We start from the raw sequence: 144,179 nt of genomic DNA, 5'->3' as shown, positions 1-144,179 counted from the left end.
AAATATTTCACACAATATTCTTTTGACACGCCCCTGGAAACTTCCCTCTTTTTTCAGCCCCTTCCCCACTTCCAACTATCAGCTGTCTGAGCTGTGCTAATCACAAGGGAGAGGTTCAACTGGTGAAAACATGTTGCAGCAAGAGGAATGTACCCTTTGACCTTTTCCTTTTCTTTGCCAGCGCTCTAATATAAAATTTCCATTGTTCCAAAGCCAGGAACCATTTTTCGTTTTCCCCATCAGTGAAACCCACCCCGTGTTTATGGCAAAAGAAAAAAAAAAAAAAGCCAAATTACCTTGGTGGAAAATGGCTCTTCAGCAATCTTTTGTGAAAGTAATGAAGGCACGGCTTTCCATTTCCTATAATCTAGCTTCACTCTTGGGATCACCCATGCTATGTTGGACTTAAATGGTTTTCTCTTTTTGCCCTCTCTTGGCAAATAACTTTTAAAAGCATTGCTGCATTCTGTGGATGGGCTCCAACAATCCTAAGCCATTCTTTTGATGTATTGGAATAGTTTCTTTTGACTCCCACAGAGCAACCATTGAAAAAGATCTGTTTCTTGTACTTACTCTTGGACAAGAGGATAACTGCTGGCATCATATTCAATTGATTTTATAGGATGTACATTCAGGTAGCATTACTTAAGAAGGACTGAGGGGCATGGGGTGTTGGAAAGGGTGGAAAACCTACCTTCAGGGGACTGTGCTTTGTATTTGAAGAATCGCCTTGCTGATTCTTAGGTTCTACTCTGGTGCTATAACAAAGTGAATTAAACCTATCTCTCCAGAGAGAACTCAGTCCAACCGCAAAATGGTAATTTCTATCCTTTACATATGAGAGCCAAATTCTTTTCCCTGGTGTGGTTCCAAATACTTTTCTCTACAAAATATGTTTTTTCTTTTTAATCATTGATCATTAAAGCTAAAGCATAAATGCATCTCTCATAAAAATTAACCTGAGATGAAATCCTACTGAGATGAAAACACAAAACAAATGGTCTGGTCATATTTTAAATAATTGTGAAATTTTGATTTTATGAATAAATAAGAAAAATAGGTATTTACCTGCAATAAAGAAAAGTAGCGAGAAATAATTTACCAAAGAATGGATTCAGGGCTCCTGGGCGGCTCAGTGGGTTAAGCCTCTGCCTTCGGTTCAGGTCATGATCTCAGCGTCCCTGGAATCGAGCCCTGCATTGGGCTCTCTGCTCACAAAGGAACCTGCTTCCCCACTCTCTCTCTACCTGCTGCTCTGCCTACTTGTGATCTCTCTCTCTGTGTCAAATAAATAAATATAATCTTAAAAAAAAAAAAGATGGATTGTCCACTGAAATAGTATCTTCTACACAGCAACCTATAATTTATTGTGAGAATGAATGGAATAGATTTTGATGTTTATAACTATGCTTTCATCTAAAAAAGCGAATTCTATTACTCAACTCAGGATTCAATATCTAATTGTTACTAATGAATTTTAGTGTGTAGTAAAAAATATATATATATATGTAAAAATCTACCCTTTATGTGGGCAGAGACCAATGATTATTTCTGAAGAATGCTCTGAAGCATTAATACCTATTAATCATATACCTAATCATGGCTACTTCTTGCTTTTCTAAAATTTCCTATTATTTTATTTTATTTCATTTATTTATTTTTTTAAAAGATTTTATTTTTGGATTTGAGAGAGAGATCACAAGCAGGCAGAGAGACAGGCAGAGAGGGGGAAGCAAGCTCCCCGCTGAGCAGAGAGCCCGATGCGGGGCTCAATCCCAGGACCCTGGGATCACGACCTGAGCCGAAAGCAGAGGCTTTAACCCACTGAGCCACCCAGGCACCCCAAAAATTTCTTATTTTTTTAGACAGTTAAATAAAACTGAAACTATCAGATGGATAAACATGTTTATCAGAAGGCTAGAGAGATGAAATGTAGGCTGTATAAAGCAGAAGGAAGAAATAAAAATAAAAAGAAGCTGAGAGACATCTCTGCTTGAACATCTCTGACCTAAGATCAAAATAATTTGCCAGATAGAGCTCTCTTTGGATGAACCTGGTCTAAGTGGCATCCCTAATGCCTTTACTGTTTTTTTTTTTTTTTTTAACAAGCAACTGAATTTTATAATCTCCCTTAAGAAGTACAATATTTGCAGAGAGCAGAGGTGAGGCTTTGGCCACAGACATGTAGTATTTGTGGCTAGGTCTGCAGTGTATTTATTGAATCAGAAACTGGCAGAAATGTAGTTTTCAGTCATTCATTATTTTGAGAATCCAGTGGATTATCCCTACTTCCAGTGCAATGGGAAGGAATATCCTCAGCTTATTTAATGGAGTTGGGCTATAATTTTCTAAAATTATTTTTTGCCTCAGTAGAGGTTGTCATTGTATTCTCAGTTTTGCGAATAATCATATGTTGTCCCACAGAGAGTTTATGTCTCAGTATATTTATCTTTCAGAGCTTTGTTCTGGTAGAAACTTGCTATCTGAATTTATCTGTAAATCTTTCTCAATGCTTCAGTTTCTCACCTATGGAGTAGGTGTGAAAATAGTACTTCCTAACGTTTCTGTGAGGATCAGGTAGAGTATGACATGCAAAGTACTTAGAACGGTCTGGTGCTTAATAAATATTAGTGTTGCTTTCTCTTTTTATTCTTCTCCCTCTTGATACTAGTGTTACTTGTTTCAGTTTGGTTTTGGTTTCCTGGGAACTTCTTGACATGAATGAATGAATGGTCTCTCATTGCATTGTCTTGCTCCCTTAACTGTTAGCAGGACTTTGACATAGGCTCTTAGCAAAAACTGCTAGATATTACCACATTCTTCAAATAATAACAGAAGCTTCTTGCTACTGGAAAAAGGTATTCAAATATGAAAAAGCATATGTCTCCAGCTTTTATACACATACATATGCTTTTAAAATGTAAAGGGAGAGGGGAGTGGCACAAGTGTATTTATTAATAAATGTTGCCAATATGGAAAACTAATCGTAGCTTAAAATACTAAAATTGAATTTCTTATCTTTCCTATGTATTTTTGCCTATCTCCCTAAAGTCAGAATTATTCTTCCTTTTGTATCTAAATTTATTTTTTAATAATTAGTTAATACTTCTTATGTGTTCCCATGACTTTGTTTCTGCTGCTGAGAGCTATAATGTGGATCACAAGGCCTAAAATTTAGTTCCTCCTCTACCATTTGCTGTTTCACCTTAAATGACTTAAGCTTTCCTTATCTGTAACTGTTCTCAAACATTTGTGTAAGAGCAATGTCTTTGAAAGCGTTTCATGTGTGAGCTGTGAAACTCTAATGAGATATAAGGTAGTAGTGTTATTATTGATGATAATACTAAGCAATAAGAAAGTGACAGAACTATCTTCTAAGGCCTTGGCTTCTAACGCTGGTGGATGGTGGGAAGACTTCGTGCAAAGTCAGGAGGACTAGACACGAGAGAGGCATGCTCAAGAGAATAGAATCAGGGCTTTATTCATTCTACAAAACACATGCAGGAGATGATTGCATGTCTTGGTTTCTTGAAATATAAAGTATTGGGAGTGTTATGATGATTACATAAGATAGAAAGTGCAGAGCACATAGCATAATGCCTAACATCCAGGAGACAGTGGGAGTTAGTATTGGGTCTGCCATTTAGTAGCTGCAGACTCTACCACTTGCTTTTAGACTGTTTCCTCATTTTAAAAACAGAGTAATAATTGTCATCTGACAGTACTTTTGTGAAGACCATGTAAATTATAGCACTTAGCACGACACTTGGTGTATACCATGTTTATTAAATGGTATCTGCTATTATCATCATATTTTTAGTAGTGGTTAACTAACGGAAATGACAGCAGCATTGGCATTGTGTGTGGCACTGGGCTAGCCCTGGAGAATACAGCACATTAGTGTGGAGCGATGAGTCTGAAGAGGTAAGCGTAGCCTTCCTATCAGGATATAGTAAGCATATTTAGAATTTGAATTTTATCTTGTAGACAATAGCAAGCCATTGAAGGATTTTTCTGTTTTAATCATGAGAGCATATAATTGGATTTCTCCTTTGGAGAGTGAACTGAGATAAGAGCAAGAAACAGGAGACCTCTTAGAAAGCCAGTGCGGGGGCACCTAGGTGCAGTCGTTAGGTGTGTCTGCCTTGGGCTCAGGTCATGATCCCAGGGTCCTGGTATCAAGCCCCACATCCATCTCCCTGCTTGGTGGAGAGCCTGCTTCTCCCTCTCCCACTCCCCAGGCTTGTAGTGCCTCTTTTGGTGTCTCTCTCTCTCTCTGTCAAATAAATAAAATCTAAAAGAAGGAAGGAAGGAAGGAAGGAAGGAAGGAAGGAAGGAAGGAAGGATAGAAGGAAGGAAGGAAGAAAAGGAAAGAAAAGAAAGCCAGTGCAATATTACATGAAGAAAATGATGTTCGTCTGAAGTAAGTTAGTGACAGTGGAGACCAAGAGAAATCAATAGATGTGAGAGAGCTGTAGGGGCTCCACACTCACCAGGGAGTCAACTTGAGGATTCTCTCTCATTCTCTCTCTCTCTCTCTCTCACCCCATCCCTCCTTCCAAAATCAATCAATCCATTAGCTTCTGGAAGGTAGGGATAATCTTATTCATTTTTATATCCCCTTCTACTCAGTCTAGTGTAACTCTTAGAGTAGATCTGGAAATTTCCCCTTTCTTTCTTTCTTTTAATGAAAGGTATAGAAACATGTTTTCAAAGTGTTATGGGTAAGTTCATCACTTGACTGAGAGGAAGAACAGATTTTAAGGAAGGTTTCAGATGTGCAGGGGAGAAAGTTGGAGACTTTAGTCCAACTATGTTTCATAGGTGACTCTAGAAAGAGAACATTCCACTTAACCTGGAGAGAAGATAAATAATAGACTTTGTGACATAGGAAGAAGCATCTTTTCCTCAGTATGAATGTCAGACTGATTCAACTAAAGAACAGTCAAAATTCATTATGTTTGGGAAATTCATTATGGACAGAGGAAATCCAGAGATTTTCTGTGCAATAAACTTCACCAATGGCCATGTATTCTTAGTTACCACACTCTAAGAAAACACACCTCAGTCAACCCCTAGCCTGCCTCACAAAGATGAGTTCTCACGGTCTACGGATAATGGAAGGATTCTTTTTGGAAGACTACATCCAGCAAGTAGGAAACCAAAGATTCCACATTCCAAAAATTAGCAGCATCTTATCACAGCTGAATGTGGCCAAGGATAGGGAGGAATCAAGGAATAAACCTACTAATAAACAATAAAAGAAGAAAATAAGTTAGCCAAGAAAAGCAAACTTTGGCGTTAGCCCTTAAAGTCCTTAGGGAAAAAGATAAAAATACTTCTGCCTAAAAACTTAAGGAATTTTCATATCTGAAAGACTTTGCCCAGAATGTAGTGTATATGCATATTGTATACCCAAACACCTTTACTTCAAGAAAGATTTTCCTCCAATTTTCCTGTATCTTTAGAATGTTGTTATTTATTTGTTTCATTTCCAGTGTACTCCCAAATGTGGTCCAGGATTCAAGCATCGGATTGTTCTGTGCAAGAGCAGTGACCTCTCTAAAACATTCCCAGCTGCGCAGTGTCCAGAAGAGAGCAAACCCCCTGTCCGTATCCGCTGCAGTTTGGGCCGCTGCCCTCCTCCTCGCTGGGTGACTGGAGACTGGGGCCAGGTAAGGCAGTTGCACTGAGGAGGCTCCTACGGAAGCAGTACCTTGAGACCCTTGAGTTTCCTGCCTGGGTCATTATGAGAGCTTAAGAGTTGAGTAACACCACTGAGAAATCTAGGTATGAGATACAAGAATGAAAAAAATGCACACGCAGCAGCTGCCACACATAGACCCATTTAGCTGTGTCTCTTCCATGCCCAAACACTTCCTAATTTTACCTAGTTCTTGGATCTTAACATTTTAACTCAAAATGGATAGAGAAGGAGTCTATATGGGCAGATATTTGAGCAAGCCAAAAAAACTTTGGATTCTAGTCCTGTCTCTCAACTACTTCAAGAACAAATCAGTTAATATCAGTGTCTTAACTTTACTACTTGCACAGTAGCTCCTTAACTTCACAGAAAAGTTATGGGCGTCACGTTGATCAGTCTTTGCAATATTATTAATATTTATTCTTCAATGGGCTTCTCTGATGGATATGAGGAGTTGGGAAGCCAGTATATAAGGCTATTCATATGTATTTTTATTAGACACATTTTATGTTCTAATTTACATTTTTTCTTTTTTTATTCTTACTTTAAAATTTTGCTATCTAATAGATGATCACCTTAAATCCTTTTAAAACAAACTGGTATGTTTGATTAAAAGGAAAATTGAGTTTTATTCTTTTGTATGTCTAAAAGAGAATCTATTAGGTTACATTTTAAAAAAATGCTCCAGAAAGTAAGTTTCTAGATTGTTATTGCCCTTTTCCTGTGGTCTTATAATTAACCTTGTAGCTAGTGGTTTCCTAAAATCTGAGGCCCAAATAAATCATGATACATAACTATGCGAGTATGGTTTCGGACCTGCCATTACTTCTTTAAAATGGTATTGCATAGAAGTAGTTGGCAAAATTCTGGCCAAACTTAGGTATTTCTAGAGTATAGCAGTATCTGGACCTCTTTCGTTACATTTGGGAGAGGGCAAAAGATTTTCAGTCTTCATTAAGGCAAATAAATATACTTTCTCTGTGCTTAGTCAGCCCCGTGGGTAAACAAGAAAAAATATGATCATAACATAGTTAACATTTGCATTTGTATAACAAATCATTAATAATTTGCGTTTGTATAGCAGTATTTAATTTATAAAATATTTAAATGGCTACACATGACACACATAATTACAAGCAATTATGTGTGTTACTGTGGAAGTGTAAGTTTCATAATATGGAATTGATATGCTATTAAAGAATCAGAACAGACATGCTTTCATAATTTTTATTTAAACCAGGTAGACATTTCCTTCCTTACATATTCTTTGTTGCAATGCACTATTATATAAAAGTCAGTTGAAAGTTTTTGCATATTAGTGATTTTGCCAAATTTATAGTAATCAGTTACAGATTGTTTTTTAAAATATTGTCAAGTCCTTTTCTTCTCATCTGTATTTTAAATTCAGTTTCCTAACATTAAAATTAACTGGTAAAAATATATTCTCAAGGATGCTTTAGTACATGTTTATGGTCCCGTTTGTTCATCATTTTGTATTTAAACTTTTTTAAAATAAATGTGTCTATGAATATCCTTGCAAGTCCTGTAAGTGCTTTGAGAGCTTTTAACAAATAAATTCAATAGGGCCTCAGTTTGTTTACCTTGTAAACATCACCATCACCTGTCTTGGCACTGGCGAGCTCATCTCCTTGATCCCAAATCTCACAGGCTTTGCTGGCATTCTGGGTGGCAGGCCTAAAGGGTAGACCTAGCTTCATTCTTCAGCCTGGACAGCTGATTAGTCCTAGCTGAAACTAGGTCACTCTGAGAGTAACTTCAATTCAGAAGTAACTAAATTCCTAATAGATGAAAAAGAAGAGGGAGACATGCTGCTTGGTTCACATTTGTGTGACTGACATCTTAGAAAACTCAGAATACTTATTTAAGCTCTTTTTTTTTTTTTTTTTTTTAAACTGGTCCCCATCACCAGCCTGCACAGCAGTCACTGTTCTTATACTGAACTCACATTTTGATCAGATACACAGTGCTCCGGTAGACCATCAGATTGTTTGCCTGAAAGCCTATAATAAATAGGGAGCACAAGTGATATCCAACCCCAGAATCTCTAATCTACTTCATCCTGAGGATTTTCTTATTGTGCTCCTGTGACAGTTCACCTACTTGGAACTGTTAGAAAAGTAGCCCAAGAAAACTCTTGTTCCTTGGGAGCTATATTGCTTCCATTTTCTAGGGTAATCACATGATCTGTGAATTTCCAAACCAGTTCTAGAGGAGGATGACTTAATCATACCCCTCTCCAAGATGAACTTCATATGGACTTTAAAAGATAATATATATATATGGTATTTGAGAAGATATAATATCTTTTTACCTGTTGAAAATTATTGATCTCAGTATTTTGTTTCTCCTTGTGTCTTTGGGTTTAGTGTTCTGCTCAGTGTGGCCTTGGCCAGCAGATGAGGACTGTGCAGTGTCTCTCCTACACTGGACAGGCATCTGTTGACTGTCCAGAAACTGTTCGACCTCCATCAATGCAGCAGTGTGAAAGCAAATGTGACAGTACCCCCATTTCCAATACTGAAGGTGAGTTTCCCATGGAGAAAGGGCCTGTGTGTCTAGTGACTCACCTGTACTGGTTCCCAGGGTTTGAAGAGCTCCATAAAGACACCGTTGTTAGTGTAGTTTGTACAGAGCTTTTGTGAAAGCTGCACATTTACTAGATATGTGATAAGGAAACCTACATTTTTTTCCCTGACTCTGACACTAACTATATGGCCTTGTTAATCACTTAGCCTTTCTGGAGCTAAGTTGGCTTATCTATACCATGAGAGATTGGAGTGGGTAACCTCTAATGTCACATCCAACCTAGCATTCTATGTTTGACTTGTGCCAGAATTGAGAGATGATTTCTAATGAACCACAGTTTGAAGTGAAAACTTCTGTTTCTTTTTGGAGAAACATACCATCATGAAGATTAAAATTCATGCTTGTTATACATATAATTAAAGCATATGTTTGAAACTGTGTTTCAAATGTTAATTTTCTCATTGTAGAAAAGAAGAAAAAGATAATTACGATAATTACCTTCCAACAGCTGGTATTACTGAGGAGGAAACTGAGGTGCAGAGAATGATAGTGACTTGCCCAAATTAGTAGACTCAGGATTTGAACCCAAATACGGCAGAGCCCAAGGACATGTCAGTTTCAACAGTTTTATGCTATTCTTAATTCACTCTTTAAGGATGGTATTTTAGCATGAAAAAGAGTTGCTGGTTATAAAGTTGCAACACTTATAGCTTGACCATCATGCTGAGTCATTAGATTTAGGCTCAGTCATTGCTGAAAGAACTGGCTTTTTAACATTCCCACAGCAATATATATATATTGCAATATATACGAAGCAGTTTATAGCTTCATTTTAGGAATTTTAGTAATTTCCCCCAAAGTTTTTTTTTTTTCATAGTGGCTATCATCCATAATCTTCACAGCTGGAGATGCAAAGTTTTCAGGGTGGGCAAAATATATCATTTGCACCTGGACTTACTTCTACCTTAAAGAAATTCTCCTAAAATGGATAGGTGTTAATCTGAGGTTTCTTGAATTATCTGGAGAAACACCTCATGGCCATTTAATCTTCCTGGCCAAATCACTTTTTGTTAATATTAATTTGACGTAAGCAGTTAAGACAGTATTTTTAGCCTTCTTAGTAAAGGAGGAAACTTTTAGGAAATTATTAATCCTACAAAATATGACTAATCTTAGAACTATTATTCCCTAAAGCTGCCTACTCATTGAAAAGAAAGAGGATGGCTCTTACGAAATTAGATTTAAAGTGGGTATATCTGTCATAACTTGTTTTGTGTTCTCTTTGGCTTCCTAATAACATATATTGAATACATTTAAATACCTGAAACTATCAGTTCATTTCATCAGCAGCTAATTATCAAATGCTTGTTGTGGCCAGCCTTGGTCATTCATTATAGAAAATTCAAGTGCATTTATAAGTTCATCGTCTTACAGGGAAGATACTCAAAGAGAAAAAAAAGAAAGGAAGGTAGAAGGTGTTATGTGGAGCAGTTAACATAGTGCTGAGAGAGTTAGAGAGTTGAAATGGAAGACTAGTGACTTTAACCTTATAGATCAAGGCAAGCTTCATAGACTAAAGTGGTCTGTGAACCAGCTATTATGTGTGGTTGGAAAAACAACCCAGTGTGTGCCCTGGGAAAGAGGATGAAACGGTTGAATTAAATCATAAGTTGTCATTCATAAAGATATGGAATGTACAGATAACATTGATTTCAAAAGAGAAGAGATTCTTGCATGAAGTTATTATGAGTAATCTAATCTGACTTCTGGGGGGCACCGGGGTGGTTCAGTCAGTTAAACATCTGCTTTCCACTCAGGTCCTGATCCAACCCCTGAGTTGGGCTCCCTGCTCAACAGGGAGCCTGTTCTTCCCTCTACCCCTCCTTTCTGCTTGTGCTTTCTTTCTCTCTCTCTCTCAAATTAATAAAATCTTTTAAATAAATAAATAAATAAATAAATAAATAAATAAATAATATGACTTCTGGAAGTCAGACCAGGGAGAGAAGAAACGCCTGTTACTAAGGGAAAGTTGGGAGAGACGTTTGGTCGTAGGGGAAGGAGTATGCTTTGGTTACCGCAGGAAAGTAGGAAAGGACCCCCCTCCCCCCGCAGAATCAGGTTCTCTCGACTGTTAGTGGAAAGCTGTGAAAAAACTAGTTCAGCTCTACCCCAAGACAGAGTAGGACTAACGGAGATCTCTTGGGATCTAAAATATGGTTTTTCAGTGGGGTGTCTATGGGTGAAATGGATAGAATCTTGAGAATTGCTTTAACAGCCACAGTTTAGGAATTGGTTCCATTCTAACATTTTATTATGAAAATAATAAAAAGTGTCAAACATAACAGCAAAGTTGAAAGAATTATACAATGAACACCCATCATCTGGATTCCAGCTTCATCATATTCCTGAGCTTGATTTATCACATATATATCTATCTGTCCATCCCTCAAGGTAATGGTTTTAAATACTCTTCTCCATTCACCCAACCATTATTATTTACCTAATAAACATTACTGACTATGTGCCAGGCACTAGGGCTATGAAAGGAATGTGACAAGGTCCTTGTCCTCAAAGGGAGCACAGTTTATTGGGAGTGGCAGCAAATAATTTTCACAATATGGGCACTACTCTAACAAGACAGAAAGAAGTTACCGTGAGTACACTGAGGAGGACATAAGCAGCAGAGGCATCATGGAGAAGGCAAGCTTGAGTGGGGCACTAGAAGGTATGAAACAGTTTGCTAAGAAGACATGGAGGTCTGGGTGTTCCTAGCTGAGGAAGAGTATGTGTAGTCATGGGGCATGGGGGTAGCTCAGTATGGGTGCAGTGGGTTGGTAGATGGCAGGCAGTGGAGATGTGGCTAAAAAGAGAGAGACAGGGTCTTGGTTTTGAGGGTCCTGCATACTGTGGAAGCTAGTTAGGACTCTATCTGTAAGTCCTAGAGAACAAGTGAGGGAAATTGAGGAGTGATAAGCTTGGGATGATGGCAGAAGTGTGAAGGGGCAGTGGGAAGTCAACCTTGTGTGGAAGAAGAGTCCAGTCTTGAGATGAAGAAGGCTTGAACTAAGGCAGGTATAGTAGAAATCAGAAGGAGAATAATGAATGAGGGAAAAAAAGTATAAAATGGAAAGGAGAATAAAAAGAACCTGATGAACAGTCAGACATGGAGATGAGAAATTTGGAAGTGTCCAGGAAGACTCCCATTTAGATTTTGGTTACTAAGTACGGAATTTAGGAATAAATCATGATAAGGAATTTAGGAATCTATAAGGAAGTTAAGCACATTCATCCCCAAAAGCCATAATAAAATAATGGAATTTGAGTAAGATTTTTTTTTAAATAAATAAATAAACAATGGAAAGAGAAGAAATGGAGGGAGGTTAAGACAATAAAGAATAGGGGTGCCTGGGTGGCTCAGTGGGTTAAAGCCTCTGCCTTTGGCTCAGGTCATGATCCCAGGGTCCTGGGATTGAGCCCAGCATCAGGCTCTCTGCTCAGCAGGGAGCCTGCTTCCTCCTCTCTCTCTGCCTGCCTCTCTGCCTACTTGTGATTTTTGTCTGTCAAATAAGTAAATAAAATCTTTTTTAAAAAAGACAATAAAGAATAATAGGAGATTGAAACTAAAAAGTGGAGCATCAAGATATTACAAATAATAACTAGTAAGAGGGAAATAGAAGTATGGAGGGAAATACAATTTGCCTTGTTCAACATCTGCTTTAGTTTTTAATTCTTGAAAGCCTTCAGTGAAGGGTTACAACATTATAGGCTTGATTTTGACAGACCACCAGCATGAAGGTAACTCTACGCTGCCACCAAGAGTGACTTATGAGACATACTGGGTATTACTGCATCTAAAGTACTACTCAAAGTAATTTTTTGAAGTACATCTGGCAGCTGGGACTATCCTACTCAAGCTTACCTGAAATTCTATCCCAAATGCCATTTTATTTACCTTTATGCAGTTTCAGGTTCCCTTGTAGTTTAAATGGTGAGTCTTTTCAGCCTCTCAATAGCACAGGCCTCTCTGTCATCTAGCATTTATTGCTGCCAGGTAATAATTCCTGGTGTGCCATGAGCTGGTAATCAACCCAGGAAAAGTGTGGTTAATGTGCATTGCTTTACCAGCTCAGGCTGTCTAACAGTGGCTTTGCTGTTCAAAGTTGTTCAAATGAACAACGCAGAGAAAGCCTGAACAGCTCCAGAAATCTCATCAGACCCCTAGAACAAAACAGCTCCTGGATTTGAGATTTAAAGTGGCATCTGATGTGTTAAAACCAGTGAAAGAGCCTGGGTGGCTCAGTGGGTTAAGCCTCTGCCTTCAGTTCAGGTCATGATCTCACAGTCCTGGGATTAAGCCCCACATTGGGTTGTCTGCTCAGTGGGGAACATGCTTCTCCCTCTCTCTCTGCCTGCCACTCTGCCTACTTGTTATCTCTTTTTCTGTCAAATACATAAAATCTTTAAAAAAAAAAAAAAACAGTGAAAGAGACAATGAAGTTCATTTGAAGACTTTGATTTCAAGGAGGTGAGAAGAGTTGTTTTTTCCTTTGCCATTTTCAAAAGCTCATAATGAACCTTTCCACTCAGGTTCACATTCCTGGCTGTCTGGTTTACAGGGAACCCTGGGATTTGTGTTGGGATCATACCACTGAGAGGATGAATGTGGGTGGCATCCAGGGAATCAGAATGGGTAAAGGGAAACTGAGAAAACAAAGAAAGAGGAATGGCTTAGTCCATGGTGAAATGAAAACTGGAATCAAGTTTTAAAGTTGACATCATCTTGCTTTGACAATGAAAAGTTGGCGGACTAGTCTGCAATGAATAATGTCAACTTCCCAAGTGAAACTTGTTAGTTTATCTTTTTCCAGTCTGCCTATCTAATGTATCAAGGGCTCAAGTACAGTTTTTTAAGGAAAAATCCTGAGTTCACACCCCTCACCCCCAACTCCTGCTCCACAAATTCACATGCACAGCCTCTGCCATCTCACCTCTCACTAGGCTCCGCATCTCCCTGGATGGTTTGACAGAGGCATAGCTGGTTGCACTTTTGTAATCCAAAAGATAGACCCTACAGTACTTAAGTGGTAACTCTCTGCTTACTGTGTTCTTCCTCCGAATCTCAGGAAGAGTTTACAGCCTCACAGGGTGTGCATTCTCCATAGAAAGATGCTGAGTGGTCCAACCTGGTCATGAGAGGCTATGTCCCTATGTGCCCCAGGTCACTCCAATGATAGCTAGGCTTTGTAGCGTTTTATGAAATAGAGGCAAGAGCACTACATCTCAGGAGTTGCTCTTGTACTCCTTGGACCAAGCGAAGCCTTCACAGTCACAATGAATCTAAATCCAATGGCATCCTAAATTTATAAGCCTCTGTTCAGTGCGAATATTTTAAAATCATGTGTTTTAGGTCAGAGATTTGAAAGATTAATGTAAAGCACCTGGGGAAAAAACACATTGGCACATCAATGATAAGTAGATTCATGTGTTGCCTGTGAAACAGGTTGTCTCATTTTATCATTCAACTCTACCAAAATCCAGATTACCAGTGAGACCCACTCTAGCATACCTGGCAGGTTACTTCAGATTCTAATAATGGGTCTATTTCACCTTGTGGGGCCTAGGGGTTGGCTTTCAGCCCTTGGTATACTCCCAAGTGTCCTTGAGAAGAATTAAGGAATACTCCATAAATTGTTCTCCCTACTAGAAATATCTGGCCTTGGATAAAATGATATTTTATTTTCAGGGAGAGGTGAGATGTAAAAAAGAAGAGACTAGTTAGGTCCACAGAATATTTCCCAGAGACCTCATGCTAGGACCTCTTAATCTTCCCATAGCCTCACAAGAGAAAAGGTAGAATGAGTGTCTTATCTTTCTCTTCCAGGACAATACTTAGCTGGTACATGATGATGGCAGAAGAGAAAAATCAAGCTCCTTCATCTTAAAATCCTTGACCCTGCTGACTTAGATTCCACTACTTAAAAAGCAGTATATAAGTGTATCTGTATGAAGAAAATGATAGTGAAGACCAAACCTTCCAAATAGATTAATTAAAAAGTAATTATATTGCAAAAATATTCTACCTAAAGGATTCCTTTTTTTTCTTTTTTTTTAAAGATTTTATTTCTTTATTTGACAGAGATCACAAGTAGTCAGAGAGGCGGGCCAGGGGTGGGGGGCAGAGGGAAGCAGGCTCCCTGCTGAGCAGAGAGCCCAATGCTATGCGGGGCTCAATCCCAGGACCCTGGGATCATGATCAGAGCCAAAGGCAGAGGCTTTAACCCACTGAGCCACCCAGGCATCCCTAAAGGATTCCTTTTAATAGGTCTCCTAGTATAATAGTTTATTTACAGATTATGTTTTCCTTAGGTATACAGAAGCTTTTGGTTATTAAATATTTTAGAGATTATCTAGAAATCGATGCCTACTGAAGATCATTCAGAAACCAAAACAGAACATTTATTATTATTTTGATTTCAACACATTATTTTTAATGTGATCGTTACTGTGGTTTAATTATGCAGAGCTTTTCCAGAATGGTTTTTATCATAAATAGTAAGCTGTACTATGTATTAATTCAAGGGTGAGAAGATTATTTTTTAAGTTATTTAAATTCCAGTTAGTTAACATAAAGTGTAATATTAATTTCAGGTATAGAATTGAGTGATTTGTCACTTACATTGTTTCTTTTTTTTTTTTAAGATTTTATTTATTTGACAGAGAGAGAGCCAGCGAGAGCAGGAACACAAGCAGAGGGAGTGGGAGAGGGAGAAGCAGGCTTTCCACTGAGCAGGGAGCCTGATGTCAGACTTGATCCCAGGACCCTGGGATTGTGACCTGAGCCAAAGGCAGACGCTTAACAACTGAGCCACCCAGTCTCCCCACATTATTTCATATTTTTAATGGCTTTGAGAATGAAGCAGGCTAGTAAGTTTTACAATTAAGCCTTCTTGACTATATCAGCAGAATGTCAATGAGCCAATTCAAGAGCTCAACAAGTCGATCCTCTCTAGGTAAGCTACAAAGTGGCAGATGGGCTGAATGGCCCAGTATAATTTAAAACTTTTCCGAATATAGTTAAGATTACATTCAGCTTTCTGTAATAGTGGGCATTTAAAACTTCTTGGTGTGTCTCAAATCACCTTTCACTTATGTCATTTTACACAATTGAAGGAGGAGGATAAAGCTGAAGAAAAGTGTTTAGGCTATTTCAAATACCTGTTAAAAAACCCTACTCATTCTCTAGTCACCTGACTGACTTAGTCAGTGGAACATGCAGCTCTTAATCTTGGGGTTATGAGTTTGAGCCCCCTACCGGGTGTAGGTTGTTTTGTTTGTTTGTTTGTTTGTTTGTTTTTTAAATTCCCCTTTTTTAAGGTGGCAAAGCAAATTTTCTGGTGATGATCCCACCCAGGGTTGACTCACGACGTTTGGTATCTGCCAAGAATACAGAAGTCTTAACAGGCAGAATGCTGCCAAAACTGAGGGGTTCAAGCCCCAGCTCTTAGACTGACTAGCTCTGTGACCAGCCTAGTTTTCCTAATGTTTGTGAGTTTCAGTTTTACCATCTATGTAAATCTGATGTCTTATATACATCAAAGGATTAGATATATAAGTATGTAAAATCGCCAGGCAATTCCTGGCACATAGGAGGCACTTAATAAGTTATTTTTAATGTGATCGTTACTGTATCAAACTCTTATGACATTAAAAGGCAGAGAATAAAAGACCAGTCATGGTTGACCTTTTCTGGTAAATAGATTTCCATAGAAATAGATTGATTCTCCCTGTCTGGGCGTCTCTAGAAGGCAAAACCAAGAAGTAGGAATGGGGTCTTCCTCAGGGATCTTCCTTTGTGCATCAAAGCTGCATGTCCTCAGGCAGCCCCAGGGTCTCCATTTTAATGTCTCATCAAAGCCTATTGTCCCCATCTTGGCATTCCCAACCCTGGCTCCTCCTCCATCTCTCTCCACCCTATACCATTATGATTTACCTGCTCTCTGTTTGATATATTTTGTTAATTTGCTCATGCATGCTAATGTGTAACCCTCCGTGAGAGCCTAGGTACATTGTGTTAGGGATCCCAGAGACATTATATACAATGATTGATCTCAGAGGCAGATGTGTTAGTGGTAATAACGAGAGCTAAGGGACTGAGTGATTCCTCTGTGCCAGGTGCCAGGGGAGAGGGTTGAGGGGCAGGGGGCAATGCTCTTTGTAAGCACTATGTCATGTGTGCCTCACTTTACCACATCCTATGAGGAGGTCTTGTCACAGGTCTCTACTTCACAGATGAAGAAACTGAGGCTCAAAGAGGTAAAGGAACTTGGCCCAGGACAATCAAATAAGGGGAGGAAGTAGCTCCAGAATTCACCCCCAGGACTCACTCCAGATCTGCCACCCCTTACCACTGTGTTATGGTGCTGGGGCAGGTTGCATGAGTTCTTCAGGAGTGCCTGCCTCTCTAAACTTGATCCCGCTCCCAAGACCCAAATGACTTCCTGCTTTCAGTCAAGCTGGCTGGAATCAACTTAGTCGACAACAAACTTGAGAGGGGTATTGAAAAGTTCAGAGAGGGACAACCTGGCAGCTGGCTTCCAGCCTACCCCGAGGCTAGACACTGCTTGTGGCCAAAGGACTGTGCTCTGGGCCTCTGCATGATGAGTAGAGTCCTCTCATTTCCAGCATGAAGCCGAATCTCAAGCTATGGATATTTGTAATGGCCTGGATGGGTGGATGGTGGGGTCATTGGAGGGAGGAACAACTTATGAATTTTTTATTCATTAGTTATTATCTGTCATGGAATTGGATTCCCAGGTCTAAATCTAGAAGAAAAATCTATGCATTTGTTTGTATTTTGCTCAACTCAGTATTTTCCTAGACTAGCAGCAACTCTTCCAAAAATGGAGTAGTGAATCTCCCAATAAAACTAAACCCCAGAAAATACTGACTTATGTCAATAGGACAGCCGTTTCTCAGTAGTAATCTAAATAATGCGCCAGCAGTAGTCTATTACTGTCATCAGGTGGTACGACATAATAACTAATAGTGGTAGCAACGATTGTAATTCAGTGTCGTGTATTTATCAAGTGCTGACAAACTGTATATGCACTGCTCCAGGTGGCATCATAGGATAGACGTGTTATGTGTGGAAGTAAGAGCTGTCATCATCCCTGTTTACAGAGAGGGAAACTCCGGCACAGAGAGGCTGTTTGTTCAGAGGCATAAAGTCAGTAAATGAGAAAACTAGGATTAAACCAGGGCAGCCTGGCTTCTCATTTTATTTCCGTGTACTATTAAAGCAACCAGTCCTCCTCTCTCTGTTGTTTCTCAACTAAACGATCTTTATGTTTTGGCTAAAATTTATTTTGTACTTGACGCGATCCCATCAAGCCCCACTGCCAACTCGGAGGGGTGGGCTCTGCTGGCAGCCTGCCCCATTAGGATGGTGATTTTTTTTTTAATATTTTATTTATTTATTTGACAGAGAGAGAGATCACAAGTAGGCAGAAAGGCAGGCAGAGAGAGAAGGGGAAGCAGGCTCCCTGATGAGCAGAGAGCCTGACTCAGGGCTTGATCCCGGGAACGTAGAATCGTGACCTGAGCCAAAAGCAGAGGCTTAACCTACTGGGCCACCCAGGCACCCCAGGATGGTGATTTAGAATTAAAGATGAATGATACTTTGTTGACTTTTCTCATGTTTTTTAAAAAAAAGATTTTATTTATTTATTTGAGAGAGAAAGCACAGAGGGAAAGTGTGAAGGAGAAGCAGACACCCTGCTGAGCAGAGAGCCTGGTGCAGGACTCGATCCCAGGCCCCTGGGATCAAGGCAGATGCTTCACCCGCTGAACCACCCAGGAGCCCTTCTCATCATTTTAATAACTGCTTTACCTTGACAATATATTCCTCTTGGTAACATGGATAAAACTTCCCCCCACCAACATGAAAATATTCTTAGTCTAAACCTGTTTGGGTTACTTTTTACTGGTCATGACAGAGAGGAAAAGGAAGAAAAAAAATGCCAAGTGACCTTCAAATTAAAATATGTGGAGATCTTTTTGCCTCAAATTCATACTTGATTCATAAAATATCTTCTGATTTCTTTTTTAGTACAACATTTAAAGAAAGTTTTCTTGTCTCTCTGGCCTTCTTTCAGCCAAAGCTTAGGTTTACTGAGAATCCTAATGTGGAAAGTTTCTATTCAAATTTCTAACTTTTACTCTCTTTGTAAGTCAAATTGTGAGTAAAGAAGTTCAATGGTGACAGCGTTTATATGTTTCACAGAAGATTGAGGGCTCCCGTATAAAACTTAAGTCTTTCACTGAAAGAGCCTGGAATGTGAGATCAATAAAATTGTTACCTTACTTCTCAATAATAATGGAAAACTTTCCCATTCCTTCACATATAATTCCTCAAGTTTCTCATAGATGCCTTCTGTACCATGTATATGATCTCTTAGAACTTCAGTGCATTTCTGAAGCCAGGGGAAAAAAACTTGCAAATAACCCAGCAAGCAGCAAAGACAAAACTGTCCCGTTACATTGAACTTCACCCAGGGTTCTGCCTGATTCTAATTACCTTCAGCAGTTTACCCAGGATGCCTCAGTTAACCACCTGGAAAAATGAGGGTGGAACTTTGATTCTGGGAGGCATATGGAAATTTAATTACTAGGTTTACAAAGTATTTTAAAATCCCCAGATAAAAGTGACCAGAGGACTAGAGAAGAACATCATTATTAGAAGTAGCGGGGTTATGTGGTGGTGAGAGGGGTGCTGAGGATCAAAGACTGGTGTGCCTGTCTCTACACTGGCCCCTTCGCCCCATCTTCTGCAAGCAGCTTCAAGGGGAGATGGAGAAAGAATCATTTATTCACCTTCTGGCTGCAAGAACTGCAGACCTCAACTGTGGCAACTCTAGCACTGAGGAGAAAATACACATAGGAAAAAAGAAGGCCATGTCTCACTTCCAAATTAAAAAAAGACATTTCTACATGTTTCCATAACCCACAGACTGCTGCCATTTGAGGCCAACCCCTCAAAGTTTTCCTCTTTGTCTAGTGTAGTGGCTGAATCTAGGCCACTGTCAGCAATCCTTTTCATTCACCCAGGCCCATCCCCACGCCTCACAGATGCAGAGATTCTCTTGAGACATGTGTACTTTGGTATCAAACAATGCAACTCATGTTTGATTTTGGATAACCTTGCACTGCCGAATAAAATAACCCTTGAGAAAGAAGCAATAAAAGCGCTGTAAGAAAAATGACTCATGTTTCCAAGCTGTCTAAAGTGATCACTTATCCCAACAAATGGTAATTCTTTCAAGACACAGTGGGCATGCACCACAGTTATAAAAGTCTGGGAGAAAAGCCTTGCAATCATTTTTTTTTTTTAATTGTGTTAAAATCTATCAAAAGAATGTTTCTGGTAGGCTGTACCAGACAGGGTATGCTTAAAAACAAAAACAAAAACAAAAACCACATGGATGTGGAAGCCAAGGCGGACTGGTGCAAGGGGGGCCTTACCAAACACACAGTCCCATTGGCTTGTTTATGCACTTGTTTATGTGCCTCTAATTGTTTTCCATTTTCTGCCCCCATTCGATAGAGTGCAAAGATGTGAACAAAGTGGCTTATTGCCCACTGGTGCTGAAGTTCAAGTTCTGTAGTCGAGCATACTTCAGACAGATGTGTTGTAAGACCTGCCAAGGACACTGACCCACCGAAAGCCAGAGAGAGCGTCTTGTCATTTCATCGTGGAAATGCGTCCATCAAAGAGAGTCACCCAGAGGAAGAGGATTGATGTCCTTGCAAATGCATTACCCTGTGGAAAACGTAACCACTGGTCAGCCCTAGCTGACAGGATTTCAATATTATTTTAACTTCTGTGAAGTGGGATTTATTGATCCAAAGTGCTGGACACGGTATTAAGGAGGGAATGCCAGATCAGAGAGATCCAAACAACACAGGGAGACTTGCTTACTATGGAACGTCTGTGTTCTTTCGAGTAAATCCAATAGCCTGTTTACCTCCTTGGACCATTAAGATAATTTTTATTATGGACTTAGCAATGACACTGAATCCATTTGTATTTAAAACTGTTTAAAATGTAGCTGTTATGACTTGGTCAACTATGGAAGTAAAAGAAGATTCAGAAATCTTAAGTCATAGCTTAAAAATATTTACTATACTTTTATCTCACTACAACAGCACCACAACTGAAATTCTAAAATGGGCTTTTAACTGTAATTTAAGGAGCAATTATAAATCAAAAGTAATGAAATTTCATATGATTTTTCTTCATCCCACTTAATTTCCTTAGGAATAACCCCCCCTGTTCTGAACACTGCTGTGAGCCATATATAAACTATATTAAACCGAACAACAGTGAAGGAATTAGCTGAAGGCAGTGCATCAGTTACTGCAGCTGTGCGAGTCTATAAATCCTGTGCTAAAAGACTGTGGCCAACTTGCCATTGTGCAAGTGAAGCTGAGATTTCCATTAAAACTTTAAGAGAAAAACATTTCGATTTCATGCAGAAGCCAGACCAGGGGTATGGTAGAGACCGAAGAAACAGGCCCTTTGCTGCCATCACACAGGATGCCTCAGTTCTTCTTTGGTTCACCCCAACTCAGTTGTGTTGACATCCTCACCGGCCACAGAACAGCTTCTGCCCCGTGGGACTGTTGCACGCGTGTTGAGCTTACTGAAATGATGCCGTGCAAAAGATAGACTGGCTCAGTAACAACCAGGCAGACCCTTTTGCTGACAATTGTGATGGGTTCCAGATGTCCCTTCTTTGATATGGCAGAAGGGCATTTATTTATATGAAAGCAAGTGTGTGTGTGTGCGGGCGCTTTTGAGTGTGTGGGTTAGATGAGTGTGCTTGCACATAAATGTGCTATTTTTGTGAGTTTTAAAGTAGGCAAGGGATAACAACCAAAGAAGAAAAACTCATGAAGCCTAAAGATCATAAAGCATAATTTTAATAGTCACTCAACCAACTATTTTGTATTTTTTATGGATACTCTGAATGGCAATCAAATGTGAAACCAAGTTTCTTGGGCAAGTCAAATTCTAGAATCAAATCCAGAATCCTAAATTAAATCAGCTAGCTCATATTTTTCCTATCCACAAGTAATTTCGTGTCATGGCCATCAAAAGCTTCAACGGTGGGATCAAAAGAAAAGGGAAAAAAAGAGGGTACTTATTTGTATTTTGTACTTGAACACTTGTAGCTTGCAGCAGGTTCTTGATGAATGTGCTTTGTATCCTACAGGTGTGTACACCGTGCTACACCAACACCTCAAACTCCAACCAAATGGCTACTTTGTAAAGATACTACTTGCAGTAAAGAGTATGTTTGACTTAAACCCGTCACTGTGTGTGCTCAAACTACATGTCAGGTGTATAAGCTACGCCGTGACCTAAGGTAGAGGTTAGTTTTTTTTGTTTTTGTTTTTGTTTTTGTTTTTGTTTTTGTTTTTCCCAGAAAGGAAAAGAGACTCACAGACTTCAAAAACCAACCTAAACTTCAGGTTTGCTATGGACAGTCAGCACGGGATGTTCCGCACACTCAGTCGTGGTCATCCCTATTTTCTTGCCTGCTTTCTCTCTCAACACCACAGCTCATGTCCCTGAGCTTGCCAGAGAAAGCTACTGACGATACACAACAATTGCCAGGGCCCCTCTGTATACTGCCCTGAAAAGACGAGCCAAAGCACCATCTATTCAGTGAAGGGGAGGCAGCCCATGAGCAGCGTGGCCCCAGCACTGAATTCCCTCCATCCCTTGCAAAGAGCAGTTAACTTGGTGCTAATATGCCCTGGTGAAGTAAATAAAAGATGAGTACTTTTTGTGGCATTTTAGGCATAGGTTTCCTGTCAGGATCTGTTTTTCCCCAACATAAATATCAGCTCATGTTTGTATTCCAAAAAGATTTCTTACATTACTGACTTAAGTCTATTCTACACCTCACCTGGAAACTAACGTTGTGAGGACCGTTGCCCTGGGCTCCCTTGACTAACGGTAGAAGAGGGGACAGCTAGTGTTCCCCCAGGAGTGTGCACCAGCCTCAAGGCCAGGAGCAGAGGGCTTCCAGGCGCAGCATCAGATGACTCTGCTAGAAGGAACCAAGCACAGCATGTAACAGGACTAAACCTGAGTGGGGAAACAAATCATATTCTACAGCACATCACAATACCGCTGCTAACTGTGCAGTCAACCACATGACTACGTGATATGCTCTCTTCCTAAATAATAGCAATAGGATTGTCAGTGGAGGCTGAGCCACCATGTCAGGCCCTCCAAAGTACTGTGCTATGTGGACTACTTAGGGAGGCCCAAGGAAACTGGAACCCCATGACTGAGAGCAGTATCTGCCACTGGCAAAAAGTCCTGCCGAAAAAGGAAAGGTAAATATACCCAACTGATTAAAGCCCTTAAGATACATATGACTCCCCAAACAGTCCATTTCATTAGGAATTTTTTGGAGTGAATGTCACATAGGTATCCTTAATAATACAGAATGAAATTACCTTTGTATTATTGTGATTAGTTGTTGCTTATTATTTTATACTCAGTATTAATGTGGTACACTGTTACTTTTTTTTTTTTTTTGCTTTTGTAAATTATATTCTAATTTATTGCCATGTTTCCTAACACTTGTCCTACATTCATTCTCCTGCTTGTAATGAAAATGAGAAAATCATTGTAACACTTGATGGAGTGAAATTCCACACCAGGCACAGATTTTTTTTTTTTTTTTTTGACATAGATAATTTAGTAAAAATAAAAATTCAGCTTGTAAGAATGATTCAGATGAAAGTTGTCTATTCCCTGAAAAGCTGGTGTTAAACTTGCAGTAGGAGGAATCTATCCTTTGGAATACCACACTACACTACCCAAATTATCCAGGTAGTATCCAGGATTGAGAGAATTTGTTGTATCCTTATTACCCTCCTCAGAGATTGCATTTATTTTTATTTCAGGACTATTAAATATAAGGGCTTTGGGTATTTCTGGTGGATCTCTATCCCCAGAGGCCACTAGTCAGCTATTCTAACCCTAGAAAGGAAGACCTGATTGACCCATGACTCTTTTGCCTCCCTCTTTCTTTTGCTTTCCATGTAAATTCTTTAGCATAGAAGAGGTTGCAAGACATTTCATTGTGGAAAAGGTGCTGGACAAAAGTATTGACACTTGTAGAAGGATCTTTCTACTTAAATTCAATAGGGAGCATAGGAACATGAGGGGCATATTTTTCCATCTCCAGACATTTCCTCTCAGGCTAAACTAATGGTTCAGCCACTGCTGAGCTGGGGTATACTGTCACATGCAAAGATAACTCAGCAATTTTTAAAACTCGGCAACTAAAATGAAGGTAACCCTCCTGCATGCTTAGCTATTTGAGTATGTTCATAATGACAATTTCATCAATTACATAAGAAGATGTGGAATGCCCAGGCAGGTTGTGCTTCAGTCTGCTTACCTCCGTATCCACACATTCAACTTGATAGACTAGAAGAAATCAGGTGCGATGATTAAATAGTCTTGGAGAGTATTTCTTCAGGGTCATTCTAGGAGTCAAAAGGGGCTGGAGTATTATGAAGGCTCAGTGAATGAGAAGACTGTGGGACCAGCTGTATCATCTTCCCACTGGATTTGCAAAGGGTAGTTCTGCTAGAGGTTGGGAAGGGGGAAATAATGAGAAATAAGGTTTGCCTTAGCTTAGATTCCTCAGATGTGAGTCTGTTTGTTTACAGTTGTTTTTAAGCTTCCAGTTAACTGTTTTCTCCCTTTGAAATATCTAAAGGGTTCTTTCCTACTTAGGGCCCTGATCCAAGGACAATCCACCCTTGTGGAGATCTCTGCCACTCTCCTAAGAGCACTAGGATCATCCTTGAGCGTTTATGCTCCAAAAGGCCAGGTGACATTTTTTTTTTTTTTCAGGTGAATTAGGAAGAAAGTTGGGTATTGATCTTTGTAACAAAAATGTGTGAATTGGTGTGACTAGGATAATATTCATTACTTTTAAAAGAAAGAGGGAAAATGTAATTCAGGGAGGAAAAACAAAGTCACAGTCCAGGAGGCCTGGAAAATTCTAAATAGGTGGTTGCAAGAAAGAGAAAAGATTAGTACCTGAATGAAAAAGTGACAGATAAGCTGTGTTTGGAATTCTGTCACATTCATATCATCAGAATGTGTGGAATAAACTAACATGTTTTCAAAAAGAACAGCTGTTCACGATGGCTTTGTACCTCAGACTTGAAAACTCCAAACTGTAACTTGAAAGGAAAATGGTCTTGCACCTTTTTCTCAGAGGGTTATTTCTAGCATTTTTTATTCCTCATTTCATCCACAGATAGTATCTGAGGCCTGAAATCAAACTGTAGTTTGAGGGCTGGCTTCACTCTGTGGGGAACCAAGGTTATGTTTGTATTGTCTCTTGGTTGATGATTTCTATTAGCCCACTGAAGGTCTTGAGCTGCATAGATGATGAAAGACAATTTCCAGGGCAGTATCTATCTATACTGGAATAACACTGTGCAGTCACACAAGGGTAATAGTACCTGATGTCCAGAGTTCAGGTATTAGGGAGCCTGAATATTCCCATTCACCTCAGGACACAGAACATGGTGCCTGACAGGTCAAGATTTCATTGCTCTAGTCTTTAAGTTTTGTGAAATTCAATCCAGAGATCTCTTCTTGGACCTTGGCTTGGATACATTACCTTAGAGATGTTTCACATCAGAGGGGCAAGTTATCCCACCAGCTACAGGCCTCCCAGAAGTCAGACTACCTTCTTCAGGTCAAAGGCTCCACAGTAGAGGTTTCTCCTAGCTCAAGGCCAGTGCAATTCTTGGAAAGGCCTGATCTGTGCCCCCAACAAGGGCTTTTGTGCATAGCAGGCTACTTTATGGGCCCGGGCAATAATTGTGAGATGAGTCCTTTGAAATCCTAAGCAAAGATGTCAGCAGGAAGTTCTAGCCCAGAGCCAGTCCAGACCAGGTGTGGCCTCTTTGTGTCTAGAGAGTGGCATCAACCATGGTCATTCATTTATATTACCAATATTTGCTGAGTACCTGTTGTACACATGTTCTATGCTAGGCACGTAACATATGTCCTTTCACTGGATGGGTTACAACAAAACTATGAGGACAATACTGTTAATCCCTAGTTACAAATTCCAAAACTGAGGCTTAGAGAGGTTGAGTAAGTTGTCAAGGGTCACAGAACCAGTGAGGCCAGTGTTACGTCTTTGGCACATGGCCTGGTCTACATCTGGGACTGGGAAATTTGGAAGGATGCTCCTCTACCGGAGAGAAAGTGACTCACCAAACCAAAGGAAATGGGTTCTTTTTCCTGGGAAGCAGTGGGCCTGAGGCCTTGGGTGGGACTTCAGGGGTCAGGAAAGGGTGAACTTAGGGCTCCTGTCTCTGTAGGTGGTGATGTTCCCTATGAAAGTTCCTAGGTCTGGTGATAAAATTATACATGGGGACCCAAAGTGGTTTCTAAGCATGTAGTTAAGAGTTCATGGGAAGAGGAGGAAAATGATGGTCAGAGATATTCAAGGGTGGATGGTGTCTGCAATGGCAGTTAGCGGCCAAATAAAAGAGAACGCTCTCACCTCCCCTGAAATGTCCTGTTTTGAATCACAGAGCATGTTCCTGTCTGACAGCCCCCCACACCATTTCCAGACATGCCAGATGGCCTCACTGACCTATTTCAACACAACTGGAGCAGAATGATTCCTGTGTTGGCTTCGGGTAAGTTTCAAGAAAGGTGGGTTTCTCTGTTTCAGTCAGAGCTAGACCATCAGGTGGCTGCCAGCAAACAAATTCCTTGACCTTCTGCGGTGGGTCTACAGAGTGGAACCAGGTGTTCTTTCAGCCCATGCCAGAATGTACTGGCCGCCCAACTGGCCACCTGCCTCCACCCCACCGACTGGGCTTTGGCTGGCCTTCTACCAAACAGCTGTGCTGGGAGCCACAGGTGGCCGCCCACGCTTGTGCCCAGGCCAGCAGCTGCACTGGCCTGAATCAGCCTGGTGAGATGGACCTCATGTGCCTCTGCCCCTCTGCCCCAACTCCTGAGGAGAAGGAAAACTAAAGCTTCAGTACACTAAGAAATGTTTGTGTGGTCGAAAGACAATCACAACACTTACTGTTCTCTTCCCCATCAACAATTTGGGTATTTTGTTTTTAATGATTCAAATGAATCTGATGTAAATGATTAGACATTAAGTTCCTGTTTTAGAGGGGGTATAGTTTTGTAAATATAAAAATCACCTCGGGGCGCCTGGGTGGCTCAGTGGGTTAAGCCGCTGCCTTCGGCTCAGGTCATGATTTCAGGGTCCTGGGAACGAGCCCCACATCGGGTTCTCTGCTCAGCAGGGAGCCTGCTTCCCTCTCTCTCTCTCTCTGCCTGTCTCTCTGCCTACTTGTGATCTCTGTCTGTCAAATAAATAAATAAAATATTTAAAAAAAATCACCTGGTACTGTGTATCTAAATACAAAAACCAAGGAGGACAACTCAACTTCAAAAAAATGTATCTGGGAAATTGTCCTAGGTATCTAGATAATAACTATATAAAAGAATATTATCTGACTTACTGAAAAACACCTACAAAAGTGGCTAAAATATGAGTTTGAATTAAAGTGGGTAGCGAAACTAGAAGATATTTCAGCCAACCTAATTGCAATAAGAAATAATATGATTCATTGTTTAAAACTTGAGAACAAAAAAAAAAAAGCAAAGTTGAGAAATTAAATATTTTGAGATTAAAAAGAGAAAGTATATATTGAACTTTTAAAACCAGATAATAACTTAGAGCCACATTTAGTTTTGAAGATTTTCTGAATATAGGCTGGGCTAGGAAGATGTTATTACCTACTATGCTTAGGGTCCAACTTCCCACCAATGTGACAGACTTGCTGGAGGGAAATAGTGGGAGACACACTTTTATTTCAACCCCCATCTGATCTCAACTGGAGAAACTACATGCACCAACCATCTCTCATGTCTGGCTTTTCTTTAAGTTTATTTATTTTTTCACTTTTAAGTAATCTCTACACCTAACCTGATCTAGAACTCATGATCCCCGGATCAAGAGCTGTAAGCTCTTTCAACGGAGGCAGGCTGGTGACCCTGACTTTTTAAAATCAATGCATTAGAATTTAACACTTCAGATGAGAATTTTCTCCCTCAGAGTAATTACTGGAGATTACCCTGTACTCAACCTTGAGAGTAAAATCATCATTCAAGATAGCTTTTAATTTGTTAAATCTCCCAGGGTAGAATCCATTTGCATTTTGCAAAAGCTGAAAACCAGATCTGGTGAGTAATCTACATATAATCATTTTGGCAACAAATACTTACTGTGCCTTACAAATTGACCCCAGGCGATACCACAAAAGGAGCTCCAAATACACTTTAAGTGACTATTTTAAAAGATTTCACTTGTTTGTATACAAAAGTGCTGGTGTTTTGTCTAAAAACTATAGGCATTGCTTTATAATCCGACTTAAAATGTACACTTCACTAAACGTTTTACTACTGCAAATTCTAAAATTAGCTGGAAAACTGGACCACCTAAATGGCATGTTATCTGTTAGGGAGAAGAAAGATCTCTGACCTCCCTGGAATGAGTAACCCTTCCATCCAGGAAGCCAAACCACTTCTCAGACCCTGAAGTTAGCAAACAGCTAGCCTTAGAGAATTCTCCTTCCTGGAGTCTCTGGAGAAAAAACAAAACCAAACCAAACAAAACAAAAACTGTCCTTCCACAGGGCTAATTAACCAAGGTCTGTCAGCAACATTAATGAAGCTATGGCTGAATGTGCAAGACTTGGAAATATGCCTCTTCATCACTGAGTCAGCATCCCTACAGATGTGCCCTGACTTACACAAATCTACGTGTGTTCCATTTGTGTAGCTTGAAGCATTTCCCATTTGCTTAAATGATAATTGCGAGACGAACCTGCGAAATGATAATTGCAAGATTAACTGGCTGTGTTGTTGGGCTAACAATCCAGTTCCCAGGGTCTTCCTCCTTGGCCTGTTTTCCTCCTATGGTTTTCAAAGAAATTGCTAATGATGTGTAAACAGATACTTAAAACATGTGGGGAGACTACCATCTTAAGGAATTCTGAGAGAATGGCTTTGGAAGAAGATAGTTGTTTAACTTTGAAGTGTGATTTTTTCACTGTGGGTTTTTTTTTTTTTTTACAAATTAACTATTCATATATATCAAGACACAAATCAAAAAACCTTCCCAATCTTTTTGCTGGAACATGCCTTAAAATCCACAATTTTTAACCCCCCTCCCCAGAACCAAATCATTTTAAATTCATATCTTCTCTCCCTAAACAACTTTAAAAGGCCTTCTTGGGTGGCCAGAAATTCTTGTTTCTCCATATTAACAATGACAGCCATGGTCAGGGACACTGTGGGAGTCCATTGTCCCTATGAATCAAGAAAACTTCACTTTAAACAAGTTTACATTTTTGCCCCAAATAGTTTAACCAGATTGATCTTTTTTTGTCAACTTCATAATAATTTAATTGCTGATAATTGACTAGGAGAAAAACCCTTATAAAACAGAGAGATAAGGTCCTTTCAGGGAGTTCCAATGAAGAAAAGAATGAGTGATAATGTATTTATTCCATACAATGTCCTCTATAAAAGCAGAGGATGCGGAGGGGTGAGAAGTGTTTCTTGTGCTGCTGAAAATAATGTAATTTAATGTTCTTTACTTTAGGCAAGAAATTGCCAACTTTTGTTTGTTTCTTATTTATGTTGGAAAATTTCAAACCTATGCAAAAGTAGAGAGAATAGTTTAAACGATGCCTCCTTCACTCAGTTTCCACAGTGATCAACATGTCCAATCTTGTTTCCATCTACTCTTCTTCTCTACTGTGGCTTCTTTTAGCAGACATCACGTCATTTCATCTTTAAATACTTTGGAATCTATCTCTAGAAGATAAAGACTCTTTTAAAAAAATGACTAAGAACTATAATAAGATATTTATATTTTCATCATCAAATTAAATTTGCTCAATACTGTCATCAAACTTGGGGAAAGTAATCATACTTGGGTACACCACGTCACATGCACCTATTATGGGCTCTATTCCAGGCAGGATTATAGGTGCATTCTGTCCCTTATCTTGTCATCCCATCATTATTGATTTTCTAGAGGAAGAAACGGGGTGGAGGGGGCAGGGGGTACTGGGAAACGCTGAGAGATTCCTTTTCTGGCAAGTTGAGCCTAGCAGACCTGCAGAAGACCAGGATTTATAGAAAACAACTCTTCTACCACCAGTGCCTGTACTGCTTCTCTGTTCCAAATTGCATTTGGGAAAAGGAACATCCAGGTCTTTGCTTGTTGGTCCCAGAAGACTGTTACAAAAACAAGTAACTCATGGAGAAAACAAATCCTCCTTTGGCCACTCTGACCATGGCTGCTTTGAGCCTTAGTTGCATCAGACGCATTCCTTGGTGTAACTGCCTTGTTGCTGCAAATGATTTCAGCCATATATATATATATATATACACACACACACATAAAAAAAGTATATATACATATATATATATATATACTTTTTTTTTTTTTTTACTATCAGCACATCAAAAGCTACCCTGGTTGACAAAACTTCTCTCAAACTTCCCCTTCAGTCTCCAACGCCATTGCAAAATTTCCAGCTGTAACCATTAGTAATTAACTGTAACCAGTCTCAACTGTGGAATCAAATGTGCAATTAAAAGTTATTTTTGTAGGGAAGTGTAGTGATATTAGCATATAGCTTTCCAGCACTTGATTTTTTTAAATGGGATAGTGGAGAAAGAGCAATACAACAAGTAGAGCAAATTCTAACAAATGATGAATACAGGTGAGAAAAGCGCTCATCCCCATAGAAAGTGTGTGTGTGTGTGTGTGTGTGTGTGTTTCTGTGCATGCATGTGTTGGTGTATGTGGGGAGACGGTGTGCAGGAGGGTGTATGGAGAGGGAGGGAGAGAGAGAGAGAGAGAGAGAGAGCAATAGTGTAGCGATGTCACAGTCAAAAAAATTAAAGCTTAGTGAACTACCTTTTTCTTTCCCTTGTCTTCTTTCTAAGCAGGAAGCCAAGTGAGGGGCTTGGACTCATAAGTCCAAGAGTTGGACTCATAAGTCTTGTATGTAAAGAGTAGCCAGAAAGGAAAGCAATTGGGCTAAAAACCAATTCTGAGTCCTAGTCCAAGAATGAGTTTTTCTCAAGTGAGTGCAGTGATTCCCAGACTTCCAGATTTCATGGACCAGTAAAATTTCAAAACTACTTTGGAGACTGATGTAGAATTGCTAACATCTTACTTTGCCAAGTAAGGATATTTTGGGGAAAAAAAAAAAAAAAGAAAAGAAATCTATCAGTTGTTATTACCATAAAAGGTACCTTTCTAAAAGAAGGTACATTTTAACTACAAAAAAAGTGAATACATTCCACTTCACTTTAGTAGATGTCCCTACATTGTCCTTATTTTTGTATTTAACATATTTTCAAATAAAACTTGTAATTACTAAACAAGTGATTTAAACACTAAGGGCAAGACAGTTCCAGAGTGAAGTCCACTCTGCTACAAGGTCCTGGAGGACTAGGAGCTCCTCTCTTACCTTTCCACTTTGCCTGTCTCTAAGTGTCCATGGCTCCCTTTATCTGTAAGACAATGACAGCATTTCCAGCACACACAGAAGAGCCAGCAGCTAGGCAAGAGGAGAGGCCATTTCTGCTGATATGTCAGTTTCAAGGAAGAAGAGTGTTCAGTGACTACCCAAAATTTTCCCTTCTGACGCAGCAGCCAGAACTGAGCCACACTCCATACACTAGCACCAAGGAGGCAGACACAATCTGCAGTTCTGCAGTATTTTTTTTTTAAGATTTTATTTATTCATGAGAGACAGAGAGAGATTGAGAGGGAGGCAGAGGCAGAGAGAGAACCAGGCTTCCCGTGAAGCAGGGAGCCTGATGTGGGACTTGATCCCAGGACCCACAGATCATGACACGAGTCGAAGGCAGACGCTTAACCGATTGAGCCACCCAGGCGCCCTAATCCGCAGTATTTTTGTGTGTCTACTGGAAGCTGCCTCTGCTGCAAAGGCAGATCAGCTTTTGGTAGGACTAAGGGACTCTATTAGGTCTCTAAAGGCCTCATCTGGGGTTAGCATGCCTGAGTGTGAAGCCCAATATTTGGGAACTAATCATTTAAAGCTTCCCTTGCTGAGGTCTGCAGAACCTGTTGAGCCTGTATCTAACAGTCTAAGAAATGCTTTATTTAGTTCCATCCAGGTTTAGAGCAGAGATTTGTGTAAATAACCCTCAAAGTCTTCTTGCATTGCAAGGGAGCCTGAAGAAGCCTGGCCAAATGATATCATAGTTCTGTTGAGAAAAGCATGAATAATCTCCCATCATTTTACCCCCAATTGCATATGAACAATTACTCATCTTTATTGACTGCCTTCTTGAATTATTCATGAAAGCAAAGGTATTCAAACACACAGAACTGGCTTTGCCATAGAAAGGAAATTTTAACAGCTCCTAGTGAGAGTTGTTAGTGTAATTAAAATGAACTTTTTTACTATGTTGACAATCTATGAAAAATGTGATTGCCTACAAATAAGTTTAAAACAATATTTTAGCCAGGTCACACCCCAGAAATGCTATAGAAGGTAAATTACAATTTTAAGCAAAAATTGAAGGAACCGTTTTCTAGGATAAGATGACAGAATGAAGCAATAAGATAGAAGCTCTCTTCCCCTCTTGCCTAACAAAATAAAACAAACAAGAACAGAAAAGAATAAAAAACAAACAAAGAAACAAAAAAACTTACCAGCAGCAAACTAGAGAGGCAGGATAATTTTCTGCCCTCAATACTGAAGAATAATACCTGAAGAAAAGTCTGGTTCAGCCCACAGGTTGATACAGCTTCTAACTTTGCCTCCACCTGTCGTCAGTGGTATGTAGAAAAGAGAGTGAGTCAGCCAAACCCTGAAATACTCAGTACTCATCAGAAGAAGAAGGCTGAGGGACTGAATAGGTGGTTCTGGGGAAAACAGAGAAATCCAAGAGCAGAAGTCCCTGCCTACTGCAACTGTAGGGATGACCAAGGTGGCCATCCATGAAAAACTGGATGGCCTTTGCTCAGAAAGTCAATGTAGACTTATCTTATGTGTCAAGAATTCCACAATTGAGTATATACCTCCAAAAACTGAAAGAGACTCCAAGGCTCCCGGTGGCAGGGTCTGGGGAAGGGGAGGCAGGCGTCACTCCAGCTGCGAAAGTGGCAAAAAACTTCTGATACAACCCAAGAAAGAGGCCCAGGAGATGGACGAGGAAGATGCGGCATTCAAGCAGAAACAGAAGGAGGAGCAAAAGCAACTCTAAAATCAAAGGTGGAAGTCCATAGGGAAGGCCTTCTGACCACAGGTGGAATTAAGAAATCTGGCAAAAAGAAGCCATTCCTTGTGCCTGAGACAATGGTGATCCTTAATTCCATTCCTGTTTAAACATCTGGATTTCCTGTCATAGCATCTGTTGCCACCTAGAGCTGGAATGAAGTGTTGTCTTAAATTCCATTGTAGATTTAAGAATAAAGTTCTGTTAAAAAAAAAAAAAATCCTTACCAAAAAAAAAAAAAAAGAAGGAAAAAAAAGAAAACACAGACTCCAAGGGATATTTGTTACACCTGTGTTCATAGCAGCATTATTCACAATAGTCAAAAGGTGAGAGCAACCTGTCTATTAACAGATAGATAAACAAAATGCGGCTTATCTTACAACGGAATATTATTTGGCCTTAAAAAGGAAGAGAATTCTGATTACGCTACAACATGGATGAAACTTGACGACGTTAGGCTAAGTGAAATAAGCTAGTCAAGCAAGTACTGTATGATTCCACTCATATGAGGTACTGAGAGTAGTCAAATTCAGAGAGACAGAAAGTGGAAGGATGGTTGCCAGGGGCTTGGGGGAGGAGTAAAAAGTTAATTTTAACGGGCACAGAGTTTCAGTTGGAGAGAATGGAAAAGTTCTGGAGATAGATGATGGTGATGCTTATGCTACTGAAATGTGTGCATAAAACTGGTTAAGTTGTAAATTTTATGTTACATATTTCGAACTACAATTTTAAAAAAAAAGAAAGGACTTGCCATCTTCTGAAGCACTGTGCAGATATTGGGAAAAGATCCTGAGCCCATGGGATAAGACTACACTAGCTAGATAAGTGGCTTATGATACAGGGCTGTGGCAGAATGTATTGTTGTTCCCAGCTGCTCCCCAGTTTCCCCATATTGCCCTTTGCCATGTGACTTAAAGTGGTCCCTGCTATGAAACACTTTGCTCGCTGTGCATTGACTTTGGGCTTGGTCATATGACTCACTGTATTTAGGAAATGGAATTTGAACATATGTGATACACTTCATATCCTGGTTTTTGGTGGTTAGCTCTTTCTTTTTTCCTTTTGCCATGAGATTGTCTTGTCCAGAATAGACACTATATGGATGACGTCCATTTTGGATGTTCATTTGTGTGCACTGGAAGGACATATCCCACTAAAAACAACGAAATGTTGACTTGTTAGCACATATTCTGAGTAGCAATGGAGTGATTCTCTTTCCCTTCATTTCCGTGTCTCCGTAACCCTCTCCCTCCCTTCCCCAATAAGGGGAAATGCTTCCTGAAAATGTTGCCTTAGATAGAATGTTCTCTTCTGCCACATGTTTGGCTTCCCAATCTCGTAAGCCAGGTTCTAGCTGAGTGAGGGTGACTATTCTGAGATTGCATTGTGAAATCTTGCCGCCTCCAAATTTATCTAGAGTAATGAAAAAAGCCCATCCTTATGAGCTCATGGGAAAATCCTGGAGCTCTTGCCAGAGCATCAAGAGGAAAAACCATTGCTTCAAACAGATGGGGGTATCCAAACCTGTAGTGGAGGAACATTAATCACCATAACCCAATCCCTCAACTTTCTTCCTTAACTCATATAGGTACATCATCCTCCACTGTTCTTGGTTTTCTTTTCTATTTTAAAATTCAGAATTTTTCTTTTTCTACTTGAGATGTGTAAGTTGCTAAATCTGGGGCAGATCCCTGCTTTCTCGATGTAACTCTACAGGAATTCTCATCTCTTCCCTCAGTGTCTGCCCAAAATAGGTACAGTTACGAGAGCTGCTGCCGCCCACAAAATGCAGGCTGCTGTCCCTCGGGCTGTGGAGCAGACAAAGGGAAGGAGAGAGGATTTTTTGCTAAGAAGGCCTGTGGCAGAAGCCTGGGTGCACATACTTGCCAGACAGAAAATAGCCCAAGATGATAATCTCAACTTATTCTTGATTGCTAATTTCTACTTGCTGTACTGAACACAGAGTTAGAAACACCATGTGCTCGGAGGGTTTGCAGTCTACTCTGCCAGTGGTATGCCCTGTGCATAAGACTGGTCAATAAATATTATTTGATGAGTGGGCAGTCTATTCAGAGGGAGGGACAAACTGGCTCTCTGAGTAGTTCAAACACTCAGTCCAAGAGAAGAGGAATGGGATTCTGCCAGAAGTTGAGAAGTAGTAACAAAACGAATACTCATGCCTATTTATGAGCAGGGAGGGTTGGTTTTTTTTTTTGTTTTTTTTTTTGTTTTTTTTTTGTACCACAAGGCCCAGGTCCTTTTTTTTTTTTAAGATTTTTATTTATTTATTTGACATACAGGTCACAAATAGGCAGAGAGGCAGGCAGAAAGAGAGAGAGGAGGAAGCAGGTTCCCCACTGAGCAGAGAGCCCGAAGCAGGGCTCAATCCTAGGACCCTGGTATCATGACCTGAGCTGAAGGTAGAGGCCTTAACCCCACTGAGCCCCCCAGGTGCCCCCCAGGTACTTTTGAACACAGCTCCCAACCCTGCTTAGTGGCTTCAGGAAGCTTGAGGGATAGATTCATCCCCATTTTTGAGGAGGAGAAGTTGAGTTATGAAGACATGAGTCAGCTTTTCTGTGGTCATACGGTACAAATAGTCCCAGAGTTAGGTTTCCTGCCTTCCAGCCAAAGAAGGCATTTTTCAGACCTCTGGCCCCCTTCACAGGACTCTTCTGATACAAGTGTCTCCTACCAAACATCCAAAAAAGGCCCAACATGGCTTTGGCTTTGATTCCAAGTTGACCAGCAATTAGCGATGTGAAATGGAGACCTTCCCCAAAAGGGGCAGGAGAACAGCAGAGCAAGAATGAGTGCAGCCCAGGTCAGTGTCCTGTGCTGCAGAGAAACAGACAGTCACCAGATATCTCTGCTGTCCCTGATGTGTGGCCCTCCACAGGTGCAAAACAGGGAAGACTTGCCCCTAGTGATCAGATCGCCATCTGAGGCACTAGATAACACAGTTGGCAAATAACCGACTCCACATGTGGCTGGCTCAGCTCAGCTTCATCTCTGAAAATGAGCATATGGCTCTAGAAACCCTGTGGGTGCCCACAGGCAATGCTGCTTCCATCCAGCTCAGCCAGGCTGTGCAAAGATGATTATCAGCAAGAGAACAATCAAAACACTTAATTGTCCTGAAAAAGAATGAAATGAAAGCCAACTAGTTTAGCCAAAGAAGAAGATACTTGATTTTTAAATACCAAATTTAAAAACCGATTCACCAAAGAAAACAAAATACAAGCCAGAAATTACCAGTCGGTAGAGGTTTGGCATTTGAGTGTGGTGGACCAGCTGTCCAAGATGACAGGATTGTTGTTGATGGGTCCAGGCCTCCAGGGAGATGGACTTTGGATGGTGTTGCCATGGCCTGATCACACTTGTTTACATCTGTTCCTTGGAATACTAAAACAGCATTGTACTCCAGGCCCTATGCCTCAGTAACCTAGCTGCTGTCCTCTTGCAAGCCCATACGGCCCTGTCTTTAAAACAAGTCTTAAAGCATAGGTCAGCCAGAGGGCACAAGTGACCCTGTGGCAGAAAATGTACTAGATGAGGGGTCAGAAGAGGTTTTTCCTACCTCTCCCTCTAGCACTTCTCTGATATCACTGGCTATGGTTTACTTAGATAAAGTGGAGCTCATACATACCTTCTCCACATGTTGGTGTCAAATGACATCCCATGAAGTGCAAGGTCTTGAGGTTGTTGGTGTCCCAGGGCTGTTGCCTTGGCTTCTGGTAAATCTCCAGTTGGTCCTCTATCAGCATCTCAGGCACATGTAGGGCTTGGCCTGCCACTTCCCCTCAGTTCTTGGGGCGTATATGTGCTGCTCTTTGGATATTCCTGTGGTTGGATCATCACTCCTGGGGGATGATTGTCAACTAGTGACTGCAGTGATACTCCAGGGGATGTCCTTGTTCCCTGGAGCATGTCTGCAAGAATCCAGCATTGGCTCTCCTTCAAGCAAAGGTGCTGAAGATCCTGGCAAATCTTAGAGTATCTCCTAAAACTGCTTCCAAGAATCAGTCCTACAGAAGATCATTTGACAAATCCTGAGATTCAGCCCTATTCTCTCTGTTTTTAAGGAGGGAACGGAGAAGCCAGGACTGAAAAGTGAGAAGCCACGCCTGATGAAACAGTTTGAGATGATCACAGTGAATGTATGAAAACAAAAGACACACGGAAATTATGACTTGAAGTTAGATTGTAAAGGAATAGATTTGATGTCTTTCAGGGTGTCTGCACAGCTCCTCTTCTTGAGCCTCCTCATCTATCATGTGAGATATCTGGGTCATGTGGCCTGCCTGCCTTGGCTGGAGCTGATCAGGTGGGACCTTGGTCCGGATGCACCAGTGGGACTCCCAAGGAATGTGGATTTGGGATTCAAGGATGCAGCTAGTCTCTGGGTGTGGCTGGACCAGAGGGACATGTAAACTTGGGCTCTGTGGGGCAGACATCTTCTCTCATGTGCATGGAGCCACAGAGAAGGCTGATCTAAGGAGACAAAGCAGACCCACAGAGACAGCCAGAGATGTGAGCCCATTAGGGCCCAAGGGCCCAAGTTGCCTTAGTTCTTGAAGAGCCCCAGGGTTTGATTCTAGTCCCCTGTGAGACGCACCTCCTTCCTGCTATTCTGTGAGATGCTTCTGAATTCTTATACCACACCTTCCTTTTTTAATTTACATTAGATTGAGTTTATTTCTTTTCCCTCCCTCCTTTCCTTTCTTTCTTTCTCTCTTTCTCTCTCTCTTCCCTTCCTTCCTGCCTCCCTTCCTGCCTCCCTCTCTGAGTTCATTTCTACTATTTACAATTCTCATAACCCCAAGAAACTCAAGAGACTTGCAGGTCAAATAAAGGCATTTAGACTTTTTTCCTCAAGCAGTGGGGACAGTGCCCAGGCAGTAAACCAGTAGCTTTTCAAACCATCACTTAAAGAAAATGTTGAAATGTAGCTGATACAGCATCTCGCTGGTAACAGCCACTCAATAAGTGGTTCTCGAATTACATGAATTAAGACATGTGTAGGACTCTATACTCTAGTTCAAAAAAGGAGAGGAAGAGTGTGAGGTAGGTCTTTCTAATCTTCAAGAAAATCAGATGCTCTGGTGTTTAGCAAGTGACACCTAGGAACCTCCATCTCTTTTAGGTAGTCTGTTTTCTGAATATATCTATATGCTCCTAGCATCTAGGAGGGTGTTCATGGTACAAAAAAGGCGATATTTATGGAGACTTCTCTTACATATGGTAATTACAGACAGTGGATATGTACTTCAAAATATTTATGGAGGCATCTGGATGCCTCAGTCAGTTAAACGTTTGCCTTCAGCTCAAGTCATGATCCCAGAGTTCTGGGATGGAGGCCCATGTCAGTTTCCTAGCTTAAGGGAGAGCCTGCTTCTCCCTCTGTTCCCCCTGCTTGTGCTCTCTCTCTCTCTGTCAGATAAATACATTTTTAAAAAATATTTTAAAATATTTTAAAAAATATCTTGAGAAAAGATCTTTCCCAAATTCATATCTGTATTAGACAAGTACTGGTGTGGGGAGGAGGCCTAGACGTTTCCTTTCCAGGGATGCAGTACTTCTCAACACTCCTCTCATTACGTGGTACAGAGAGCCCCATTGTTCAAAAGTTTGCCTTATGCCACTGCACTCTTCCAGAAGACCTGCATTAGTACCTGTTTTCACTAACTGAAAGAAATCCAAAGAGGATTTTTTTTTTGCTTTTACCAAAAAAAAAAAAAAAAAGGTGAAAAGCCAAAATCACACTCAGCTTTTGTTTTGCAGCAAGCCTTCACAGAGGCTTCCAGGCAGTGAGAGTGTTGCCCCCAAATTTCTCCCTGGGAATGGCACTCAGTGCCTCTGTATCAAGCCGCATTGCTCTGAACTTGAGTCTGTGAGTATCTGTGCTTTATCACCATTTATTTTGTGCACTTGTTAGCAAGATGTGTCTGGAGGTATCTGAAAAGCCTAAGAGGGATTATTTTTGGGGTCTGGGAACACTCAAAAACTTTTCCATGTAAATTAATGGCAATGATTCCTTCATTTTATGTCATTTTGGTTCATGAAGGGTTTCATAGGAACACCACTTTCAGGGAGTGGGGGAGACCTGTATTGGAGAGTGTGCTAGGGACAAGAGAGGAATGGACAGAGACAAACCAGAGAATGAACATATAAATCACCATAGGAGAGGACTTAATATTAAAGAATGAGGTCTTTAACCAGAGAATATTTGGCTTGGAGGTGAGTTCTTAGTCTTTATGCCTATCTTTAAATATCTTGAAGATTTTCAGGTTGGAGAGAAAATAAACTTGTCATGGGCTATTCTAGAGAAGGAAACTACAGGGGCACCTTTTTCATCCAAAACACACAATATTGTCCCAATATTATACAGTTGGTATGTTTTTTCTACCTCTTCCGTCAACAGCTACTGTGCTTTGCCTCGAAGCTAGCCAGTTAAGGAATCCATGCCTTGGTTTTTCCCATTGTTTGGTCTGTGACCCAGGGATTTTCCTTTCCATTGGGACCTTAGTATGTTCAGGCTTTGATAAAAACATGCTACAGAATGGATGGTTTATAAACGAGAAATTTACTTCTCACAGTTCTGGAGGCTGAAAGCTCGAGATCGAGGTCTTAGCGTGTTCAGTTTCTGGTGAGGCCTGTCTTTCTGGTTCATAACTGGAGCCTTCTCGCCGTATCCTCACATGGTAGATGGGGCAAGGAAGCTTTTATAACAACACTAATCCCATTTACGAATGTTGCACCCTCATGACCTAAGCACCACCTAAAGGCCTCACCTCCTAAGACCATCCTCTTTGAGGGTGGGGAGTACGGCGGGTTACAATTTCCACATATGAACTTAGGGGGCACACAGATGCTCAGACCATAGCGATTGGGTTCATGTTACAAGCAACTGAACAAGTCCTGCCCTGGACCTATAAGAGCTGCCTGACGAGAAGCAGGCAGTCTTTCAACAGTCCGTTCCTAGGATGGGGCATGTGCACAGAGAGGCAAGAAGCACCGTAGAGGGAATCAAAATGTCTTCTGCACTGTGAACACTTCAGCTTCTTGATCCTTAAATAATAGCAATATTCTTCCTTCACAAATTATTCACCAGGAAAGAGAAAGTAATGCATAATACCTGCCACATAAAAAATAAAAAAGACAGCAAAATGTTGTAAATAAACTAATAAAGTACTCAATTACCACCCAAATATATCACTCAGCTCATCTTTATTAACTTCCACCTCTCCTTCTACTATACGAGTTCCTTAAGGGTCTGTGCCTTTCTGTGTTTTGTTTTGTTTTGTTTCTGTATCCCAGGACCTGACAAACACTTTTTAAAGAACTGAAATTTAGGTGCATCTTTGTTTTCAATAATTTCCAACATCTAAAGGATATGACTTACTTGAATTTAGGGATTTGCCGAAGCTGCAAGTGTACTTTATCAGCTTGAGCTGTGGTAACAAAATACCACAGACTAAGTGGCTTAAATAACAGTTATGTATTTCTCACAGTTCTGGAGGCTGCGAAGTCCAAGATTAAGTTGTTGGCAGATTTCAGTTCCTGGTGAGGGCCCTCTTCTTGGCTTATAGAGGGCTGCCTTCTCACTGTGTTCCCGGGGCACAGAGAGAGTAAGCAAGCTCGGATCTCTCCTCCTCTACTTATAAGGGCACTAATCCCATCTTAGGGCACCACCCTCATGACCTCATCTAAAACTAGTCACTACCAAATACCACACACTAGGGCTTAGGGCTTCAGCATGTAAATTTTGTGGGAACACAGTCAGTTCATAATATATAGTTTATTAGGAAAAGAAACTCTCCCCAGACTCACCCAGGGTCCACTCTCCCTCTTGGAAGAAGGCCTGGGTAGAGCTCTAATTTCCTACTGTCCTAAAGAGGGCAGCTTGCCATAAGGCGGTTGTTTGAAGCCCAGGATGAGATGGACCTTCCTGGCAGGTTGTCCTGTGAGATTATATTAATGTTATAGTTCTTACCTTAGCCCTGGAGTCTACAAGACATGGAAGCTTCCCTCCAGAAATCAACCACAGTTAAATTAGCCCCACCAAACCCCAAACAGAATGCACCTTGACTCTGCAAAAGCTGAATGCCCTCAGGCTGACCCAGCTCAGCAGCAATGTTAGAATGCTTAAGAAGATTTCTTGAGGCATTGGCAGCCATTATTGTTGCTCTCTGACCCTAACTAGCTTTCCCCAAGGCCTCTCAGATCACCGTGGGGCAAGAGCCTCAGACCTTGCTTCCATCAACAATTGTCTGTCATCACCCAGGGGCATCCATTGGACACTGGGATTACCAAACCTATGGAAGCAGTGGGGACACTGGAGGGTTTGTAATAATTTTTACAGGGTAGAGGCCTTTACAGGGTGAGGGGAACCAGACAGAACTGTGACCTCCATTCCTGGAGAGAGAGAAAACTTAAAAATCATTTAATTATGACTTTTGGACTTCATAGGAACAAGCTCAAAAGTTTTCCAACACCCTTCCACAAAGCCTCACAACCTCCAAATGACTTCAGCCGCTCTGAGACAGTCCACTATGTGTCTGGGACATCAGTTTGATTTACAGAGCATTTCAAAATATTTATATATTTTTTAGGGTTTCCATCATAGCCTCAGCCAGTAACCTGCTGTGTTTGAAAATGTCTGGGCAGTAATTGTCACTGTTTGCAACAGCTATTTTGGACTCCACTGAGCACCGTGGCATTTTGTAGAATCTAGGAATGCAATTACCAAAGTTGTATACATAATCCAAGTGACCTCTTGGCTTCAGAAGCTCAACCCCTAGGAAAAAAGGGATAACAACAGCAAAACGTTTGTTTCATTTTTCTTCTGTAGTTGGTCAGTGGTAGGTGGATTATATTATGGCCAATTTGGCAAAAAGATGATTAGTGTAACAATTCCTTATAAGTACAAAACAATGTTGGATTAAACATACAAGAAAGAATATGACTGGGATGATGGGCTCCTCTGACCCACTTTCCTACCTAAGTGTTTGTGGAGGAAATTAGATACGGTGGGGATGTCTGGGTCTTGTAATGATTCATCCTTCATGATGCAAGAGATTGTTTTTTTTACCAATTAGAAGAGGGCACTCTTATGTCATTTAAAAAACAAGTTGCTAACAGTCAAAAAGTTTACGTAAAGACAAAAAACCGTATTCAACAAGAAAGAGACCACTTTAGAGTCAGTAAATGAATTTACGAGTTGCCCCGTGTGTCATTAGGGATTTAGGTTTTTTGGATCTTATCAGCTTCTGACAGGCTCAGGTTACTCCCAGATTATTTTCTCCTCTCCTGGTGTGTGTGTGTCTGTGTGTGTGTGTGTTTGGCTTTCAGATACTATCTGGAAACTGCGCTTCAAAAGGCCTCCTGCAGTGTGAAGCAGACTTGTCAGACCTAAGGACAGATAAACACAACCTCTTGATTTCCAAGCACATCAGTGGTTTGGGTAGCTCCTGCTAGAAATACAGAATTCCCAAGAAACAGTCTCAAAATGTCCAGGCTTCCACCAAGAAAAAAAAAAGTAATTTCTCAGACGGAACTGTCCGTGATCATTTTGCTAGCCCCTTTCAGGCTTACACAACAGGTCCCTCCTCCGCTCTGTCCATCAGCATGCCTGGTGCCTGTGGATCTGAACCTTGGTGAGTCTCAAGCCTGGATCCCAGCTTTTTCACAGACTCAATGCTAAGTGGTGGACTGTGCTTCCTGCACTGTCCATATCCTCTTCTCTTCTTCCTTTTTTTTTTTTTTAAAGATTATTTATTTATTTATTTGACAGACAGAGATCACAATTAGGCAGAGAGACAGGCAGAGAGAGAGGAAGGGAAGCAGGCTCCTCACTGAGCAGAGAGCCCAATGAGGGGCTCAATCCTAAGACCCCGGGATCACAACCTGAGCTGAAGGCAGAGGCTTAGCCACTGAGCCACCCAGGCGCCCTCGCCTCTCCTCTTCTTGATGATGGTCTTTGTTTTCCAGCTTGTTTTTAGTGTGTCAACAGGGCCACTGGAAAACTCAAATGAAACTGGACCTAAACGGAACCTCTAAAGGTTCTGAAGGTCTGAAGCTCCCTGAAGTGACTTAAGACTACAGAAATGGGACCCAGGTGACCCTGGGCCTTCTTAAAGTTTGTGGTCTGTTTTTACTTTTTCCACTTCTTTGTTGTTGTGTTAATACATCATTAATTTTTGATGCAGCGTTCCAAGATTCATTGTGTATGCACCACACCCAGTGCTCCATGCAATACATGCCCTCCACAATACCCACCACCAGGCTCACCCATCCCCCCACCACCCCTCCCTTCCAAAACCCCCGGTTGTTTCTCAGAGTCTCTCACAGTCTCTCATGGTTCGTCTCCCCCTCCGACTTCTCCCAATTCACCTTTCCTTTCCTTCTCCGTATTTATTCCACTTCTTTACCAACCCCTTCACTTCGCTGCTGTTTTCACATTCCTGTGAGGAATTATGCTAAGTATGGACAAACACTCCCATACCCCCCGCCCTCCAAACAACATGTATGTTCTGAAGGACTGCTCTAAACCCTAGGCCAGGCTTGCCACACGTCCGTGAGATTAGCAAATGCATCTCACTAGGAGCACACACAGGCTGTCTCTGAAGAAAAGCATTGCCAGCCAGTCTCCGTGGGGAAAGAGCTGCTTCAAGACAGGCTAATCATTCCCAGTCAAGCTGGGTGCTGCAGGATGGTGTGTAGACAGCTGTCGGCCATGATTACCGAGAAGTAAGCCGGCTCTAGGAGGCTAGGGAGGGGTTCTGAGTCCAGACTCAGCCGGTACTCAGATAGTGGTAATAGTAATTATATCTGAAGTGTCTGCCACCTAAAGAGGTGACCTCATACACAGTGTCTGGATAAATCATCCAGAAAGCTCCAGCAGGAAGTTGTCCTCGAGGAGGCTCTCCAGTTTTTTCTCTTCAGATTATGCACTCATCAAGATAAAATATCTCAGTGGCTTCTGTTCACATAAATTATATGGCTCTGAAATGCCAATTCTGTATCCAGACAGGCAAATCTTTCAGCCAAGGGAGTTTTTATAACGTAAGCTTTACTAGGTACTTCCTCCCTCTTTCTTGTATACTCAGTTACCCTGGTTTGTCTTTTATTACTGTAAGCATGGCTTTTGACTAGAGGAAATGAAAGCATTGACATTTTTGTTCATTCATTCATTCATCCTTAAAAGGAGACTGATGCTTTTGTGATGTAAAGATGTTCCCTGGGAAGCAATGACAGCCTCGGCTGGAATAGCAGATTTAACAACAAATACATTATTCTTGCAGAATTTTTCCTTGTGCCAGGAAAGCAAAGTGATCTGAGCTTCACCAGGGAAAGCTGTTCCATCCATGAGAATTTGAAGCAGTGGAAAGGGCTCCAGATTCCTCCGTGTTCATTCCAAATGCAGACTAAAATGCCTCGCACTGTACACTTGTAAATTAACTCTCCAATACGTCTTTAACTCTGTTAAAATCTAGATACCAGAGGAATAGGGAGGCAACAAATTTATCACCCATAATTTATGCCTGAGTCTGAATGAAAGATTTGAGAGCAGATTTTGCTAGAAGGGGAATCACAGAATGTTAGAGTCCAAAGAGTCTCTGGAGAATATCAAACCCAATCTCCCAGTCCTACTTTATACTTTCTAAGTGGTCCTTGAACAATGCCAATCAGTCTATGGCACAGGTCTATGGGAGGGCTTTTCTATGGAATTCTATCATAAAGTGATAATGATCCTAATTCTATTGTTTGGAGCAAAATATAAGACACTCCCTTTTTTACCTAAAGGCCTTCAAATACTTGAGGATAATCATCACATTTCCACTCAGTGTTCTGTTCTCTAGGTTCTTGTCTGTTCTTTTGCCCCGTCTTCTTATGATATGATCTCCACGGGCTTCCCCCAACTCTCTCTGCCTGCCTCTCTGCCTGCTTGTGATTTTTCTCTCTCTGTCAAATAAATAAATAAAATCTTAAAAAAAAAAAAAAAAAAAAAAAAAAAGCAAGCTTATGGTATGATCTCCGGATCCCTCATGTCCTAACTGCCATCTGCTCAACCCCTTCCAGTGGATTGGTGTTTTTAAAATGTGGTGCCTAGGGGCGCCTGGGTGGCTCAGTCTGTTAAGTGGCCAGCTCTCGATTTTGGCTCAGGTCCTGGTCTCTCGGGTTCCTGGGATCCAGCCCTGTGCTGGGCTCTACCCTTAGTGGGGAGTCGGCTTGGGTCTCTCTCTCTCCCTCTGCCCTCCCATATGCTTACATGCTTGCAGTTGTGCATGCTCTCTCTCTCTCTCAAATAAATAAATCTTTAAGAAAATAAATATATAAAAATGGGGTGCCTAGAAATGAAGACAATATGCCAGGTATTCTGTGGATCATGTTCACTCCCTAAAATTACAATTCTCTTCTAAGAGCCCACTCTGATCTTGGGAGCTTAAGGCCAACTTTCTTCCTCATGAAGTGATATCAAGTCATGTCCGCCCCTCCCATCCTGTGCTTATTTTTCATATAAAATTTATATTTACCCATATTAAATTTCTCCTTCACGCTTCTAGTCTTGGCTGTATCTTGATTCTGGCATCTTTTGTGCCTGCTCTTCTGCTTAATTTTATGTCATTCTCAAATGTGACAAACAGCTCTCCTGTATACATTTATCAAAATCACAGATAACAATATTGAGTAAGAGAGGGACAATCCGGGGCGCCTGGGTGGCTCCGTGGGCTAAAGCCTCTGCCTTCGGCTCAGGTCATGATCCCAGAGTCCTGGGATTGAGCCCCACATCAGGCTCTCTGCTCAGCAGGGAGCCTGCTTCCTCCTCTCTCTGCCTACTTGTGATCTCTGTCTGTCAAATAAATTAATTAAAAAAAATTTAAAAAAAAAAAAAAAAGAGAGGGACAAGCCTGAGGTTTGTGGCATGCCACAGAGGACCCGCTTCAGATGGAAACAGATCCACTGCAGGGCACTTTCACATTCTATTCTGTTCTTTTTGGGGGGGGGAGTATTTTGTTTTGTTTTTTGTTTTTGTTTTTAAGTAGGCTATGTGCTAAACATGGGGGTTGAACTCGTGACCCCGAGATCAAGAATTACATGCTCGACCAAACGAGCCAGCCAGGCGTCCTTGCATCCTGTTCTTAGTCACTTTCTACTATGATTAATGTTTATATCTCACAATTAGCACAACGTCTGGCATGGTGCAACTTAACTGTCTGTTGAATGAATAGCGTCCATTGTATTTCTCCACTCAATACACAAAAATATATGTCTGTACATACACTTTATACTTGACTCGCTAAATGGAATATACTTTCTTTCTGCACTATCTTCCCTAATGTATTAATGTAGTAGCCCATATAAAAGGAAGTGAATTTTTTTTAGAATAACTAATTTAGGGTCACATTTTTGCACAACCCAACATTTTGACCTTGGCATAACATACCTGCCACATTGGGAAGCTTAACCTTATTTGGAGTTTGGCTACTCTGTTGACTAGGTCCTGGTCCTCAGTTTTCTCTGCTATCCTCTGGGAGCTGAGAACCTTTTTGTGTGATACCAGGTAAGTCCTCTGCTTTCACATATATTTTCAATTGCCTGTTATATGCTCTCACCCTTTTATTATCTTTTCCTAAATGTCCATGGAGCTTAGCAATAACCGCTCCATTTCATTGGCTATAAAGGTATGATTTGCCTCATTTACCTCAAAAGCCTTTGGACCTTTGCTCCAGGTTTTATATCCCCTTCCATTGATGTTACTCTCCCATGCACTGAAATTGGAGGTTGTAACAACTGGATCTCTCTCTACCTAACACCACGGGCTCTGTGTGCTCCACCTACCAGCAACTAGGCTATAAATGACCCAGCTTCTAAACTGATCTTACCTTCTGTGCTCCCAGGCTACTCCTGGTACTAGTTTCTCCAGGAAACAGACAGACAGAATTCATCATGCAGGGTGTTTATTAGGGAAAGCTTTCACAATCAACACCTGTGGAAGGAGGGAAAGAAAGTAAGATTTGGGAGGAGGGAGAGGTCAAGTGGGAGCTAAAACAGTCAGTCAGTCCCCAACAATGGGCAGAAATAGCTAGACCTTTATGACCCTCCTCCATCTATCATTGGATGATGTCTTCTCTAAAAGGGCAAGCTCTTGAGCCAACTGGCTCTCTGCAGCTAAGACAATCTCAGAAGAGTCTATTAACCAAAGTCTGTCCACTGGCAGCCCTCCCAAAAACTGAGAGAAGTTTTTCCTTGTCACAAAGGAGTTAATATGAAGACTATGCAATTAGATAAGATTCTTTTATTAACTATTTACTTTAAGAATTTCTCATGCTTGTTAGATGTTAATGCTCTCAGAATTGATCCACAGATTCCCAATGAAAATTGCAGTAGACAGTAGACCTTTGTGTAAAGAAAAGACAGCATTCATTAAGTTAATTTAGAAAGCTGTAAAGTCAAAGGCAATTACTAAAGAATAATAAAAGGAATGTAACTTCCAAAACCAGGAGCAAGGGAAAGTGAAATAAAAATTAAAAACAAAGAAAGACAAAGCAAACCCTGGATCAATCCAAAAGAAGGAAAAGGGATGACACTAAATTAAGTGGTAAAAATAAGTTCAAAAATATTCCAATAGGGGTAAATATTTAATTATTAAAAGACAGCAATGGTCAGATTAGATTGTAAAAGCAAAATCCAGCCATTTATGGTTTTAAGAAATGACTTAAAGCCTAAGTACACAGAAAGTTTGAAAGTAAAGAAATGGAAAAATTGTACCAGGGAAATTTTTAATAAAGGAAAGCTGGTGGGGGCACCTGCGTGGCTCAGTGGGTTAAGCCTCTGCCTTTGGCTCAGGTCATGATCTCAGGGTCCTGGGATTGAGCCCGCATCAGGCTCTCTGTTCGGGAGGGAGCCTGCTTCTCCCTCTCTCTCTGCCTGCCTCCCTGCCTACTTGTGATTTCTCTGTCAAATAAATAAATAAAATCTTAAAAAAAAAAAAGAAAGAAAGCTGATGTAGTAAGAATTATATCTGAAAAAAATAGGTTTTAAGATAAAAAAATTACATGACTAAAAAATATATCATGTAAATTACATAATAATAATACAAAGACATAATTATTTAATAATATGAACAATTTATTCAGGACAATATGGAAATATCTGCACACTTAATGATAGTATAAACAATTTATTCAATGAAAATATCAAAAGTTAATTAATGACATTATGAATAATTTTCTGGGAAAATATGACAATCCTTTACTTACATACATACCTGCCAGCATTGCATATAAGCAAAACCTGACAAATGTACAAGATGAAATTTGGAAGATATTAATCTGTCACCTATAAATTGCTAAGATCAAGCAGCTTAAAAATTAGTAGGACAGAGAAGATCTGAATCATATAATGAACAAACTTTAATCCAATGGACATAGCTTACACAATGCATGTAAAAGACAGAGACATACTCTTTTTTGGACAAAAATGGACTACTTAAAACTGGGCCCTAACATAAATCTTATGCCAAATAGGTGTGCCTGGGTGGCTTAGTGGGTTAAAGCCTCTGCCTTCGGCTCAGGTCATGATCCCAGGATCCTGGGATCGAGCCCCGCATTGGGCTCTCTGCTCAGCCTGCTTCTACCTCTCTCTCTGCCTGCCTCTCTGCCTACTTGTGATCTCTGTCAAAGAATAAATAAAATCTTTTTTAAAAAAATCTTATGCCAAATCATTGACATAACACCCCTCTCATCACAATCTAATAAAATTAGAAATCAATAATAAATTGAAAGCTGATTTTTTAAAAATTTTTAATTTTTTCTTATCATATAATGTATTAGCTCCAGGGGTACAGGTGTGTGAATCGTCAGGCTTAGACACTTCACAGCACTCACCATAGCACATACCCTCCCCAATGTCCATAACCCAGCTACCCTCTCCCTGCACCCCTCCCCCCTGGAAACCCTCAGTTTGTTTTGTGAGATTATGAGTCCCTTAAGGTTTGTCTCCCTCCCAATCCCATCTTGTTTCATTTTTTCCTTCCCTAACCCCCAAACCCCTACGTTGCCTCTCAAATTCCTCTTATCAGGGACATCATTTGATAATTGTCTTTCTCTGATTGACTTATTTCAGTCAGCATCATACCGTCTAGTTCCATCCAAGTCGTTGCAAATGGCAAGATTTCATTTCTTTTGATGGCTGCATAGTATTCCGTTGTATATATATACCACATCTTCTTTATCCATTCATCCATTGATGGACATTGGGCTCTTTCCGTAGTGTGGCTATTGTAGACATTGCTGCTATAAACATTTGGGTGCATGTGCCCCTTCGGATCAACACATTTGTATCTTTAGGGTAAATACCCAGTAGTATGATTGCTAGTCATAGGGTAGCTCTATTTTCAACTTTTTGAGGAACCTCCATGCTGTTTTCCAGAGTGGCTGCACCAGCTTACATTCCCACCAACAGTGTAGGAGGGTTCCAGAAAGCTGATTTTCTAACATCTAAGATAAACATTTAACTATGCTCAGTATTATGATTTCATAGATGATTTTATGACTTTCCTGCAAGGTTTTTTTAATTTATTTCCCCATCACCAACCAAAGTCTCCTTGGCCAGAATTAAGTCTAGCATACCAGGTTCCCTGTTGTTTACTCCTTCTTTTAAGAGATAAAATAAGTAAAAATAAATAAATAAAAGAATTCAGAGGGGCGCCTGGGTGGCTCAGTGGGTTAAGCCGCTGCCTTTGGCTCAGGTCATGATCTCAGGATGATCTCAGGGTCCTGGGATCGAGTTCCACATTGTGCTCTCTGCTCAGCAGGGAGCCTGCTTCCGTCTCTCTCTCTCTGCCTGCCTCTCTGCCTACTTGTGATCTCTGTCTGTCAAATAAATAAATAAAATCTTTAAAAAAGAATTCAGAAATGGAGATGACAATGTCACGGAAGCAAATTGCAGATGGCCTGGCCAGACTGAGCATGGGAGAAATATTTTACTATTTTTTTTAAGGTTTTATTTACTTATTTATTTAGAGAGATTGAACATGAGCAGGGAGAGGGGCAGAGGCAGAGGAAGAGGGAAAAGCAGACTCCCCTCTGATCCTGGAATCATGACCTGTGCTAAAGGCAGATGCTTAACCAACTGGGCTATCCAGGCACCCCAGCAATATTTTATTTTTAAGTAATATCTTCTTAATACACATTATTAATCTGAGATAATAACAATGGAATCTCTTAACCATGTAGACGTGTTAAAAGTATTATTTGACTGAAAGCAGAACATGTGATAAAATTTTGTTCTTCCTTATCTGCCATTTTATCTCTTTATTTTTAAGCATTTTTTAAAAGATTGTATTTATTTATTTGACAGAGAGAGACACAGCAAGAGAGGGGACATAAACTGGGGAGTGGAAGAGGGAGAAACAGGTTTCCAGCGAAGCAGGGACCCCGATGTGGGGCACTATCCCAGGACCTAGAGATCATGATCTGAGTTGAAGGAAGATGCTTAATGATAGAGTCACCCAGGCGCCTCTTATCTCTCTCTCTCTCTTTTTTTTTAAAGATTTTATTTGACAGGCAGAGATCACAAGTAGGCAGAGAGGCAGGCAGAGAGAGAGAGACAGAAGCAAGCTTCCTGCTGAGCAGAGAGCACAATGTGGAACTCGATCCCAGGACCCTGGGATCATGACCTGAGCCAAAGGCAGAGGCTTTAACCCACTGAGCCATCCAGGTGCCCCTCTCTTTTTTAAAAGGAAAAGATTATTTATTTGAGAGAGAGAGTGCATGTGCCCAAGCGGGGGAGGTGGTGGGTAGGGACACAGGGAGTGGGTGAAGGAGAGAGAGAATCTCAAGCAGACCTCCTGCTTAGCACAGAGCCTGACAGGGGGACCCAATCTCAGGACCCGAAGATCATGACCTGAGCCAAAATCTAGAGTCATATGCTTAACCGACTGAGCCACCTAGGTGCCCCTGATTTCTTGTGAAGTTCTTAACCTTTCCGTGCTCCAATAGTCTCATCTATAAAATGAAGATAATAATAGTACCAATATCATGGGACTTTGTAAGAATTAAATGAGTGAATACATTCAAAGTGCTGAAGTCAGTATACATAGAATAGCTGTTATTAAATAGACTTGCTCTTGAAATTTAGTTTAGAATTCTCTTGATTTTTTTTATGTATCTTTTGCCAAATACATTATTTTTTTTCTTAAGATTTTATTTATTTACTTGAGAGAGAGAGAAAGGGCATGAGCAGGGGGAAGGGCAGAGGGAGAAACAAACTCTCTGCTGAAGGGGACCCCAATGTGGAGCTCGACTCCTGGTTGCCCGGATCATGACCTGAATCGAAGGCAGACCCTTAACCGACTGAGCCACCCAGGCACCCTACCAAATACATTCTTGCAGGACTTTTCGTGACATTCTCTCTCCCATGTTTTATGGATCACAGTTTAGAAAACTCAACCTCTTCTAGACATCACTGTCAAAACTGTTTGCTTACTTTGCTTAGTCAGAATTATAAAATGTCAAAGAGATTTTTTTTTAAATCTGTGTTTCTAAATTCTTCCATCTCCTACCCAGTATGTCAGTCATTAGAAACACATTTCAGACTTTTTCTGATTATATCTATTCTTTCTATGTAAATCAGCACATGTGGATGGACTCAAATACAAGTTACAGAGCTTATAAATAAGCCTCCTTCCATAATCCTTAGGGCAAAAAGAATAATCAGCCTACTCTGTGATCCTTCCGGTGCAAAATATCCATATGCATTTCTAAACAATAAAAATGAACAATCCAAAAATAAAATTAAGAGAATAATTCCATTTATAATATTATCAAGTAGTATAAAATATTTAGGAATAGATTTAAAAAAGAAGGTGCATGATTTGCCCACTGAAAACTAGAAAACATTGTCGAAAGACATTAAAGGAGGCCTAAATAAATGGTTTGGAAGATTTAATATTGTTAAGATGGCAGTACTCCCCAGTAGAACTACAGATTCACTGCAATTCATATCAAAGTTCCTTCTGCCTTTTTGCAGACATAGGTAAACTAACCCTAAAATTTATGAAGTTACAAGAAACCCTGAATAATCAATTTTGGAAAAAAAAAAAAATGAAGTTGAAGGACTTACACTTCCCAATTTCAAAACCTACGACAAAGCTATTGTAACCTCAAAATGGTGCAGTACTGGCATCAGCATAGATGATATATAGATGAAAAGAACAAAAATGGGATTCCAGCAATAAACCCATATATCCATGGTCAATTGATTTTTGACAAGGGTGTAAAGCCAAGGCAATGAGAAAATAATAGTGTCTTTAACAAATGGTGGTAAGATAAATGGATAGATATCATATGCAGAAGAATATAGTAGGACTCTTACCTCACATTCTATACAAAAATTAACTCAAAATGGATCAAAGATCTAACCATACAGATTAAAACTCTTCATGACCTTGGATTTGGCAATAGATTTTTAGGTATGACACCAACAACACAAGGAACAAACAGGAAAATAGATACATTGGACTTCATTGAAATGATCATCTTTTTTTTTTTTTTAAGGTTTTATTTATTTATTTGACAGACAGAGATCACAAGTAGGCAGAGAGGCAAGGATAGAGAGGCGGGGGTGGGGGGGAAGCAGGCTCCTTGAGGAGCAGAGAGCCCGATGCGGGGCTCGATCCCGGGACCCTGAGATCATGACCTGAGCCAAAGGCAGAGGCTCTAACCCACTGAGCCACCCAGGCGCCCCTCAAAATGATAGTCTTTTGTGCATCAAAAGACCCTATCAAGAAAGTGAAAAGGTAACCCACAGAATGGAAGAAAATGTTTACAAATCATATAGCTGATGAAAGTCCAGTATCCAGAATATATAAAGAGTACTTATAACTTTATAACAAAAATAGAAATAACACAGTTTAAGAATGGGCAAAGACCTTGAATAGACCTTTCTCCAAAGAAGATATATAAATCATCGATAAAAACACACAAAAAGATGCTCAACATCCTTAGTCATTTAGTCACTAGAGAAACACACACATGATACCATTTCACATCTACTAGGATGACTATAATAATTCTTTTTCTTTTTTAAGATTTTAATTATTTATTTATTTGACACTCAGAGAGAGAGCACAAATAGAGCAGCAGACAGAGAGAGAGGGAGAAGCAGGCTCCCCGCTGAGTAGAGAACCTGACAGGAGACTCCATTCCAGGACCCTGGGATCATGACCAGAGCTGAAGGCAGACACCCAACCATCTTAGCTACCCAGGCGCCCCTATAATAATAATTTTTAAATAGAGAAATAAGTGTGGTGAAAATGTAGAGAAATTGGAGCCCTTATACTCTGCTAGTAGGAATGTAAAATGGTGTAGCTGCTGTGAAAACTAGTGCTTCCTCAAAAAGTTAAAAAGAATTACTATATGAACCAGCAATTCTACTCATAGGCATATAATTCCAAATTTAAAAAACAGTGTTCGAACAAAACCTTTTGTACACGTGTTCATAGTAGCATTATTCATAATATCCAAAAGGTGGACACAACTCAAGTGTCCCATCAACAAATGACTGGACAAACAAAATATGGAATATTCATACAATGAAATATTGTTCAGCCACAAGAAGGAATGAAGTGCTGATACAGGCTACAATATGGTTGAACCTTGAAAAGATTATGTTAAGTGAAAGAAGGTGGCAATAAATACTATATTTTTTGTTACTCTATTTATATGATATGTGCAGAATAGGCAAATCCTTAGAGACAGTAAGCAGATTAATGATTGCCAGGGGCTGGGAGGATGGTACATGAGGAAGTGACTATTAACAGGAGCAGAATTTCTTTTGGGGGTGATCCAAATGTTCTGGACTTAGGTAATGGTGACGATTATACAACACTATAAGAGTACTAAAAGCCACTGAACTGTACAGTTTATTTTTATTTTATTTTATTTATTTAAAGATTTTATTTATTTGACACAGAGAGAGAGAGCACAAGCAAGGGGAGCAGCAGAAAGAGAGGGAGAAAAAGGACCCCTGCTGAGCAGAGAGCCCAATGTGGGGCTTGACCCCAGGACTCTGGGATCATGACCTGAGTCTAAGGCAGACGCTTAACCTATTGAGCCTCCCAGGTAACCCTGAACTGTACACTTTAAAATGGTGTACAATTTTCCCAAATTAGGGGATGGAAATCCTAATTGACAGATTCAAGAAGGAAATTAGAAGTTAAGAATAAAAGATGAGAATGACTTTTTTATTCTCAACATATGTCATGATCCATTGTTAAACTGACCTTGTAAAGTTAATTTGTTGCAAACAGATTGGGGTTGACTCTGCAGGTATGGAGGCTGTGTATTCCAAATCTTCTTTTAACCATCTTATTTAATTGTGCTATTTAAAAAAAATGATTTATTATATATAAAACAACAGGCTAGACAAATAAGTAAGTACACTTACAATTTAAATAGTGGGTGATTCCTGTTGCTTCAGGCAGGGCTTCATGAGCCTTGGAAAGGAATTTGGGCTTTAAAGTCAGGGGTGTCTTGATAAGTTTCAAGTTCTAGAAAATTCATAGTAACTGCACTGGGAGAATGACATAGTAGGGAATCAGTCTATTTGCAGAAATCAGTTAGGAACCTTTCAGTGGCTTAGATGAGACTGATGGTGGTATGCACAGAATTAACAGAGAACGTGACCAATTTATTATATTAATCAGAACTCTTTCAAAGAGACAGAAATGACCTCGAGGAAACTCTGTTATAAGTGAGGAACTGTTGATTCCAGGGACAAAATCATGGAAAGGCCAGGGAACTGCTGGCTCTGGGATGACTGGAAGACTAGATGGGGGAAATGGAATGCTGCCATCTCCTTCTATTTTTGTTCTCATTTCTTCTTATCTCTGAAAGTTCGCTGTTCCCTCTTTTAGGCTGGGGAGGGTACATGACCTGTTGGTGGCTCTGAATTCATGTCCTTACAGCTTTTGATGAAAGGAGACCTGCTATCTTTGATTCGGAAGAGATTCAGAATGTAGTGTCCCAGGAAAAGCTGCCATTGGCCAGGTTCAGATCATGTTCTTATACCTGGACTCCTGTCTCCAAGGGGAGAGGTACTTAGACTGTCTAAGGGACATGATCATGCCAGTGGTCAAGGAGGTTAAGGTCCATTGCCACGTAGGCAAAGGGGAGATGCAGGCCATCCTGAACAGACACAAGAGGCACTGCAGAGTTAATGGAATTTGGCGATTGATTGATTATGCAGGAAGGGCAGGAATGAGCCAAGTGTGACACTTAGATTTCCAACATCCTGGGAGGATGTTGGGGCTATGCTCTTAGACAGGAAAGAGAAGAATAGATGCAGGTTTGAAGAAGACAATGAGTTTACATTTGTAACCTGGGGAGTGCTAAAGCACAATGGGACATCCAATTTGAGATGCCCAATAACAGGCCTGATTTCCTAGAAGAAACAACTGAGCTGGATGGAGATTTGGGAATCATCAGCATTGAGAGTGACGGTGAAGCCCCAGGATTGGAGGCCATCTTTCAGAGCGAATGTAGAATGAGAAAAGAGTGGTTGAAGACAAACTCTGGAGAGAACCACCATCTGAAGGAAGGACTGAAATGACTAAGAAGGAACAGTAAGGAGTAGGAAACCGGGAGAGAATACTGTTACATATATTCTGGCTCACGGTGGTTGGAAGAGCTTGCAAGGAAGGATGAGAAAGCTGGTGGCAAAACGGAGAAGGAAGTCATAACCTTTCTAACAAGATAGGAACATATCAGCTAACAAAGCAAGTAGTGTGTGATAGGTGCCAAAATGAGTTCTAGGAGGGAGGGAGAGAAGAAGCATTATGGATTGGGGCAGCCAGAGGAAGTGGGATTTAAGCCAAAAATGCCCAAATGGGTAAGACTTGAATAGTTGGAAATAGGAGGAGAAATTCCAGGTTCGAGGAGTTTTTGAACAAAGGAGGGACTATACCAGGAACATTCAGGAGACTTACTTATGTTGAGGTTTGATAACAGATAATTTCAGGAAACTGAGTTTAGGCCAAATGGAGAGGCTTTGAATGTCAAGCTAAAATATCTGATAATAACTGAGTTAGTAGAGAGTCTTCAGTGGTTTTAGATAGTCCCTTAAAGAAATTGCCCTGTTGTTGCTGCTATTATTTTGTCCTGTGATGTTTTGTTTTTGTTTTTACCTTTCAAAGACATCCCTGCTGGACCAGCCCCTATTGTATGAACCACATTCTCTCCCATCACGTTGTATTTCTCTCTTTTGTTTTAGAGAACATTAGGTGTGACTCTGACGCTCTTTGAGTGTCAAAGCTGCTCTGGGACTGTTCAGAAGCTTTCTCCAATAGGTAGGTAAGTTTTCTTTTCTTCCATCCTATTAGTTCTACTTACATCTCTCAGGGACCATGTGAAACAATTCCACGTTTTTCTCAAGTTTATGTTCTGAGGATGCTTATAGAGTTTCCACATTCCCTCTACTTTGAGCTTAGCCAAGGTATACATGTTTAATTCTTTTAATCTCTCCCCCTAAGTCACTCCCTCTGGCCTCTTAATCATCCTAATTGCTCTTCTTTGAATGGCAGCCAACTCAGTATGTGCATCTTCCTTGTGAGGCCATGAGGAACATACTATTCCACGTGTGGTCTCACTAGACCCATAAATTACCATCCTCCGATGGCTGGACACGTGGGACTGCCCCCCCTCCAACTCTCCCCCTTCCCACAGTGCAACCTGGCCTTGGTAAATCCCTTATCCAACAGGTTATCCTTCCATTTCCAGGTGGCCTTTTCCAAAGCTTGGAACCTCTGTTCACCACGTGCTCTCCCCCAACCTCCTGCCCCAGGAGGTCTCTCACTGGAGAGAGACTTGGGCCCAGGAGCAGGCCCAAGTGTCTGTGGAAAGTTGCAGCTAAGCTTGCACAAGTAAATCTTGGAAAGGGGCAGGCTGTGGAGTGCCCAGAATTAGAGGATGCTGCGGCCTGCCATGAGCTCTCTGGCCTGCAACGCTGTGAGCATTTAAAAAGGTGCAACTTGGAGGCTGCTTCCCTGTTTCCAATTATCCTTTTATCTGTGCTCTGGCCCCTCTCCTTACCTAAGTGTTTTCATAGCTCTCAGCCCTTACTGTTCAGCTTTGGGGGGGGATAAACGTGAAACCAAACAAATTATAAATATCCTGTTTCAAGATGTGTTATCACTCTGTGACTAGAAACCCTCAGAAGCCCGAGTCTTTTGAAAGCTCTAGTTCTTTTTTTTTTTTTTAAAGCTTTGAAAGGAAAAAAAAAAAAAAAAAATCCTCTGCCACTCTAAGGATGTGGTGGCAGAGGTTAAACTGCCTTTGAGAAAGCCAAATGTTTGGACTTCAGTGAAGGTTGACATGGAAACCCACCTGAGGCTTCCTCTGGTGTCTCGGGAGGAAATAAAACCCGAGATGAATGTTCCCATTGCGAGAGGAAGAGCCGCTCAGAGGGGTGGCAGGTAGGCCTGCACCGGGTGAGGGAGAAACGGCCCCGGGGGCGCAGACGAGGCAAGTCGGCGGACAGACATCAAAGGCCAGAAAGGGCACGACTGCGGCGTCTGTGCCGGTGCCCCGGGGGCATCCCGGCCGTCCCGGAACTTTCCACGGCCGGGGCTCCAGCGCCGCCGCTACTGGAAAGTTGACGTTTTTATTCGAAGCCCTTTCGCCCAGCCGTTTAATGAAGAGCAGCCGCGGGCCGGGCCGCGTCCCCGTCGAGCGCGGCGGCGGCGTCCCGGCGTCCCGGGCGGGGGCGCGCCCAGTGGGCACCTCCCTGGGCCGCCCGGCCCCGCCGCCGCCGTCGCCGCCGCCGCCCCGGCCCCACACCAGGCCGCAGGGCGGTGGCCGCCGAGCCGGGGAGGGGCGGGGTGCGGCGGAGGGGCTGCGCGCCGCCGCTCCCCGCCTGCCGGCCGCGCGCCTCCGCTCCGCCTGGCGCTTGCACGCCCCCACGCAGCTTTGCCCGCCGCTGTGCCGTAGGCGGTCCGGCTTCGGTCACTCCCCACGTGGGCACGGGAAAACTATAGTGAACCGAAGTTTTTGTTCCTTGGGGTTGGGGGAGGGGGTGGAGAGAGCGTAGAAGTGAGGAGAGTCTTGAGAGAAAGAGAGGAGGAGGAGGAAGGAAGCCAGAGAAGGGAGCCTGTAGGAACCGGAAGGAAGCAGGCAAGAAGCTGGTTGCTTCCAGGTTCTCCTTGTGTCTTTTTATCCGGATCTCTCCTCAGAGGTGGGCCAGGCTTGTGGGGGGAACTAGCCCTTGCACTCCAGGTGGCCCAGACTCTCCGTTGCTACTCTGAGTGCTTGAGCATGCCCTAGGAAAGAAATCTTGAGAATGTCTCTCTGGGGGATTTTGAGGGCCTCCATCTTGTAGGGTCACCGTTCCTTCCAAGTCTGGGTTATCCATACAGTCTAGTTGTGAGGTAAAAGAAGGACTCCTCGTTCAATCTGAGTATCAGATAAACAAGGAATAATTTTTACTCTAAGTATGTCCCATTCAATAGTGTGTGTGTGTGTTGGGGGGGGGCTAAATCTGGTAGCTGATTCAGTGTGTATTTATGATTCCTCTAATTCAGTTCCTGTCCAGGCAGCCACTCTTTGAAGTAGGAAAAGGACTCCTGCACACTCTACCAGCCACCAGGCCCAATTTCCAGTCTTCTTTTTGTCCCCTCTAAATTTGGTACAAGTTCAGCTTTGGGCCAAACTGTGAGGTGTTTTCTGGGGCAGTTGGTGGAGAGAGCTGCGTTGGGGGCAGAGATCAAGGGGGCTGTAATTTAGGTTACCTAAGATAGCAATTGGAATTTCCAGCTTGAGAAAACACCTCGACTAAGTGCTGTCTTCTCATTTATTGGAGGCATTTACAAGATGTGCTGTGAACATAAGAGTTAAATAGTAATCGCCTTTTGTAAGAGCAACTCTAACTGGAGTTTACATTTGGGATTAATAGTAAACTCCCCAGGCCTTACCGAGAGAAGAATGCAGTTGCCCAAATAAACAATATTTTGATCAGGACTGAGCACCAGTCCTCAGAGCATGTAGCCTTTTCCTAGCAAGGAGCATTTCCCAACTCTGAAGTAATTCGCAATGTGCTAGAAAAACATTTTTAAAAAATGGATATCTTAGATACCATAAAAGGGAAAACAATTCTCCCTTTTTAAGTAATAAATACCATTTGTAGGAGAATTCCTTCAGTTTGCAGTTCTGAATTATTTCCTGATAATGTGAGGTTTACAGTCTTGAACGGTGCCTACTGCCTATATAGTAAAGAGGAGTCTAAAAGAACAATGTAGGTCTGGGGTTTACTGTCCTCCAAATGTTACACATTCTTCTTGATACATAAAACTAAGAATGCATGCCACATATGGGGCTGGTCATTGAGACCCAGAGTGGAAGGCCCCTCAGAGGGTGGAATTCTGTCACAGCTTCCCAGTGGCCATTGTTCCTTCGGCCTCTCTAACCAAAGGGGAGGAATACCGAAGGAACACTTTCAAGTTGCTTCCCCCCAACCCCTTCCCATTATGTCCCCAACATCACAGACTGGATTTCAGCGAGATACAACATCTCAACAAAGACAGTCCTTTGACTAGAATCTGAAAGTGCTGAGAAGCACAGAAAACATGTTGTTCTACTGGGAGGTCTCAAACAGCTCCAGGAGGACTCTCTTGGACAGCCCTGGGTCTACTCCAGAAATGCTGCTCACTCTGCCCCCTGGTGCATGTGTGTGCGCGACTCATCCAGTCCGGAATTCCTTCCTCCCCACTTCCAGGCAGTGTTGTGAGCTGCTTTTGGAAGATCCTGCCTTCCTGGGGCCAGTGAATGTTTCTCACTCTGTGGGTCATGTGCTTAAGGTTGGGGAAACCAAAAACTTGGATTTCTTTCCAGTTCATTCCTTCAACAAATATTTGTTGATTTCCTACTGTGTCCACATCACTTTTCACCAAGCTGTCAAGGGAGTCAGGCTTGGGGATGAATGGGGGGGGGGGGCTGAGTCACTGTGGGGAGTGTTGTGGGCGAGCGGATGGCAAGGGGAGAGAGTGGGCACACTGGAATTTAATAACAGTAAAGCCACTTTATGCTCAATGTCTAGCAGTGTTTCTGGCACAAAGCTAATGCTCAGAAAGTATTTGTTGAATCTACTCGGCAGTGAAATATTCTGGGTGATTAACTTTTTCTTATTATCCTTAAACTCCTTTTCATTTCAGTAAGTATCTTATCAATCCCTTCTTGGTAACAATGTGTGCCAAAGTAAGATTTTTTTTCCTTAGAGGCTCAAAAACTTTGGAGCATATCAGACTCATTTTCTGATCTCAGATTGGGTCTGCTGTGTAATGAGTCCTATGGCAAGGCATTGCAGGAGAGGAGGTGAGTATGCACTGACAGAGGGACAGGTCTGGCTTTTTTGAAGAACTCTCTTATGCGAGTTTCTTTGTTGAGATGCTGCATCTCACTGAAATTCAACCTACAACAACGTTTGGGGGCAGGAAGGGAGGGAGAGGAAAACAATTAAGTAGGAAATGGGTATGACTTGGGAGCCCTGCTTATTAATGAACTGTATGCCTCTATCCCACGGCAACGTCCAGGTAGGGTAGGTTTGTGTGAGTGAAGCGGAGGGGCCTCTTCTCAGCTTTTGGTGAGGTGCAAGAAATATCTGGGAGACCCCCCCACAAACACACACAAACACACAAACACACGGCCAAGTCTGGCTGCTCACGCTGCGTGAAATTTTATGGATAGCGTTGCCCAGGGGTTGACATGGGAAACATTGCTACTGACTATTAAATGTTTTATTTTATTTTTTTTTAAGATTTTATTTATTTGACAGAGAAATCACAAGTAGGCAGAGATGCAGGCAGAAAGAGGGGGTGAAGCAGGCTCCCCGCTGAGCAGAGAGCCTAATGTGGGGCTTGATCCCAGGACCCCGAGATCATGACCCGAGCCAAAGGCAGTGGCTTAACCCACTGAGCCACCCAGGAGCCCCTAAATATTTTAAAACAATTAGATGTTTATTGGTTCTAGAATGTGAAAACCTTCCATAGTGCTGGATCTGGTGGGAGGCAGAGAGGAAAGAGAAGAGTCTCCACCTGCTGGGGCCTATAGAGTTGTTGCAGATTCAAAGGTAACACAAAACAATCAATTGATGTTATGACACAGGTACATAGAGACGGCAGAAAAGGACATGGGTCTCAGGAGCCAGAAAGAGTTAGAAGGCGAGAAGGGCTGATAGGGATAATAGTAAGGTGCCAGACACTGTGCTAAACAGACTGAGGGGACTGTTTCTGTGATCTACACTCTGGCTCTGTGGTGGCTGTGCTCTTGTTCCCATTTTCTACATGAGAAAGCTGAGTCGTACAACATTTAACTTGCCCCAGGTCACTCGGGATATTAATGGTGAAGCTGATATCAAGACATCTGTATAGAAGACAAAAAGAGTGGATGAAAATTGTAGTGTAGTGGTGGGGGGGGAGCACTTCCCCTCCCCCCCTCTCTCTTTAAAGCACGGTTGATAATTCCTACCTTTCAAGATTATTAGGTGGGATAAATGAGAGTGTTTGTGTGCATTCCAAGAGGCCTGGTGCTCAGTGGGAAGTCAGACTGCATTAGGGAAAAGTGGGGGTGAGGACAGACATCCCAGTGAGGAGTGGGGGACATGACTAATGGGAACAATGGGAAAGGGGATCTCGTTATTAGAGGACCTCAAAACCTAAGAGAGAGGACCTCAAAACCAGTTGATGTGTCATTACATACTTCACCAGAAGTAATGGTTCTTTTCTGATTTGGGAAATAGTATACACTCACAAATAATTGGTGGGAAAACCTGGGAAAGTAGAGAGATTAAAAAAATAATAATTCCACCACTTGTACATAACCATATATCTTTTTTATTATCTAACTTTGATCCTAACTTTATGCTATAAAATAAAAAATCATGATCTTAACTTTATGAAATACAGTGCTCATAAATGTATAATAAGTACATCTACTTACAATATTCTTTACAATTATACTGTGAAATTCTGCTTTTTTCATGCCTTTTTGAGAACATTTTCCTCACCACAAGATAGTATTTTTTAAAAGTATTTAAAGTGAGAGAGAACAATTTCTCTTTTATTGGCTATTTTGATTGTTCCCAATTTTTCACTTAAAAAATAGCAGTGGGATGAATATCTTTATTTGCACTTTAAAGAATTATTTCTTTAGGCCGAATTCCTAGAAATGGAGATACTAGGTCAAAAAGTTAAAGTGTTTTCAAGGCTCTTGATTTCATTTACCAAAGAGCTTTCCAGAAAGGTTAAATCAATTTCTGTTCCCACCAGTACCATGTGAGAGTGCCCATTTTAGGAATCCCTTGCCCACAATAAATTTTCCTTTTTAACTGATAATTTCATAGAAAAACATAGTATCTTGTTTTACTTTGTATTTCTTAGATTATAAGTGAGGTAGAACAGTTTTTCCAGTTTATTGGCTATTTGTATTTCTTCTTTTGTGAATTTTTTCTTTGTGTTCTTGACCATTATTCTAGAACAGCACTGTCAAATAAAGACCTGATATGAGTCATGTACATATGTTTTTCTAAAGTACAAACCTGAATGTGTCAGAGAGCAGGAAGTAGGAAAGAAGTAACAATGGCTTTGCCTTCTCTCAGGCTTCAGTTTTTAATTTTAAGTGAAAAAAATACATCATCTTTTATGGAATTTCTCAATTCAGTTTCAAAGATTTTGTATTTAGTAGAATTTCCTCCCAGATTTTAGAAATAGATAGACCGGGTTTTAGTTGGGTTTAGACTTGGGTTTTAGGTTTTCTCCACCCACGGATATATTAGCTCATGGGAAAGGTTCTATTAGAAAGTATTAATTAAACACCACAGGTTTTACTCTGGGTGAATAATTCTGACCAGGAGTTGAGATCATGAGAGCCATTTTAGGATGATGCCTGACCTGACAGAACCATGTTTTGGAAGAGTTTGAGCTTGGAGGTCTGTAGACAAGCTGGGAAGTCATTGGAACACACAGGCCTGAGGCACTGAGACTTTTGAAGGGACAGCGACATCAGGAATGGAGCAGGATGTGTCTATCCAGAAAACAATTCCTGTGAAAAGAAACTTTGGGTCTTTGTAAAAAAAAACCTGGACTATAGCCAATGAAGATAGAGAGAAAAGCTGGCTTTAAATGTTTTGTGTGTATTTTGGTGGATTTAAGAAAACAAAACAGTTTGCCTCTGCATAGAAATGGGAGGGTAGGAAATCTCACTTATGGGAAAATGTTATTTTCATATGGGATATGCCGACGTGGAGGGAAAAGTTGTCAGTCTGTGGAAGAAACTGAAGACTGGCTTATTCAACAACCATTCAGTCTCTGTTCCAGCTAGTCCTGTATCGCAGGGACTAGAAAGCTAAACAAACAAACCTGTTCTCAATCTCCTAAGCAGATGAATTATAAGCATGTGACTATAAGCATGGATTCTGCCTTAGTTGCACCTTTGAGATTTAATGGCAGAATGGAGCACATGGGCTTGTGGAAGAGGTCACATCTGAGCTAGGATTAGTAATGATGTGGTGAGAATAATGGAGTGATAGGAGATCTTCTAGTGATAGGAGGCTTCTCAGAGAAGAAAAAAGGTGCTGGTCAAATGTGTGGGGATTTTATTAAGGAGATAACTCTGAAGAACATGAAAGGTTTGGTTTTGTGGAGCTGGTTGAGGCTGAAGGACATAAAACTTTATAGGCTATATCAATTCAATGTTATATCTTTCTTCACTGGGAGCCAAAGAATACATGGCAAGACTAATAGAGTATTTGCTTTAACTTTGTTATGACTTTTAATAGTATGGCTTTGAGCAGATTGCTTATAGTCTCTAGATTTTCACTTCCTCTTCTTTTTTTCTTTAATTTTAAATTTTTTATTAACATATAATGTATTATTAGCCCCAGGGGTACAGGTCTGTGAATTGCCAGGTTTACACACTTCACAGCACTCACCATAGCACATACCCTCCCCAATGTCCATAACCCAACCACCATCTCCCTACCCCACTCCCCCCAGCAGCCCTTAGTTTGTTTTGTGAGATTAAGAGTCTCTTATGATTTGTCTCCCTCCCAATTCCACCTTGTTTCATTTTTTCCTTCCCTACCCCCCAAACCCCCCACTTTGCCCCTCAACTTCCTCATATCAGGGAGATCATATGATAATTGTCTTTCTCTGATTGACTTATTTCGCTAAGCATAATACCCTCTAGTTCCATCCATGTCATTGCAAATGGCAGGATTTCATTTCTTTTGATGGCTGCATAGTATTCCATTGTAGATATATACCACCTCTTCTTTATCCATTCATCTGTTGATGGACATCTATTCGCTTCCTCTTCTTACATATCTAAGACCATTTTTGCCAGAATTGAAGCCCCCTCCAAAGTGAATATTTAATAGTAGTTCCCCACCTCTATGAATCAGGCAGTGTGCTAGGTACTTAAGATACAAAGTTTATCATGACAAGGTCTCTACCCTCAAGAACTCATATATTCTGTCGGGGGAGAGCACAGTAGTCAACAGGAATTACAATACAAATCAGAGTAATGATGAAGGTCCACAAAAGCATCCCAGCTTGGGTAGGGCTGGGGAGTTGCAGAGGAAATCAAGGAAGATTCTCAGAGGAGAGTAGATTTGTTGCAGATCACAGGGGTGAGTCTAAGTGTTTAGATAGAGAAAGCAGGGAAGTCATTTTTAGTCAACTGAGAAGCATGGACAATAGTGTAGGTATATGAACACTTTCAGCCAGGACTAGTAACATGTCTAGGTACTCTGGGAGGATGGGTCATGGTGATCTGACCCTTCTGTTGCCCCCGATACTTGCTCTGTCAGTTGACTCCTCCCTCTCAGTAGCTTCAGGATCCCTTTACATAGGCCACTTCTCTTTGGTCAAAACCTATAAACTCAAGTCTTCTCAGAGATTTGATAATTTTCCTTGTTTGTCTGTTTCTCCATCTATTGTCCTTTGACTATCTTTCCTTCCTTTTCACTCTCGGTCTCCCTCTTCTCCCTTTGTAACTCAATCTCAATCAATCTTTCTTTCTTTTAAAGATTTTATTTATTTATTTGACAGACAGAGATCACAAGTAGGCAGAGAGGCAAGGGAGGGGGGTGGGGAAGCAGGCTCCCTGCCAAGCAGAGAGCCAGATGTGGGGCTCAAAGCCAGGACCCTGGGATCATGACCTGAGCCAAAGGCAGAGGCGTAACCCACTGAGCCACCCAGCACCCCTCAATCTCAGTCTTTCTTACTCAATCTCCAGTGCCTTAGGTTCCTTGTCCATCCCTCTGCTAATCTATTCTTACCGCAGGTTGCCGGGGGCTAACAGATGGCCAGAATCCATAGCTCCTTTTTCTGTTCCTTTCTTATTTACCTCTGTAATAGTTAGCCCTTTGCCGCTTCTTCCCAAATCTTTTATCTCACTATCCTTTCAGAATCTCTTGAGTCTTCTGTCACCTTTGCCAGTCCTTTTCTGCTGCCCAACCCTGAAGTTTAATGCTTCCTAGCATTCTTTTCTGAGCTCCATTTTTACAACCAACAACTCTCTCGGAGTAATGTCCCTCTCTTGGGGTTTCAATTTACCTCCCTCCATTATTCTAGCGATTCTGGAACCCTTATCTGTGGCCTCTGCCTGTTGCCTGGGGTTCCATGTCACGTTTCCCATCTCCTACTGAGGACTCCATTTTTCTGTTCCTCAGGCATCTCTAAGTGAATATATCTCCAATCAAACTTAATAGCTTTTCCAACAATCCTATTTCCCATATATCCTATATATACTTCCTATATATCCATTTCCATCTCAGTGTCCAAACTTGAAACCTGGGAGGGGTCCTTACAGCCTCCTTCTCTCTCTTCCATATCCAATTTATCAACAAGTCCTTTTATTCCTTTCTATTTATCTCATGAGTTTTTTTTCTCCTCGTCACTATCTGAGATCCTGATCACTATTGAACTGATCAGCTTTCTTTTTTAGTGGGGGGGTCAGCTTTTTCGTTCGTATCCTTTCTTTTCCTTTCACTCCACTCAAATCTATCTTCAAGTATCTTTCAGAGGGATCATTCTAAACTACATTCATTCCAACATGAGTGATGTAAATCATTCCACATTCCTGATTGAAAAATGTGTTTTCTATTACCTAAAACAGTAGTTATCCTTCTTGCACAGAGACTTTTTCATGTCGAAACACCTGGTGTATGCCCACGTGTTAGCTATACTCTTGGTGCCTGTTGATTGAGAAAGCACATCAACCAAAAGCTACTTCAAATTCAGCGACAAGTTTATTCTGTTATTAACAAATATAGCATTGACATCCATTGACCAATAATATATATTCAGAAACATAAGACATATTTCATCTGAAGGCCATGAATGGTGGATTCTTGGACTCCTTGCAATAACTACTTCCTACTAGTCAGGAACCACTGCCTTAAAGATGACATCCAAATTAATTAATGAGCTATATAAGGTAATTTAAACATTTTTTTTTTTTCTTGAGAGAGAGAGAGAACCTGCAGTTGAGTGTGGCGGGTGGTGGTGGGGAGGGGAGGTGGAGTGGGGAAAAGGGCAAAGGGAGAGGGAGAGAGAATCGTAAGCAGGCTGCATGCCCAGGACAGAACCCAAGGTGGACTTTGACTTTATGTTCCTGAGATTTTGACCTGAGCTGAAATCAAGAGTTGGATGTTCAACCAACTGAACCAACCCAGTGTCCTGTAAAGTGATGTTTCCACTCTCATCTCTAGTCACTTTGCCGTCCTTGCCTTCTTGTCACACCACGTTGCCTCCACAAGTTGCTCCTTTTCCTCCGGTTCCTCACTCTTCACTTTTTCAGGAATTCCCCTCCTTCCTTTCCTCTCTCTAAAACATCCGTACCTTATCCCTCAAGACCTGACAAAAATGTCAGGAGAGAAGACTTATTTAGATTCCTCTTAGAGTTATTTGTTCTTTGATGCAACTCATAACACTTCGTGCATCATCTCTAGCAAAGCACTTATTACATATTATATTAGGATGGTTTTTACATTTATCTCTCTCCCTAGATTCTGGGCTCCCGGGTGGCAGAGTCTGGGTCTTATTCATCTTTGTATCCTGGCCTCCCAGAATAGTGCTTGGCATATGGTAAGTGCTGTGGTATATAGTAAATGTTGGTGGATTCATAGTAACTATTAGAATATCTCTGGCAACCTTAGAGCAGCATCAAAGAAAAGCAAAATCCCAGCCCTGAATGCCTAGCTCTTTCCTCGAAACTACCACTCTATGCTTCTGAAGCGTCTGCAAGCATCTCTATGCAGGGACAAATAATGATCAATCTTACACTTATCCATAAACTTGTAGAAAGTTACAGCTATAAATAACTGTAGCTGTCATGCAATATGAGTCCTTCACATTACAGACTGGGAAATCGGCATTGAGACTTTCCTTTTCCACATCCAGCATCACTCTTTTTAGCTTTCTCCATATTCTGGTCCCTGATTCATTTTCTTTGGATCCCGACTTGTCTACATTCCTCCTAAATTGTTGGAATAAGTCACTCATTTACAGAAGGTATAAAATTTGTTTTAGTCCCTAATATACAAATGCCTGCAATCCATAGATAGTGTATATTTTTAAATGATTTAGACATTTTAATCTTCCTCCTGGCCCCAAGTTCTTCACTGGGCAGTATCTAAGGAGGAACAGCATTGGCAGATGTGAATTCAAGCTTCCTTTACTTCTCTTGCCCAGACTGTGAGGGAAGTGAATGGGCAGCAAAGTGCCAAAGGCAAGCGGCCAGAGAAGAGCAGCAACCTGGACATCCAACCTCTGGAAAAGTGAAAATCTACTGAGGCCCACTCTCATTTCAGAGATTATAACCTGTCTGGTTTGTATAACCTCTGAGCCTTGAGCCTCAAATACCAGGTGTCAAACAGGAGATGGGTATTTTTGTGGCAATGTGGATGTTATTTGGTGGGGGCGGGGGGGGCAGATATTTATATGGAACCATGAAGTAAGTGACTTGAAGGAGAATGTGGAGAAAATTTGTCTTGGGCAAGAGGCTAAGCCACTAAAGTATCTTCAGGGTGCTGTGTATAACATGGAAAAAATTAGACTTTCTTCTGTTGCATCCAACTGACTACATGGTCACTTTGAGAACAGGAAAGTGGTAGTTATTCTTGAAGAAGTGTGCAGGAGAAAATTTAGCAAGAGGAAGTTATAACTGAGGACTTCTGAAGCGTCTGCCCCAGATCTAAAATAGATTACTGCCTCCCTATGGAGGAAAAACCTGGGCATCTCACTGAATTTAAATGAGGTATTACTGTTAGTTATTAAAAATGAAAATCCTCCTACATCTAGTTGCCTGGGGTGTGCAAGCATCCTTACCAACCTGTATTCTATCTTTTGGCAAGTAAAAGTGACCTGAACTCATCTATTTATACAGATTCCTAACTCTAGGGGTGGAAATTGTCAGGCTTCCAAATTCAAGTCTAGGGAGGTTAGAATCCTTATTGTACAAAGCTTGTCCATCAAATAAAGCTGGTGTTAATTAACTCTGGCATTCCTAAATTCATTTTGCATATTCAAAGGTTGCTATGAAGGCTGGGTCTTAAATAACAAATGCACAGACAGCACCATTAAGCAGAATGCAGGCATCACATAGTTTTCCTTGTGTTGCTTCTGTTACCAATCAAGCATGCAGATGTGAGACTAGAGCATTTCTGCTCTAGTAAGTCCCACAAAAGATGCTGTTCATTGATCTTGGCAGTGGTTAGTACTATTCTAAGAAGGCAGCTGTGCATGGCAGAGCTCACTGTTATAGCTCAAAATCTGTCCTTTCTTAACACTTGCAGGACATTAGGTTACAGCATTCAGAAGGAAATAGAACAGATAGAAGGGTACATTGAGAAACAACAGTTAAAATGCTATGACTTATAAAATCCCTTATGTGCAGCACAATGTTTTCAGTTATTAAATGAACATAATTAAAGAGCAATTTGCTTGCATTGTTAGTACTGTTGTATATTCCTACCATATTGGTCAGTTTTAACTTTTTTTTTTTTTATAGATTTTATTTATTTATTTGACAGACAGAGAAAGATCACAAGTAGGCAGAGAGGCAGGCAGAGTGAGAGGAGGAAGTAGGCTCCCTGCTGAGCAGAGAGCCTGACCCTGGACTCGATTCCAGAACCCTGAGATCATGACCTGAGCTGAAGGCAGAGGCTTTAACCCACTGAGCCACCCAGGAGCCCTAGTTTTAACTTTTTGTAGACAACTTGCAACTAGTGCAGATGAATAGTAGTTCATGGATATATTTAAATCTAAAACAAGAGGTTTACATGATATGATATTTAGAAATTTTAGTTAGCACGTTTCAAGTTATAGTAACTTCAACAAATACCCTATGTAAACAGAATATTTGGATATAAAGTAAGCCACCAATGCAATATCTGAGAGGTTGGTCTTCTTTTTTCATGTGATCCTTTTCTGGGCAACAAAATTGCAAACTCATTTGCAGGCGATTCAGAGGCACACAGAGAAATGCCCATGGATTCAGTTCAGGAGTACACTGACCTACTAGGACAAGAATGGCTTTGTCTGGGCTCACGTGACCAAAAACTGCACACAGTCTCTAATGATAGACATACCTTTTTCCTTTTGATTATTGGCAGGATGCCCACTGTAAACGGACAGCAGGCTGGGTGCTGAGCAGAGTTGGAGAATGAGAAGGTAACGGAGCAGTTTTTCTTCTTTCTCCCCAATGTTACATAATGTAGATTCATTTACTCCTTAAGTCACCAGGCAAATATCCGGCTATCCTTATGTGCACTGTAATCACCCTCTTTGCTAGTGCTTCCGGAATAAAACACTATTTGCATCCAGACATCACATGTTTTTGTCTTTGCATATATGCTAGATTCTAATGATCCTGATTCATTCCATGGTATTATGGCAAGAACATCGTTGGATCTGCATCTTAAGGCTTTAAAATAGAGATTGGGGTTTTGAATTGAGAGCCTTTTCTCCCCCTTCATTTGCAGATTATTCCCTTTTTTCCTATTCTGCGTTAAACCAGACACTCCTAAAAGAGTCTGTACCTCGAACAGACCGGGCATTGTTGGGAATACATGGGCTGCAGTTCCATAGAAATCCTGTCCATGAGTCAGAAAGCAAACACCAGGCCTGTTGTATTGATTCTATGATGTGGGTTACTAATATAACACCTGACGTGTGTGAGCTGGCCAAGAGCTGCTCCCTCAAGAGTTGCTGGGCAGAAGGCTGGAAGGGTTGCAGCTAATTGGAAGTATAACCCATGACTGTTTAGGGGAGGCAAAGTCGTGCCATTTGAGAGCCAGGCCTTTCCCTTCTGTTTCTCAGTGGGGATGCTATTTTCTTAATAGTGTCCATGGCTTTATTGCAGTCAGTGGAAGACAAGAGGCCATTTGTTTCCTGTACATCAATCACCATGGACCCGAGATCTCAGGGTATGCTCATCAGAAGGGAGGCTGCACGAGCCCTGCTCCTAAATTCTTGGAGAACACTCAAACAAGTCAGCTAACTGCAAGAGCCCAATTTATCAGACTCTATGGTGGATAGAGGTGTGAAGAAAAACCCAGATGTCTTCCAATGAGTAAGCAAAATAGATTGCTCGTCTGTCATTGTCTATGGTATCATGGACCTGCTATAATCTGAGGTCAGCAACCTTCACCTTCCAGCCTGATTTTGTATAGCAAACAAACTAAAAATGACTTTTACATTTTAAAAGCATTGTTAAAAACAAAAACAACAACAAATTAAAAGCAGAGAACAGGGGCCAGAGACTGTACGTGGTCCATGAAACCTGAAGTATTTACTATCTGGCCTTCTATGGAAAAAAATGTCTAAGCTGTGAAGGCATGATAATGAGAAATTGTGTATTTCTAGCTGCCTCGTTCCTTCTCTCCCCCTCTCAGTCCATCTGAGTTGTCAGCTGGCCCAGGGGAGGACTCTGGCTCACTTAAGAGAGTCCTTCTGGACCAGGTGTGGTTTTGAGATTCCTGCCCCACTTTCAGGCGGGCCTGACCACAGTAAGGCCATGCCTGGTGTTCCTGAGGTAAAGGGGTGGAGACAAGTTAGACTGAACATGTATTTGAACAGTCCCCTCCAAGTTCCCAGCCCATGACAGGCCTGCCACAGCCGCCCAGCTTCTCAGCGAGCACACACATTTATCAGATCTTTTGAGCCATTCGATACTTGGGTGTTTTTCTTCCAATGCCTTTTTTGAAGAGCTGGCCCACCTCCAGTGTTTTGGGAAGATAAGATTCTAAATTAATTCCTAAAGTTTCGGTAAGATAGAGACTGCCTTTCAATCCGGGTTCTTCCTCTTTGTTCTTTGATCCAAATCCCCGGAGAGTCACGGGTGTCTCTCCTGCTTCAGCTCTGTCTGAATGTTGCCAGTGAGGTCTGCTGATGTGCCCCTAGGTTGATGACCAGGAATGGGGCCGGGGAGGGGAAACATCCTTCCTCTTTCATCTTGCTTTCTCTTTGGGCCAAACATTCTCTTCTTGAAGGATTATGAATCTCAAGGCTAGGTATGCCTCACATAAACAGACTGACTTAAAAACCTGGGATTCCAAGAAGCTTCCAGATGGGGCATCCATCCCCATTTCCCTGTGACTCTCATCTCCCCCTTATCCTCTTTGGTGTTGAAGGTCCTGGTTCAGGCCTTCATCGCCTGTCACTAAGACCAGAGTAGTGACCGCATCACTGGTGACTCAAATCCAAGTCCACCTCAGCCTACTCTGCACCCTGCTTCTGGGGAGCTGAACACCTGGCTGTGTTCCCATAGCCTACAGAATAAAAGTTCAATTCTCTCATGGCAGCTTGAGATCTGCCTACTTTTCCAGTGATCTGCCTACTTCCTTACCTCATCTCCCATTTGCATCTATTTTTTTAAAGATTTTTTAAATATATTTTTTTAAATTATTTTATTATTTGACAGGCAGAGAGGCAGGCAGAGAGAGAGAGAGAGAGATGGAAGCAGGCTCCCTGCTGAGTAGAGAGCCCCATGCGGGACTCAGTCCCAGGACCCTGGGATCATGACCCGAGCCGAAGGCAGTGGCTTAACCCACTGAGCCACCCAGGCGCCCCTGCATCTATTTTTTTTAAATATGGTTACAACTGTGTCATTCCTTAGCAGACTGACACATCTATGCCTTTAATCATGCGGGTGGCACCACCATCTAAAAATGCCCTACCTGCTCTTTTCCTAGTGTGTTTCACTAATACCTAATCATCTTTCAGCTTGGAGATCAGGTTCATGTTAAGGATTAAATTGCATCTCCCCAAAAGATACAGAAGCCCTAACCCCCAGTACCTTTGAATGTGACCTTATTTGGAAATAGGGTTTTTGTAGCCATTCAAGTTAAGATGAAGTCAGTAGGGCCAGCCCAATCAAAAATGACTGGCACCTTCTAAAAAAGGCAAATTTGGACACAGATTTGCATGGAGGGATGATGATGTGAAGAACCTGGGAGAATGCCACCTATAAGCCAAAGAATGACAGGCTATCAGAAGCAAGGAGAGAGGCCTGAAGCCGGTTCTTCTACAGCCCTCAGAATGAACCCTTGATCTTGGATTTAGGCTCCACAACTCTGAGAGAATAAATTTCTTTTGGTAAGCCACACAGTGCGTGGTACTTTGTTAAGGCAGCCCTAGCAAACAAGTATGGGTCATTTTGACTGGAGAGCCTTTCTTGGTTCACATACAAGGCAAAATGGACTTTTGTGTGCCCCAGCTTATTCTAGATATATCCCATTATGCCAGCAGCCATATACAATAAAGCTGTGCATTCAATTTATAATGCATATGCAGATCACCTGGTAATCTTGTTAAAGGGCAGATTCTGATTCCTTTGGTCTGGGTTGGGGTCTGAGATGCTGAATTTCTAGCAAACTCCCAGGTGATACTGATGCTGCTGATCCACGGGCCATACTCTGAGTGCCAAGGCTTTAGGACACTTGTTAACATGCGTAGTCATGATGCTGTACCATGCCCGAGGGCAAGATCTAGGTCTTTAAATACCTCATACTTGAGGCAGTGCTGGGAATATGACAGGCACTTAATAAATGTTGGTTGGATGGTTAGTGAACCGATAAATGAATGAATCTATGTTATTAGACTTGTTCATTGGTATCGAAGGATTCATGTTCATTCCCAAGATATGTTGGACATACAATAACTGCCCTGCCAAATGTCTCACAGCTTTCCTACCCTTCACCTGTTTTACTTGTTTGAAACTCAGGGAGAAAATCTGCTCTTGGGTGCCTGGATGTCTCAGTTGGTTAAGCAACTGCCTTTGGCTCAGGTCATGATCCTAGAGTCCTGGGATCGAGCACTGCATTGGGCTCCCAGCTCCGCAGGAAGTCTGCTTCTCCCTTCTCCCTCTGACCTTCTCCCCTCTCATGCTGTCTCTCTCAAATAAATAAATAAAAATCTTAAAAAAAAAAAAAAAAAAAAGCAGCTCCTATCACACACGAGGAAAAACATTCTTGAAGGCCTCAGTGGTGGTAGGGGAGGTTTATTGCTCATTCGTCAACTATATTGAAGTCAGCTCTTTGACACTGTTTGGCAAGAGTCACCCCCTTCCTCCATCCATCTTCCACTTCTACTCTTTGTGAACTGCCCAGAAGGTGACCACTGAGAGCCAGAGGACAGGCAAGCAATGTACATAACTGAGCTCCTGGTAGGAATTGGCTCTGTGCCCTTGAAAGAGCTTACTGGGGTAGGTGTTATTATGCCTAGTGGGGGACAGAAGCAGGAGTGAAGCAGATTTAGCTTCACGATCTGTGTCTTTTCCATTGCACTGTGAAAGAGACAGCCAGTGCTCTAACCCACCATGCTGAAGCTATCTCTGTGTCCTTCTCCCCTCCCAGCAGAAAATAGACAGTAGTAGCTCTTACTTTCCAGCTAAGAGGTGAGTACTCAGCTGCTTTCTAGGCTCTTCCTATTCTGGTAGTCACAGAGCTGTCTTGGTTTTCTGGCATCTTCAAGAAACAGGATGTTCAGGGGCACCTGAGTGGGGTTCAGTTGGTTGAGCGTCTGCCTTTGGCACAGGTCATGATCTTAAGGTTCTGGGATCGAACCCTGAATTGGGTTTTCCACTCAGTGGTGAGTCTGCTTCTCCTTCTGCCTCTGTGTTCCCTCTCCCTTGGTGATTGCTTTCACTCTCCCTAAAATAAATAAAATCTTTAAAAAACAACAACAACAAAGAAACAGGATGTTTCTTCCTGTAAGTGATTCCTTTCAATTTAAAAAATTGTTTTAACAATTTGGGATAGAATAATTCTGACATACAGTATACTGGTTTTGCCTTCTTCAATAAGCTCTGAATGCCTCAGGGCCATTGTGAAGGATTGTCATTCCTAACACTGTGCTGAAATTTATGCATATTTTCAGATATTTCTGAAAATAGTGAACTGTTTGCCCCTACAGTAAGTGGTGTCAGACTCAATATATTTTTTAAAGATTTTATTTTTAAGTAATCTCTACACCCAATATGGGGCTCAAACTCACAAGCCCAAGATCAAGAGCCATAAAGTCTACCAGAGTCTACCTGACTACCTGTCTCCCAGACAGGTGCCAAGACTCAATCTTTTCTTGGACAGTAGTTCTTTTGTAGTTTTTTTTTTTTTCTATTCATCCCTTAATCTAAAGACTATCAGTTATTCTCTGTTGCTGCTGTCAGTGAATTTGCTTCTACTGTCTTGTTTCTCATTGGTTCATTCGGTTCTCAAGGATGAGAAGAATTGATTGAAAGCCTGTTAGAAATATATGCAAAATAAAAGTGAATAGGACATGAACCAAACATCTAAGACGTTTCCTTCTGAGTTAGTTTAAGAGATTCATTGCCTTTAAAATAAATGTTTTTATTCTCCCAGAAGTTTCAGTGAATTTTCTGGTTCTGAGCATTGTATTTCCAAGTTAAGGTCTTTTCAGAAATAGTATCTATTAAGGTGCATTGGTGCTGTACAATATATTAGCTTTAGACTCCTTCCTGCCCATAAAACAGCTAATAACAGTAAATACTCGCTAATCTGGAACAATGCAAAAGAGAAGACATTCTGAAGTAATTTTTTAAGACCTCTTTTAAAGTACTTAAAAAAAAAAATCATGTGGGTCTCTTGCTTTCTGAATCAAAAAGTGACTCACATTAGCTGCTAAGAAAATGTTGGATGTATTCTGTTGAGTAGACAACAGTATTCATTTGGCTTTAAACAGTATGTCCAAACACTTTATTGTCTTAAGTAATTTAAACCTAATGTTGTAATCTTTCAGTGTATTTTCCCCTATAAAATCATTTCTAAATAGTAAAAAAATAAACTCTAGCGTCAACCAGGTTAGATTATTGCAAATTCCTCATGAATAGGGTCTCACTTTACTATATCTGTTTCTTTCTATCGTTCTTTCTTTCTTTGTTAACTGCGAAAGCCTTGTCTCAGTGACCTTTTGGCATTTCACAATTAAGGTTTTCCCATACCTTCGGGAAGAAATTTTAAAACTGAAAGGTAATTTTATTTATGCCTCCTTATCAAAGTATATGCTAAAACTTCTCATTTTGAAAAATCAGAGGAGAGCAAAGGAAGAAGAATCAAAGATGAAGAAAAAAGAGGTAATTGGTCAAAATTCAGTGTGGTGTATGTATAGCAGGCTAGGGGCCAGAGGACAGGCCCTGCTTGGATTCACTGGAATGTTCCTGTGGGTAATGAATGGAAGGTACAGCCCCTGGAGGCAGACTATTTCTTCTTGGTACTTACAGACCAATGACCCTTAGGTTTATCTGGAAAATCAGCATTTGAAAAGTCAATGTGATTTATCTAAGAAGAAATCAGTACCAGCAAATTAGTTCTTTTAAACATAGAAACAAACTGTAAGGGTTTTTTTCTACCCTGGGCTTTTCATTCCAAAGAGCTTTGAATAAAGAGATGCACTACCAACTAAGAATACATTCATCTCAGATAATGCAACAAGTTTCAGTTCTAACAGGATTTCCTGGTGTAACAGAAGCTTTCCCTAACAAAATAATTGTAGTCTAGAGGAAACAAGGAAATTAGGCTTTAAGAGTCTCTTTTCTTACTTTTTATTCTTTTGGCATAAAAGTACAGGGGCTTTTTTCTTGTTTTAAGATGTTTTTATGATTAATGAGATGGACTAACGTGTTGGAGGTTAAAGCTAAACACACAAGGGAAAACATGCTGTTTACAGAAATTTGTAATTTACTAGCCAGAACCACGTTTGTTGGGCAAAAAGCCTTCATAAAATAATTACGAAAATAAATAGTTAACTTTGATTTTTGTTGCTCACGTAGAAAAATTAAGGGCCATTTTTTAGGAAATAATAGTACTACCAACAACAACAAAAAGAATAAGGACAAGAAAAGAAAAAAGACATTTTTGTAAGATGTATGTTCACACAATCTAAAAAATTCTGAATAGGTGCCAATTGTATACTTTCCTAAATTTCAGTTGTTTTTAAACACTCTTTTACCAACCTTATTTTTTCTTATTTTGATTTAGGAAAAAAAGGCTACTACCCTACAGTGCTTCAAAGAGTAGGAAAGTCTCTATCAATAATCTTTAAGCTTTCTGCTCAAACACATCAAAAGGTATTAACTATCAGTTTGTCCCTCAGTCAGTGAGATGGTCTTCTTTTTATGCTCGGAAAGATATAGACTGCTTCCTGACTGTGGGAGAGAACATGTAAATTATATTTGTCTATGCCTACAATTCCTGCATCTTCCCAAGTTGGAAGTGTCTAAATCAGAAATGAAGAGGAAAAAAAGGAAAATCTAAATGTCAATGAGATTCTTCGTAGTTTGTGAAAACACCATGATGCTATCTTTCTAACTAGAAAAGATTTTTCAGGAAGCCTTGTCTTTTAAAAACTCTCTTGTCTCTGTATATCTTTGAAGCTTAAATTTTTGTACAAATTTACCAAGCTCCTTATTGTTTTCAAAACTGCTTCTCCAAGAAGCTTAGAACTTTTTTTTTTTTTTTTTGCAGAATTTATAAATAGATTTGAACAGACATTTTAACTAAAAAGCCAGGATAAGGGGGCACCTGGGTGCCACAGTTGGTTAATCATCCAACTCTTGATTTCAGCTGAGGTTGTGATCTCAGGATGGGTGTGGTGCTCAATGTGGAGTCTGCTTAACCTTCTCCCCCTGTTCCTCCACCTCCCTCATGTGTGTGTGTGTGTGTGTGTGTGTGTGTTTATTTGTGTATTGTTCTTAATTAATGCTGAGATATTTAAGTAAGTGTTTCTAAGTAAATTTGATTCTTTATTTTATTTTTAATTTAATTAATTAATTTTAAGTAATTTCTGTACCCAAACTGGGGTTTGGAATCACAACCCTAAGATCAAGAGTCACCTTCTCCTCTGACTGAGCCAGTCAGGCACCTCTGATTCTTTATTCTATTTTTATTTTTATTTTTTTAAAGATTGTATTTATTTATTTGACAGAGATCACAAGTAGGCAGAGAGGTAGGCAGAGAGAGAGAGAGAAGCCGGCTCCCTGCTGAGCAGAGAGATGGATGCGGGGCTCGATCCCAGAACCCTGCCCTGAGCCGAAGGCAGAGGCTTTAACCCACTGAGCCACCCAAGCACCCTGATTCTTTATTTTAAACAATCTTAGCTTTGTGCAGTGGCAGTATCGTAGCCAATGAGGTTTATCCGAGGTGCGATTATTGCTAATTAAACAATCTTAACTTCCCTCTCAAGATAGAGTTTATGGGTAAGAAACTCCCGGTCTCAATGTTCCAATGACCCAACTTTCTAATTACTCCTACTGCACCCCCGTAAAGCCCCAGAGTCTTTCCTCAAAAGAGGCTCCTCCAGTCAGTTCTACTGCCCTTACTGGTCTTCCTTCTTCAGTGAGGCAACAAATATTTCATGTGGTGCCAAAGGGGACAGACTCTTTTCCTTCCATACTCAAGTACCTCACCCATGTTCACTGTAGAAATGGATTTTGTCTTGCTGTGAGAATCCTGTTCATTTGAATTGGGTGTTCTGTTAGCTTTTTGTAGTAAGGGAAAAGCATTTCAACAATCCCTACTCTTCTGCTGGAAAATACATCTCACCCCGGTCTGTTATCTTCTTTTTGTGTGGAGTGAGGTAAAGAAGTGATTTATCCTCTCAACTTGCACGCTCTGCATTGTCTCGCTGACTTCCCTTCCAGGCTCTCCATGGGATTTGAGAATTTATATTTCCTTGCTTTTGTTTGCTGATTGTATAAAGGATTTTTATCTTCTTGTTTCAAGTGAAGTCTCACCAGCTTGGATTTCCTTTCTTTAGGTAACACTTTGTCCTCTAAGCATTTTTTTTTTTTTTTAGCATTTTCTTGAGTTTCTTCACACTCCTCATTTTGTTTCTTTTTTCATGTATACTTTAAGAAGGCATTGCTTTTTCAACTCTATTGTTTTTCTCCCTTTTTTCCTCTTTATTTCTTTGGAATGGCACTTCTCTCTCTCTCTCTCACCATTATTTAAAATGACCTAAAAGGTGAAGTGCAATATCCACCCCAAAAGGCTCCTTTTCTGTTTGTTTCTAAAAGCACCACCCACGAGAATTTACACTCACTCTGAGTAGCTGTTCTCAAATTAGAATCACCTATTGTCATTCACCTAGTGTCATTTGTCCTTGGGGTATAAGTTTAGCTCGGTTCAGGTGAAATAGAATATACACAGAGAGAACAAAAGAACAAAGACCATCATTCTCCCGACTCCCACAATACCTAGCAGACAAAGACTCAGCATAACAAAGGCTTCAGGCCTAGGATTTAAGAGTTTCACACCAGGGTGTGTGTGTGAGAAATATATATTAATTTCTGTAAGAACAAAGAAAATTGATGAATTTCAAAGCAGACAAAAGAAATAACACTGCAAGTTTAATTTAATTTGAATAAAGTAATTATGGCTAGAAGCTGCATAGTATAAGATATTTTCTAAGTTTCACTTGGTGGCTCACATTTTTTAAAAAGAACATATAATAAAATTCCAAGTCAACGAAATAGGAACAGTGCCTTAGAAGCTGCTGTAGGCAAATGTGGTTTGTATTTAGTTAATTCAATCGTTTTTTAAAAGTTTTTCTCTTAAATAATATGATTTTTTAAATGCAATCAGTTAGTGGTAGCATTAGTTTGATTCAGGTTTATTATAGGTATGAAGTAAAAGCAGTAATAGATAATATGGTTTAAGGCGGCATTGAAAAAGTCTGGCTCTAAAAATTTCACATGTTAGCAAAAGCAGCAAACAGGAATCCAACTAAATCATCAGCATTTTAAAATCTTAACTCTTCCTCCTTGGGGAATCAGCCGCAGCTGGAGGAAAATGCATTGCCCCAAGACACACAGGACATCATCTTATGAAGTGATTCCTGGTGCGCAGTAGGGAGAAAAGGTCAAACAAGGACAGCTGAACAGTGAGAGTTTCAAGTTCAGGAAAGGTTTATCTTGAACTTAAGGGGATGTCCTTGGTCCCCTTGTTGCAGAATTCCTAGCTTTCATGGTTGTATCAGGGTATTTCTCTATGTATACTGTTGAGATCTTTTATCCTCATCAAAATAGACCGCTAGGGGCGCCTGGGTGGCTCAGAGGTTTGGGCCACTGCATTTGGCTCGGGTTCTGGAATCGGGTCCCACATCAGGCTCTCTGCTCGGCGAGTAGCCTGTTTCCCCCTCTCTCTCAGCCTGGCTCTCTGCCTACTTGTTATCTCTCTCTCTGTGTGTCAAATAAATAAAATCTTAAATAAATATATATGTATACCTTTAAAAATGTGCAAGAGGATTTTCAGGGCAGGGACTGTATGAAGCTCTAAGGGTGGACATGTATCCCTGTGTATTTGTCCACCTGCAGAGAATGTACAATACTAAGAGGGAAGTGTGATGTAAACTGTGGTCTTTGGGTAGTTATGCTGTGTCAGTGGACATTCATCGATTGTAACAAAGGTGTGACCGTGGTGGGGGGGTTGGTAGTGGATGAGGGTGGGTGGGGGGTGGACAGGATGTATGTGGGAAATCTCTGTACTTTATGCTCAGTTTTGCTGTAAAGTTAAAACTGCTCTAGAAAACAAATGTACTTTAAAAAACTTGCACAGCAGAGACCTCCCCACCTCTCCTGCCTCTTCCTTCTAGGCATTTCAGTTCAGCTTTTCAAATGCTTGGGAGTGACAAACAAAGACCACATACAGCCTTGAGGCATGTCCCTTATCTAGTAGATCATAGGGTAGAGTGAGGAGACCACCATTAATAATTGAATAGGGCTAACAGGTCTTGCAGGATGTATGACCACTCTACTTAATATTCTACTGCTTAACAGCATTTTTAGATTATGAAATTAATGTAGCAATGTAACAAAAAGCTTGAAAACTAGGGGGAAAAGCCTAATTGCACCATCCTGAACAAGCACCTAGTAGTTTTGGATTCTCTTCCAATGTTGCCCATATTTCTTTTTTACAATCACAATCCTAATGTGCATGTGATTTTTGTACCCTGTATTTTTCTCTTAATGTGAGGTCATAAACATTTTTTCATGTTGCTAGTTTTTAAAATTATTTTAACATAGATCTTGGTATTACAAGGAGATGTACTTGCCATTTACTTAGTTATGTCTTGCCATATAGTATTTTAGCTGCATTTAAGTAACCCCTTGCTACTTTGTGTAGCCTCTGGGCTGGTAGCATGGGCAACCCCTGGGGGTCTGTTAGACTTGCAGAGTTACAAGTCCCACCTACAGAATCTGCCTTTTAAGAAGGTCTCCAAGTGATGCACATCAGATTTGGAGAAGCACTGAGTTAGCCTACTTATAAATAATACTGCTGTGAACATCTTCACATTTTGCTTGTGGATGGTTTAGTTATGTTCAATTTCCAGAAGTGAGATTATGAGTTCAAAAGACTTGCAGATTTTTATGTTTGCCAGAATTGCTGGAAAGTTCTTTAGGAGCCAGAACAGTGGGTGTAACTGAGTGCTCTAACCTGAAGGCGGGGTCCAATTAGTGCCCTCTGTCAGCTGGCGGATTACAGTTGACCTCTTGGAGGCCTCTGGTGTTAAAAGTCCTACTATTTAAAGAACAAGCCTCCTGTTACTATCTGGCTGTGGCAGAGCCAGAGAGAAAAGCTTTCTGTTCCATCTCTCTGCCCCTTAGACTCACAGAGCTTCTTGGAGTGCCCATCAGATTGCAGGGCTAACAACTCCTAAATATTCCCGATACAGGCCAGAAACCTCTTAAATTTCATGTCTAGGGAATTCATTCCTGACTCTCTCTGAGTCATGAAGAAAAAGAAAAGCTTCTTTCGGGGGCTTTTAGGTTCACCTTCCAAGCCACAGTCATTCTAGCCTTGTTCTGGCATCCATGACCTAAAGGATCACTGTGCCGCCTCCTCCATGGCTCCCTAAGTCTCTTTCCTTCCCCAGGAGCTGCTGGTACTTTCTTTTACAGATAATCTCAGCCCTGGAGGGGTCTGCAGTTCGAGGGCTTGTGCCATCCTCCTTGGGTTCCAACATGTTATCCAGACTTTCTCTGCTCACCACCACTTTCATATCTGACCTGCTTTTCTACTCCAGCATCTCCAGTTTTTTAGTTGGCCTCTCGGTTGCTGTTTTTCTTGGGACAATGTCACATTCTGGGGCTTATGATATGCTTTCCTGATAGTGATATTGTCCAGATCCTCAGTTTGTTTCTTACTGTTCTTAAGCCCGCCCGTCAAAACTGCCACACATCAGGCCTGCTTATCTGTGTAGATGTCTGGGACTGTGTCTGGCAACTTCACCGCGCTGGTTTCACCTTCGTTTAAGGACGATCACAAACGACATCTGGATTTGTCTTAAGATTACTGGGATACCAATATCCATCCTAGCAGGCTTAACGAGATCACTAATGTGCCTTTACGATTTCTTTTGAAGACATTTCCTCAATTAAGTCGCTCTCCCTTTTCCATCAGTGAAAAAGCACAATGTTATCTCACAGAAATGGAAGTGTGCTTTCCACCAATTACTCTTCTTTATGGGGTTCAACCTGGTTATGTGGGTGACAGGGAGAGAATGAGAGAGAGAGAGAGTCTGACTTTTACCCATAGTTCATTTTGCTCTGAAGGAGGCCAAATAGAGTAACTTGTCTTCAAGATGTCTCCCATTAGTTCCTTCCGGTATGTGCAAACCATTCTCCCCTTGAGCAGTGGAATCTATGCTTCTATTTCTTGGACTCTGAGCTGATAGGTGAATGCTGTGACTAACAACATAACTCACAGGAGAAGTAAGGCTAGGTCATAAGAAAGCTTACAGCTTCTGCCTGGCTCTCTCAGAATGCTCACTCTGGGGGAATCCAGCCCCAGTGATATAAGATAGCTGACTACCTCCAAGATTACCATGCTGTGAGGAGACCCACTGTAGCCACACAGAGAAGCCACATGGACAGAGGTACGACCAATAAGTCCACAGCCATCCCAGCCCCCATGTCAGATGTGTGAGTGAAGAAAACTTTAGAAGATTCCAACCTCTGCCTTCATTCAATGGAATGACTTTGAGGGACTCCAAAGGAGTACCACCCAGCTGAGCCTTTAAACACCCAGAACCATGAAAAAAAAATTACATAATTGTAAATCACTAAGTTTTGAGGGAGGTTTATTATACAGTAGTAGATTATCAGAATATCAAATATCCATTTTTGGTAGGGAAACCTCTCAGATTCAAGGTAGTAATAGAACTGTGTCAGTGATTATGCCACAGAGTGTGAACTAATGCTTCAACTTGTCTTTAAAAGCTATGGCTTGCTAAATTACTCTGGAAAGAGTAAAGTATCTCAGTTACTTTAAGTTGCAATCAAGATGTGGCTTGGATGGGCTGTTCTCCAGAGCCGGGTGATGAAAGATACCAATTCAGTGCTGATGGGCTAGCTTTGTTCTAGGACTTTATTCAAGGGGAGTCTGACCTTAGTAACTACAGTATGGAAATAGGTCATAGCCATAGAAAGTTAGAGGAAGAGGCCATATATATAGAAATTGCCTAGTCCAACCATCTACTTTTTTTTTTTCCTTTTTTTAGATCAGATAGATAGAGGTGCACAGAGCTTGCCCAGATCTAGATCTGGCTAGTGTCAATACCAGGATAAGAATTCACACTCTGGGGCACCTGGGTGGCTCAGTGGGTTAAAGCCTCTGCCTTCGGCTCAGTCATGATCTCAGGGTCCTGGGATTGAGTCCCAAACTGGCTCTCTGCTCAGCAGGGAGCCTGCTTCCTCCTCTCTTTCTCTCTCTGCCTGCCTCTCTGCCTATTTGTGATCTCTGTCAAATAAATAAATAAAATCTTAAAAAAAAAAAAATTCACATCTCCTGGCCCAGGTGCAGCACCTTTTACCCTATCACTCTGCCCCTTGGATACTAAAGAAACTCTGAGGAAGTTGTTGTATGCCATTTGGTTTTATCTTCCCTTTCATTTATTTTATATATCTATATCGATATCTAGGTATCTATATCTATATATCTCCTCTCTATTGTTAATCTGTACAATGGGGCTAATACTTACCTTATGTGATATTTATGAGGGTTAAATGTGATAGCTTATGGAAATTATCTGGCATTTACTGTGTACTCAATAAATGATAAGTATCGTCTTCATGAGCCCAGTAAAACAGATTCTTTGGAATAACCATCTTAAGAGCCTTTAAATTGAAAGAATTTTTCCCCACAAACCATACCCTAGGTATGAGAAATTCATCACTGGGGAGGACTCCAGGAGGCAATTCAGCATCCACCCAAGTTCTAACCCAGACAAGGAGACATTTCAATGACCTGTGAGAGAAGAGAGAGCGGGATGTGGATAATTAGCACGGCTGCATGGAAAAAGTCACCATCCTGCAAAGAGAAGCCGAGAGGCTGAGTCAGCTCTAGACAAGAATAGGAAGAGAGCAGGTCTGGATGTCTGGAGTTCTTTCTGTCAACTTTTTATAAAAATAAGTACCTCTAGCTGTCTGTCTGCTAAGGAGACATCCATCACCCAGTCTGTGAAAGTAGCTTTCCTTAGGCCTGTCTCTCCAGACTTCTGTTGTGGTTACTTGTCTCACTGTGGTTATCCCCATGTCTGCTTCTCTGTCTCCCTTGTATCATATGTGCTGCGTGTGTAAAACTCTTTATGTGGAGTCTGGGAACGGTTTTTAATACATTCAGAGCAATAAGCCAGAACCTCCACCTTTAATACCTGCTTCTGCCATTTCTCATCAGCGGGACTGTGAGCACATGTGGGGAGCAGCCACCCGTGACAGATCGGGGCCTCACCGCTCACAAAGATGCAGACGGGGAGAAAGGGAACGATTGCACCGAACACCTGTCCAGCAGTCTGGAGGCACAGCAAAGGTGCTCTAACAGCCCTAAGGAAAAGTGGACACAGCCCAGATTGTGGACACAGCCAACAAGGGATGCTACAGTTTAATTATCATCATGATTGCAGGCGATGAGCAGAAAACTCATTTTCACCCACCCTTTGCTCACTGCATGGTAAGCGGAAGTTGTTGCTTCACAGCTGTCAGCAGATGCCTTTGGAGTTAGACGGATGGGTTCAAATTCCAGGTCTGCTGCTGGTTGCCTTTATGATTTGTGGTAAACTATTTAAGTTCTTGGAGCTACAATTTCCTCACCTGAAAAATGGGGATGATAATAACGCCTGCTTTACAAGCAGGTTGTAAAGAAGATCGCATGGAAGTCGTGTAAGAAAAACGTCTGTCATTGCTCTGGAATATTGCTGATGCTCCATAAATTAGAGCCCTTGATGCTGACTTTCCAAGTAAAGGGGGGAAATACTGTACAGTGAATAAGATTAGCTTCCTCATTGGGACTAAATCTTCAACCCCACACTTAAGATGTCACTTAACCTTCCTGTATCTATCAAGTGAGGATCATTTTGTTTCACCCCTTCAGAGATTTGGTGAATCTTAACCTTAGGTCTAGCTGGACTCCCTTTGCTCTGTAACACCAAGATGTCTAGCTCCAGAAGATGGGAGGGTCTGCAGAATTTTCACCTGGGCTTGGGACTGGTTTGACTCTGTTTCTAAGACGAATTCAGAGATTTTGTGCTCCTCCTCAAAAGGTCGCATTATAAACATCTGCTACTACTATTTGTCCCTAAAATGTTAACGTTCTGTATAAACAGTGAAAAAGGAACTTCTCGTCCTAAGTGTTTTATTCAGTTATGTAATAAGCATGAAGTGAGTTGTGTTTATAGACTCAGCTAATGAGAAGAAAAAGCCAGACAACCATTTATTGAGTGCTCGCTATATGCCAGGCATGTCACAATCTTCCCCTGAGCATCGTTGTGTTCCCATTTTATGGAGGACAACTCTGAGGCTCCAAGAGATTAAGTCTTTGCTAACGTCCCTGCTGGTGATTGGTGGAGTTGGTGTTTGGATGTGGACCTGTCTGATTCCGTTGACCCTGCTCTGCCCTGTCCACTTGACCGCCTCGAGGCTCAGCTCCATTTACTTGACTTTAATGAGGACCCAACAGATACACAATCTCGCCGTTTTCTTGGGCCATTGAGATGCTATGGACATGCTTTCATCTTTGCAGTGATCCTACTGCTTCTATTCTGGGTGCAGATGATAGCAACTCTCTGTGCCTATGTCAGTTATTTCCAAATGCTGAGTGTGAAACTTTTCATCAAGTGTTTCAGGGGAAGGCCACATCTGGAAACAGTTACCAGATGTTATAAACCACTTTGGCCAGTGAGTGCGGGACTGCTGTCCAGGTGACGAGTATAGGACAGCCCCCTCCATATGCAGAAGATGTTCTTGGGGAATGGAGATCTGGGATGTTTGTAACTACTGTGCCATGTTCTTCCCTGGAAGGGATGTCAAGCATCTGAGTCACACGTCTCCCAAAGCAAGGGTTTCCTGATAGTTCAGAAGAATGTCTAATGTCCAGATTTTTTAGGAACTAGAATCCCCATCCATAGGTAGCATGGCTCCCTATGAGTCACACAGCTCTGTTTCAAGGCAAAAATGACACAGGTAACTGAGTTCCATTCAAACCTGATGATCTGGTCCATATCCCACAGTCTTTTGGTTTTGATCCCAGTGTCCATTACTGCTATTTATTCATTGCCAACTGAACTCAGCCGACTAAAAGGAAGCAACATGGTATCAGGCAAAAATGGTAAAAGGCATAAACGTGGAAGTTAAACTAGCTGCATTCAAATCTATTGCTTTCCACCTGTGTGACCTGGGATGATTCATCCCTAATCCCTTGAAGCCTCAGTTTTCCCCCCTGAACCATGATAATGCAGTGGCAATGCCACACCTCCTTGGGTTGTGGTGAGGGTCTGAAGTGATGGTGTGTGTAAAGCCTTTAGCGCAGTGTGAGTACTCTATGAACAGTGTTATTGTGGTGGTGGCTGTCGATGACCATTTGTTCTAAGAAAATGTGATGTCTTTTGCTACCTGGGAGGTGCTGGGTGTCCCTTGTGTTGGAATTCAAACAATGGGCTAGTGATTTGATCCAGAGAAGGGAAAGGCTGACTGGGAGGGGCCTAGATCTAGCTGATGCTATTTACATTCACACTAGCAGACTCAACTTGTAATCTGGCCCAACCAGCCAGATTCAAAACCAGCCTCTCCACAGGAATTTCACACATGCAAATGAGGATTTTGATGGGCCTTGTAAAATAACCTCTAGTTTAGTCTGCACAGCCATGCCTTTTGAGAGCCAAGGTCCTCAAGATGGGCCAAATCAACTGCACAATTGCTCTAGTCTGATCCCAGCTTCAGGAACCACAGAGGCAACTGTTTTCAACCTTCCAGTCTGGGGAGATGCTCTCAGCATTACTGCTGAGTGAGTGAGCCCTGTGGTTAGTTCTGAGCAGAGGGAGCCAGTCGACACTTAGCCTAGGAAACAAAAGTGAACCCCCATTAGCTCCTACTGTTTAATGATATGTTCAGGCACAAATGTCAGTTTGACCTTTCTGAATGAGAATCCTGGGCCTACAAAGTCAGTAGGACCCTTTCAAGTTGCACCCATTGACAAATTTTCCTTGAGACATTCAACATTTTGGATCTCTTCTTATATAAAATTATATTATAAATTATTCACTTACCTCTTAAAAAGTTTTTTTTCTTTATTTTCTTTTTTAGGGGAGTGAAACAGTTGAACTCTTGGAAGTATGTAAGCACAGTTTTGCTTTGTTTTATCTGATACATCTGGATTATTTTACTTTCAGGCAAAGATCCATTAGCATCAAACAAAATGAAACTATGCTGTCTTCACACTATATTTTTGACTGAAATTTCCACCTTAAAGCAAATTATGTTCACATAGCTTGATACAGAGGAAAATCATTCTTACTCTGACTTCTTGGATGATCCCTTTGAATTTACTTTCTTCTCCCTCTACATGGGAGCGGGTCCCAAGCGTCTGCCCTTGGTCCTTCTCCCCAGTCTCACAATGCTTCTGACCAGAATTCTTAGTCATCACTTCTGCTTAACCTTTCACCTCTATTCAGGTGCCATCCAAATAGTGATGCTAAGGGAAAAAAAGAAGAGAATGATCCTTGCTTCCAATGCATTGAGCTTGGGGAGCCCACAGAATGTTCAAATAGGGAAGTCTAGCAGAAACATGCAGAGGCACTTCTAAGCCAAAGTTTTATTCAACTTTCTCTTGACTATAATCATGCCTTGAAAAAGCTCCTGTTTTAATAAATCATGGCCCATATCTGTTTGCCAGAGAAGCTGACGAAGCAGGTTTGTTTTTCTTTTTTTCTCCCCTAGCCTGTGGGGTCTCCCATTTCATGCTTCTGTTTATCCAAGTTTTATTTACAATATCCTAATAAATCTCCATGCTGTAGGATCATGTGGACATGAAGATGGTTTCAGGGGTTACCCATGAGTGCTATAATGTTAGGAACCATATGGCAGTGCTTTCCTGTAGTGGACTAGGGGATCTCACTGCGTGAGACTGAAGTCAGGTTTCCTGCTCTTGACTTAAGGAAAGTGTTTCAGAGAAAAGACCAGATGGAGCCTTTTTCAGGCCCTGTCCAAACCACCACTGGGCTAGGAACAGCGAAAAATGCCCATGCTGTTCCTCCCTTGCTTGGACGATGACAGGTGAGACGCGAATTACCGCTGTAATAAGAGCATAGGTCAAACCTCCGTCCAAATGTCCCTAAGTCTTTCTGTCCTGCGGATATTAATGAAGTCACATTAGTGCACTTCCTTAGCGCCCTTCTAAATCCTGCCCACATCACTTTGGGGAGCCCTCAGGACTGTTCTGTATGGGTTAATATTATTATAGTATTCCACCTGAACATGTACTTGCTATATATTGTTTTGTCGTCTCTTTTTTCCTTTAGTGTACTGTAAACTTTCTCCTATAGATTAGATATTTTTCTATAACATTTTTTATGGCTATATGGTATTCCATCATATGGCTAATTTGTTTAACCAGTTTTTTATTATTGTGCATTTACTACCAATAATAAGTAGTTCTGTGGTAATATCTCTGCACACTTTCTTTTCTTTTTTAAGATTTTATTTATTTATTTGACACAGAGAGAGAGAGAGATATCACAAGCAGGCAAGGCAGAGAGAGAGGGGAAAGCAGGCTCCCTGCTGAGCAGAGAGCCCAATGTGGGGCTCAATCCCAGGGCCTGAGATCATGACCTGAGCCAAAGGCAGAGGCTTAACCCTCTGAGCCACCCAGGTGCCCCTCTGCACTCGTTTCTAATTATTGTTGTGAAATAATTCCTGGGCATGGGATTGCTTGTCCAAGTGCTCATCAGAAAGGGTTAATAAATAATGATATCTCAAGTACTACTAAACAAACGATGGGCCCATGGGAAGCAGCTCCTCCAGAAAGAGTACAAAAATACAGCACTTACAGCCTTTAAAAAACACATTTTAAGGACCAAGAATCATTCCAAATTTATCAATACAAAGGAAAAATTTTGAATTTTTGAAATTCCTTTATAATTGACATTTCTTTCCTAAAATTTAAATTAGATATGACGTTTTTATGCAGGAATGGAATGATCTATTTAAAGGACAATAATGTATAAATTATTTATTAGTGATATTTATCATCAACTAGTTATGCAAGTCTGGACCGACATTGTGTACTTTATGTGAAAGCTCAACCTCCCGAAGTTTGTTAATTTTCTGCTACAGAGATTTTTAAAGTTCCAGTGGTCTATAAGGGATTAAGTGGAAGGTATGACTTGTAACCTTAACTAGATTTTAAGAGAAAGGCGTTGTCACCAATATATTTTGCCAAATGTCTTATTAAAGATACCCCCAAGAACAGAGCTTGGAAGCAAAGGTAGCCTGGACACCGCTGGCGGCCCCATCATTCGGTACTTTAATAACTCATTGGCAACAGGATGAAGTCATTTATGTTCCAGACTTTGCCTCCTGGTATCTAGATTTTTATAGGTGTTTTGACTGAGGTGTAGAGGAGGCATTTTTTGGGCCACTGATTTCTATTCCAGATTGTGGGATGTGAATAATTTGGTAAATTAACATCAATGGGTTAGACTGTTCTTTGTTACCAAAGGCCCCTGGGCTGCCTGTTCCCCTGGATGGTCACATTAATTTGCAACCACAGGAGGATGGCTGCTGGGCACATACGCCCAAGTTAAATTTCCTTTCGCAGGTTTTCCCCCTATTTTGGATATTCAGGTAGCCACTGAAGTCTGAGGCAGCTCTCTCTTGTGCATTCATAATTCTGACTAAACCTAGGGTTTCCAAAACTAATATCGGGGAGGAAAGATCCAAACCTTAGTGATTTTGTGGCTTTTTTTTTTTTTTTTCTTTTCCTGAGGCCAGCTTTCGGCCATGTTTCCAATGATCAGTCTGTATGCCTAGTTATACACTAAATGCATAAACTGTGTGTGCTACAAATGATGTTTTTCTAGCCTGTCCGTATAACCTATTAAACCAGAGTTGGCAGTTTTCCATCCCTTAGGAGAAGCATTTGGCATAAATAATATTGTCATTTGGGAAGGCTAGACATGGTTTGAAGAAGTGACCTTGTGTAAATATTGTCTGAGGTATGACTGAGGCTAAATTATATGACAGGGAGCTAGTATAGTCTGGGCTCAGGGCCCTCCTGGTAATGAAGTTGCTTCTTGTAGTAATGGAACTATTGAATCGAAAATGTAATCAAATATATCAGATGCTGTTAAAAACACAGAAGCCAGCCTATTTATGAAGCCCCAGAGTCCAAAGGATGGCAAAATGGTCCTGGAATGTCTTTGTCATTCAAATGGTTTTGTCTTTTTAAAAGAGAAACTGTCCTAGAAAGTGCCTTTTGTCTTCACCACAGCACTTCCCCGGGTGGTGCGACTGCTGACCATGCCAGGCATTTGTTGAACCTCTGCCCACCACAGTGTTGCTGGCTTTTTGTGGGTAAGCTGGTCTATCAGTAGCACAACACATCCGCTCCCCCCGCCGGCCAGTTACTTTCCATTCCCCTCCCACCATCCTTGTTTAGAATTTTATTTCCTCTTTCCTGGTCTATGTTACTCAAGCAGCCTACTTATTATACAGAACCCTTGCCCTCCACCTTTCTCTTCCTTTTAATTGATTTGCCAGATCTGTCTTTCAAAAACATGATTTTATTTTCACCAATTCATTGGTTTATTCATTTATTCATTCAACAAATATTTATTGAATGTCAACCATGTGTCCACCACTTAGCTCTCTGCTATAAGAGTTACAGTCTAATGGGGCAGACAGATATTTGACAAATAATCCCACTACCGAATAAACAATTTTAAGCTAGTGTGAACATTCTGTAGGAATGAAGCAATGTTCTTTGATAATATAAAACAAAGAAACTCTCTCTGGATGGAGGAAGTGGGGAAACTCCTCCAAGGAAATGATAATTAAGTTGCAATGTGCACATGTATAGGTATAGATTTTAGCTAGGCAAAGGAGTGAGCTGGAGAGTGGGGACAGAATGGGGTGGTGGAAGGTTTCCCAAAAAGAGGAGTTGGGGGGCACCTGAGTGGCTCAGTGGGTTAAGCCTATGACTTTGGCTCAGGTCATGATCTCAGTGTCCTGGGATCGAGCCCCGCATATCTGGCTCTCTGCTCAGTGGGGAGCCTGCTTCCTCCTAATCTCCTCCTCTGCCTGCCTCTCTGCCTACTTGTGATCTCTCTGTGTCAAATAAATAAATAAAATGTTTAAAAAAAAAAAAAAAAAAGAGGAGTTGGTCATGGCAGGGGGCGGCATTGTGCCATCTGAGGAATGGAGAGAAGTCCACTGTGGTTGGAGTATGGAGAATGAGGGCCACCCCAGCAGGGCTATGTAAGGCATGTTAAGAATTGTGGTCTATGTCTCTCAGCTGTGGGAAGTCATTAAGGAGAATATAGGCAGGCTGTGATTGGATCAGATTGGCATTTTGAAAAGTACACTTGGGCCACAGAGGGGAGGAGAATTGATTGGCAGTGGCCAAAGAGATCAGGGAAGAGAGGTAATAATGAACCCAGGTATTAGCAATGAGGATGAGAAATAGGTTTGAACATGGTTTATGTAGGGGAAAAAATACACAGTGTTTGAGGACAAATTGGACATGAGGGAGGAAATCATTGCGGATGTCTGTGAGACTCCAATTTGTGCAGCATGATTGAGTTGCCATTACTGAGTGGGGGATGATGGAAAAAGAGGACTAGAATCACAAGCAAAGACCTCCAATTAGGAGCAAACGATTATTTTCAAGGGATAGCAAGGCGGAGAGAGCCATAAGACATGAAAATGCAGAGATGTGACCGTGGAAGTTGGCAGATTAGATCATGTAGGGCCTTATAAGCCCACTGGAAAAGGATTTTAGCTTTTAATGGAAATGGGAAGCTATTGGAGGGTTTTGATCAGACGAATTACATGATCGGACTTAACACTTTTGAGTGATTACTGTGGCTGTTCTATGGAGAAAAGACTCTAGGGAGATAAGGCCAACATCGAGGAGATCATTTGAGCAAAAATCACAATAATCCAAGGGAAAGATGGTAGTGATGGTGGTAACTTACATCACAGTGGTAGCTGAGAAGGTGGTAAGAAGTGGTAGAACGTGGATGGATTTTTTTTTTTAAGATTTTATTTATTTATTTAACAGAGAGAGAGATCACAAGTAGGCAGAGAGGCAGGCAGAGAGAGAGGAGGAAGCAGGCTCCCCGCTGAGCAGAGAGCCCGATGTGGGGTTTGATCCCAGGACCCTGAGATCATGACCTGAGCCAAAGGCAGAGGCTTAACCCACTGAGCAACCCAGGTGCCCCTGGATGGATTTTTAATATAGAACCAGAAGCATTTTCTGATGGTTGAATATAGTGAGAAAGAAAGTGAAGAGTGAAAGATGATACCAAAATTTTTGGCTTGAGCTACTGGAAAGGTCTATTGCTATTCACAAAGATGGAGAAGATAGCTGGAAATTCAGGAGTTTGGTTTTGAATATTGTATTTGAGATCCTTATTAGATATCCAAGTGGAAAGATTAAGTAGGCTATTGGACATATGGCCTAAAGTTCAAAGTAGAGATATAGCATAAAAATATAAATCTGGGGAGTGGGGTGCCTGAGTGGCTCAGTCAGTTAAGTGTCTGCTTTTGGCTCGGGTCATGATCCCAGAGTTCTGGGATAGAGCCCCAAAGCCCCGAGTTGGGCTCTCTGCTCAGCAGGGAGACTGCTTCTCACTCCTCCTCTGCCTGCTGCTCCTGTTTGTGCTTCCTCTCTTGCTTTCTGTGTCTCTCTGTCAATTAAATAAATAAAATCTTTAATATATATGTAGGTACATACATATATATATATATATATATATATATATATTTATTTATTTATCTTTGGTTATATTTGAGGTATAGATAGATGATACTCCAACTCACGAGAAAGGATGAGTTCCCCAGAGGAGAAAGAATAATTAGAGAAGAAATGAAAATGTTTAGAAGATAAGCATAAAGAAGAAAATCTAGTCAGTAATCATGGTTGATATCACCAGTAATAAGACATACCAACATCTTGTATCATACCCTTGCTATGATGCACTGAGAAGAGTATAACAACAGTTCTGTAGTACTTTTGCCAAAAAGTACCACGAGGAAACATCAGACATCCAAACTAAGGGACAGTCTATGAAATAATTGACCAGCACTCTTCAGAAGGTCAAGGTCTTGAGAGACAATGAATGACTAAGAAACTCACAGATTAAACAAACTAAAAAGGAGCATGACAAGTAAATACAACAGTGAGATCCCAGATTGGATCCTGAAACAGAAAAAGGGTGTTAGTGGGAAAACTGCTGAAATTCAAATAGACTGTAGTTCAGTTAATAGTATTGTACCAATGATATTTTCATGGTTTGGATCATTGTACTATGGTCACATAAAATGTAAACATTAAGGGAAGCTGGTTTAAAGAAATGGGGGAACTTTCTGTTTTATTTTTTGCAACTTGTCTATAAGTCTAAAATTATTCCAAAAGAAAAAGTTTTAAAAATTAGGTTTATGGCTTTTAGGCATGCGTCCCGCAAGGATGTGGCTGCCCTCACTTCTAGTCTTTCTAGCTTGGCATAGAGATGCTGGAGACATACGCAGGACCACCCATTGGGCTCCTTAGAGTGTGTTAAAGACTTTGGACTTTCCTCTAAAAGCCAGTGAAAGATTAAGCAGGGAATGTGGAAGAAGATGGGAAACTGGACATGTTTGTTTTAGGCAAAAAGAGACAAGAAAACAGAATAAATACTGGGTTAGGCCCAGATTCAGGCAAACACCCAGTTACTCTCAATTATTCATCCTGTTCTCCAAACAGAACTGACCATGAGTTAGTTCATGACTCACAAGGGTGTTAGCACATTGTAACGTCTGGCCGGGAAGATTGCTCAAATCCCAAAGGATTATCGTTGCTGAGCCTTGCAAGCCTCCTGTTTTCTCCGGGCACTCCTACAGTTCGGCCATAACTGTTAGAGGGGATTTTAAGCTCGTAAGCCTGAAAGGTAAGTTGTGTATGTACTATATCTCACCCTCCCTGCCCGGAATGATTCCAGAACAAAGACTGGAGCTGGACTGAGATACCAAGCTACAGTGAATGAAGAAATGATCCTTAGGAATGAGGCGAGAGACTCTTCCTGCACCCGTCTTCTCAGCCAATTCCACGGGAGGAGAGGGTTGCGGTGAGCTGGGGTGGGGTGGGAAGTATTAAAGATTCCATCACATCAAAGGTCCCAAGGGTGTTGTGGACTAGTTGGAGATGGTGACTGAGAAGTGCTAATTGGAAAATTATATATTAAATATTAGCCTTGGGAAAATTGTAAAAGTAGTTCATAAAGAAGACAGAAAGGTTCCCTGAAGCTAAGGAGACTCTGTCTTGGCCCAAAGAAAGGATGAACCATGGAGACAGATGTGCCCTTTAATCTGCCCAATGTTCTATGGGGGATGGGCTAAAATCAGGAGAATCCTTAGAGTCTTACCCTAAAGATCACCTGTGCGCCCTCCCTACCATCCACCTACCTTATTTCCTGGCCTGGCAAGAAACTGTGTGTCAGCATTGATGGCTAGACCCGCTCTCAGAAACTCTGAAATTGACCACACTGTCTGATACCGTAAGGCTTAGATCCTACAAAATCCCATTTTTAAAAATATTTTTTATTATTTTTTAAGATTTTATTTATTCATTTGACAGAGAGAGATCACAAGTAGGCAGAGAGGGAGGGGGAAATGGGCTCCCTGCTCAGGGCTCAATCCCAGGACCCTGAGATCATGACCTGAGCCAAAGGCAGCCACATCACGACTGAGTCACCCAGGTACCCCCAAAATCCTATTATTAATGGTAGCTGTCAATTTCTGAGTACCTACTACATGCTAGGTTCTTTATAGGGTTGTTTCTAATCCTTCCAGTAACCCTTCCAAGTAGTCATTATCATTGTCGTATAATAGGAGACCTTCCTGGTGAGGAAATAGAGGCTTAGCTAGTTGTATACAACTAGTGGATGACAGAGCCAGGATTTGAACCCAGGACTGGTTTCCCTCAGAATCCCAAAGCTTTCCACTAAAATTAATGCCTCCCTGATCATGAATGAACCTCTGGGGCCAGAAGTTAATAAGCCCCTGGGACAATATTAGCAACGCTGCAAAGTGCCAGGAATGGCACTGACCCAATTTTATAGACCTATACCAATGTGCAGGATTTCAGGAAGTTTCACGAAGGATGTGGAATCAGCAGCCCATGACTCATCTGGCCAAATTCGGGGGAGGCTGACTGATGATGGTGCTGCTGCTGCAGGCAGTTTACAGTAACTGAGGTCTGTGAAGAGTGAGGGGGGAGGGCATGAAGAATCCTGACCAGCACACCTGGGCTCCTGATGTTGGAAAATCGTGAGGATGTTCTGTCAGTGTTGGCCTGAAGCTACATTTCTGGCTTAAATTTGGGTGGCTTACCAAGCCTCAAAGGCGGAAAGAACAAATCACGTTAAGAGTTTGACAGTGAGCGAAGTCCAGGGTTCTAGCTGGCTCTTTGCCACAGACTTGACATGTGAAGAGGAGCAGAGAAGCTGCTTCTTCACCATCAAAGTCTGTCATCTGGGCTGGATGTCTCACAGAGAAAAAGGTAGCCAGATCTCAAGTCTACTTTCTGGAAAGAAACCCTTTGATGCAGAATTACGGAGACGTCTAGGCCCGCAAAAGACATTATTATATACCAACCTACCACACTGATAAAATAGACATGCTATTAGCTATTTTCATTAAGCTCAAGTAATAGGGGAAGGGCATTTTGGGTGTTGGGGACATTTTAACAAGTCAGTGTGTTCCAGAAAAAGTAAGGAGAGAAAAAAAGAAAGAAAGAAAGAAAGAAAGAAAGAAAGAAAGAAAGAAAGAAAGAAAGAAAGAAAGAAAGAAAGATAGATTACCTCCTTATGGGTATTGAGAAGAGAGAGAAACCCTGAATTCCACAGCACTATTTTTTAGATCAGACCCCTGCCTTTTCCTCATTCTGTCTCCCACTGTGCTTTTCTCGGCCTTGCTCCAGCTTTGTTACTCTCTTGCTGGTCTGCTTTTACATAATTTCTCTCCTCCCCACTTCTCCCCATCACTTCAATAGCTCTTACTTGTCCTTTATGACTCAGCTCAGTGTGTCTGCCTGGGGATGTCTTCTCCGTCTACCAAAGCTGCTGGAGACTAGATTTCTCTGCATGGATGTCCCACGGGTCCTCCTACTGAATTGGCCTGCCCCTCACCTGGGGTCCTGACCACCTCGCCTCCATCAGTCATCTTTGACTCTTCTCTCCCCACCGCCTTTATGGACTCACTCCATAAGTCCTGCCTGTCTGTTCAGATACCAGTAAGATTAAACCCTTAGTAGACGTTAGGTATTGTCAAAGGGGCTCTGGGTGTGTTAGCTCACCCATTAGCTCACAACAACACTACAAGGTGGATCCCATGATACTATTGCTTTACAGATGAGGAAAGGGAGGCAAAAGAGGCTAAGCAATTTGCCTAAAAACACACAGCTATAAAGTGATGGGGCCAGGAGTGGAACTCCAAAGCCCTCATTTCCTAAATATGTCTCAGTCCCCACAGGCCACCGTAATGTCATTCCCCTGTGCAGCCTATCCTCATAATGCAGTCAGAGTGATTTTTCTAAGTGAACTCTCTTTAAAACCCTTGGCTTCTTATTTCCCTCCAGACAGAGTCCAAACTTTTTCTTCTTCTTCTTCTTTTTTAAAAAATATTTTATTTATTTATTTATTTATTTATTTAACAGAAAGAGAGCACAAGTTAGCAGAGCAGTAGGCAGGGGGAGAGAGAGAAGCAGGGAGCCCGATGTGGGGCTCGATCCCAGGACCCTGGAATCATGACCTGAGCCGAAGGCAACCGCTTAACCAACTGAGCCACCCAGGCGCCCTGAGTCCAAACTTCTTAAGGCAACAGAAACGACACTTCCCCCATGTGCCTCTCTGCCCACTTTCCAGCCTTGTCTCAGGCCGCTCCTCACCTCAACCCCTGCGCCCAGGACTTCGTGTGTGTGGAGTCCTGTGGCCTCCTCTTTTCTCTGTCTCACCAGTTTCTCTGTGCCCCCAGGTCTCAGCTTGGTTGTCACTTCTTTCGGAAAGATCTCCCTGGCGCCCTGACTCTGTCATCCTGCCATGGCACCCAGTTCTTACCCCTTTGCGACACCATCCTACACATACAAGGTCTGCTCCATTCCCCTCTCTCCACCCTCAGCTGTAAGCAAAATGAACAGATACTAGGTCTTGTTTCAGTGACTCCCTAGGGAATAGCAACGTATTCAACAAATGTTTGTTAAATGAAGGAATAAAGGGCATGCATGCTCTAGGTCAAAGTTCTGACCTGGCTGATTGTACAAAGGACCCTATCCCTATATTTGCCCACTTAAATAACAGACAAAATTGCAAGATGGTATTAATGGGCAAATGACATGGAAGAGGGGACCACAAAGGGAAGCAGCCACTCTTCCCTTAGACACAATATCAACTTCCACTTTCCAGGGGATATGAAGCCTTCCTGGAACTTTTTGCGTGAGAATCTGGCATTGAATCATTTGCCCTGTATGTGTCCCATCAACCAAAGGGCTGTGTGAGAGTTCAGGCTACCTGTGGTTCCTTTCAGGTGTCATCACTACTCACTTGTTAGCTTTTGGACTTGGGTATAGCTTTACTAAGCTTCATTTTACTTATCTAAAAAGGCCACTTGGGTTTCAGTTTTTGGCAGTATAACAAATTAGATGCACTGACTAACCCTTCCAACTGTAACAACTAAAATGAAAGAAGAGGGGGAAAAAAAAGTTTTTTGATTTTGTTTTCATTATTTAACTACATTGTTAAAATGTCTTAAAAGTAAAGAATCTGTGAATCCCAAAATTGAGGAAAGACAGAAACCCAGAGGTAATTCAGGAAAAAGGTGATTTTTACTCTGAGGTTTTTGCGCAGGCCAGGAAACTTGAACTTCTGTTTTGATGGATGTGCAGGACTTGAGAGGGAGGAGATAAAGCCTTGAGCTTGTCTAAAGTGGAGATTAAGTTAGATATCCTAGCATAAACTGGGATCCCAAAGGCATGAACCAGAAAAAACAATAACAACAACAACAAAATAAACCTACACAGAAGGTTGCTACACTGAAAATGAGAGCAAGGAGGGACAGAGCAATATGATATTTCATTACCTTGACCTAGTCACTGGGTGGAGAGACAAAACAACTCCCCCAGAATCAGAGAACCATACATAACTGAGCCCTCATAAGGATGTATCAGTCTGAATTCATGCCACCTGTGTGGTCAAAAAAATGTTGCATGAAGAATCAACTTAAAGTAGTACCAGAATAGTGCCCCAGGAGACTGACAGAAGTAATTTGAATCTTCTTGAAAGGAACTCAACTTTACTCAACCCTTTAACATTTTCTTCATATAAAGTTGCAAGGAAAAAGGACAACTCAGGATAAAATAAAACTCAAAAAGTATCCCAGGAAAACAGCACACTGTGAATGAAAACAAGAAGAAAGAGGTGCCTGGGTGGTTCAGTTGGTTGGGCGCCTGCCTTCAGCTCAGGTCATGATCTCAAGATCTTGGGATCAAGCCCCCACATCAGGTTCCTGCTCTGCCAGGAGTCTGCTTCTCCCTCTCCCTCTGCTCCTCCTCCCAGCTCGTGCTCGCTCATGATCTCTCTCAAATAAATAAATAATCTTTAAAAAAAAAAAAAAAGGAAGAGGAAAAAAGTGCAAAGCAAAATTGCAATTACGAAAATATTTAATAAGTGAAAAGCAGACTTTATGAGCTTTCTATCAATGAATTTGAAAACTTGGATGAAATGGGTTGAATCCTAGAAAAATATAACTCAAAAACTGACTAAAAAAGTAGAACATTTCTTTCTTTCTTTCTTTCTTTCTTTCTTTCTTTCTTTCTCTTTCTCTCTTTCTTTTTCTTCCTCCCTCCCTTCCTCCTCTTTCTTTCTTCCTTTCTTTCTTTAGAATAGTTCTACCTTAGTTTTAAAAATACATAATACTTTAAAAGCTTTCCACATACACAAAACAACAAAACAAAAGAGCCACCAGATTCAAATGACTCAGAAAAATATTTGATAAAATGTAACACCTATTCATGATTAAAAAAAGAAACTCGAGGTAAAAAAGAGATGTACCTAACCTGGAAAACGGAGTCCACAAAACTATCTATGGAAGCATTTAATTTAAAAAGGAAATACTGAAAATGTTCTTTTTATTTTTTTAAGTTCAATCTACTTCCTAATGTGGGACTCAACCTCGCAACCCCAAGATCAAGAATCACATATTCTCCCCCACTGAGCCTACCAGGTACCCCAAACTTGAAATGTTCTATTTAAGATCTAAAAAAGGGAAGTCCATTTGACACCCCGTATTTTACTGGAAAATCCTAGGCAATGCAGAGACTAGAAAATTAGAAAAGATAAGAAAGAAAAAAATAACATTGTTTGCATAGCTAGTGCTTGAAAATGTAAATAAAAAGAAAGGCTTAGAACACCCAAAAGGATCTACAGATTGAGGATGAATAAGTGAGTTTGGAGAAAGACTGGATGTAAGAGCAATATGTGAACAGTCAATCTTATTCATCATCAGTGTTTAGTTTAAAAAAAAGTATTTTAAAGAAAATAATCACTTAAAAAAAAAAAAGAAGAAAGAAAATAATCACTTATGGAAACACCAAAATGTAAGTAGGAACAAATCTAAGAAGAAAATGTGAAACTACTTTGTGAAGAAGATTATAGAACTTTATTGAAAGGTTAAAGAAGTCCTAATAAATGAAGGCATATAGAAGATTTTTCAACAAGAAGCTTCAATAGATTTTTTTTTTAAAGATTTTATTTATTTATTTGACAGACAAATCACAAGTAGGCAGAGAGGCAGGCAGAGAGAGAGGAGAAAGCAGGCTCCCTGCTGAGCAGAGAGCCCGATGTGGGGCTCAATCCCAGGACTCTGGGATCATGACCTGAGCCAAAGGCAGAAACTTTAACCCACTGAGCCACCCGGGCGCCCCAGAATCTTCAATAGCTTTAAGGACTGTTAAATATCAAGATTCTGTAGAGTTCCAGTCAATATTCTCCAGAGATTGTCCTGGACCTTGACAAATTATTACTAGAATTTTTATAAAAAAGCAGAAGTCCTAGAATAGCTGATACTCTTGGGAAGGCAAAGAGAAGCTAGAGGATTTGCCCTATCAGATACCTAATAAAGCTATAGGCATTAAGTTAATGTGATATTGGTGTAGTGGCAGACAAACAGATCAATGGAAAAGCATAGAGGGCTCCAAACTGACATGTATGTAGGAAACTTGAATTAAGACAAAGTAGCTGTTGGGGTGGTGCCTGGGTGGCTCAGTGGGAAGAAACCACTGTAGATAGCATGTGAAGAAAGAAATGGTCTAGGGACAATTGACTGTCCATATGGAAAAACCTGAAATTAAATCCTAATGTACAAATAGCAAGTTCAAGTGGAATAAAGACTTAAATATGAAAGGCAAAGGTCTAATACAATTTTAGAAGACAAATTAGGATTATCTTTAGGATACTCAAAGACTATCCTAATTTACTCTAAGAGTAAAGAAGTATTTCTTTAAGCAAAACAAAACAAAACAAAACAACAAAAAACATAGACCATGAAATAAATATCGAAAAATTCAATTCTGTTAAAGGTCTGTCATCAAAAGACATTGTATACAGAGTAAAAAGAAAAGGCATAAAGATTAAGAAGGTATTTCAACATATTAAATCAATAATCAAAAAGACTAGTACCCAGAGTATTTTTAAAAATAATACAAATCATGGGGCACCTGGGTGGCTCAGTGGGTTAAGCCTCTGCCTTCGGCTCAGGTCATGATCTCAGGGTCCTGGGATCGAGCCCCACATCGGGCTCTCTGCTCCGCAGGGAGCCTGTTTCCTCCTCTCTCTCTGCCTGCCTCTCTGCCTAGTTTCTCTCTGTCAAATAAATAAAATATTAAAAAAATAATACAAATCGATAAGAGAAAGACAACACAATCCTATAGAGAAATGGACAAAGATAGGTCCCTTAGGAGAGAGGGGTTCAACCTCACTAGTGTTCATTCTTTTTAGTAATAAAGGAAATACATATTAAAATTAGAATTTCCTTCCTCATCAAATGGGCAAAAATTTTAATTCTGATAATTCTAGATATTGGCCAGACTGTAATGAGACCTCTCATTCCATGTTAGCAGGAATGTAACTTGGTAAAAGCATCTAAAAAACACCTTACCTAGTTAAGTTAAAATGTGCTTATCTTAGTAAAGTTAAAATTTGAGGGCCTAGTAAAGTTAAAATGTACTTACCCTAAAACCATCCGTTATATTTCTGAGTATGTGGCTAGGGAAAGTCTGCCTATGTGCACTGAAATACATATAAAAGAATGTACTAGCAGCATTGTTTATAATAGTTCTGATTAATAACACAATGAATGTCTATAGAGTAGAATAGATAGTGTTTCTCTATTCAATGGAAAATTACATAGCAGAGAAAATGACAAAACCACTTTTACATATATCAACATGGATGAATCTTTATCTTATTTTAAAAAATATTTTATTTTTTATTCGTCAGAAAGAGGGAGCACAAGCAGGCAGAGTGGCAGGCAGAGGCAGAGAAAGAAGCAGGCTCCCCTGTGAGCAAGGAGCCCGAGGCAGGACACGATCCCAGGACCCTGGGATCATGACCGGAGCCAAAACTGTGGCTTAACTGACTGGGCCATCCAGGCATCCCAACATGGATGAATCTTTAAAAACGTAATGAGGAGGTTCCTCAAAGAATTGAAAATAGAGCTACCCTCTGGCCCAGCAATCACACTACTGGGTATTTACCCTAGAAATACAAATGTAGTGATCCGAAGGGGCACATGCACCCAAATGTTTACAGCAGCAATGTCCACAATAGCCAAACTGTGGAAAGAACCTAGATGTCCATCAACAGACAAACAGTTAAAGAAGATATGGTACATGGTATGGTATAAGACAGAATACTATGCAGCTATCAAAAACCCCCCAAATCTTGCCATTTGCAACGATGTTGATGGAACTAGAGGGTATTGTGCTGAGCAAAATAAGTCAATCAGCGAAACACAATTATCACATTCTCTGATAATGAGGAATTTGAGAGGCAAGGCGGGGGTGGGGGGTCATGGGGAGTAGGGAGGGAAAAAATGAAACAAGATGGGATCAGGAGGGAGACAAACCATAAGAGACTCTAAATCTCAGGAAACAAACTGAGGGATGCTCGAGGGGAGGGATATGGGAGGGATAGGGTTGCTGGGTCATGGACATTGGGGAGGGTATGTGCTATGGTGAGTGCTGTGAAGTGTGTAAGCCTGATGAATTACACACCTGTACCTTTGAAGCAAATAATACATTATATGTTAATAAAATTAATAAAAACATAATGATGACTGAAAGAAATAAGCTACTAAGATTACTGCAAGCAGTATGATTCCATTTATTTAAAGAAAGAATTGGCCGAACTAAGTGTTATACTCTAAGAGATGCAAACATCGTTGGTAAACTATAAAGAGAAGCAAGGCTCTGATTAAAACAGAATTAAGATGCTGTTTTTCTTGCAGGGAAGAGAGGGAAGTATCACTGGAGAGAGGTCCACAGAAACTTCTGAGATACTGATAATATTCTGTTTCTTATCCTGTCACTGGTTACACATTCTATCGTTATTTTTAAAATTTTACAGATAAAATTTATTCATTTTAAAGTAGGTGTATTCTGCAATTAAATGAAAACTCTTGTTTCTGCTACTATGGCAAAGATCGAATGACACAAGGTGCAAAAAGTGCCAGGCATCTAAGAGGTGCTCAATATGATATGTGTCTAAATTTAAAAAATAAGATAGGAGTAACTTCCCTGAGGCCTAGGGGTGAGACAGGGAGGCACGGAGGAGTGGCCTATGGATAGCAGGACTGATTCTTATGGGCCCCAAGTAAGGACGCAGAGACTTGGACATTGGCTGGAGCTCATCCAGTCCTTGAAGAATCTGCCAAGTGAAGCAGGCAGACACATTCCAGAAGATGGCATGTTTACAACTTCTTGGCCCACACCGCTGCCATAAAAGCAGTCTGCCCAAATCCCTTTCTTCTTATCCACAAATGAGCCCCAGGATATTATATCTTTCCTGGGAGGAAACCTTGTTTTCCAAGAGAAGATGAGCCTCGTTTACCTTGGCTCCTCTCCACCCAACAGCCATGTAGATATTTAGCAGGTAATGATGTGCCCATTAGACAGTGCTTATCTACCTCACCTCTGCCCTTGGGTGGAGGGTCTCAAACATACTGACTGGAGGCCAGGTCTTACTGGTGGGGGAGGGGAGGGCTCTCAAGGTCTTTTAACAAACCTGAACTGAGCATCTGCTAACTGCAAGACACTTTGCCAGATACATGGTGTTATGGGTTGATTTTTGTCCCCCCCACCCCCCCACCCCCGCCGCCAAATACGTTGAAGTCCTAAGTCCCAGTGTCTATAAAGGTGACCTTATTTGGAAATAGGGTCTTTGCCGATGATGAGTTAAAATGAAGTCATTAGGGTGGGTCCTAGTCCAAAGCGACAGCCTCCTTCTGAAAGGGGGATGTGGACACCGGCACACGGGGAAAAGGCCATGTGAAGATTAGCATTCTCCTGCCACAAACAGAGGAGCTACCAGAAGCTGGGATGGAGGCCTGGAACAACCCATACCTTGATCTCACACTTTAGCCTCCAGAGCTGTGAGCCACCCAGTTGGCCATACTTTATTTTGGCAACCCCAGGAAACTAATACAAATGGGTGGGTATAGACATAGAAATGAGGAAGCTACGACTCCCTGCCCCCAAGGAGCTCACTGTCTCCAAGGCAGTGGTACTTTAAGCAGAATGAAATAAATAAAATAACAAAAGGGCAGGGAAAGTGTTCTGGCTGTGTAGGCTAGAGAAGGAGGAACTGTAACTGTAGCTAGTGTAGTTTCACACAGCCTTTTGTTTATCCTTTCTTCCGCATACTCATTTGTTTATTCATAGGGGCTGTAGAATATATTAAATAATTTCCATTTGAAATCAAATGGAAGTTCCTATTTCAGGTCAGTTGATTCCTAGTTGTGTGATAGCAGGGAAGTTTCCATCATTTATAAAATGAGCGTACTCAGACCTACCTGACAGTGCCTGACACATTGTAAGTGCTCCCTAAATGGAGACAACTCTCGGCAGCGGCCGTCTTGCGAGTCACCCAAATAGAGTTTACTGTGTCTGCCATGAGCCAGACAACAGGTTGGGGATCTAAAAGTAAGGCAATCGTTCCTGCTCTCACAGAGATCACAGTCTAGTTCCTTCCTGGCTCGGAGTTGGGCATAAAGCAGTTAACCACATCATAGATTAAGTACTGATAGACGTAGGCATCAAGGAGGACCCAAGCTGGGAGTGTCTTGTCCTGAATGAGGGGATCAGGGTAGAGGCAGAGAAGAGGTGATGCTTGAGATGAGGTTTGAAGGTATCAGAGTAGGGCCTTTCCAAGGAGACGGAGTGTGTACAAAGCAACAGAAACAGAGAAGAACAGGTGACATGTGGAGAAGGGCAGTTTGGTGCAGCTGAAACACAGGATCCCAAGTAAGGAGAGAACCTTGGCAAGATGGACCAGCTCCTTGTTGTGAAAAGTTCTACGGGCCAACCATAAGAGTTTGTAGTTCATTTATAGGCAATGAAAGCTTTAATTTCTTAAGGAGGCTCCACGCCCAGCGTGAAGCCCAGTTCAGGGCTTGACCTCAAGACCCTGAGATGAAGATCTGGAGTCAGATGCTTGACTGACTGAGCCACCCAGGGGCCAGGGCAATGAGAGATTTTGAGGGACTTCTCATTTTTTAATAATGGATGGTAAGCAAGGGAGGGACATGGTAAGGCTTGCTTTTAGATGTACTGCTGCTTGCGTTAGTGTGGAGGTGAGAAAAGAGGCAGAGAAGCCCGTTAGGAAGTTATCACATTAGTCAAGACCACGCGCTTTGAAGACTAGAGCTGAGTCAGTGTTGGTGGGGTAGACTGGGAACATAGAAGATAGAGTTAACTGATGTCTGCGATGCATTGCAGCTGCCTAACATTTCTCAAACACCCTTCCTATGGTTGGGGAATTTCCAAACTTAGTGTCCATTCTCAAAGAAGAGGCCAGAAACTCACTTTTCCAGTGTCTCTGTCAGAGAGCTCACAGGCATATAATCTGGGCTCTGCCCATCAAGACTTTGTTTTGGGAAAGAGGATTGCGAAGTAGGAGATAGCACATGGAATCCATTCTGATGAGGATAGTACCGCAACACTGAGTTCCACAGTCCATCTTCCCCCTAGGGTTTGTCTGTAATGCACAGTGTGCCAATGGTAGCAGCAGCATGGTTTCTATGCACAGCCTGGCTCACAGGCCCTCTTGAATATTCTCTGTGCTACCTAACAATTTAATAGATTCTTTTTTTTTCACCCTCCTTAAACTGGCTAGAGTGGCATCTATTTTTTGTAACTAAGAACACAGTCTGATACAGGTAGAAATGACAGGGTTTGATGATAGATTGATAGATTGACAACGATTGCCCAGATTTCTGTGTGAGGTGGGATGATAGTGTTGTTAATTAAGCTTGGGAATGAGGAGGGAAGAGCAACTTGGGGAAGAGAACAGGAAGTTATAATGAGCTCGTTTTTAACATGCTGAGTGTGAGTTTCCTTTGGGACATATGGGTCATAGACAGATACATGAAATACATGGATCTGGATATCAGCAAGGAAGTCTAAATATGACTTTTAGACTTGTTAGAATGTATTTATTGTTTAAATTAATTGAACACTTAAAATGTTCCGGTCACTGGGGAAACAACTGTAAATAAAATAAGATCCCTGCTCTCATAAAATTTATCACCTAATGAGAAAAATCATAAATATGTAAAAAAGTAAATATGAAATGTGATATTGGGTGATATGTACTACAAAAAGGAGTAGAATAAGGAGATAAAGAGGGATGGTTGGAGGTGGGGTTGGGACAGCTACTATTTTTTTTTTTAAGATTTTATTTATTTATTTGATAGACAAGAGATCACAAGTAGGCAGAGAGGCACGTGGAGAAAGAGAGAGAGAGAGAGAGAGAGAGAGAGAGGAGGAAGCAAGCTCCTTGCTAAGCAGAGAGTCCGATGTGGGGCTCCATCCCAGGGCCCTGGGATCATGACCTAAGCTGAAGGCAGAGGCTTTAACCCACTGAGCCACCAGGTGTCCCACACTTCTAAAATAGTAGCTGTCCTGGGGGCACCTGGGTGGCTCAGTGGGTTAAAGCCTCTGCTTTCAGCTCAGGTCATGATCTCAGGGTCCTGGGATCGAGCTCCACATCAGGCTCTCTGCTCAGTGGGAATCCTGCTTCCTCCTCTCTCTCTCTCTGCCTGCCTCTCTGCCTACTTGTGATCTCAAATAAATAAATAAAATCTTAAAAAAAAAAAAAAAGAAGAAGAAGTGTGTCCAGGGAAGGTGTCTCTGTGGAAGTGATATTTGAATAAAATTAAGGAGTGAGCTCTATAAAGGTTTAGGGATAAGGAAAAACAATCTAGGCAAAGGGACAAGCAAATGCAAAGGGTAATAAAGTTAGAGTATTGAAGGAACAGCAAGGCAGCCAATGTGGCTAGAGTGAAATGAGCAAGAGGAACGTGGTAGCTGATGACCTTGCAGAGGTAGACAGGAACCAGATCATGTAGAGTCTATGCTGTTGACCATGATGAGGAATTTTTATTTCATTCCAAATTTGATGAGAAGCCATTGGAAGGTTCTGAGCAGGGAGAGAGATGATATGACTTATGCCTTTAAAGATCACTGCTTGCATATGGAGTACCATCTTTGAGGGGGCAAGAGTAGAAAAGAACAGACCAGCCAGGAGGCTAGTGCAGTAATCCAGGCAAGAGATGGTGGTGGCTTAGCAGAGTTTATAGGGATGGCAGGTGGTGAGAAATGATTAAATGCTGGTTATCTTGAGAAGAGACAACCAATAGGACTTACCAGTGGGATTGCTGTGGATGTTAGGGGAGAGAGAAATGTTGGATGACTGCCACGTGTTTGGCCTATGAAACTAGGTATCCAGTGGTATGTTTTAATGAAGTGGGTGAGAACTAGTTGGGGAGTGGTGGTAGAAATAAAATATTTTGGTTTGGATGTAAGCTGGAGATGTCTACTAAATATCAAAAATAGGCTGGGGCAAGATTGATCAACTTGGAAGTCACCGTCTCAGAGACAATATTTATCCATCTCCCTACTCTTCCCTTCCCCATAAATCCATTCTCAAATCCCCCTGTAGCCTTAGGGAAGCTTCCTGTCACAGGTGACTTATGGAAGGAATCTTTATCTTTCCTCTCTGGCACAAGACTTTCCCCAGGAGGTCTGTGTTAAGCTTACCAGAAGTAAAATCTAGAAAACAGAAAAAGCAGAAAGCCAACGCAAGGCATTATGAAGAGAAGTACATTGTACTGCATTGCATTATGAATTTAGAAATTTTAAGTTGAGTAAGCCTATAAAATATATGTGCTACATGTTTTAGGATTTAAACTTCTTCTGTAAAGCAGCAGTTGCTCTGTTTTGTGTTTCCTTGAGAGGCAATTACACTTGATCTTAGCCAAAAGGCCTAGAAGCGATCCTTGAGAGGCAATTAAGAGAACTGGTTAAAATAAAAAATCACCGGCCTTGGAATCCTACTTCTTGGGTCCAACTTGGAGATATGCAATTTTGGTCTAGTTATTAAATATCTCAGCACCTCAGTATCCTCATATGTGAAATGGAGGTTGTAATAGAACTACCATTTCAGGACTATTGTAGAGATTAAATGATTGAGTGTGAGTAAAGCCCTTAGGATATTGCCCATGTTGAATGAACTCAATAACTGTTGGGTGATAGTACATACTATGGGTTCTACAGGGACATAGGCATATCATGGATCCCACATAGGAAATGGTTAAACAGAGGCTGAAATACTCTAAAAATACTCTAAAAATATTGTGGGAGAGCGGTAGTTTCTAGATCTAAAACCTTCAAATTTTAGATTTTTTTTTTTTTTTCATTCTGTGAAGTAATTCGTGTGCTGCCTGGGAGCACAGTGTGTTGACTGAGCATATGACAAAGTGTGAGACTGGTCAGTAGGGAACTTCTTGGTTTCCTTTTGATGCCACTTTTTTTCTTGAGATGCTTACTCTTATTCTGGATGCCAGTTGCTCTGCTGTGCTTTCTGTTTATCTGGGTTACCTGTGTCTGTTCATCTCCCATCCAGATTCCTGATTCTTTAGGTGAGAGACAGCTATCCAGCCGACCGTAAGGATTACTCTTGCATCATTCCTTCTAGGCAATACTCACATTTTAGCAGAGTCCACCACGGCAAGTTTGCAGAGGTGAGTATTGATGGACACACCCAGTGAGGGAGGCAATTGCAGAACCCATTCTGGACACTGTAGTGAGATTTGGACTGTTACAGGTCCCTGGGGTGCATCCTGCTAGAGCCCCTGGGAAAGTTATTCTAGAAGGAACTAAACGGATTTAAAATCTAAGCTCTTAGAAAGAGGAAATAAAGTTTGTATACCCATTGGTGGTCACCATGCTTGGATGCTACTTTCTCTGGAGGGAATGAATAGGATCTTTAAGTCTGAGAACAAAGACAATAAACTCTTTTGCAGTTGTGTTTAAGTGTTGTGCTGCTATTCTGAGGTAGAAGCCATATCCTTGCACTTGCTTCAGAAAATCCAGGTCAGTGTAAATGGTTGCATGTACAACACACACACACACACACACACACACACACACACACCCTAACCTAACCACTACAGTGTCAACGCCAGGTGCTTCCTGTCTTGCCTTGCCTTGCCTTGCCTTCCCTTGCCTTTTCTTTCCCTCCTTCCTCTCTTTTTGATATTAAGTCTGTTTAATATCTTTAATTATTCTATCACTTCTAAGTCCTTCCACAAAGGACATTACTGCTCTTCAGTGTATAGCAAACATATCTTTTAAAAAAGAGCCAACCTTAATGTCGAAGCTGTAGTAAAAATTTTTAATTATTGGCAGCACTATACTATAAAGTAAAACAAAGAACATCTTATTTAGATGAAAAAAAATATAATACTTCACTGGGGAATATATCCAGCACATTTTTTTTTCTTTACATATGTACATCCAATGGTAGAAGTTTGTGGGCTAATTTAAAAACAAAAGCAGGGAGACAAACCATAAGAGACTCTTAATCTCAGGAAACAAACTGACGATTGCAGGGGGTGGGGGTTGAGTGGAGAGGGACAGGGTGACTGGGTGATGGACACTGGGGAGGGTGTGTGCTATGGTGAGTACCGTGAATTGTGTAAGACTGATGAATCACAGACCTGTTCCCCTGAAGCAAATAATACATTACGTGTTAATAAAAATGCAATTTTTAAAAAAATAATGAAAGCCATGTTTTTCTCAGGGATAGTATTGTATATATGCCTTATAGCTTGTTTTTATAGCAGATACTAGTTTGCCAAACTTCAGTGGCAAACCACTAAGTTGTGAGTTTGGTATTGTCCACCTAGCTGTTTCTTGTTGCCCTGGAGAATCTGGCCGTGAGTAATGTTGAGAAATCACCTTGTTGACACCATTTCTCTTCTTAAGGGCAACTCCACTATGACACAATATTCATATCCTGAAGAGGCAAGGCGTCCCACAAATCCACCGGATATCACAATGTTCTGTTTGATAAACTCTGTTGCTGCTTCACTTGTATTGTGGGTTTCAGGTGCTGCCTTATTTGCTCCTTTCTTAATCTTTTCTGTTTTGTTTACATCTTTTTCAACTCTCTTCCGGTCTGCACACAGCCACTGTGACTGGCAGTCTGAAGAAGAAGAAATCTACCACTTACTGCAGTTTTCCGCTTTCCAGAACAAAACTCCTGCACATTGGCCCGTCACTCCACCCTTTTCAATCTGGATGGCACTGAGTGTTTTTCTACAATAGGTCTGGAGCTGTGGCCAAACATTCAATTCCATTCTTCTTGCATATTCAGTTAAATCCAACACTTTGTAAGACTCATCATTGCTTTCATATTCTTAGGGAGGGGAGTTCCAGGTTCCTGGTCGCCATGATACTGCTGGCTCAGGTAGGTCCTTTCAGATGTAACTGAAAACATCACTCTCTCCTCTGTGCCGCCCTCACAGAGGCTGTGAGGAGTGTGGTCTTTGTCTACATATTTAATGGAGTGGAGGTCTCACAGGGGAAATGCTAACACTTTCACTGGGTCTTTGTGTAACCAAGTAAGCAGCCAACTAAAAGCTCACATCCTCTTTCTTAAAGAGACAGGACAGTCAAATGTAGTGCGTGATCCCTGATTGGATCCTGACTGAAAAAAGGGAAAGAACTGTCAAAGATATTTTGGGATAATTGAAGACAGTCAAATAGGGATTGAATATTGATTAGATCCTCCCTATTCAGAATGTGGGCCACTGACCACACCAGCAGCCTCACCTGGGAGCTTGTAAAAAATGCAGCTTCAATCCCCACCTGGGTGGTTTACAGGCACATTAAAGGTTGAGAAGCACGTGTGTGAGAATGCGTGTGCATTCCGAGTAGAAAAATTCAGAGATAAGTCTGTAACCCCGACCGAAGGCAACATTTTCAAAGGAACTGGACCCTAGACTCCCCCAGGGCATCGTGGATTGTCTTGCTGGAGCCATTGGATTCTTTTTCTAGGTGGGATAGACATGGAGGAGACATAGACATGCCGGGAGACACCTCTAGGCATGGAGGTGTCAACTGCACGGAGGAGTGATGGAATTAGACCAACCCCACAAGAAGAAACTCCAGAGTCCCAAAGGTGCCTAGGGATTCACTGAACTCTGTGACAAGAAGTCAACAAGGTTAGCAGTTTGGGTGTGTCCCCTTAACTTGGTGGGGATTTTTTCCCCTTTGTTGGATGACATAGCTTAAAATTCCTTCCTTCCCGTGCTGTAATTCCCTCTGGTTTTCCCCAACCCTTGACTGTGGTTGGACAACACCCCTACAACTTTGTGTGTTGGTGACAGGGGAAAAATGAAACCTGCCCTGTGGTCACAGCCCTCCGTGAAGGCCTTGGCAGGGACAGTAGCATCACTGGCAGGGGGCAGAAGTCACTGGGCTCTAGGCTACATTTTCCAGAAGAGGAGGTGAACCTCTGCCACTCCTGGGTCTCATTTCTGTGTCTCTGTCTCCTCTCAGGTCTGAGCCTTGTATTCAGGATTACTAACTCTGAGAACTTCTCTCTGATTGCCAAATCACAGAGTGGGAAGTGGTGAGGACGAGGCTCTCCCAAGTCCCATATTTCTGTAGCTATAAAGGATTTGATTCATGCGGAGGCATTTATTTCAAATAAAGACTAGCACAAACTGAAAAGAACTGAGAAATTACACCCTCCCATTCTTGTTTCCAAATTCCATTCAGGTTTGACACTTATTTGAACAATTTTCATTTTGAAACATGAAAAGGTGGAAGAATCCAGCCTCTTTCTGTTAACAGTAGACAAAGATAAGCATCTCTTCACAAAGGTACGAGATTATGTTACCCTTCTGGAATTCTGGTAGCCAATTCAAGTTGTTTTTGAAGCACAATGCTACCCATGAGGCCTAAACCAAAAGAACCAGACATTCCAGATTGACTCAAATAATTCCATTTTTTAAATGTAATGTTCTGGCACCTCTGCGATTTCCATATTTGTTCCAGTTTTCATCACACCCTGTGATATTGAATGGCAAGACCAGGAACAGAATGCTTCTTTGAATAACTCAGCTGCCTTCCTACCTTGTGGCTGTCAGGTATAGGATACAGTTTGTCAGGAATTAAAGGAAAACACAATTTCCACTCAGGAATTTAATTCTCTTTCAACACATATAAAGAGGGTAAAAATTGTTTTGTGGTTTATTGTGGGGAGGGGAAGTCTTCTATTAAAAAGCAAAACAAACAAACAAACAAACAAAAAAACCACCACCAACAACAAAACCAAAGGAAGGAAATTCTCAATAGAAACTATGGATCATTGATGAACTTTTTATTTCTGGATGATTTGAGATTTATTGAGCCAAACTAAAACCTATTTTGTTTTTCACTGTGTCTTATAAGTAGGGGGAAAAAATGACAATAACTATTGAGCCATATGACTCTCAAATACATAGTAACTTGGCTTTGCATGCAAGGCAAAATGCTTCTAGAAACCCCATGATATGAAGGTTAAATCCTGTTCGTTTTCTTTGGAACTATTCGGAAACATTCACAGGTCAGAGCTGGGATGTCCATCCTGTAGTTTATATAGCAAAGCTGTGTTGTCTCTGACTCCACAGAAGAGTTTACAGCCGAACTGGAAAACAGCTCTCCTGTGCTGTATCTAGTCTAGGCTATGTCCAGACTTTATCAGTTTTTTGTACTCCATGTGATAATTACTGCTTGCCAAACACACTTGTCTGAATTATTCCATAAAACATGCTTGATAAATGGACTTATCAAGACCACTAGGTCTTGTAGAACTTAAATTAGTCCCAGATGACTCTCTTTTCAGTTAAAAGATAAATTTAAATAAAATGTGAATGTAAACATATTTTCAACTCAGAGTTCTATTTTAACCACTGAAGCACATTCTGGCATGAAGTACTGTATCTATTTTTGACGTTTATGAGTTTTGCATTTGTTGGAAACAAATAGGATCTCAGGTGGCTGTATCTATTTTTTATATTTATGGCTCTTTTGTATTTGCTGGAAACAAGTTCTCAATTTTCTGTACGCAAAATGAAATCATAACAGATGCTTCAGAAGGCTCTGAGGATGAGTAAATAAGATGGTAGACAGAAGGTGTTTATCACAATGCTGGGTACATAGTGACTGTTCAGTAAATGTTGCAACTTAATTCCTTTAGCTTGTGGAAGATGCACACACACTTGAAAGGTGATTTAAATATATTCATTTCTGTTGGTTTTCAAATTAATGTATTCAACTCTCATTGTAAAGTAATGGGTTTTGGCACACTTGGGTGGCTCAGTTGGTTAAGTGTCTACCTTCGTGCCTTCAGCTCAGCTCACAATCGATCTCAGCATCCTGGGACTGAACCCTGTGTTGCAGGGCTCCCTGCTAAACAGGGAGCTCCCTGCTTCTCTCTCTCCTTCCGTATCCTGACCTCCCCTGCCACCTGCTCCTGCTCTCTCTCAAATAAATAAAATAAATTCTTTAAAAAAAAATCAAATAATGTGTTTTAATAGCAATTCAGAGCTAATTTTTTGTGCATTAGTTAAGTTTTGGAAATTTAATTCTCATACTGATTCTGCTCATAAAGCCCTCTGCTTTTCCAGTGCGACTTCACCACTTTTTTCATGCTCCCAACTGACCATTTGGGCAGAACTATGCCGGTCCTGTCATACATTCCACAGTTTCTTTTCCAATTCTGTAACTGACATGTAACACTGTAAATTTAAGGTGTATTATCATACAACGAATCATACATTTATATATTGTAAAATGATTCCCATCATAGAATTAGATATCATGTCCATCACATCGCATAATTACCATTTATTTTTTTTTACTTTTTGTGGTGAGGACATTTAAGATTTACTCTCTTAAGAACTTTCAAGTATATAATACAGTATTATTAACAGTAAGCACCATGCCATCTATTAGCTCCTCAGAAAGTATTCATTTTCTAATGAATCTGAAACTGAAAGTTTGTTCTCTTTGACTGACATCTCCATGCCCAGCCCCTGGTAATCACCATTCTACTCTCTGTTTCTGAGTTCTGCTTTTTAATTTAATTTTTTTTTAGCTTTTATTTTTTATTTTTTTTAAGTAAGCTCTATGCCCAACATGGGGTTTGAACTCAGGACTCTCAGATCAAGAGCCAGATGTTCTGCCTACTGAGCCAGCCAGGTGCCCCAAGTTCAGCTTTTTTAGATTCCGTATATAAGCGAAATCATATGGTATTTGTCTTTCTCTGGCTTAACATAAAGTCTTTGAAGTCCATGTTGTCAAAAACAGTAGGATGTCCTTCTTTCTCGTGGTTGAATAATATTTCACCATATATATGAATATTTATTCATAAAGATATATATGAACAATATTTTTATGTATATTATCTTCTTTATCAATTAATCCATTGATGGGTATTTAGGTTGTTTCCATACCATGGCTATTGACTCCACAGTTTCTTGTATGATTTTTTTCCTTGTCTAGAAAACTTCTTCCCCAGTTTCCTTTATTATGATCCTGCTCTTCCCTTAAGGCTTGGTTCACACATGCAATTCTCTTAGTCCAAGAGTAGTATCTCTCATACAGCCATTCTAATGACTTTGAAAAATTTTTTTAATAAAAATTTAAATTTAGGATTAGATTTAAAGAAAAGTTGCAAAGATTGCCTGGAGGATATGTATATATATCTATGTATCTATATCCATATCTATATCTATATCTATATCTATATCTAACCTATCCCTTAGCCCATGTCCCCTAATGTTTACATCTTACTTTACTATGGTACATTTGCCAAAATGAATAATCCACCATTGGCATATGGATTGAGGGATTTCAACATACATTGTAGCTGACTCTTAATTGTAAACTCCTTGAAGCCAGGCTCTGTGGCTACTGAGTCATTTCTATAATCTGTATAACACCAGTGTTTACCACTGTGTACTGAGTAGGCACTAAAACATTATTTGTTGAATGAATAATTGCCTTCATTGCCTGAACCGCCTACTTCAACAAAACCCCTCATTTCATTTGTTTATTGTAAGTCAACTTTGTATTGAAGTAGAACACACATGCAGAAAAATGTGGTCATAAATATAGAGCTCAATGAATTTTCACAAAATGGACACACTTATGTAACTATCACTGAGATCTTCAAATAGAACATTTCCTGCATATTTTCTTTCTCCCAAAGCTCCCCAGTATACTCCTTCCAGTCTTCCATTTTGACTTCTTCCATTGCCCTCACTTTTATTTTAACAACGGGACACAGTGATTATGATTATAATGCAACTCTCTTTTATATTGTTATCATATCCATGCAAAATGGCTTGAATCTATCTCTTAAAAATTTCACTGCTTGATTAAAGGAAGTACAATGAAGCAGATTTTCCAGCCACCAAACAATGTCCATTGTCTTTGTAGTTTATAAAGTTTCTTCATCAAGGCCCAGCTCATAGTTGGGTGTACCCACTTTGGGCTGAAGGACAATTCTAACCTCAAAACATCAGTCAGGCCACTGTAGGAAGTAGGATATAAACCATTTTGGTTTCTGTTCCCTTAGAAACACATGGAACAAAATACAGTTTGCCAAATGGAAATATACAAAGCCACTGGGGAAATAAATGTTATTTTTAAGCTTCTAAGAGGCTATCACAAATAACTGGGAGGAGAATGGAAAGAATTCAAAAAAGCAGGTGACCTTTTAACAGACACAACACAGCAGGTTTAGCAAGTTGTTAGCAAGGGTAACACAGTTTAACAGGCACAACACAGCAGGGTTAGCAAGCCTGGAGAATGTTGTGACCTGGAGAAAGAGATGCCGAGAGACCAGACAGGGCGGGACTGACCTCAGTGGACATGATGAGAATGAAGCTGGCTTTTCCCCATCCTATTAGAGCTGGGTAGCAAAAAGAACACCATCCTCCAGAAAATGAGAATCCCTAGGTACTACAAAGAGGAGCAGATCTGGAGATCTGGGAGCTGGTCGGTTTGTTGCTGGCAGCTGTGTCTGGAGTGTCACCCTCAGAAGACTGGCTTTCTTCTACTCTCAGAGCAAATATCACCCTGTGGAGATGTGACCGGTTCTCTAGGTGGAGATTACAGAGGTGGGGCAAGTAGGTTAGAAAGAAAAGGATGGCTGCGCTGTCACTAGAGAAAGCTGTTCTGCAAAGGGGACAGGGAGAAAGGCAGGCATCTCTTCTGGATTCAGAGGGAAAAGAAAGCCACTATGGCTTGTCTCTGTCCCTCTGAAGTTACATCACTGTTTCACTGCTCATTCTCAGATGGGTCAAGAATTGACGGCTATGGGGCGCCTGGGTGGCTCAGTGGGTTAAAGCCTCTGCTTTCGGCTCAGGTCATGATCCCAGGGTCCTGGAATCAAGCTTCACACTGGGTTCTCTGCTCAGCAGGGAGCCTGCTTCCCTCCCCCTCTCTCTGCCTGCCTCTCTGCCTACTTGTGATCTCTGTCAAATAAATAAATAAAATCTTAAAAAAAAAAAACAACTGACAGCTACTTTGCAAAGTGTATGCCAGTTACACAAATGGCCTGCTTTGTGCTGTGCATTTAAAACAAGACAGAAAACGTTGCCAATTGGTCTAGCTTTCTGCACAGATAGCATTGAGAAAACTGGCTCAACTAGAGACAGTTTGTGCCACATTTTTCTCTCATAAAGGGAAAACCTCCACAGACCAAGCAAAGCGAGAGATGCAGAGGGAGATGCCAAGAGCTGGCTGTTCCTGCGTATCCCTTGGGTTACAGACAATCACAATTCCAAGCACACCAGGGACCTATCGTGTTTTGGTATTCACATAACTACTAGCATTGCATGCCCTTTACTAAGCAGACTAACAACAGTATGTGTAAAATCTTCTGGGAAAAAAGGCCCTGGGAGCTTGAACATATTCTCTAACCACCAGCCTTTCTCCCACCATCTCTTTCTACTACCACAACTTTCAGTCAAGGTGACTTGCAGGAGATTAATTAGGTATATGCAGGAGCTCGCAGAGATGTATTGGATAGCTCACTGGCTTCATTTATCCTTGGTTATCTGGAATCTTACAAAAACATGCCAGTCTCTCTTTATAGAGAGGCATATCACAGTGAGGCAGGAAAAGCACTAAGTGGTATTACTCTTCCTTTACTTAGGACCAGTTCTTTGTCTGAATTTCTCTGATTTTTTTTTTTTTTTTAAAATAAGAGAAAGAAACAAGGATTTTCCCAAATACTAGAGTACAGCTTGTCAGAATTAAAACTGAATGTTCAACATCAGTGTTCTAAAAATCATCAGCCACTTATCTTCACGGAGAGCTTTTTTTTTTAAAAGATCTTATTTATTGACTTGACACAGAGAGAGAACAAGCAGGGGAAGCAGCAGGTAGAGGGAGATGCAGGTTCCCCATGGAGCAGGAAGCCCTATGTGGGGCTCAATCCCAGGATCCAGGGATCATGACCTGAGCTGAGGGCAGGTGCATAACTGACTGAGCCACCCAGGTGACCTCGAGAGTTTTTCTTCTGTGTGCCAGGTTACTATTTTTCCTTGATCTCTTTTTCTCACCTCTGTAAGAGATGTATCCTTCTCTGCCACTAACCTCCAAGTCCATTGCAAAGCCTGTGACATCCCACTTCTCCGGCAAAAAAAGCTCCTCCTCCTCATCTGCCCTATCAGCCCTCTATCCTAACTCTCTACCATCAGTAATATGGAAAAGAGCAGAAGTTTCCAAGTTTGTTTCCTGAACATACACTGGGTAAAATTCTTAGGGGCTTGTATGCTCCACCAACCAACCAACAACCCCCAAACACAGGGAATGGTGCAGTGGTCTATCCACTGTCCATATATCAATAAAAATTAGACATAATAGATGCCTACAAATTGAAATTAAGTTTAATAACTGATGATACATCCACTAAGGAAACTTTTTATGAGCTTTAATGCAACGTTTGCTAAAAGTACATAACATGTTTCCGCTACAACATTAAGTTAAAAAAAAAAAAGGTAGGATACAAAATAATGTATTTACAACATGGCTGCAGCTGAGCAATGCTTAAAACCTAAAAATCTGTCGGGGGAAAAAAGGGCAGGAAAAACAAACAAACAAAAACACTGGACACAAATGCTTCAGAATTAACAGACTGAGCCCTGAAGATGAGGCTTTGGGTGATTCCTTCCCTTTTTTAAAATTTTCCACCTTTTATAATTTATGAAAAAAGAAAACCTTGAGCTTTTGCATTTAATCAGTGGGCAAAAGCAAAGACAGGGGCGCTATGGCCGGGCACCCAGCGCTCCAAGGGCCACAGGGAGGATTTGGCGGTGGCTGCCTGGGCCGGGAGGGGTTCCTGGGACAGCCTCCGGGACACAGGATCCTGCTCAGGCAGGAGCTTCAGAGAGGAGCCTGATTTATCTCTGAGCAGATGACGTCATCCCGAGAAACGCAGAAAATGCTGATTAATCACGAACTCAGGACTAATCCCTAGAAAGAACTCGGGTCGTGGTGACACAAGATGGTGCCCCGAGAGCGACCGCGGGCTCCGGCGCGCAAACCGGGACGCAATCCAATCCGCCACGCCGCGCCGCCGCCCGAGACGCTCCGCGCCCCTGGCCGCGCAGGTGGCGCATGCGCAGCCTGCAGGCCGGCCCCTCCGCCCGCGGGCGCGCCACCTGCTCGGCGTCGCCGGCGTCGTCAGCCTCGCGCCCGCCTGGGCCGGTTCTGTCTGGGTGGCGAGTTTGCGTACACTGCTTGAATCGTGGTCGCGAACCGACTAGCACGGCCCTGAAAGTTGACTTGTCACCGTGGTGGGAAGCCACTGGCCGAGATCTCACTTTTCCTTGGAGAAAGTTCTCACATCCTCTGAGAGAAAGTGTGTATAAACGGTTGTCTGTGCTCTTGAGACAGGCGTGATCAAAGGACTCCGGGGGACGGGATGGCAGTAGAGGCCCCGGGCAGTGACACACGTTCCTCGTTCCTCGTGCGAATGACTTTGTAACAAGTTCTGAAAGGGGGTGTGGGTGAGGCCAGGCAAGCGGGGGGAAGACTTGAGGCGTTTCAAGGGAGAAGCTCCTGGGCTCTGCTCGGAAGGAAAGGCTGGAAGAGTGCCAGGAGCGGACGTGCGGAGCGGAGCGCGGCGGCCTCCATCTTGCCTCAGTCACCGCGTTGCCTCTTCACCGCCGACGCTCACGCTAACTTGGCGGTGTGGCCAGTCTCGAAGGAGCCCTGTCTGGCGCCCGGCAGCGCGGTGCCCCAGCTCCTCCAGCCTGCACCCGTCGTCGGCTGTGTTAGGCACACGTTAAGCAGCGAACCTCACCAGTGGGCGGTGCGCTAGAAAGCACCTGGCACCTGCAGGTGGAGTGGCACTAGAGCTGGTGTTCTGGTCCAGGTGCGCGGAACTGGTACCCCCTCAAAATACCCACAAACACAAACTGCCCTCCTCATGTGTCTTAAACACGTCAAGGCTGGTCGGCGTCTTTCTATTTTCTTTCCTTTTTCCCTTTCTCTTACAAAACGAAGATCTCCCGAGGGTTGTTTTATGAACCTCACCAGTACACTCGGTGCTGCATCAGGTTGGATCCTGGGCAAAGAGAAGGGCGTTTTAATCTTCTTTTGATCACCATTTGTGTCTCAGGCCTTTGGCTCTTTTGAACACATCCATTGTTTGACACTAACACAGCCACTGCTACAACTGTGCTGCTCTCTTGGTTATATTTCTGTGGCTCAAATATGGTATCTTTTCTGTCTCTTGCACCCAAAGGAATGGGGATATGGAGGAAGGTTCCTAAGCGGTAACTGGCACCCTGAGTGCCTATGACCTTTTTGGAGTTCATAGTAACCAGAGTCAACAATGAACAGGGTTTAGGAGAAGCAGCAGCAGGTTTATGTAGTTCAGAAAAGATAATGCAAGTTGCAAGGCATGGGAAGAACAGATAAGGATATTTGGTGGTTGCTAAAATCAGAACTTCCCAGACTGGGGTTACGATCAGAATTACCCAGGCAACTTAAAAACCCCAGGCAACTTCTGGAATTGGTATTGAGAGAGACATCTGTGTTCTCCAAAACTCTTGGCAGATTCTGCCATCAGCAAAGGCTGGGCCACTGGTTTATCACTTGGGCTACCGTGCATCAGGGGCAACATGGTGTGCCTGGGGTTGGAGTTGCTGATCAAAATTTATGAGGTTCTGGAGATACATTTGGCCTAGTTTGCCAAAATTACTCCATTATTGTAGGATATGACCTTAAGACTTGGGACTCAGAGCTGAGGGGATCTGGGAAAGGGACAGACAGAGGTACCTACCTCCTGAGTGACTAGGAAGCAAAGACTTGCAGGTCCCTAAGCCCCGGGGAAAGGTGTTAGACAGGTCAAGAAACAACCAGTGGAGAGGGATAGTAGCAGGAGAATCCAAAGTAGCTGTACAGCTTCTGAGCATCCACTGCTTGATTCCCACCTCTACCAGCAGGGAAGAGCTGTATGTTAAAGCTTATAGGAACCTAAAACTCACTCTTAGACAAGAATTCTAAACTTGGGAAGGTTTGACTGAAGGAGGTAATGGTAATATTAATAATAAGTGCTAACACAAATGATGTTCTAGTTGGCATTTATGGAACAGTTTACAAGAATGAGCTAATTTAATCCCTCACAACAATCTTTTGAGGTAAGCCATTTATTCCGTTTACAGATGAGAAAACCAAGGCACACAGAGTTTAGGTGAATCACCAAAGGATTCCCAGCTAGTTGATGACAGAGACAGAACTTGAACATAAGGCTCTATGCCTGCAGAATGTGAGTTCTTTTGATGCGAGATGTCCCAATTCAGAGGCTTGTTTATTCCCATAGTGGAGTTGAATCCAAGTCAAAGAGTGAGGTGGTGGTTAAGAGAAACTTAGGAATGAATGATGGTAAATGCTAAAATCAGTAAAGAGCAATGAGTTTGAAAACTCACATCTTATCTAATTGGGGTCTTCTTTTTTAAGATTTATTTTTTTATTTTAGAGAGAGAGACAGGTGCACATACAAGCAGAGGGAGGGGCAGAGGGAACGAGAATCCCAAGCTGACTCCCTGCTGAGGGGGGAGCCTAATGCAGGGCTCATCTCATGACCCTAAGGTCATGATTTGAGCTGAAATCAAGAATTGGATGCCCAACCAACTGAGCCACCTGTGAGTCCCGGAGTGGTTGTTTCAATTTGGTTATTCGTAGCCTGAGATCTTAATAGTTCCTTGACACCTTGATATCAATCTGCGGATTAGGTAGGTGCATAATAAACCACATCAGTGAGCCTAGAGGAGAGTTAGGTTCCAAATCTTATTTTAATAAACAACTCTTTATACCTTTCCAGAATCATTAAAAAAAAAAAAAAACTAGTATAATTTTCTTAATACAGCCTCCACATTTTAGCAGTGTCTCTCAAGTGCTCACCAAGTTGGTTTGAGAAGGAGATTGGCCATGACTTGGAAACTATGTCGTCCCTGTAACATGGGCTTGAGAGTCCAGTGAGGGAAGAGTAAGGAAATGACAAGCACCCTTTGGAGGATGATGACAGAAATCTTCGTATGAAAATAATCACACCTTGGGGATCTTGGAGGGTCTGCAAGCACTACTGATTACTCACCAGTTGTAAGCTCTCCCAGCATTAATCCATCTTGGCAGTGGGAAGGATATTACCACATGACTGCATTGCCTGCTGGCTTCTTACAAACTCCTGGCTGGAAAAGAAAATGAGTGAATATTCACTCTGGAAGATGGAATTGTTTCCTGTATAGAGTCTACCTCATGGAGGTCCTTCAAGCAAGTAAACCAGGTTTTGAAATTTTATTTTTCTGTTGACCATATTCCAACAAATTTTGAAGTGTCTAATTCCTATCTTGGAAGAGTTTCCTTAAGATTTGACCAGACTCATGTCAGGCCAGTGGCCACTAAGGTTGTTTTTTTAGCCCTATCATAATTTTACACTTCACTGAAAATGTCAGAACTTGCCTGCATCATATTGGCCAAAAAGGGGAAAAAATACTGCTTGGTTTTTGAAGGCACTTTAACATTTTTAGGTCAATGTTATTTCATTTTTTTGTACCTAAAATGGTTGGAGAAAAAGTGCACTTGTAGAAAAACAAAACAAAACATTTTTTCCCCTATTGATGGGACCTGTTTTTACTCACCAACAGTGAGGATAATGTGGGATACAAGGCAAAGGGAATGTGAATTCAGGTGCTGGAAGACTTCTTTGGTCACCATGGATTTTGAAATGGCCGCCTCTTCATGTAGTTCTTTCCAGTAAGTTCAGGAGACATAGTCTTACATTATTTAAAGGAGGGAGAAGGAGAGAGAAGAGGGGAGAGCGAATATGTTTTCCATACTAGCATATTACTAACCCCGATTAGCAGAGAGAAGGTTTTCTTTAAAGAGAGGCACTAAATAGTTTCCCACAGTATGCATACAGAGAGGATTTACCCTGGATCTGGAGGCAGATCATGGACTATACATAGTAGAATGTCATTCAGGAACACGATCTTCCCCCAGCCTGGTAGGGCATGAAGATCTCATTCGTAAACTTGGGACTGTCCCTAACCTGTGGAGAGACACTTTTTAGCTACTCATACAGCTTACGGGGCCGCAGAGAATGTCTTTGTTCTTCAACTTGGTGGCTATTGAATTTTAGGCTTGGTGAAGAATCATCTTTCTCAGAGTGCTGTAGAATGTTGGGAGGCCAGAGGCAGAGAGCTGTGATCCTGGAGAGTGGCTTACAGAAGTCTGTTTCATTACTGTAGGGTCTGGGTCTGAACTTCCAGATCCATTTCCTGAACAAGTTATGGGCCTCTCCATCTCATAGCTCAAATCGCAGGTTATTGTCTTGTCACTGGATCTAGAGTCCTGTGCCCCAAGTTTTATAGGAAGCTAAGTATTTAATGGGGTATTTGCTATGGGATACAGTGAAGTGGTAAAGGCTAAGTTGTATGGAATAAACAGTCCTTTTAGTTTTCACTTGCAAAATGCCTTAGCTCCAAAGGCCATTTTATCTCAGGGAATATTGACCAGATTCCTCAGAACGAGAGCCTGAGAACAGAGCCCAAGGGAAACAGAAACAGAACAAGAATTGATAGAGGAAAGGGAGAAAGAGAAATCAGGATTAGAAGTAGGAGGGAAGAATTCCAAGAGGGTAGATTTGAATTTGGCAAGAAGAATATCATGAGTGATGATTGTACTGGAGTTTCAGTAAGGTTCTCAGGACCACTTGAATTGGCTAGCACATGGAGAAGCCTGGCAGTGCAAGGGGAGAGAAGGAAGAGCTGTCTCTTGAGGTTGTGCTATTGGTCATTGCACAAGGGTACCCTGAATAAGGGGACATGATTCACATTACCAGCAACCTAGATTTGATATTTATCATCTCAGTTTTTCTTGCAGATGTGGTGAAGTGTCTTGTTCAAACAAAGTCAGTATGTTATCACAATTTTCTGACATGTGGAAGTAAAGTGTCTTGGGGAATGAGTGCCTTTTTCTAATTCACACAAATGTACCATATGGACTAGGAAAAAAGTACAGTACTCAAAGGGCATTTCAATGCTATAAATAATATCAAAGCTATGGAATCAGTGAAATACTCTAAAGATAATATGTTTATTATTTTACCCTTATCAATACTGTGGTTAAGATGGAGGTCTTGAAGGTTGATATTTTGATGTGGCTGATAAGAAGGAGATCCTGGAAATAAATCTTTCTCTCTGTTTTAGCCTGCATAAGAATGCAGGTGTTTTCTGTGTTTTGAAAATTTGTGAACATTTTCTTTTGCAATCTTATCCTGTCCTGACTCTCTCCCACTTGGACATGAGATCATTTTCTGTGGTTGCTAGATGAGATTTGAAAGTGGCAGGAGAATGGATCAGTGGGAAAGAATCGCTGCTGAAGTCCAAACCACTTGGCTTATTTGTAATATCCTTGATGTGTTTAAAAAGCATCATTTTGAAGCGCATAAAAAGTAAAGTTGACTTTCAATTGTGACACCTTAGGTAATGATGATTTCTAACAAAATTCTCCCAATTTACCTTCTGCCATATATCCTTGGAAGAAGATTTAAGAGAATGAGTTGATTTTAAGGCAAATGGAGTTATAGTACTGAAAAAAAATCTGTTAATCTTTCTTGTACAATAGTATAGTTGATGCTGCCAAAAAAAATGGCACCTGAGAGATTATATGTAAAGAACAAACACTCTAATCTTGATGTTTTGATGGGGAACATTTCACTGATTTACCTTTTGCATAATTAATTAGCTATCTACTTATTTCAAGGTATTTCTTATAAAATGGGAAGGTTATATTTAAATACCTGGAGGAGCCTGTAAAGCCTCTGCCTTCAGCTCAGGTCATGATCCCAGGATCCTGGGATCACCTGCATTGGGCTCTCTGCTCAGCAGGGAGCCTGCTTGCTCCTCTCTCTCTGCCTGCCTCTCTGCCTACTTGTGATCTCTGTCTGTCAAATAAATAAATACAATCTTAAAAAACTGTATTAAATACCTGGATAAATTACCCATTGTTTCAGTGAACTCAACTGCTTTTTTTTTTTCCTATTTGATAAATAAGTGACTCACTTAGCCTTGGAGCACTAGAGAGATTTACCCAGATCGTTTGTTACATTTCCCTATCATGTAAACATTGTGTTCAGGAAGGGCTCTAGTGGGAAGTGCTGTGAACTGAGAACAGACAAGCTGCCCTCCTTGCCTTCTAGACTGCTCAGGTTGATTGCACAGGTGTACTTGACTTTATGTTGTTTCTGTGGGAAATTCTGCTCCTCAAAGGACAAATGAATTTACCTAGGAGCTTATTACATAAAGGAATAATGAGGGATGTGATTTCTTGGGTTAAGAAAAGAAAATTTAGATCTGTTTTAACCATTTTGGATTCACATGTCCAATAGTTGTTTTCCATTCTCAACCTTTCTGCTTTAGGACAGCACATCTAAGTACAATTTTCAGTAAATAGACATCAGCATTAGTTGGGAGAACTTGTTAAGAATCAAGCAAAAAACAGTAGCTTCTTGGGATCCTACCTCAGATCAATGGACCCGTCATTTCTCAGACCTGGGAAACTGATTTTAACAAGTGTCCTGACCCCCTGCCTCCTCCAGGGTGATTTTGAAACACGTTCATACATTTATGATCTAACATTCTGTTTTATTCCTCTGGTTAGAGGAGAGGGGAAGAAAGAGAGAGATAAGAGATTGATTCTCAGTTTTGTATCAAACCATGAACAAAGAGAGATTAACTTCTATGGAAGGTTCTTTCTCTGTTGAAATGAACAAGGAAGTAGTTAAAGAAAACCTGGGTGTGTAGTCTGATAAGCCTGGGGCAGTAAATATTTGAAACTGCAACTTTGTAAAATCCCGAATTGTGTGGATATTTAGAATATTTTTTTAATATACATGAGCAAGCTATTATACAACTAGCATAGTTTGAATCTAACAGTTTTGAATTTGTGTCTGCTTATAAACTTGATTCTTATCAAGTAAGATACTAGGAATTTAAAAAAAATCTGCAAAATATCTAAACCAAGGGTTGAATATTCCAAAGTTTCATAAATTAAGGATTTAAAAAAATATATTGTACCTTCTTGGATTCAGCCATTAATTTGTGTTAATAGGCTTTTAGAATGTCTGTCAAGTGATATATGTATTGTGTAAATTTCATAATCTCAATTCATCTAATTTACTCATACCCATATATATCTTAAGTTTACATTATATGCTATATGAAAGCAAATACCATTAAAATACCATCTTTTTAGGCTTTTCACTGAAATCATGTCTACCTGACAACTTGAATTCAGCATTCTCAATCCTTTAATGAAATTGGACTTGAAGGGAAATCAGTGTAGGTGGCTCATAAACATTTGAGGATGAGAGATTGTTTGTCATTCAAGTTCCCTCTGCCTATGGGCCTGGTTATGGCCTCTGAAATAGAGGTTGAGGGAACGAGTCTCTTGGGGATCCCCTCTTGCTTTACTACTGTGTTGAGGCTGAAGGCAGCTGTTTTCCCAGGCCTCGGCACTTCTAACCTTAGGGTGATGTGCAGTTTCACTCCCTTGTCTAGCCATCATGACTTCCTGTTCTTTTTCTGTAATGTTTTTCAGATCCTCTCCTTCCTGTTGCTTTCCCAAGCCTGATTCTGGTCCAAGCTCTAATTACCTCACACACACCTGCACTCTCCTAACATCCTCTTTCCTGTCTACAACTTTTCCTCTCACCATTTTTTTTTTTTTTTTAAATTCACAGAGTTGTTAGAATCCTCTTCCTGAAGCATCATTTCCATCACACTCCTCCTCCAGCAGCTCCCAGTTGCATCAAATCTGAGCTCCAGGTCCTCTGCTCCAAAGTCCCCTTCATTGCCTGGGCCATTATCTCCTTTACAGCTGGACTCCACTCCAGCCAAGCAAATGTCCTGACACCATGTCTATACAATGCTATAACATCTGCTTAATCCAGTCAACTCTGTCAAATCTTCAGTTAATCATCTGGATGTTTTGTCTACAAGATGCCAAACATCTGGATTGACTGAAGAAATTCACTACATTGATAGAAATTTTTTTTTAACTGAATCGACCAGATGTTTTGGCATTATGTAGACACATTGCTGTCTCCTGCATTTATCTTAATAGCTTGTCTGCACAGTGTCCTCTCCACCTGAATGAAGCATGACCTGTCTTCTTGATGCCATGTTCTCCCTTCCTTCCAAATTATGGTCAAAATTGCCTCTGCCATAAAGCAATTCTAGATTAATGCCACCAAACTGAAATTTTGGTTCATACCAGCATTTTTACATACATAATTAATTTCAAATGAAATCACTGTTGTATTTTATTTTTGGGAATTGTCGTCCCCCTTTGCCTCACTAGATTATAAACTCTGTAGATCAGTATAACCTATACCATAAAACAATCTGGCTTATGGAATGAGAAGCATGGTATCCTAGTGATCAAGGTCAGAAATTCTGGGAGACACTCTTGTTTTGAATTCTAGCTCCTCTACTGTGTGACCTGGACAAATTATTTAACTTTTCTAAGCTTCAGATCTCTTCCTCATTTGTAAAATGGAAATAATAATAGAGCTTACTCTATAGAGTTGTTTATAAGGATTGAACAAGTTACTATAGATAAAGTGCCTTGAAGAGTGTTTGGCATAAATTATTCATTAAATTTTTCTGTTATCATTATAAGCTTTGTAAGAGCCCAGTTTTCTTGTCGATTCTTTCTTTTGACTGTGTCAACTAGGTAGGAAAGGCAGCAGTTACTGTTCCCATGTGGGAGAAAAGAAAACAGATATTAGGAGATTATATCATTTGCCCATTAAATCAGTTGCAGTTCTGAAATCTTATAGTCTTACTTTCTACACATTACATGTTGGCCCTCAGTTCTTTCTAATCTCGGGCGTTAGATATTACTTTCTATAAATAGCAGGTACTCCTATGATTAAGTGTCTTTTCAAGGTTAGTCATAGGAAACAAACTGAGGGTTACTGGGGGAATAGGGTAACTGGGCGATAGACATTAAGGGGGGCACGTGATGTAAGGAGCACTGGGTATTACATAAAACCGATGAATCACAACTCTACCTCTGAAACAAATAGTACACTATATATTCATTAGTTGAACTTAAATTAAAAAAAAAACTAATGGAGGGACACCTGAGTGGCTCAGTGGGTTAAGCCCCTTCCTTTGGCTCGGGTCATGATCTCAGGGTCCTGGGATCGAACCCCGAATTGGGCTCTCTGCTCAGCAGGAAGCCTGCTTCCCCCCTCTCTCTGCCTGCCTCTCTGCCCACTTGTGATCTCTCTCTCTGTCAAATAAATAAAATCTTAAAAAAACAACAAAAACGAATGGAAAAAAGAGCAGGTACTCAGGGAATGTGGGTAGAAATGTGTTTCCTTAAAGAAATGTGGTTCCCCAAAACTGGTCTGTGGATCAATGTCCATTGAGACAAAGTGCCTTATGTTAAAATGAGAAAAAGACAATGTAGTAAGGTTTTTTTTTTTTAAAGCTAAATTTATTCAACTGTTAGTGCTGTCCCTGAACTGAGGTTAAATCCTTCTTTCATTTTTAGTGTAGAAGTGTTCTAACTCTGTGAAATGGTAGGGGTATTAAATGATAAAATATGGAATAACATTATATTGCATGCTTTTTAAAATGTACTGCTTGATTTATTCATTCAACAAGTATTTATTAAGTGTCTACTATTTGTTAAACATGGTTCTAGGCAGTGGAATAATAGTAAAGTAGACTGACAAAAATTCTTGCCCTCAGGTAAGGCACTCAAGGGTAGGAGATGAGATGATAAATAATAAGTAAGAAACCTCTGTAAGGCTTAGTTTCTTCATCTGTGTAATGATAACAAGGGCCCCTGCTACAGAGGTTGCTTACTAGAGTTAGATACATGAATAAAGCAAAGTGCTTAGGTGTTTATTGTATTGTTGAATATAATGGGAGATGGAAATTTAGAAAGATTGAACACATGGGGAGGAGATGGGTTGCATTTTAAAGTAGAATGATAACTGTAGGTTTCATTGAAAAAGTGCCGTTTGAATGAACTTGATGGAGCCGAGGGAGTTAGCCATTTGGACATTTTTTAAAAAAAAATTAATGATTTTTATTAACATATAATGTGTTATTTGCCCCAAGGGTACAGGTCTGTGAGTCGTCAGGCTTACACACTTCACAGCACTCACCATATTCATTTGGACATCTTGAGGAGAGTGTTTCGGATGGAGGGCTCATTCAGTACGAAGCGCTGAGGAGAATCACACCTGGCTCATTTGAGGAAGTGCAGGAAGGTTAGTGTGGCTGGCACAAAGTGAACCACGGGGAGGATAATGAGAGAGATCAGAGGTTATGGGAGAGGGCTGGCAGTTATCTAGAGTCTGGTAGCTACTGTGAGTATGTGGGCTTTTACTCTGAATTAAATGGGGGAACCGTTGAGGGATTCTGAACACTGAAATATAACCATTATCACAAAACAAACTGAGGATTGCTGGGTTGGGGAGGGATATGTTGGTTGGGTGATGGACACTGGGGAGGGTACGTTCTATGGTGAGTGCTGTGAATTGTGTAAGACTGATGAATCACAGACCTGTACTCCGGGGGAAAATAATACACTATATGTTCATTTAAAAAAAAAAAAAAGAGGAAACTCACAAATTTTAAGTGTACTCATAACTGTTGAAAACTAACCATAAAATATGTTCTACTTTAGTCATTTATTTTCTATACATGATACCCTTCAATTAAAAATTTGAATATTAAACCTCCAACTAGATTAAATGCAGAAAAAAATGGGAAACTCACTTAAGAGTTTCCTGCTCTCGAAACTATTTTAAATAATAAAAAGTATCAGAACTTTAGCAACAATTATCTATTTTTGGCATCATGAAGATGAGAGGCTATAATTTCCTAAAAGACCAAGAATACCTTCTTTGTGACTGGTGCTGAGGAGAAAGCCTCTAGAAGTTGTTTTTGCTGAATAAGTAACATGAATTAATACCATGATCTAACCTTAAAGGAATAATTTCCAGCGGATGTGGAGAGAGATCAGACTCCTGTCTGCATTTTAATTAGAAGCCAGTCTTTTCTCTTCAGGTAGGATTCTCTGTTCCCAGCTCAAAATACCTTTAAAAAAATTAAATGATGAATTGGTATGTTATCATTTACAAAAAATAAGTCAAAGAACTATAATTATATTTCCTTACTTCCTCCCCCCTACTTTTTTTCTGTGAGATGTGGTTGCTTCTTGAGTTGGACATATGACTGAGGCAAAAATGACAGGCAGAGGGAAAAATAAACGTGAGCCAAGTGGCTTTGGAATATGTTGTTGAAAGAGAATCTAAAGATACAAACTGGTCATAAAAACATAGAATGCGGATGTTACTAGAACTTAGAACTTGACCAAATTACGTGAAGTAATCACATAAAATAGAAATACACATGAAGATTGTGTTCTTGGAAAAAGTTTAAAAGCTTTTGTGAATTCTTTGGTGTCTGTGCAAGAGTTACTATATAAGCTTTTAGCTCACTGTGAAACAGAATGGGAAAAATAACCAGTTGTATATTGGGGCTTCCTTTGGTGGCTTGAAGTCAGCTGTGGTATTTACACCATGGAAATCTGCAAATGCTACAAATCAGGGCTTTTTGTTTCTTTCCATTTTACCAGTACACCACTGAAAATAACTCTGCACAGGGATTAATGAAATTCTTAGCACCCGTGACAAAGATATCCTGTAGGGCTTTGGTGAAGGGGATTTGGGGGAATAAATGAATATTCTTTCTATAAGCAGGGGACTTCTAATATCCATCTCCATTAGATTTGGTGTTCTTGGAATTAAAATTCCATCAAATTCTTCTTGGAAAGGATTTCTTTAAAATATGGCTTCTGTTTCACTTCTTTTCATAAAAAGGTAAATCAAGAAGATAAAATTTATGTGTGGCAGGAAAACTTCCTGCTTTCTAGTAAGCAGAAGTGGTAGCACCTGATAAACTGTATAAAGTCACTGGAACAGAGTCAAAGCCATAGAGGAGCCAGACCACCCCCTCTTTTTTTTTGTGAATGACAGTGTTAAAGAATGTAACCCCTCTCAACTTCTTTACACCCCGTACATACAAATTGCTTATGCTGATACAACTCTCAATGGTAACTCACTTGACACCTCTATTTTTTTTTTTTCCTTGTTATCACCAAGATTAAACAGCATGTTTGGGCAATATTCTACATTCATCTAACCTTTTCCATACAGGCCACACTGATACAACAGAACAGGTTTATGTACCTCACACGTCAGATCCTATCAAGAAACTTGGTAGTTTGATAAGGACACCGTAGCTTATTGAACTTGTTCTAAAAACAACAGCAGCAAACCACTCACCTCACACATTTTACTGACCTTGTTCTATGCTGTCCCCATTTTTAAATGCAGCAGATATATTACTGTGTGGCTTCAGAGTTTAAAGAAAGCTCAGGCATGTAACAATATGTGTTTTATATTATACCATTAAAAATTCTAGAGATCTGCATTTACTTCAATTACCTACTGAGAAAGGAGAGATCTAGTAAGTTTTAACTTCCACCTTGCCAAAAGCTTTAACCAAAGTGAAAAAATGGCTAGTCAGAAAATGAGAAGAAAATTGCCAGGAGTTGCTTTTCTTTTCTTTTTAATTGTTATTTATTTTTATTAACATATATTATTTGCCCCAGGGGTACAGGTTTGTGAATCATCAGGCTTACACACTTCACAGGACTCACTATATCACATACCCTCCCCAATGTCCATACCTCAACCACCTTCTCTACACCACCCCCTACCCCCAGCAATCCTCAATTTGTTTTGTGAGATTAAAAGTCTCTTATGGTTTGTCTTCCTCCCAATCCCATGTTTTTTTTTTTTTTTCAAGTTTTTATTTATTTATTTGACAGACAGAGATCACAAATAGGCAGAGAGGCAGGCAGAAAGAGAGAGGGAAGCAGGTTCCCTGATGAGCAGGGAGCCTGATGGGGGGCTCGATCCCAGGACCCCAAGATCATGACCTGAACTGAAGGCAGAGGCTTAACCCACTGAACCACCCAGGTGCCCCCCATCCCATCTTGCTTCATTTTTTCCTTCCCTACCCCCACAGCCCCCCACTTTTCTCTTTGGTCTCCAGAAGGTCCGGGATTGTGATAGACAACCAACAAGAAATGCTGATAGACTTCACTGTTTCAGGGTGACATCCCTAAGGCAAGACACAGAAAAGGAAAGTAAATACAAATAAATTTAAAATTAGAATGAATTATAAAGCCTAATTTTCTTGTGTTTTTTATTTTTTGTCTTTGAATTGATTTTTTTTTGGGGGGGGGACCCAAACATTCCTCTGCTATGCCAAAGATTTTATTATAAACACATTTAATACCATATTTAATAGATTATTTAACTATATTCTCAAGCTTTAAAAAACTGTTATTGCTTTGATGCAGTTAATTTCTAAGTGAATTTTATTATTACGGTGAAATTTTCAGGTGGGATTCTAATCTCTGTAGAATTTCAGATTTTTCTGCTCCTGATGGTTCAAGCAGGATAAGGAGCATTCAACCAACTTGAGAGTTTAATTTTGCCACTCAGTTATATTTTTACACCTACAAATACTATTCTTTTGGCTTGTGCTCTGGAGGCCTTTGGTCCCATCTGTTCTTAAAGATGGACACATTCAAGTAGAAACAGAAAGAAACCTATAGGATTATACTGTATAAAGAAATCCAGTGCTAATGTATTTCTGAATAACTAACAGAAACTTTGTGAATTTGGAAAACATAATTTTGCATTGTGAATATCTGTAAAACAGCTGATATTGTGGTGAGGGGAGACTGGGCACACTTCTGAACACTGGCTTGTATCTTCGTGGGTTTGTGTTTAATCACCCTGCTTTGGAGGGTGTTGATGTTTTCTTCGAATACCACTATCATCTCCCTCTCCTCTTTGAAACTTTCTCCTATTTCTGAAGCAAAAAAGAAAGTGTTCTTTTTACTACTGGGAGTCCTTCTCTCTTCTCACCTCAGGTTCTAGATATGATCATAAAGGAAAAAATAGGAAATATCTCAGGCATACTAGAATATAGAGAGAATATAATGAAGTTTGAGTACCTAACATCTCCCTTAAGAAATGAAACATTACAAACACAAATGAAGCCCCTATATGTTACTTTTGCCTCTTCATAGGTAATCACTATTCTCATTCATGTTTTTATACTTTTGCTAATTGTGTACATCATTAAACAAAATAGAATGCTGTGTTGCATGTTTTAAATTTTTATATAGATGGTTCCCTTTCTTCACATTATTTTTAAGATAAGCTCATACATATAACTCTTGCTTATTGATTTTCACTACATAGTATTCCATAGTATGGATATACAACAACTTAGTTATCCATTCTTTTGTTGATGCTTCAATATATACTTAGTACAGGTCTCCTTGAGCAATGTGTGAGAATTTCTTTAGGAGACAGACCTGGGATTAGAATTTTTGGATAAATGGATATTCATATCTTTAATTTCACTAGATATTGCCATGCTCCAAAGATTGAATCATCTGCAGCGAAGCCAGGAATCTGTGTAAAAAAAATCCTCTCGGTTCGAAGTTTCAGATTCAATAATCTGGAGGTAGGGTGGTGGTGGTGGGGAGTATGGCAACATATTGCATTTCTAACATGTCTCCAAGTGATACTATTGCCACTGCAGTGTAATACTGGGGACTACAGTTTGGGAACAAGTGCTCTAGAGAAAGTCTGTCGGATTACATTTGGGAAAAAAGAGAGTCAATGAGACACTATCTGAAAAAAACGTGGCTGGTGAGGTTTTATTAGGTAACTGAAAGTCAGCCTGTGGTATAATTTGAGGATTCGGATTCTAGAAAAACTGGGTAAAAAAAAGATAATATATAGTAAATAACCGGTATGATTGGTTTTCAACAAGGCTAAATTCTTTATGAGTTAGTTCTCTTGCTAGAATGGGAACTCTGCATGTTCTCCTGCTGTTGCTATGCCGAGAAGGGCAGGGGAGTAGACTGGTAGCCCTGTATTAGCCAGTGTGTGCAGTAAAGTTTGGCTGATATAACTCAGTGTATTAATGTCTTGATTATACTTATAAAACCCAGGTGCTGGCTTAGATGAAGGTGAGAATATTCCCTTGGGGAATCCTCAAGCATTATGGCATGGGGCTACTGAGTCTTACTGATGTGGCTATTTTTAGATACTTAGATCCAGAACAACAACAAAAATCAATCTTTATATTATGTATTTTTTTTTTTATTACATTCCAAGTTCAGTAATGTGATAACAGAATGCCAGGGAGGTTTCCCTTAAATACTCTTTCTTGCAAGAACTTCTTATTAAAAAAATATTGAAAACAAAGGCTTTACATATTTAGGATAAAGAGATAACACACAGGCTGCCACAGTCTACAAATAGTTAACATGTAAACTGGCAGTAAAGTTATTTTATTTCAGATTTAGCAATATAAAAGTTCAAATGGGGGAAAAGCATGTATCGGTAAACAAAAACATTTGCTTATATCATTCCACGATTTACATAACAAGATAACTGTTCTTCAAAACCAGACAACAGGTTTGAAAATACTTCTCTTCACACCCTTATAAGTGATGCTGTTGGGAACAATGGCTGTTATGAGGCCATTTATTACAGGAACATTTCTAGCTAGTTCTAGTTAAACATTACTGTTGTTTTATCTTCTTTCTTTTTTTTCTCTCATCAACTTTTTGCTTTCTTCTCGTCTTCTCTTATTCACTGGATTCCGAGGATCATAGATTTCGAATGTATCTGAATCTTGCATGCTTGCATCTTTCACTTTTCTGGTTTTATCCTCAAACTGAAGTACATGTGACATCCTGAAGAGGGAGAGAGATGGTTCAGTGATTTTGGCAGGAGAACAGAAAGTAGAAATTTTATACTATACTGTCCCTGGCATAATGAACCATAAGGGCACAGAACACCAACATGGGTTTATTGTTTATTGGTGCTTATACCACATGGAAACCACTTAAATTTGAAAAACATGTCTGGAGTTTGTTCTGTTGCTTTGTACTTTTGGTAATGAGTCTCTTTGCATCAGTCTTCACTTGAAGGTCCTTTCCTGATGGGAGGTTAAGGAATTCTCCCCAGAAGTGTTCCTTCAACTAAACTCAGAGAGCATTTTGCCAACTTCCTTTAAAGAGCACAGTCACTTAGCCAGGGTTGAGGGGCAGAACTCCAGACAACAAACCAGCCCTATCTGATCCTTTTGTTTTCAGCAGTTAAAGGGGTCAAGAGTCAGGAATGTGTTAAGAAAATTCTTGTTCAGATGGTATTAAGACTGCCTTTTCTGGGGCGTTGCAGGGTAAAAAAAAAAAAATGATTTTTTTTTTCGTGCAAAAGGAAACTAAGCTTTGGCATAACTCCATGGACTAATTTCTTCCTCTTACTGTTGATTACAACAAATTTAACCATCCTGCTTTCCCACTTTATCAAATGCTTACTGGTCTTAAGGTATCAACATGTGCTTGAATCATAAGTGGTCATAAGCTGGCTATCCTTAGCAGCAGGGAAATATGTAAGTGATTAGCGCTGCCGCCATTAGGAGGTGTCAGAAATAAATGGAGAAGTCAAAGACCAGATTTCAGGGCAGTTGAATGAATCTGGAAAGAGAAAAGTTCAGTTTTGATAATATAAACAAAACTACTAAGGCTTTTCCCACTTGTTAGTTAAGCAATTTTAAAGTGGGCATACCCAACACTTTTATCACAGCTGATAGAGCTAAATTGCCTATCGGATTAACACTCCCCATACACCCGTTGTAACTTTCACATGAAACCCAAATATTACATTAATTTCTTTCCCCTGAACAAGCAGAGATTTGGGCAGTAGGTACCAACACAAATCCTCCCACCCCTTTTCCCTGCAGTAGCACAAATGCTGAGTGAAATTTACTTATGTGATAAACTCTCATGGATATATTTACATTTTGAAGAAAAGATTTTGCAGAGAAATAAAATTTTACAATATTAGTGGTACTTAGCATTCACTAGCTACTGTTCTTGAGGGCTGACAAGTTGAGTCTTAACTACCATTCCCACCCCTTCCATCCCAGAAGAGCTTACTGGAATGCAATTAGTACAAGTGATATTATTATACAGATGACCTAGAATTTACTTTAAGTTACCAAATGAGGTAAGTCACATGCACATTTTAATACTTTATTATTAATAATTTGTTATTTGCATCAGATTTCATAACTTATTTCAATACATGAAAATGCCCTATCACCTGTCAGAACTGCTGACTTCTTATATTTCTCTTGCTTTAGTAAACACCCTTTTTTACAAAAGGCGTCAGATGAGATCTTGCCATTTACAACATGGCACCCTCTAGGTGGACCTAGAGGGTATTACGTTTACTGAAATAAGTCAACGACAAATACCATATTATTTCACTTAGATGTACAATCTAAAAAGCCAAACAAATCAATTAACAAACAAACAGAATCAGACCTATAAATACAGACAGCAATCTTTGGGAACAGAGGGGAGAGGGGTGGGAAGATGGGCCAAATGGGTAAAGAGGTGTGGGATGTACAGGCTTCCCATTATGGAATGAATAAGTCATGGAAATAAAAGGCCCAGCATAAGGAATATAGTCAACGACATTGTAATAGTGTTGCATGGTGACATGGTACCTACACTTATGGTAAGCATGGTATAAGGTGTACATAATTGAATCACTATGTTGTACACCTAAATCTAATATAACACTGTATGGCAACTATATAAAAAAGGAAAAAAAAGAAATAACAACAAAAAAGAAAATCAGAAAATATAGTGACTTCTTTACCATAGCAAGTACAGTGGAAAAACCATGCTGATAGATAATTTCAGAAATGGTGATAATGTGGCCCATGCTTCCTTAGTTTCCATTTTAAATTGTTTCTATCTTCTTTTAAGATGCACAGATAGATTTAATGGAAGAAATAGAAAAAAGAGCTCTGAATTAAGTTTACAGTAACAGAATAAATAGCATCAATTTTATCATGGATAATCACACAATTTAGTAGGACAAATCTGTAGATTCTCTGTGGGAGGAAGAAGATAGGGTATTCATAGGTTTTGATTACAACTTTTCAATTGGAGATATTAATAAAATCCTGGAAACTACAAGTATGAAAGAAAAAGGAAATGCATCATAGGATCATTGGTTATTTAAATGGATTCCTCAAGTCTGATTTTCTTATGCTTTCAGTTACCTACAGTGTTTACGTATTAGCTTCTGAGAATAAAAAAACTCCCAATTCCTAGAAAAAGGCTGATTGTTCTACATTCATGGTTAACAAAGAACAACTAGAACCACTTTGAAACATAATTGAACTGGATTTAATCAATTAATGATGATCTGCCTAGACCTAAATGTCAGTGACAACTCAGTTCAGTAAATACACCTTTGAAAACCAACTAGTCAGTGAGAGCCTTATGCTTTTGATAGTTGGCTAATCAGTCAGTGGTGGACTTTACTAATCATATTTCTGAAACCAACCAATCACCGACAGTCTCTTGTTGGTATTGGGCTTCTGAGGCTGTCAATCCCTAAATAATCTCTGACCCCAAAACTCTATGTTAAAGATTTCCAACCCACTTTGCCCAGGGACTGGACCTAAAAGCATAGCTCTTCCTTACTTAAGTAATAAATTAAACTTTTTGTTTCAGGTAATAAGAGGTGGTATTTTTCTTTGACACATCTTACGATCAGTTCTGCATTTCCCACAGAGTATATTTTTTAGGAATTTTAAGTGTATTTGCACTTCTGAGGAACAAGTTTAGAAGGGTGGCAGGATGTCCTTTTGAAGGTTTTTTACCACACATTGTGGGGAGTACAGGCCCTACACTGCATTTCAGTAAGTGTTTAGCAAATGATCCTTGTGCAGATACCTAAGCTGAAACCAGGAAGTAGCTCAAAACATACCCTTTCAAACAATTTTATTCAATTTTCCTGTATTGATAGTGAAAAACAAAACCACTGTCCTTAACTTATTAATATCTTTCTATATAAACATTTTCTATTTCAAAAATTATTGCTCTCTCTGTCCAAAAATACAGATGGATTTTTTGGTAATACCCATTTCTATTAGGACTGCCCACATTTCAAAAATGACTTTACCAGCACTTGTCAATTAAAACCTTATCGGCACCTTCCTCCTTTCTATCGCATGAGAGTATCTTGCAACCGTTGGATTTAGTTGGCTCTGGTATAAGAATTGAACTCTAAACATGTGAATAACAGCACAAAGTCCACAAAGAGAAACAGATTTTCCTACAAATTTGAAAAAAAACAGAAAGCCGTAAATTAAAGTAGCTGTCTTTTTCAACTGTTTGTTTCATACACCACTGCACTAAACAAGTCCAACATTTTGATTAATAACAAACCTAAACCCAGAGGAAAGAAGGGGCTATCAGCTTACAAACTACTTCAGCTTTAATATCATAATACTTAGCATGGCTGGTTACTCAGCAATAATATTTAATCTTTAATAGAAATAAAAGCATAATCAAATGGTTCACCCATTTATCTTTCAACATGCTTTGGTCACTTCATTTTAAAAAGCAGAACAAAACAGTTATTATGATTTTCAGCATAATAAACTCCTGACCTATGTGCCTCCATAAATCACAGACTGCATGAATTGAAAGCATGCCCACATTTTACAGTCTCCTGTGAGAATACACATGCAGACTTATACTACAGACTTAACTCAAGTACATACGGTCTGGTCATTTACAATACTGTATCTCTCGATAACTCAATACTATTCACTCTGTGTCTGGTCATGGAACTGGCCCAACAAGAGCAGTTAATTTTTTGGAATTAATTGCACACTGATCATTTACATATGAACATTTTAGAAGGTTCACTTGAAGGCAAAGACAAAAACTTCAGTTCTCTTTAATAAAAAATTTACATAAGCTCAGATTCTCAAATAAGAGCACAGACTTCAGTGTGTTACAGAAATATGGAGGTTTACATTTTCATAGAGGTTATTTGGTAGAACAGGTTTTTTGCCCCCCCCCCCCGTGGGGTTGTATGAAATTATAAACAAAGTAAACAACTGATTGTTCAAAAAGGACCTGGACCTTGACTAAACTCACTAATCTGACATTCAGTTTTTAAAGTTCTCCCAAATCGTGAAATAGATTAAGAAATGACAGCAATTGATATTAATGGAGAACACAAGAAAGGTACTTATTCTCAAACATACAGTAAGTAGTACAATATAGAATTCCAGAAAAATTTGTTTCTGACTAAAATGCATTAAGCATAAGCACAAGATTACTTATGCTTCTATTGTAAATAGCCATCTTTTTCTCAGGAAATCTATAAACTACTCCTTCCCAAGTCTCACCAATTTAGGAACTTACCACCCCATCCTTAGACTTTGGTCGGTGTTCTAACTGTTCTACATCGGTACTATTTCTCCTTCCAATCCTGCAAAGGTTCTAAAATAATATTAAGTTTTTAAAAAATTAAGTGGCTCCACGCTCAACACAGGGCTGAACTCACAACGTCAAGATTGAGAGTACATGCTCTATTGACTGAGTCAGCCAGGTGCCCCTAAAATAATCTTTCTAATATATTTCTTTGACCAGGAATTACTGACTATTGTATTAGACTGAACTATCTCAGCCAGACCCTTAAAACTCTCTAACAACTACATCTTCCTATCTTACCAACCTTATTTTGTTTCTTTCATCATTTACCCTTTTGTAACTGGCTATCCACTTAATTGTGATCAGACCATCAGTTATTCGAGACGGTTTGAGTCTTGTCCATAATTGTATTCCCAGCGCCGAGAATGGTGATTTGTATTGTAAAGCAAAACCCCCAGATCCTTTGTACTGGCCAGGCCTGTTGGCTGGTACTAGCTGGTCTGCTAAACTAACACTTGGCCTCCTTTTTTGGGCAGGGAACGTCTTTTATTTTTGTGATAAACTTTTAAAATGTCTAATAGGTCTGCACAAAGTCTCATGCTCAGCACAAGCCCACCTTTTCATGACCTCTCATAGCTCAGCACATACTGATTGCTGCTTTTCCACTGTCCTCCTATCACTTAATGGCTGGTTGTACTCATAGACTTCAGTGGAAGCATGCCTTATCTTCCTTTCTACTGACTATGGTTCCTACTGTAAAACTAGATGGTTTTTTTTTTATTTTTAATTTTTTTATTAAGTAAACTCTGTGTGCAACATGGGGCTTGCACTCATGACCCCGAGATCAAGAGTCACATGCCCCACCGACTGAGAATGGCAGGTGCTCCTTGATAGATACTTTTTAAAGCAGTTTTACATAGACTAATCCTAGAGCCCTGCATCAAACACAGGCTGTATGTTAGAATCATTCGGGTAGCTTTAAAAACTATGCCAGGCTTCTACCTCTAGAGATATTAATTTAACTGTGCTGGGATGGGGCCCCAGCATTGGTAATTAAGTTGGTAATTAAAATTTTTTCCTGGTGACTTTAAAATACAGTCAAATTTAAGACTACAGCACTGAAGTTTAAGAATCTTTACATTTTCACATTGATTTATTTCATCAGCCATTTGTTCTGGCCCCTTCAGAGATGAACATCCAGTTCCTAATGATGAACTACTCAGGTACTTGAAGAAGCATAAGTGGCCTCTGAGCTCATTAACTGAATAATCTCAAGTGTATTATCCTTTTCTTATATATCATTTGAAGATAAGGCAAGAAACTGGACTTAATTCTTCACTCAACAAACATCTGAGGACATATTATGTGTGAGAACCTGTGTCAGACACCAGGGACGCAAGCCAAATATGACCCAGGCCCTGCCAATCTTAGCGAACAGTCTGTTAGGGAGATGCACACACAGACACCAGAACAAATGCACATCTGGGATTGCTTGCAAAGCGTGAGGTGACAGTAAGAGCATCTATGGACACAGCTCTCCACAAAAAGCTTTCACATGTTGTTTGCTATAATCTTCACAGTTGTAGTAGTATGGGGGAGGCAGGAAAGATGTTGTCATCACCCCCACTGCACAGGCAATTTGTGAGATTCATGGTCAAGAAACCTGTAGCTGGTAAGTAGTTGGTGAGGTACTCTAATAAATGTCTTCAGAGGTAAGAAATGTTCATCATGTGAAGATGGATTTAACTTTAAGAACAATTCGAAAGTTAATTCAGTGCTAAATAGAGTGAATAAGTTAAAAAAAAAAATCAGATTGGGTAGTGCTTATTTTGGACTAAATTTTTTTTTTAAAAATCCAACTATAAAGAGACAAGAATGATTATTTGTTTAGTTCCCAGACTGGCCTTTAAATCAATTCCAAAAGAGAAGTTTCACAAATGTCTTGAGCAACATAGGAGGCTCTTTGGGAAAAGATACCTCTCTTTTAGAAGAAAACTTGCTAAAAAAAAAAAAAAGTAATTTTCACTGTAAATTTTTATCCCATTATTGTCTTTAGTAGCGCTGTCTAGAATCTCAGTCTCAGTTTCACCTTATACTTCCTCAAATGAGGATGCTAGGTTGGGACACCCCCTTCAGCTGGAGTCCCAAAGCGGGAGAGCCAAGTGCCCGTAGCCTGCCCCTTGGAGGTTGGTTGTTTGGCAGTCTCCTATCAGTCATCTAATTAGTAAGGAGTGCACTGTGGTTGATGATGATATCCAGGTCTTTTCTGTTATAGATGTATCTTTCAAAATGCAAATCTAGCCATGAAAACTCTTCTGTGCTAAATCCTTTGGTGCTCCCCATTGTCTACACAATGAAACCCAAATTTCTTATTTGCACTTTGTAATTTGGTTTTTGATTTCAAGGTCCTGTATCACCTTCTCTGATCCCATTTATACCCCAGACATCCTGAATTACTTGCAGTTTCCTGAACAAGACCTGCACTTTCCTGCCTGCTTCCTGCCTCTCTATGGTGATACATTTCTCTCCCTTGCCTTGGCTGAGGTGTCATCCCTTGTGGGAACCAGTCCCTGATTCCTCTCCTGGCCTGTCCTCTTTTTCTAGTGGGGTTAGGCCCTCTTCTGTACATTTCTCTAGTTTAGGCTCCCGCAACTGGAGTTGCCTCAGTTTTACTTGCCTTTGCACCAGCACCAGTCACCAATGCTTGGCAAGAAGAACACTCTCAATAAATTTCTGATGAATTAATAACTGTTTCTGGGTAACCAGTCACTTCTGGTTACTTCTAAAACCTTCGGCTAGAATTTTGAATTTTTTTTTTACCATTCTCCTTAATAATATTAATATATATAATTCTGAATTATTTAGCTATTACGTTTATAAACCCTTGCATTTTCTAGGTCAGTAACTTTCAAACTCCACAACACCAGAGAAAAGGTTAATATTTCAAAAAGCTAAAACAAAGTATTCCCACCACTACTAATTTTATGTTACGAAAATCCAATACTTATCTTCCTCAAATGGCCACTTAAATTGCCTATGAATTGACATTTGTCTTTTGTACTCTTTGTCTTTGAGATCTGAGGTAGGGGCAAAACACATATATTGTCCTCAGACAGCCTCCCTTGAGTTGGGTTGAAAGGCCCTGCCATTCTTTGTGAAACTGTCATCCTCATAATTTGTCTTTAGTATACTGTGTTGACAGCTTCTCATTTCTCTATTAGATTAGAATTCCTAAGAAACCCAACTAAATAACTCCTAGTTATTAAAGTTTATTATTCTACAGGACTACAGATGAGAAACTTAAATGATCTGGTTGAAGGTTTCTTTTGAGGGAAAGGAGATTTGCATTTGAAAGCAAAAATAGCCCTTTTTGTTTTTAAAGAAAAATTTCAGCAAGACAAAACATTTTTCAAGTTTTGCCCACATTTGATTCTTTGAAAGGACCACACCCAGCTCTGTATCATAGATGGCCTGCAGCATACTCTTTCCACGTCACTTCTCTGGAATGTCCTACCACCCCCTTCCCACTGGTCTGTGTCCCCTATCCTTTCAAAGCCCAAGTGTAATTCCCATCCCTTATAAAAATCTTCTGACTGACCTGGCTTTCAGTATCCTTACTTTTGAGTTCTCTGACACTTTCTATGGAAACTTTTGTGCACTGCAGTTGGAAGACCTGAGTTATAGTTCAGTCACTAAATGCTACTGTAGGAAAGTCACATTGCTTTTCAGGCCTGTTTCTTTATCTGTGAAGAGGAGATTGTGATATGCGCCCTAATTATGTCACATAATTAGAATGAGATTCAAACATCATGCCTCCACCAAGTCCAACACTTATTATTTCACTTTATTTTGTATTTTGTATATATGTGCTACACATAAACTGTGCTTGTATAAAGTTATATTTCATAATATTTTATTATACTGCATAGACTTTTTCAGATGTTTTTGTGTACACCGTCATACACACATAACTTATTTGATCTTACTTACTTTGGAGGCTTGTATGTATATTTTAAAATATATCCAGTCTTGGGTGCCTCCGTGGCTCAGTTGGTTAAGCAACTGCCTTCAGCTCAGGTCATGATCCCAGGGTCCTGGGACTGAGCCCCGCATCAGGCTCCCTGATTAGTGGGAGGCCTGCTTCTCCCTCTCCCACTAAATAAATAAAATCTTAAAAAAAAAAATCATCTGTAATTCCATAGCTCATCAATAATTATTATAAACTTATACAGGTACATCACTTCCTGTACTTTTCCTGTGCATCTCTCTGAATATGAATATATGAATATATATATAAATACATATGCATGTATAATACATATATGGATATTTGTGTGTGTGTGAATAAAGGGATCATAATGCATATATTTTATACATTTTATAATTTGCATTGTTTTAAAGATTTTATTTATTTATTTGACAGACAGAGATCACAGTAGGCAGAGAGAGAGAGGAGGAAGCAGGCTCCCCGCTGAGCAGAGAGCCTGATGTGGGGCTCGATCCCAGGACCCTGAGATCATGACCTGAGCTGAAGGCAGAGGCCTTAACCCACTGAGCCACCCAGGTGTCGTATAATTTGCATTTCATACCCAACTATACCACGATCATCTTTACATGGATAACTCTACTTTTTAACTTTTTTTAAAGATTTTATTTATTTGAGAGAGAGAGAGAGTGCGTGTGTGTGTGTGTGCATGAGTGGTGGGGAGGGGTAGAGAGAGCAGACTCCCTGCTGAAGAAGGAGCCAGACATGGGGCTCAATCGTCTGACTCTGGGATCATGACACAAGCCAAAGGCAGACACTTAACCTACTGAGCCACCCAGGGACCCCGGATAACTATACTTCTGTATCATTTAATTAGCTTTCCAGTATTTGGGGGTTCTTGAGTGGCTCAAATGGTTAATTGGTCTGCCTTCAGCCCAAGCCATAATCTCAGGGTCCTGGGATCTAGCCCTAGGTTGGGCTCCCTGCTCAGTACAGAGTATGCTTCTCCCTCTCCCTCTGCTCCTCCTCACTGCTCATACTTTCTCTCAAATAAATAAATAAAATCTAAAAAAAAAATTGTCTAAGAGTTTATCCTATAGATAATTTACAATCAACCTCATGTTGTAGGATTCTTAGGCTTGTTCAGATTTTCACCTTGATAAACAAAATGTTGCTAATAGTATCTATGTGATTAAGAGAATTTTGGATTTTCTTATTTGTAGAAATTTTGTGGAAGAAAGGCTGGTACAGTATTCTTTCTTTTGGTAGCATAATTCTTTTTCTTTCAGAAATGACCCTCTCCACTCTCAGTCCAGGTTGTTGGAGTAGAATGACATCTGCTGTCCTTGTCCCAGTATGGGGACTCATGTAATAGGCTTGCCCAGAATAACCAGTGATTACATCAGGGCATGGGCATTTGAATTTGAAAAGGCCAAACGGAATTGGTTCCAGAACTTTTCCTGGAACCATTAAGGTTGGTCATAATATAATCCTAGAGCTTCTGACGGCCATCTTTGGCACCCCCCTAGGGGAAGCCTGGCCTACGGATGAGGCCAACTGAGAGGAAAATGGAGCCAGGAGACAGAAAAAAGAGAATACTGGTTGAATTCTCTGGTCTACTCATGCCCTAGCTTTACTTCTTAAGATTCCCTTGCTGATAGAGTCCCCATTTTTGTTTAAGATATTTCTATCATTTGTAATAGAGAATCTTTACTAACGTTTAGGATATATTCCCAGAAGTAGAATTCTTAGGACAACGATTTGTACATTTTTAAGGTATTTCATATGAATGGTCCAACTTCACTCCGGAGAGGATTTATCAATTTACACCCTCATTGGCAAAGTGCCTT

The 144,179-nt window shown here is 40.8% G+C and overlaps 2 protein-coding genes, 1 long non-coding RNA gene and 1 other non-coding gene across 4 annotated transcripts in view; 3 read left to right on the top strand and 1 right to left on the bottom strand.

The window, feature by feature from the left end:
* The window catches only part of ADAMTS6 (ADAM metallopeptidase with thrombospondin type 1 motif 6), a 309,107-nt gene extending 286,046 nt beyond the window's left edge, over positions 1 to 23,061 (top strand). Inside the window, exons 23-25 of the mRNA XM_059417959.1 lie at positions 5,499 to 5,675; positions 8,092 to 8,248; positions 19,854 to 23,061. Of these exons, the coding sequence (XP_059273942.1) occupies positions 5,499 to 5,675; positions 8,092 to 8,248; positions 19,854 to 19,963 (444 nt within the window). The 3' untranslated portion in view covers positions 19,964 to 23,061. The remainder of the gene's footprint in view (positions 1 to 5,498; positions 5,676 to 8,091; positions 8,249 to 19,853) is intronic.
* Positions 23,062 to 56,961: 33,900 nt separating this feature from the next.
* On the top strand, positions 56,962 to 84,820 carry LOC132027930 (uncharacterized). Its single transcript, XR_009407254.1, has 5 exons — positions 56,962 to 57,156; positions 69,348 to 69,405; positions 70,097 to 70,306; positions 83,407 to 83,615; positions 83,925 to 84,820. It is a non-coding gene; the product is annotated as an uncharacterized LOC132027930 (long non-coding RNA).
* Positions 77,346 to 77,489, top strand: LOC132028913 (U4 spliceosomal RNA). Its single transcript, XR_009407582.1, has one exon. It is a non-coding gene; the product is annotated as a U4 spliceosomal RNA (small nuclear RNA).
* Positions 84,821 to 133,145: 48,325 nt separating the features above from the next.
* The window catches only part of CWC27 (CWC27 spliceosome associated cyclophilin), a 196,709-nt gene continuing 185,675 nt past the window's right edge, over positions 133,146 to 144,179 (bottom strand). The window contains exon 14 of the mRNA XM_059417954.1: positions 133,146 to 133,784. Coding sequence (XP_059273937.1) covers positions 133,622 to 133,784 — 163 coding nt within the window. The 3' untranslated portion in view covers positions 133,146 to 133,621. The remainder of the gene's footprint in view (positions 133,785 to 144,179) is intronic.

The sequence above is a fragment of the Mustela nigripes genome, chromosome 12 (genome assembly GCF_022355385.1).
Source record: "Mustela nigripes isolate SB6536 chromosome 12, MUSNIG.SB6536, whole genome shotgun sequence".
NCBI lineage: Eukaryota > Metazoa > Chordata > Mammalia > Carnivora > Mustelidae > Mustela > Mustela nigripes.
Note: the sequence above shows the minus strand (reverse complement) of the source record. Positions and strands in the feature narration are given on the sequence as shown.